Genomic DNA, 121,550 nt, shown 5'->3' on the forward strand with positions numbered 1-121,550 from the left:
CCAGCAAGAAAAATCGATCTCAGTTAGAAATACATCTTAACAAAGATAAGAGGAAGGGCGCTTACAACTACAGAGACCTTACTTCTTCTCCTCAATCGATTCTCTCGATCCAAATTCTCTCATGCCTCCCTTACAACTTGAGAACACTTTCTCTCATTTTTCTCCAAAAATAAAAGTTCCGAAATGAAGGCTCCTCTCCTCTATGTATATAGGAAGGAGAGGGCTGGTGGGCAATCATCATTGGACACGTGTTTTGTACTTGATTCTTAGACATCAATGGGAGAAGGACAAGTGTCCACTTTGCCAACTCAAACCAACTGTCATGCTGAGTTTGCAAGCCAGTCATCACCTTGTTGCCACCAAAGGTGGTCCCCTTGGCCATGTGGTCATCTTGTGCCAAGTGTCAAGTGGTGATGGGTTTGGTGGTTACAAGACATGTGGTCTCTTGCCATGTGTCAAGTAGAGGTGAGTTGTGGTCCGCTCTTGACAGATCAACACCCTTTACAAATGTCTTATCTCCCAATATTACAACTCTACTCCTTTTACAAAGTATGCCTAGGATACAGTCTATTTACAAACTGGCATCCATCATCCTTAAGCTTTTCCCTTTTTTCTTACAACTTCTTTTCTAGACTTTAAGGCGCTAGCCATATAAGAAACTCTTCTTTGTTCTGCCCTGCCTTGTCGGGGTCCATATCCTCATCAGAAATGGACCCTAAGGGAACGCTCAAACAGATAAAGGACCTTATTTACATTGTATATCAGTGAATTATTTGATAATGCTTTTACAATTATGATAAGATCACACCTCTTCAATCTTTGAATTATGATTTTTGATCTATTCTTTGACATTAGTTACAATCAATTGATAATTCAATGTTTTTCTATAGTAAGTATCGAACAATAGTATATTGTGGAATTAGACAAGTTACTGCCCAACCAACTTGTATAGTATTTGATTGGTCAAAAGATAAGAAATCATGAACGATAACAATAGAGGGGGATGTGACCTTGACCATGTTGACTAGTGGGATTGTGCTATTTACATAGCAATTCATGGAACAACAATAAGGTTTTGATTCTCTGTGATGCATGTGATAAATTCTCAAAAGTTTATAATCACAATTATGCATGTTTGATTTACCTGCTATAGAAAACTTGTCTATTTGCTGAGTGTTAGCTCACTTTATTATTATCTCTTATTTTCAGATGCCGAGGAGGGTAGGTGATTACTGTCTCGCGGGACTAGAGAATGAGAGGGCCGGACACTAGGATTTATGTTCAAGTTCTTGACTAGAATACATCGATAGACTTCCATTTCCTTTTATTATTTGTTTCATTATCTATTGCAGTCCAGGTTGGACAATGGTCATAGTAACTCTCCACGTTGGACAATGGACATAGCAACTCGGTTGACATTTACTTATGATGCTTTATTTAGGATTGAATATGAAGTTAAATTATTTAGCTACTAAAATTTCTTAATAACATCTTGTGGACAAAAAAAAAATCATGTTTCTTTGGAAGTAACCTGACCAGCTGACAAAAATCATTTATGTTTCTTGAGCAGTAACAGGACCAACTGAATTTACAAGCTGCTGTACAGAATCTCAGTTGAGAATTGTGTGACATGAAAATCACCTTAATCTATTCGAAATCTTCTGGAAGAAGATAGAATCAAGGTAAAGAGATACTGATAAGGGTTTACTTTATATTTTCTTCTCTTTTACTTTCTACAAGTTCTTGGGTTTTATTAGTTGCAGGTTTTATATATGTGGTGTTTCTTCATTGCAGGTTTTATATATTCTGTGAAAAATTCTGTTCTGCCCTTCAAGAATAACACATCTCTGCATTAGAAATATTCCTTTTGAACTTGCACTACATTGACGATGGGCATACCTGCCTTTTGAACACTTGCATATTTAGAGAAGCAGAAAGAAATCAATAATTCAACACCTGCATAGTTTTTTTTTTCCTACTGTACATGGTATTTCAGAAAAGCATAAAAAAACCAGTTCATGTATCTGAGGATTATTTTAATGCATTGAGGGCGTCTATATTCTGAGGTTGATGTGGGTGATGCCATGGTCAAGATAGAAGCTGACTGGTTTAAATGATGTGTAGTTGATTCCAACTTTCCAAAATGTTGCTTAGATCGGTAAATTCTTGATGTGTAGATCTTTAAAGGCTATCAGAATCGATCCAAACCATAAAGGACCTGAGCTCATTCAATCAAGTAGAATTAATTTCTCTAAGTTCAAAGTAAATATGAACTGGACCTACACCTTTTATGTTCATTCTTGCACCTTGATAGAAGCTCAACACCTGGTTTAATACAGAAATATCATGGTAAATGTAATACAGTTCAATTCGATAATTATTTTACTAGGATCTGTAGCAGTTGTAACAGAATTCACTTGGATGTGGACGCTCTGATTTAGATAGAAGCTCGGTTTCTAGATAGAACTGACTATGTAATTGATTTAAGATCAGAATTTCAACAACAACATGGTAATAGGATTAACTAGTTTTGAATCAAATATGCAATGAGAGTTAAACAGCAAGCAAGGGGTGTAGTTTAGATCTAAAGTTATGCTCAGGTCTTACCAATTTGGTTAAATTATCTGCAAGTATTTTACAGATTGCAGATGATTTTACATTCAGATTTACAGAGAACTGGAACAACAGGACATAAGTGAACTCGAACAAAGAATTTAGGTTGCTTGCAATTTTTAAAAACTGAGTGGAGAATTTTTATCTCTTGGGTTCAACAGGTGAACTGGGAGTTCAGATTCATATAAGCTTAAAATCTTGTTTCGGATCTACAATGGAATTGATCTAACACCACAACACATTTCAAGATCTAAACAGTAGGTGTTGTTTCATGACTACGAACAATAAGAAAGAAATAGAAAAGTTCTGTTACATTCAGTTATGAGCTGCAACAGAATCAGGTATTAACTCTGATTTCAAAATTCAATGAGTAGAAGATTTTAAGATAAATGAGCAGTTCACAAATGATAGGACATTAGGAAAACAAGTAAATCTAGAAACATAATAAGAAGAACTTGCAAATGCTATTGGGGTGGGGATACAATATGTTATAAAAAAACAAAGAACCTGCAAATGCTTTGTTATCATCAAAACATGGGTTTCCGGAGTGCATTTGTTGAACCCTTGGGCTAACATTGTTGATTCAACTTAAGAAATATTTTCCTTTACAAACTTTTCCAGAAAATTCTTTCAATCAAAACAGGGCCTAAGTGTGGTATGGCATCGCTGATAATGAAAACAGATAACTCGCAATATGTATAAATGCTGCCCATAATAAACCATGAACCTGAAGCCAACCCATCTAAATCTGAAGCAGAGCCTCGGGTCTTGGAGGGTCAACCCAAAATCAACCCCCCGCTAAATCTCGCAACCCTAAGCCTACCCATCTAACCTGATTTTCTAAATCGGGTAAGTAGGGTTCGGGTTGGCCTGGGGCAAAAAAAAAATAAAAAATAAAAATAAAATAAAAAAATAAAATAATATATATATATATATATATATATATATATATATATATATATATATATGAGGAAAGTGAAGCTACACCGCCTGCTTAAAATACAATGGGCCCACATTCTTTTGGTGATCCAAAGAATTCATTTGATTGGCCCTCACATAGATAGGGTATCCACCAAAAATCAGCTCCATAGGATCATCCCAACCCTACGATTTGTGGAGGCAAAAATGAACGTGTAAAAACCTTCACAAATTTGTCCATTTTTGCCTACACAGTTTGAAGGGTTGGGATGATCCTATGGAGCTGATTTTTGGTGGACACCCTATCTATGTGAGGGCCAATCAAATGAATGGTTTGGATCACCAAAACAATGTGGGCCCATTGTATTTTAAGCAGGCGGTGTAGCTAAGTTAGCTACACCGGCGGTGTAGCTTCACTTTCCTCTATATATATATATATCAAATGAATGGTAGCTTCACTTTTCTCTATGAATAGTTTGGATCACCAAAACAATGTGGGCCCATTGTATTTTAAGCAGGCGGTGTAGCTAAGTTAGCTACACCGGCGGTGTAGCTTCATTTGATTGGCCCTCACATAGATAGGGTGTCCACCAAAAATCAGCTCCATGGGATCATCCCAACCCTTCAAACTGTGGAGGCAAAAATGGACAAATTTGTGAAGGTTTTTACACGTTCATTTTTGCCTCCACAAATCGTAGGGTTGGGATGATCCTATGGAGCTGATTTTTGGTGGACACCCTATCTATGTGAGAGCCAATCAAATGAATGGTTTGGATCACCAAAACAATGTGGGCCCATTGTATTTTAAGTCGGCGGTGTAGCTAAGTTAGCTACACCGGCGGTGTAGCTTCACTTTCCTCATATATATATATATATATATATATATATATATAGAGAGAGAGAGAGAGAGAGAGAACATTTCCTACACACTTGTGTAGGCAAGTTACCTTTGTGCAGAGAGAGAGAGAGAGAGAGAGAACATTTCCTACACACTTGTGTAGGTAAGTTACCTTTGTGCATATTAAAATACAATAGGGGCCCACATTGTTTGGGTGATCCAAACAATTCATTTGAATGGTCCTTACATAGATAGGGTGTCCACAAAAAATCAGATCCATAGGATCGTCCCAACCCTACGATTTGTGGAGGTAAAATGGACATGTATAAACCTTCATAAATTAGTCCATTTTTTGCCTCCATAGTTTGAATGGTTAGGATGATCCTATGGATCTGATTTTTTGTGGACACCCTATCTATGTGATGACCATTCAAATGAATTATTTGGATCACCCAAACAATGTAGGCCCCCACTGTATTTTAAGGTAGTGTGTAGGTAACTTACCTACACAAGTGTGTAGGAAATGTTCTCTCATATATATATATATATATATATATATATATATATATATATATATATAGAGAGAGAGAGAGAGAGAGAGAGAGAGAATAGAGTTCCTAAGGTGTCACCTCATATAGCTTATATGAGGTGGCGCTCACAAAACATAAGGGGCCCACATTTTTGGGGCGATTGAAACCACTCATTTGTGAGGGCCTATCATATGAATGCTTTGGATCATCCAAACAAAGTGGGCCCCTTATGTTGACCGCACCTAGGCTTTGGTGCGGTCGAGGGCTTAAACACATGGGTCCCACACTTTTTGTGGTGATCAAAACCATTCATTTGCAAGGCCCCATCATATATAGGGTGTGTACAAATAATCAGCTCCATTGGATCATCCTAACCCCTCCAAAAGTTGAGGGCAAAAATGGGCAGATTTGTGGCAAACGGTGTCTGTCCATTTTGCCCTCCATTTTTGGATGGGTTAGGATGATCCTATGGAGCTGATTTTTTGTACACACCCTATCTATGATGGGGCCATGCAAATGAATGCTTTGGACCATCCTAACAATGTGGGACCCATGTGTTTTGGGCCCTCGACCGCACCTAAGCTTGGTGCGGTCGAGCGCACAATCATTTTCCTCATATATATATATATATATATATATATATATATATATATATATATATATATATATATATATATATATATATATATATGTGTGTGTGTGTGTGTGTGTGTGTGTGTGTGTGTGTGTGTGTGTGTAGATAAGTTATCTACACACTAGCTTAAAATACAGTGGGGGCCACATTATTTGGGTGATCCAAACCATTCATTTTTAAGGCCCTCACATAGATAGGGTGTCCACAAAAAATCAGATCCATAGGATCATCCTAACCATTCGAACTGTGGAGACAAAAAATGGACTAATTTGTGAAGGTTTAAAGACATCCATTTTACCTCCACAAATCGTAGGGTTGGGATGATCCTATGGATCTGATTTTTTGTAGACACCCTATCTATGTGAGGGCCTTTAAAATGGATGGCTTGGATCACCCAAACAATGTGGGCCCCCACTGTATTTTAAGCTAGTGTGTAGAGAACTCTCTACACATGTGTAGGAACCGTTTTCTCATACATATATATATATATATATATATATATATGAGGAATAAGATTGTGCGGTCGACCGCACCAAGCTTAGGTGCGGTCAAGGGCCCCAAACTTATGTGGGCCCACATTGTTAGGATGATCCAAAGTATTCATTTGAAAGGCACTTACATAGATAGGGTGTGTATAAAAAATCAGCTCCATAGGATCATTATAAGCCATCCAAAAGTGGAAGGCAAAATGGACAGTCACAGTTTTCCACAAATCTGCAGATTTTTTGCCCCCACTTTTGGAGGGGTTAGGATGATCCAATGGAGATGATTTTTTGTACACAACCTATCTATGATGGAGCCTTGCAAATGAATGGTTTTGATAAGCACAAAAATGTGGGACCCATGTGTTTGGACCCTTGACCGCACCTAAGCTTAGGTGCGCTCGCTCGACCACACACTCATTTTCCTCTCTCTCTCTCTCTCTCTATATATATATATATATATATATATATATATATATATATATTATATATATATATATAGAGAGAGAGAGAGAGGAAAATTTGGGGCGCTTGAATGGTTATAACTCCTCCCATTAGTTCTTGTATGTGGGACCCAAACATTTAAACAAATGGGAGGCGTCATAACCACTTAAGCGCACCAACACTTTTCTCATATATATATATATATATATATATGAGAAAACGGTTCCTACACATATGTGTAGAGAGTTCTCTACACACTTGCTTAAAATACAGTGGGGGCCCTCATTGTTTGGGTGATCCAAGCCATCCATTTTAAAGGCCCTCACATAGATAGGGTGTCTACAAAAAATCAGATCCATAGGATCATCCCAACCCTACGATTTCTGGAGGTAAAATGGATGTCTTTAAACCTTCACAAATTAGTCCATTTTTTGCCTCCACAGTTCGAATGGTTAGGATGATCCTATGGATCTGATTTTTTGTAGACACCCTATCTATGTGAGGGCCTTTAAAATGGATGGCTTGGATCACCCAAACAATGTGGGCCCCCACTGTATTTTAAGCTAGTGTGTAGAGAACTCTCTACACATATGTGTAGGAACCGTTTTCTCATATATATATATATATATATATATATATATATATATATATATATGAGAAAAGTGTTGGTGCGCTTAAGTGGTTATGACGCCTCCCATTTGTTTAAATGTTTGGGTCCCACATACAAGAACTAATGGGAGGAGTTATAACCACTCAAGCGCACCAAATTTTCCTCTCTCTCTCTCTCTCTCTCTATATATATATATATGAGGAAAGTGTTGGTGAGCTTAAGCGCCCAATCACATTGGGGCCCACTTTGTTAGGATGATCCAAAGCATTCATTTGAAAGGCCCTTACATAGATGGGGTGTGTACCAAAAATCAGCTCCATAGGATCATCCTAACCCATCCATTTGTGGAGGTCAAAATGGACAGACATTATTTGTCCACAAATCTGCCCATTTTTGTCCTCCACAAATGGAGGGGTTAGGATGATCCTATGGAGCTGATTTTTGGTACACACCCTATCTATGATAGGGCCTTGCAAATGAATGGTTTGGATCACCACAGAAAATGTGGGACCCATGTGATTGGGGCGCTTAAGCTCACCATAAGTTTGGTGAGCTTAAGCTCACCAACACTTTCCTCTATATATATATATATATATATAGAGAGAGAGAGAGAGAGAGAGAGAGAGGAAAATGATTGTGCGTTCGACCGCACCAAGCTTTGGTGCGGTCGAGGGCCCAAAACTCATGTGGGCCCACATTGTTAGGATGGTCCAAAGCATTCATTTGCAAGGCCCCATCATAGATAGGGTGTGTAAAAAAATCAGCTCCATAGGATCATCCTAACCCATCCAAAAATGGAGGGCAAAATGGACAGACACCGTTTGCCACAAATCTGCCCATTTTTTCCCTCAACTTTTGGAGGGGTTAGGATGATCCAATGGAGCTGCTTTTTTGTACACACCCTATTTATGATGGGGCCTTGCAAATGAATGGTTTTGATCACCACAAAAAGTGTGGGACCCATGTGTTTAAGCCCTCGACCGCACCAAAGCTTAGGTGCGGTTAACCGCACAATCATTTTCCTCATATATATAATAGAGAAAAGTGATTATACTCGGCCGTGTAGATATGCTATCTACTCCTCCCTCTTTATATAACGCATATAAGCTAACAACCTTCGGATTCACTCATATTCAGCCGTCGGATGAGAAAAAAAATTTGAGAAAAGTAAACCCTCGTGAGAAAGAAGAACACAGAAGCTTGTTCTTCCCAACCACGAAGCTTCTCAACCACGCCCACCTTCGGATTTTTCCGCTCGCAGAGAAAGCTCACGCCCACCTTCATCTTCTTCCTCACGCAGAAGTACCAGGTACTTTTCCCCAAACCGAATTCCATTTTTTCTTTTTCTTTTTGGGGAAAACGAGTGAGTAGCTTTCGATTCTGCTGTTTCGAACCCATTCGAAACAGCAGAATCGAACCCTAACAACCCATTTCTTTTTTTCCCTTCTCAATTTACCCCACGATTTTGGGGTTTTAAAAAAACCCAAAATCGTGGGTCTCTTCTCACCCTAAACCCTTTTATTCCATTTTTCCTTTTTTTTTGGGGGGAAAACGAGTGGATAGCTTTCGATTCTGCTGTTTCGAACACATTCGAAACAGCAGAATCGAACCTTAACAACCCATTTATTTTTTCCCCTTCTCAATTTACCCCACGATTTTGGGGTTTTAAAAAAACCCAAAATCATTCTAGTGGGTTTTGATCGGTTGATTCTTTGAAGATAAATGGGTGGTGAGTGGAGCTGGTGAAGTGAAAAATAACCCATCTTGTTTAGGGACAGAGAATTAGCGAGAAAAAAGGGGTTTAGGGTGAGAAGAGACCCACGATTTTGGGTTTTTTTAAAACCCCAAAATCTTGAAGTAAATTGAGAATGAGAGAAAATCAATTAGGGTTCTTAGGGTTCGATTCTGCTGGTTCGAACCCATTCGAACCAGCAGAATCGAACCCATCAAAGAAGAAATTGCTGTTGTAAATTCTGCTGGTTAGGGTTCTCCACTTTTTTTACCCCGTTTTAATTGTTGTTGTTGTTGACTTCACTTTTATGTCAATTTTTTCTATTTATCGTTACCACAGTGTGCCATTTCTATTTTTTTCTTTGCATTTTATTTCTTAATTTATGATAATTGCAGATAGTGCTTGTGAGTTGTATATGATCACCTAACATCCCAATGGCCAATGCCCTTCGCAGGTAATGGATGATACTATGTCAAATGTTTGTGGGTTATCCATTGATGATGTTGATGCTAATAGGTTAATTATCGTTGATGATACGTTATCACAAGCTGTTGGTGGGTTAGTAAATGATGAAGTTGAGGGGAATGGATTTCTTTTGGTTGGTGAGGAGGAAAATCTTAATGAGGGTACGTTGGTTTGTGTTGATAACGAAGAGGGTTGCAGTGGTAGTTTGCAGACTCCTACTAAGGATAATGGTAGGAGCAACGTAGCTCATAAGCCGGTTGAAAAGCAGCAGTTTGATAGCGAGGCGGCTGCCTACGACTTTTACAATGTATATGGTTTGTCTACAGGGTTTGGGGTAAGGAAATGCAGGACCAGTAAGTCGAAGAAAACAGGGAAAGTGATATTTAGGAGGTTTGTTTGTGATAAAGAAGGAGAGAGATATTCTAAAGATAAGAGACTGGAGGGTAGGGAAGGGGAAGTGAAAAGGCGTCGTACTGTAAGAGAAGGGTGTAAAGCGAAGATGGATATTAAATTTAGAGATGGAATGTGGGAAGTTAGCGCTTTTGTGAAGGATCATTGTCATGATCTCACATCTCCACCTAAAAGACGCTTGCATCGCTCGCATAATAATTTCCATAAGAATGCCGCATGTAAGAATTTGGTAAACGTCCTCAATAAAAGTGGATTGGGTCCTAGTGGAATTGCAAGGACAATTAATATATCACGTGATGGATCAGGTAGTACTGTCACAACCAATCAGGTAGTGACCCATTTGAGATCAGAGAGGGCTAACAACATGGGACGAGAAGCTGTCGAAGTAGCCCTAAGATTCCAACAGAAACGATCAGAAGATCCAAACTTCCATTTCTGCATGGAGTTGGATATTTCAGGAAACTTGAGATCCATGTTTTGGGCAGACTCAAGGGCGAGGGATGCGTACCTTAGATTCAGTGATGTGATAGTATTTGATGTCACATATAAGACCAATCGGTATAAGATGCCATTTGCACCATTTACTGGTGTCAACCACCACCGGCAATCTACCCTTTTTGGTTGTGCCCTCTTAGCAGACGAGACGGAGGAGACATTTACTTGGTTGTTTAAGGAGTGGCTGAAATGCATGTGGGGGAAAGCTCCTAGTTGTATAATAACCGACATGGACGGGGCTATGCGAAATGCAATCAGGACAGTTTTTTCGAACACTCGTCATCGGTTTTGCTCGTGGCATATCAGTAAGCACCTAGTTGAGCATATTCCAGCCATGCGAGATTCGACTAGCGATTTCGCTAAGGATTACACTCATTGGTATTTCAGGAAAAACATAGGCGACAGTGAGACAGAATGGCAGAAATTGGTGGAGAAATACCCATTTGTTGAAAATAGTTGGTTAGCAAAAATGTGGGAGCTACGGAGTCATTGGCTGCCTGCCTATTTTAGAGACACGTTCACGGCAGGCATGACATCAAGCTCATGTAGCGAAAGCATGAATGCTTTCTTTGATGGTTTTGTAAACCAGGGCACTACTTTACAGGCGTTTGTTGAACAATATGATAATGCACTTCATGATCGGCGCGATAAAGAATCTCAAGCAGATTTCAAGTCTAAAAGTACAAGTGCTTTATTTATTTCTAGGAGCACTTTGGAATTACAAGCTGCAAAATGTTATACGAGTATTATGTTTAAATTATTCAAAGCAGAATTTGGGGATAGTAGCGACTGTTGGGATGAGTTGTTGGATAAGAATGGTAACGTGTCTGAATACCTTGTGGGATTGAGTAATGAAGAGAAGTGGAAATGGTGCAAGGTTGTATATGAAGAATCTGAAGCTGAATGTGTAAAGGCTACTTGTCAGTGTGCCAAGTTTGAGACCGAAGGCTACTTATGCAAACACATCCTGCGCATTATGAGGGAGAAACGTTTGCTTAGCATTCCGGAGCGATATATCTTAAATAGGTGGACGGTTATGGCAAGATATCACCAATCCCGGGGTGGGGTGGATGCAGACGAAGGAAATAATAAAGCCGTAACTCCTCTTGAGAGATGGCTCCTACTAGCAAAGTGCCACAGAGCACTGGATGTCATTCAGAATAATAAGAGGCTTATGAAGAAGGTGGACGAAACTTTAGATGCATGTTTGGCGGAATCCGAGCTAGAGAAGAGAGACAACGAAATTGTTGCAAATAGTTGCAGTCAAGTACAATCCAATTATGTGACTAACACCGCAGAGATATGTATTCGTGACCCCATACCTGTGAAAACGAAGGGTCGACCGAAGAAGGCTACCCGGTTTAAATCTAGTCTAGAGAAATCTAATTCCAAAACCAAGCAACGAAAGTGTGGAAATTGTGGACAAAGAGGCCATTATATTAGGACGTGCAAACAACCCAAGGTTTTGATTCTTGCTTGCTAGTCATTTAGATGTGTTTGGGAAATATATTTTTTTCTTATCATGTCACAGGGAGCTAATATATTTTTCATTTACTATTTTTTCTGATAGATGACTGCAGCGGAGGTTGAAGAGAAAGAAGAGGGAGTGGAAGAAGAAGGGGCTGACGAGGAAGAGGAAGAGGAAGAGGACCCGATGTCATACTGAAGAGTCATTTTAGTATGCTTTCTATAAGTATATAAGCCTCTTTGGTATTCACTTAATATGTTGCATTTATTTCTTGTATGTGCTATCTTTGTGAGTAGTATCATAAACTAACATGATCATTTAATGTTTCAGGAAATTTCGGAGTCTGCTGCTGAAGCTCTTATAAATCTTTCGCAAAGAGGGTGTTGATGATATCATAATACACAATGTTCATGGAATTCTCATATTTCTGTTCATAGATTTTACCTGTTTTCTTTTTATGCTAGTTTCTGGGTTTTGATCTCTTATGGATTTATGTCAGTGCGCAAGTTTTTACAGATGGGTGGTTAGGATTTTTAATCTGCTCGAGTTGGGTTCTTGTTGGGAATTTCAAGATTAATAAATAGTTAGTCATGTACAAGGATTAGATAAAGCCCGTTTAGGTCCTATTCTCGGTTTCCTAGCATTATTCTTTCTATCATCCAGTTTTAATCTCAGCTGTTTCGATGAGACCCAGACAGAAAGTTGGCTGAATGCACTGAGAACCTTGAGACCTTTGTGTGTATTGTGTACACAGATTTGTTCAAATGATGAGATTACCCTATGGATCAATAGGTCCCATCTTTGGTTCGTCAGAACCGTCTACTTAAATAGGGACTGCTTGAACCCATTGTGATTCCAAAAGCAAGGAATCATCCAGCAGTGACAAATTTTTATCAGAGATTATCCCTTTGTAGGCCCCACCTTGCCCAATCCTAAGCCCTTGATCCCTCTTAAGTCTAGTTTATTGTTCTGTCATAAAAAGCTAAACCGTTGATTTTTGTTATTGTTCTGTCAAGAGAAACTAAACCGTTGATTTTTGTAGGCATTAGATGGGACCGAAATCACATGGGTTGCCTCCTAATGTTCTACAAGATCAATGATTTCGATTGAGGACCTAAAAATCTTTTGGAAATTTTGCCCCCCATTCATTGACAAGCCCAAGTCTCGACCACTCATCTGTGTTAAGCTTTTAAACACAGATGAGGTTGTGCCCTAAAAATTCATATGTTGATCCGTAAATAGGTTGTGCCCGAAAAAGTATTTCCTTAGGTTGATCCCAACCCTCTGATCTATAAAGGGTTAGTATCAAACCTCTAACAAGATCAAAATATCAGACATATTTTTATCAAAAATCTAATTCCAAAAAATTTAGAGAATCTTTTGGATTTATAGTCTTGATAGGGCTTGATTTGGATAACCTATGTGCACATATGTACATTTTCATTTGAGGCCTGTATCTCATAAACAACCAAGCGCTTTCAGCCCAGATGCCATCCTCCATAAGCTGACTGATGGGGGTAGTAGTTGGGATCGAGTTTATTAGTGTATCATCAAAAGTTCTTTGGTTTAGCACTCCCGATGGATGCCAAGGTTGGCCCCAGAAATCAATCCCTCTAAGTTTAATGGACAGGATTTGGGCACTCTTTCTTCATTGTGAATTTTTTGTCAGTGTTGAAGTATAAATGATTAAATAAGACCAACTCTAACAGCTTAAGCTTTTGTACAATAACAGTAACTACTAGTTACTTTTTCAATAAAGTCACTACTAAAATAAAATTATGTACATAGTCAAGAGCGGATTCTCAGTCACTCACTGCTAGTTACTTTTTCAATAAAGATAACAGAAGTCCTACAACCACTACTACTTTAAGAACACACCCCACACTCTCAAAACCTCCCCTTACATCTTGCAACACCTCCTTCATTTGCTCTATCTCATTCTCTAAGACCACCTTCATTTGCTCTATCTCATTCTCCAAACTTTGGAGACGGGTATTTTCACTGAGAGCCTCCCGTTCACTGCCTTCTAACTGGTATGCCCAACGAAAATATTTGCACTTCCTCCTACTGCCACCCTGCAAATTCTATTAAAGGTTACAATTTTCCAAATGAAAAGAAAAAATATGCAACCGACATCTAAAAGGAAATTGACTGAGTGTTTACTTACGCTGTATCCAGCACATGTATAAAATACGCGATATTTGTTATTGTCCGTCTCGCTTATCTTCAGTGCAGCTTTCTTTTGACATTCGCAGTTCCTGCGTATGACTCTAACCTCATCACCTTCCATAGGCTCAATCTCAGAACCAAATTCAGTGCCTTCTAACTGGTAGGCCCAACGAAAATATTTGCATTTCCTCCTGCTGCCATCCTGGAAATTCTGCTAAACGTTAGAATTTTGCAAAAGAAAAGAGAAAGTATGCTACCGACATCTCAAAGGCAATTTACTGAGTGTTTACTTACACTGTATCCAGCACATGTATAAAATACGCGATATTTGTTATTGTCCGTCTCGCTTATCTTCAGTGCAGCTTTCTTTTGACATTCACAGTTCCTGAATTTTGACTCTAACCTCACGTGTACTACTATTACTGTTGGATGAGGAAGCCATGCCTTAATCTCCTCTCAATGAAAAATGATAAATATCACATTACCTGCGAAGGGCATTGGCCATTGGGATGTTAGGTGATCATATACAACTCACAAGCACTATCTGCAATTATCATAAATTAAGAAATAAAATGCAAAGAAAAAAATAGAAATGGCACACTGTGGTAACGATAAATAGAAAAAATTGACATAAAAGTGAAGTCAACAACAACAACAATTAAAACGGGGTAAAAAAAGTGGAGAACCCTAACCAGCAGAATTTACAACAGCAATTTCTTCTTTGATGGGTTCGATTCTGCTGGTTCGAATGGGTTCGAACCAGCAGAATCAAACCCTAAGAACCCTAATTGATTTTCTCTCCTTCTCAATTTACTTCAAGATTTTGGGGTTTTAAAAAAACCCAAAATCGCGGGTCTCTTCTCACCCTAAACCCTTTTTTTCTCGCTAATTCTCTGTCCCTAAACAAGATGGGTTATTTTTCACTTCACCAGCTCCACTCACCACCCATTTATCTTCAAAGAATCAACCGATCAAAACCCACTAGAATGATTTTGGGTTTTTTTAAAACCCCAAAATCGTGGGGTAAATTGAGAAGGGGAAAAAATAAATGGGTTGTTAAGGTTCGATTCTGCTGTTTCGAATGGGTTCGAAACAGCAGAATCGAAAGCTATCCACTCGTTTTCCCCCAAAAAAAAAGGAAAAATGGAATAAAAGGGTTTAGGGTGAGAAGAGACCCACGATTTTGGGTTTTTTTAAAACCCCAAAATCGTGGGGTAAATTGAGAAGGGAAAAAAAGAAATGGGTTGTTAGGGTTCGATTCTGCTGTTTCGAATGGGTTCGAAACAGCAGAATCGAAAGCTACTCACTCGTTTTCCCCAAAAAAAAAAAAGAAAAAATGGAATTCGGTTTGGGGAAAAGTACCTGGTACTTCTGCGTGAGGAAGAAGATGAAGGTGGGCGTGAGCTTTCTCTGCGAGCGGAAAAATCCGAAGGTGGGCGTGGTTGAGAAGCTTCGTGGTTGGGAAGAACAAGCTTCTGTGTTCTTCTTTCTCACGAGGGTTTACTTTTCTCAAAAAATTTTTCTCATCCGACGGCTGAAAATGAGTGAATCCGAAGGTTGTTAGCTTATATGCGTTATATAAAGAGGGAGGAGTAGATAGCATATCTACACAGCCGAGTATAATCACTTTTCTCATATATATATATATATATATATATAGAGGAAAAGGAGTGTTGGTGCGCTTAAGTGGTTCTGACGCCTCCCATTTAAACAAATGGGAGGCGTCATAACCACTTAAGCGCACCAACACTTTTCTCATATATATATATATATGAGAAAATGGTTCCTACACATATGTGTAGAGAGTTCTCTACACACTAGCTTAAAATACAGTGGGGGCCCATATTGTTTGGGTGATCCAAGCCATCCATTTTAAAGGCCCTCACATAGATAGGGTGTCTACAAAAAATCAGATCCATAGGATCATCCCAACCCTACGATTTGTGGAGGTAAAATGGATGTCTTTAAACCTTCACAAATTAGTCCATTTTTTGCCTCCACAATTCGAATGGTTAGGATGATCCTATGGATCTGATTTTTTGTGGACACCTATCTATGTGAGGGCCTTAAAAATAAATGGTTTGGATCACCCAAATAATGTGGCCCCCACTGTATTTTAAGCTAGTGTGTAGATAACTTATCTACACATATGTGTAGGAACCGTTTTCTCTCTCTCTCTCTCTCTCTCTCTCTCTCTCTATATATATATATATATATAAAAGAAACCATGAACCTATAATTTTGAAAATCACAATAAAATTAGAGGGAAGGGGGTCGGTTTGGGATGGGTCGAGTTGCCCAAGACCTCAACCCTAACCCAAACCAAAATTAAATAGGATTGACTTTTCCCAACCCCAACCCAACCCAACCCAACTCGAGAAAATGCCAACCCAACCTGAGCTGAAATTTCGACAGGCTGCGCGCATCCCAAGATCAGTGGCAATAGATGATCTTATCAAGGTGTTCTCAACAACATTTGACGAGAATTATGATTTTCATTCGGATCAATGGATCCTATCACATAGACAAAGTAAAAGCAACAATTTAGGAAGGAGCCTAACTACTCTTATTTCTTAGCATTTTAATTATAAAATTAAACATTGAGTAGGGCTCCTACCATTCAAAAAAAGGAGATAAATAGGGCTCCAATATGACTAAGAGCATGACAACTCAATAGCTAAAGTTTAATTTATTGTATGCTTAAAATGTTTGCATTATATAAGTTTGAACACGCATGGAGTTTGGACACAAATAGTCCTACAAAAGGAGGTGATTCAAGTGAATCTAGCAATTGTTTCCACCTGGTCCCCCGAAAAGTACAGCATAATTCACACCAGGCACTCGGAAGCCAAAATAAAATTCATAGCATGGGGAGCTTGTAATTATTCTACGAGGAGTATCCATGGTGACGGGATGAACATCACCATCTTTACCTATTAAATTCATGCCTCCAATGTAACAGTCTTTCCTATATTCTGTATTGATTTTTGCATTATGGCCACTCCCCATCTCAGGCCAAGGTAATACACCAGCATTATATACAATCCCTCCCCATTGGACAACATCAGCATGGTCAGCGAATGTAGAATTAAAGAGGACCTTTGGCCAATAGCCCACCTTCTTTTTTTCGTCTCCATATAATAACCACCAAGCTTCACTCAATGGATCCTACATTGAAATAGAAAATGATTAAAATAGAAGAATTAGCATGTGAAGTGAGAAGGAATGATTCACAAGGCGCAACTCATTTTAACTTTAGTGTGATGCAAAATCTCTTTTAGCTATTGCTTTTCCATCGGTCGATTTAACAAATAAGGGATTAGAATCATCTAATGAGAGAGAATTTTTTGGCAAGACTTAAACGGATAAATAATTTAGATCTTTGAACAAGTGACACCATCTCCTTCTCCTCACTGGTATTTTTCTTTAGAGAAATATGGCTTCCATGATGTAACAAATATAGCTAAATGTGTGCTTTTTAATTCAAGTTAAAGGGATTCGGAATTACCTTGTACACAGTAAGTATAATGTAATACTGGGTTCCATCGTAGATCGAAGTCGGGGAAACACCGATGCCTAGGGGTAAGTCTCTGGAAATTTGTACAAAACCTGGGCAGAGAACATCATAGCAGCCCGTTTTTTGATGATTATCATTCTGTAGGTAAGCAGAATAAACGAAGGAAAAATTAGTAGAGCATCTCAGTGACAAATTTTAATGAAATTAAGTGACAGAAAGAATAAGTTACTGTTGAAGCATACCGTCCATGCTGTAGATAGGTGCGGTAGAAAGTTATGATATAATGCGCTACTTACCTAGAGAATTGAAAATTTTCAAAATTAGAATACGAGAATATGAGATATGATCTTGCCCTTTTACTATGATTGATCATTTCTTAAGGCTCCATTTCTTTCAGTGTAAAATACGATGGTTACATTCATTTCTTAAGGTTACATTCAATAGATAATTCAATCTTTTTATAAAGTATATATCGAACAATAATGGATGGTTGAATTGGAAAACTTACCACCCATCCAGCATGTATCGAGCGTGTTTGTTCAGGTGGTGACGCATCACGAAGTATAACAAGAGAACTACTACTTTGGTTGCCTAATATATTTGGCTGCCATGTATTGAGAACTGCCCTGGATCCAAACACCGCGTCACCATCTTTATCCTTAGATTGCAATGCAAACTGAGCAATAAACACATTTCTTTCAGTGTAAAATACGATGGTTACATTCATTTCTTAAGGTTACATTCAATAGATAAATGTGACTTACGTGAAATTTGGCTTGATCATTTGAAGGGTCCTGAGCATTTGAAGGATATCCTTTCTCAAAATTTGGGGAAGATTTAGCCCTTTTTAGTTCTTCCTTTGTAATTCTCCTAATAGGTACTGTTCCTAGTGGGCACCCTCCATCCTTGAGCCCTATCTTTAAAGATACACCTAATGATGAAGCCTTTTTATCTTTAATAACCTTTGGAAGAGATCCTGGACCCATCTGCATAAAGATAATTTCCAGCAATAAAAGTATGGTTTTTGTTTCTTCCAAGAAAAGAACATATTTTTCATAGTTAATCATTTTATTTTCCAAAGTGATGTCAAAGAAAAAAAAATCTCAAAATTAATACATAACAGAGAAAAGAACATATCAATTGAAAGATTAAGAACATAAGGAGAAAATAACAAACCTGGATCTTATGATTCATCAATAAGGGATGATCAAAAGCGGGTTGTTTTTCGATATCAACACAACTAAATATCTGTCCATATCCATCCTGCAAAAAATGTGAAGACCAACAATATTTGTATCAATTTAACAATATGTGTGTTGTATCAGTGTACCATATATGTGCGTGTTGTGGTTGTGCATGTGTGAGACAAATCCTAAGCTCAAGGTAGCCCTTGCATGAGCCCCTCGTCAAGGGAGCCAAATTATGCCCGCACCATTCAAAACTTAGAATAATTAGTGAACTGTGATTCTCACCAGTGCTTCTACGATTTTTTTTGCATTAAGAGACTGAAATGGGAAAGAATGCATTCAGAAATTCAACCCACAGTCCCTTTTTCTCCAAATCCAACCTTCTACTAGTAAAATGTATGGTTTTTTTTTTCGAAGTGACATTAGGCCCTATAGGTGGACAAAATCAATGACACCCAAGTGAACAAAATATCCCGTTTCTACTTTCGAGTTATTAATATTGTTAAAAAAACACCAATGCTAGCTATATACAGCTCAAGAAAGCATCTCTCTCTCTCTCTCTCTCTATATATATATATATATATATATATATATATATATATATATATATATATATATAGAGAGAGAGAGAGGAATATGTTCGTGCGCTCAAGCTCTAATAAGGAATGGTGCGCTTGAGTGCATCAATCACATGGGTCCCACAATTTCTGTGAGGATCCAAACCATTCATTTGCAAGGGCCTCTCATAAATAGGGTGTGTACCAAAAATCAGATCCATTGAATCATCCTAACCCCTCCAAAAGTGGAGGGCAAAAATGGGCAGATTTGTGGTCTGTCCATTTTGACCTCCACAAATGGATGGGTTAGGATGATCCTATGGAGCTAATTTTTTGTACACACCCTATCTATGTAAGGCCCTTTCTAGTGAATGCTTTGGATCATCCTAACAATGTGGGCCTCATTGGTTTGAGAGCTCAAGCTCACCAAAAGGTTCCAACGCTCAAAAGCTCACAATCCTTTTCCTCATATATATATATATATATATATATGAGAGAATTTATATGATGGGTGGCCGTGAAAACACGTGAAGTCTCAAAAAGTAGGTACGACCCACCTTTTTTTATGATCCAAGCCGTTCATCTGTTTGGGCACAACGTAAATAGGTTGTGCCCCAAAAATCATTTCCATTGGATAATCCTAACCCTCCGATCTGAACTGATCTGAATATGGAGATTTCCAAAAACCATTTATGGAATCTTCTACAGATCGGAGGGTTAGGATCATCATATGGAAATGATTTTTGGGGCACAGCCTATCTACGTTGTGCCCAAACAGATGAATGGTTTGGATCATCAAAAAAAAGTGGGTCGTACCTGTTTTCCAATACTTCATGTGTTTTCACGGCCACCCATCATATAAATTCTCTCTCTCTCTCTCTCTCTCTCTCTCTCTCTATATATATATATATATATATATATATATATATATATATATATATATATATATAGAGAGAGAGAGAGAGAGAGAGGAGGAGGAGGAGGAAAGTGTTGGTGAGCTTAAGCGCCCCAATCACATGGGTCCCACATTTTCTGTGGTGATCCAAACCATTCATTTGCAAGGCCCTATCATAGATAGGGTGTGTACCAAAAATCAGCTCCATAGGATCATCCTAACCCCTCCATTTGTGGAGGACAAAAATGGGCAGATTTGTGGAAAAATATTGTCTGTCCATTTTGACCTCCACAAATGGATGGGTTAGGATGATCCTATGGAGCTGATTTTTGGTACACACCCCATCTATGTAAGGGCCTTTCAAATGAATGCTTTGGATCATCCTAACAAAGTAGGCCCCAATGTGATTGGGCGCTTAAGCTCACCATAAGTTTGGTGAGCTTAAGCTCACCAACACTTTCCTCATATATATATATATATATGTGTGTGTGTGTGTGTGTGTGTGTGTGTGTGTGTGTGGAGAGAGAGAGAGTGAGAGACTTTATATATGAGAAATGATATTCCCCACCCCCCCTCTGGCGGATAAAATCCCCCCCCCCTCCCTTTAACGTTATTTGTTAAGTATTAATGTTAAAGAAAAACGTTATAGGGGTGAATTTATCCTCAATCAGTGAACTATTCTCACAGAAACCGTTAAGAGGGGAGGGGGGAGAGTGGGATATCATTTCCCTTTATACACACACACACACACATGACAAATTTGCACCCCCTGTAGGATGATTCGCACCCCTTTAACGTGAATTGACGGCAAAACGTCAGACTATAACTTTTTGATGTTAATTCACGTTAAAGGGGTGTGAAACATCCTACAAGGGGTGCGAATTTATCGTCACCCAGGAAAAGGTTTCTGAGCTTGAACTCAACCTGAGCTAGAGCTCAGAAACCACTACTCCCATAGTTGGTTGAGTCATCTAACCCATTTAGTTTATAGGTTATGCTTAGGCTTATGGTTATGGTTATGGTTAGGGTTATGGGTTATGGGTTATGGGTTATGGTTATGGTTATGATTTGTGGAGGTTTAGAATGGATGGCTAGAAATTATGGTCCTATAGATCAGATGGTTAGGATTATAGTATGGAGTTGGTTTGATAGGAACACCCTATCTATGTGAGGTACTATAAAATGAATGGGTTGGATGAGTCAAACTACTATGGGAGATGGTGTATTTTAAGCTCTAGCTCAGCCTGAGCTAGAGCTCAGAAACCACGCTCTCTCTCTCTCTCCCTCTCTCTCTCTCTCTCTCTCTCTCTATATATATATATATATATATATATATATAGAGAGAGAGAGAGAGAGAAGGAGGGATCTGCACTAAATTTTATTTTTTTAAGTATTAATAAGATAACATAAAATGATACACCGACCTTTCTATTCCATATCATTTTCTAATGCAAAAGACATAGTGATACCTTAATGGTCTTGACTGCTGGTTTATTGATAATCTTCAGTAGCCTCTCAATCTCCATATCTTCTTCTTTAGATAGACTCGTGCTCCCTTTTCCTTCCACTCCATTGCCATTGATAGTAAGAGAAAGTAGTAGAAAAAGCACCAAAAACATTTCCTTCAAACCCATAGCCCAACGAATAAGAAAGTCCTCTCTCAAAGCCATGGAGAAAAAAATCCCCCACCTCCTTTTATATAGCATATATTCTTAAGGGAAAAGTTGGGAAAAGTTCTCCCAATCTCTAAGAAGATATTCACAATTACTATCACTTACTAGGAGAGAATAAAAAAGGAAGGAGTAATCCAATAAGATAAGAAAGAAACTAAAAAGGAAAGAGACTTACTAGGAGAGAATAAAAAATGAAGGAGTAATCCAATAAGATAAGAAGAAACTAAAATGGAAAGAGACTTCATATATGATACACTGGCATCAGAGGTGCATGGAAATTGGACCTGGCAAACGAGTGGGTCGGGTCGGGTCGACCCGCGGGTCACGCGGGTTGCGGGTCAAAATGACCAGCATTCCTACCGGTCAGTAACTAGTGACCCGTACCCACTGCGGGTGGGTCTGGTCGACCCGCAATTTTTCCAAAACAGTGTGTTTTTTTTTTCCAACAATAAATTCACCCCCTAATTTTCAAGATGGACGGTACAACCTACACCATAGGATGATCCAAACTGTCCATTTGATGGGCCACGACGTAAATAGATCGTGCCCCAAAAATCATTGCCATAGGATGATCTCAACCGTTCAATCTATAGAAGTTTCCATATTGTGAGTCCCTCTTTAGATCGGAGGGTTAGAATCATCATATTCTAATGATTTTTTAGGCACAACCTATTTACATTATGGCCCATCAAATGCATGGTTTGGAATTTGGATCATCCAAAGCATATATAACATTGGGGTCAGAGTTTCAATCTTTCAGTCCAAAACACAACCTACTTTCAGTTCAAAGCACATCCTATTAACATTGAGGTCACGGTTTGGAATTGGATCATCCAAAGCATAATTTGGATCATCCAAAGCACAACCTATTTTCAGACTTTTAGCATATATAGCATTGGAATCTAGAAGTTGAAGAGTGGAATTTAGATCTATTTTCATACTTTCAGCATATTATAATTTGGGTCAACCCGTGGGCACCCGCAGATTGACCCGACCCGACCCGTGTTTTTGCAGGTACGGTTGGGTCACCCGCGGATCGGTTTTGGCGGGTCACTAAAACCCCGACCCGTGCCCGCAGATTTGTGGGTGGGTTGGGTCAACCCGCTGGCAGGGGTCGCTTTTGCCAGGTCTAATGGAAATGAATTACTGCCTAAAAAATCAATTTTTAGGGCCCATAATGTTTGAAGATCTTAACCATTCATTTCTTGGGCCTTAACGTTAGTAGGCCCCTTGAAATCTCCAAGACACTTGAAATCCCAATAGGCAACCCAAGAGGGGAGGTGAATTGGGTAATTAAAACTTTTCAAATCAAATACAGGTTTTGCCAAACAAATCTAACCCTAGTTTTAATTTATCAATTGAAAGTAAAAAGGGAAGATTATTAATCACCACAAATGTAGAGAGAAGAGGGAAGAGTAAGTGCAAGAGACAACATCGTGATGTATAGTGGTTCGGTCCTCCCCAAGAGGCCTACTCCACTTCCCAAGTTTGTTTCCTTGGGAGTTCTCCACTACTGTCTGAATCCACACCAAGCCCGGATCGGAGGGCCTCTTACAATCAATTCTCACATCAAATTGAAGTCAAAATTGTGTTTAATTTTGGGTGCAATAATCGGGTTTGGACTCCAAATCAATGCTCACATCAAATTTACAAATTGCTATATCTTTGGATCATGCCAAAACATGATTTTAGGATATTAGAGATGCAAACCCAGAAAATGTGGTTAGTGATTAGGACCGTTGATCTGGTGGGCCATCACATGGCAACTCAGTGGGTCCAAGTCTAATATGGAAAGATTGAGTACAAAAATCACTAGCTTAAAGTTAACTTACATGGCATCTTTTTCATCATGATCAAAGGTCTATGCCAAATGAAGATCTCCTTCTCAAGATTGAGGTGTGCAAAAATTAACGGCTTGAAGACATCTTAAAGGCTGTGTATGGATTGCCAGGCACTGGAATGGTGATCTAATTCAATTCCTGCCCGATTTCCAACATTTATTTCAAAAAAAGGAATGGAATCAATGGGGCGAGTGGAATTAAAGGAGGCGTCGGTGTGGGGTGTAATTCTGGTTCTCCGGCCTAATAGGTGGTATTCTGATTCCGCCTCATTCGGAATGGAGTTTTTGAGTTAATATTTTAATTTTGATTTTTTCTCATCCTGTTTAAAAGCAATTTGGAATAGGAATCGGAATATGACGTCAATTACAATTCCTGATTCCGGCAATCTAAATAGAATATAGTGTCTTTTTTCCACCATGTCTGATTAAATTTTAAGTGGAGAGAGAGAGAGAGAGAGAGAGAGAGAGAGAGAGAGAGAGAGTTCGTGTTCGTGCTCCTAAAATTAAGAACCTCTAACAAAACTATAGTAACTGATATAGAGATCGTGGTCCTAAAAATAGCAACCTCTAATAAAAACAGAATAACAGGTGTCTTAGAGAGAATGATCATCTTCCTCCATTACTCCCATTTGAAATTTGAAATTGGTGTACTAATCGAAGGAACAAATGTTAGGAAAGAGTTAGTTCAAATGGTTGTTCTTTATAGATCAAAAACGAGATTGGAGTGCCTTAAAAAACCCCTTAAACTGTGACATTTTAGGAAAATGTGATGGCCAAGAGTAGGTGGAGCTTACAAAGTGTTTAAAAGCTCAAAAACTAAAACAGGTTGAAGATACAGAGGTAAGAGCTTGTTCTTTTACACTATAAATACCCAAGAGAGATGGGCTGCTCCTTGCCCAACTTAAAAAGGAATTCAAAAAACAATCTCTCTGCAAATTTTTCTTTGTTCTAGAGACATGGGTTCCAATCCAAATCTCCAAGTAGTGGGTTTTTTGTTCTTGTTTGCTTGGATAGCAGAAGCACCCGGGCCCACCGGCCGGGTTTTCAATGTAAAGGATTTTGGTGCAATTTCTGATGGCAAGACAGATAGCAGTGAGGTAAGGGTACAAATCGGATATACACCCAATTTGCATTTTTGGGTTTTATTTATTTTGCAGTGTGTATAAAATCTAATGACAATTTGAAATTTAGGTGTACATCCACTCTGGATGCTTCTAATAATTATTTGCGTTTAATCTTATATTTGAAGAAAAATGTGATTACTTGCAAGGGAAATGATATATTCATCACTTTTTTTCTTACTTTGGACAGGCCCCTCTAGGGTAAAAGCGTAGCCACAAAAATGGTTTTAAATTTTGGTTTCGGCTAAAATTTCGGAGTTTATCCGAAACCGAAATTTCTGAAATTTCAAACAAATTTTCTGAAATTTCGGGAATTTCGGTTTCGGCACCTTTTTCGTTTCGGTCGAAATTTAAGACCATGGTCATAAATACACTAGAGGTGGATGTTCCAATTAAGAAAAGGGAGCCAATGTATCACTTGCCTACTTGTAAATAATGGTTGTAATAGTTTTAGAGAATTTTAAATGCAGTGGCTTCTAAAGAGGCCTTGTAACAGTATTTCGAAACTTAGACTCGAGTAACTCGGGCGGATCCGCGATAAATATAATTAATTTTTCATTTACTCGGCAAGTGAAATGAGTTTTGATTGACTTAATAGAACAAAACATGAACTTGGGCATCAACTCGGCCAAGGTGAAAAGGGAGTCGACTCAGGAGAGTCGACAATTAAGGCTGTGCATATATGAATGGTTGGAATTAGGGATTGGAGTTGGCATCCCATTGTGCTTTTTATTCTGATTTTCCTGAAAATAACACAGAAAAAATTAAAATAAAAAATTAATTCAAAAAAAATCTTCATTCCAACCGGAGCGGAATCAGAATACCATGTCTTGGGGGACAGATTTTGGCATTTCCCCCCTTCAATTCCTCCCTAGTGTCATTTCATCCCTAATTCCGTCATATTTCGAATCAAAATCCAGAATTGGGTGGAAGCGGAATAGGATGCTGATTCCAATGCCTGATTCCGACAATCCAAACACACCATATTAAAAGTGTAATATAAAAGGAAATTTAAGAGAAATTTATTATTTATTTACTCATTTGTTTTATAGGCTCTATTGAGTGCTTGGAAGGAGGCATGTGCATGCGATGGAATGGGTAGGGTTTTTATTCCAGAAGGGACATTCTTGGTGGGCCCAGCAACTTTCAAGGGTCCGTGTAAGGGCTCTATGGTGTTTCAGATCAAAGGGCTTGTGAAGGCACCCGCCGATCTTAGCAAGTTCGAATCCGACGGTTGGATCGAGTTTCACTATATCAACGGATTGATGATCACCGGAGGCGGAACATTCGACGGCCAAGGTGCTTCAGCTTGGCCCCACAACCAATGCCCCAGGACTGTAAAGTGCAAGCTTCTACCCACGGTATGTGTTGCATTCCTGGCTGAACATGTTACTAGTTCAGGGAAAAGATATATGAAAAGCTATTATATAAAGTGTTTAATAAAGTACTGAGAAGTGCCATTATCTAAACATGGGAGTGCAGATATAATTTGTCCTAATTTAATGATAAAAACGTGTGTACATATTGGAAAATTTTGGGTGGTCCAAGAATATCTAAAACCTTATAAATGTAAGGTTTCTCCTAAGGGAAATGATTTTAGCACTCCACTTTTTTGATAGGTCGCGAAAGCTTCTTGTATTTTAGTGTTTAAAGGGCTGTCAATTCCTATAAAAACTCTAACACCCCAATTAAAAACAAAAAAACAACCTACTTCTGCCACCTATCAAAATGTGGAGTGCTAAAATCATTTCCCTTCTCCTAAATGTAAAACTCAAAAGGAATTTGCTAGGGACCATCACATAAGACATTTTGTGAGGTGGCTGTGGCATGAGAGAGCAGCCACCTCAGATGAATTAAGTGAATAAGACAAAATCTGTTGAAAAGTAAGCCTATGCGGCTACTCTCTCATGCAACAGGCGGCCCGTGAAATTCCTTCTGTGATGGTCCATAGTAAATCCCAACTCATAAACCTTTTACTTTGTTAATTTGCATACCTGAGATTTTATTTTGTTAACTTAAATATATTTTGTTTCCTGGCTGAACATGTTTACCAGCTTATACAATTTTGGGTCGCGCAAGAGTAATTTAAAACCTTATACATATAAGGTTTCTTTTTAACTATTAAGTACTTAGAAATATTAATTTCTTTATAGCTATTAAATACATTACATTTTTAAGCTCTGGCTATTTCAACCTCATAAAAATTTAATCATAATGCACATATTTTTGCAAGAATTATTTATAATTTGCGCATAGATCGAGGGAACTTATTTTGATAACTTAAATGTGTTTCGTTTCTCCAATCCGCAGTCTATAAGATTAATCTACATCACTGGTGCAACAATCCGAGGCATATCATCGGTGAACAGCAAGCTCTTTCACATGAACATTGTCGAGTCGAAGAACATCAAGATCATAAACATTAAGATCTCGGCCCCAGAGGATAGCCCCAACACTGATGGAATCCACATCGGAGGGTCTAAGGGTGTAACAATCTCCCGTTCTGTGATAGGGACCGGTGATGATTGTATCTCGATTGGGCCCGGAAGCTCGAACGTCTCGATCTCCAATGTTTTATGTGGGCCAGGACATGGAATTAGTGTGGGTAGCCTTGGCAAGTATCCTAATGAGAAAGATGTAGTTGGGTTACTTGTGAGAAATTGCACCCTTAGTGGCACCACAAATGGTGTAAGGATCAAGACATTTGCATCCTCTTCACCTAGCTCTGCTTCTAATTTCACTTTCCAAGATATAGTCATGAAAGATGTTTACAACCCCATCATTATAGATCAAGAGTACTGCCCATATGCTTCTTGCAATCAAGAGGTACTTGAGCTAAACCTCTCTCTATCTCTTTCTCAACGTGTGTATAAAATGGTGTGCCCACCCTATGCATGGTTTGGGTGGAGATGGTGGACCTACCCATCAAAGCATGAGGGCTTTGTTTTTTTTTTTTTTTTTTTCTTGACATAAAATGAGAGTAAAACAAACTTTACTCGGGCTAAAATTTATTTTACGCTCATTTTATGTTGTGTAAAATGGCGGGGCCCATCCTAATGCATGGATTTGGGTGGAGATGGTTGGCCTCTCCCCATAAAAAATAAGATAAAATGGTGGCCCCCATCCCATCAAAACACGACGTGTAAATTGGCGAGCGCCACTCTACCATAACGTGAGGCGTAAAATGGCGGCCCCTGCCACGCTCATGAGATGTGAAAATACATTCTATGGAAAAATATCCAAAGAGAAAACAAAAAATATTTTCGAAAATAATTTCTATAGAAAATGAATACAAAAGGCTGGAAATTTTTCCAATAAAAAATTTTCATGGAGAAAAACAAATGACATATTCATGCTAAGTAAACATTTAATTAATTTCCTCTTCTTGTTTCCAGTCTCCATCGCGAGTTAAGATCAGTGACGTTAGCTTTACGAACATTAGGGGCATCTCGGCATCCCCTGTGGCCGTAAATTTATTATGTAGCAAAGGCGTGCCATGTCAAAACTTGCAGCTTAGCAACATCAACTTGGTGTACAATGGACAAGGAGGAGCCTCTACTGCCTCATGTACCAATGTCAAGGGTGCTTCTTCTGGCAAACAGATCCCACCCTCTTGCCTCTAATCCTCCTTTGTTCTCACTGATAACTAGCACTGTATGAAATTTGTATGTATTCATTCATTTGAAGCAATGCCTCCTATCACAATGAACCCCATAGTGTAAACAGATATTGTAACTGACCTCAGTGACTAAAATGTCCATTTGTACTATTGAATCTGAAATGTAAATTGAATTAGTTCTAAATTTTCTTGAAATTTCTATGTGGGTTTTCCACATAGAAGGTTTTACATCTTGCACTTTCTCATTTGTAAGGTTTTTAGTGATGATGAGAGATTAGAGTTCTCTTTGGACGCCCCTAAAAGTTATCTGCAAATAATCTTATACGCAAATAGCTCTGAAGTTAAAAATGAATATTTTCATATAATGTTCTCTGCAAATGGTTTTGAAGTTTTTAATGCATCCTATGACTATTGCAAATTAGATTCAATTAAAATAATCTTATTTAATGGTTCAATTTTCTTTCAGGACCAAGTCCCCTTCTTCTAGAAGGTTTGATTCTTCTTCTAGAAAGCTTGATTCTTTAAATCATGCCCTGATTTTTGACTTTGTGTCAAGATCTTTAGAGATTACTTTGAAATCGATATCAAGGACCTCTTCCATTCCATAAACGAGAGTATGAGATTGCACCCATTTAGGTCATTATAGAAGTTTTATTACTTTTATCAGCCCATAAAGTGTAAGGGAGCTTGGTTTACATATATGTGTTTGTCATCTTCCCCATGATAGTCTTTAAAATCTTGTTGTTGCTTCTACTAGACCTTTAGTATGCAGTTTGTATAGTGATGACTTGCAACCTTGATCTTATATACCTCATATTTGAAGATGATATTAATGCAGATGAACTTGGCCATATGTGCAGATGATTAATTCTGATAAGATGCTGCTTCTACCCGCTTTATGAAGCACTCGATACTAATGCCCACTAGATGACTTAGGGGAGAACTTCCCAATGATATTTATTCCCCATACCGAGACTGACCATAGGGAGGTCAGAGTATAGAGTTCTGATGTAGACGTAGATCAAACTGGCATACATCTGGCACTTGAGGCATTTCTTAACAAATTGATAATGGTCTATTTTCATATTTGACCAAAAGTAGCTTGTCTATAGGATCTTTCTGGGCAACAACTTGCCATTCATGTGTGGGACAAAAACTCCTTTGTGTACCAATTTCACCATCGTTTTGTTTGATCATCATCAACACAGAGGAGTTGGATGTCATCAAACTATCATCTATACAACTCTTCCCAATAAATAATATAATGTGACTCCAAATGTTGCGAGATTCTCCTTTCCTTTGTGGGGACTCTAGGTGGGACACCTGGTTTTATTTCAACTTCCCAACATCGTAGTATCAATGTTTATCGTTATGGGCCCTTGTTGTGATCTCTACTATACACGGAGTATCAATGTTTATCGTTATGGGCCATTGTTGTGATCTCTACTATACACATGTACACGGGGCATTTCTCTAGTCACTGATCTAACCTTTATTCCTAGTATTTGGATCATGGATGCTAGTGTGGAAAGAGGTTTTCCTACATTGTATGCAGGAAGAAGCTTCACATTCCAAGTTTTCCATTTACTTTGAATTTTTCAAATGATTAGAGGTGAGTCTCTGTGTACTTTGATTTCTTCCACTGCTGAGGATAATATCGCTTTAGTCTATAAATACATGTATTAAGTGATAATGTTGGTACACTCGTACTACAATTTCAGCTGCTCTCTCTATCTCTTCTACCCCTAGAAACCTTTTGGTAATGAGGATTATTTCAGCTGCCCCCCCCAATGCAGGAGCATTCCCTAGGATCATCACATCAGGCTAGATATGTTGATTACCATAGGATTTTTCACTTTTCTTCATTTTGCCATTTTTTTCTTACCCTTTGTTGTCTTTTAGCAATAACAGGTGTAGTTTAGTTTTACCTTTCATTCTTTGCATTGTAGTTAGGGATGCATAGGATTGGAAATTAAGGATTTTGGAGGGAAGTTCCCTTTTTCTATGTGAAAATTTGTTTGGATGAGGGATTTTCAGCTGAAATATTTAGCTTCCTTGTTCAAATACCTATCTTGTACCTTATTGAAGCAAGCATCTCCATTGAAGAAAATCATCAAAGGAGGTGAAACCGAGGCGCTCGGATCTGTCCATCAAATGCAAGGTTGTCGGAATTCAGGAAATCCTTGGAAAAATTATGAGAGAATTTCTCTGTCCTCATCTCTGTAAATCGATTCAGTGCTGCTCATATTTCTTACCCTTTTCAACAATCCTTATTTGAAATTTGATTGAGTTTTTTAAATAAGGCTCAAGATTAGCAATGTCTACACAAGAACTGTTCGGTTTCAATACATGTGCAATGCCATTCTGTAGCCCAGCTGTTTAGTTTTAATCCTGATTATGAACCCATGCTCAAGGTTCAGAATATGATCTAATGTTACAAGGCATTTTCTTATACATTTGGATCCCTGTCACCTTTGATGCACTCTTATGCATTGAATGCTTAAGGTGGGAAAATAAAAATGCACAGACATTGAAGTTCACTTGTGCTTTGAATGTCCTGCACTAGTGGAAATCCAATTGATCTGTTCTTATAAATTCATAAACAGTCCACTGACATGTGCTATCTGTTTTCTCAAATGAGCTACATGCACATGGACTATCAAACCTAGAAAGGCAGTCTGGGGCTTGTCCAATTTGCAAAGAACTTGATCATTATTTGGTATTTGTCTCTTTAATTTTCAGAATAATTGTTAGCACACGTGAATGCCATTGCAAGATAGGAATGCGTGCTAAACTGGTCTCCTAGTCTTGGTGGAGGTTTCTAAGAGTTCAAATGCTTTAATACTAAAGCAAATGCCTGAATATCAGTTGTGTTCAGTAGTTACTTTAAAGAACCTTCAAGTACCTTTTGCCTCTTTTAAACAAATTCCAACATTTTCGATTCTAAGGTCTGGAAAATGGTTTGAATTCATTCATTTAGGAAATAATAAACTGAATTGGATTTTAAAAACATTTTCGATTGTAAGGTCTGGAAATGGTTTGAATTCACTCTTTTGAGCTGCTGTTGGAAAAGAGGTTAAGGATTGTTTGGCTGGCAATTGGTATTGGTATTATTGATCAGAAGAGTTAAATGCAAGGAATAGAGAAGCAACCCCTTTAGAACACGTCCGTCTAGGGAAAGAAAAGCTTAGCATATAAGAGTTCATTCCAAGTATCTTGAAGGCCAGGCAAACACCAATGGAAGCAGTCAGCATAGCTGAGGGGGTTCGCTAATTGCTCAGGCGTCAATGGAGTCCACTGCTTCTTGTAGATCGAAGTATGCGCATCTTTTCGATACTCCGAGAGTTGGGTGATGTTGAGGATTGTAATTGGTACCTTCATTTTACTAAACACTTTGTGAATTACCTGCATTATGCCTTTGCTAGATGCACTTCCCCAGTATGTAGGATCTTCGATAGGAGTCGTTTGATTGTAACAGTTCCCACCTGGCTCATCCCCCCACTCCTCACTCCTGACATGATTCCAAAATCAGGGTTAATTTACTTTTATCCAACATTCCATGACCAAATACTAGTTTTCATGTGAACAATGCATATTTAATAAAACCTTAGTCTACTCACTTCTTATGGGAAGGTGACATGCTAGTGAATAATACTCTGGTTTTGTTAGCATCCATATTCTTTTTCACCCATTTCAACATTGTCTTCAATGCCATCCGATACGCATCTTCGGTTTCCATCTTGGTGATATTTTTCTTCTCATCTTCGAAAGACCCTTGCCTATTAAGAAGCGATGAAACACCTTTAATAAAATGGAAAAATAAATAAAAACTTCACAATAACATAGGAGTGTATTTCTGCCTCACGGTAGGTCCTGGGTTCAAAACCCAACAACTCCTTGACATTACAAATTCACGTGTACATCCAACCCTAAAAAAGAGGGGCCCTATGTGAGGGGGCGTTGAAGTATAAATGATTGAATAACACCAACTCTAACAGCTTAAGCTTTTGGAGTAATTGTTTGTTTCATAATTTAGAGTCAGAAAGTTACAGAATCGTCATCTTCGCGCCTGTCATCCACCAAAGATACGTATTGAATACTAGAATATCAACACCCTTCCAATGTTTAGCATGTTTATTAATGGCACCAGCACGAACGATTCTATCAGGGATCCTATGTATGACGGCATTGTCGGAATTGGATTCGAGGAGATAGGGAGCCCAATAGAACTCAATTGAAGCATTGTACTCCTAAAAAATCAACAGAACAGTCAGAACATAATAAAATCGAACAATGTAGAGTTTGAAAGAGGGTACCGCATATCATCTTACCTCAGCTTTGAAGACAGTAAGCGAGTCAAATTTCTGCATAGATTTGGCGTTTTCGGGGATGACAGAGTGGAGGAGACAAACCATGGAGATGAATTGTCCTTGATTGAGGGAGTCTCCGACGAACATCATCCTCTTCCCTCGAAGCATTTCCCACATGAAAGTTGCATTGAAACTGTAGTTTGTGAAAGTCCCATCTGATGAGTTTAAATTGATAAGAAAAGAAACTAGCATTTATATGGAAAGTGAGAAAATGATCAGTAGTAAAGGAAGCCAGTGTAGTATCACTTTCCATTAGAGTTGAATAGTGCTTTTATTATTCTTGAAAACCACATCACAATGCTTGAAAATTAGAGAACCACAGATGAGTCTTGAAACTTTTTCTTAAGGTTACATCATATTCTACTAGGAAAACCCATCTCAAAGCTTTGTTTCTTAGTATTAACTACCTAAGTTGCATTGAAGCTTTAGTTTGTGACAGATCCATCTCATAGATTTAAAAGAAGAACCACACATTCATATGGAAAACTGAGAATATGACCAGTAATTGAGGAAGCCAGTGTAGTAAGCATTTGGCATTATAATTGCATTGAGCCTGTATTCTTCTAGGAAAACCCATCTCAAAGCTTTGTATCTCAGTATTTAACTGCCCATGTTGCATTGAAGCTATAGTTCGCGGCAGACCCATCTTATAAAATTTAAACTGACAAGAGAAGAATAAACTTCATATGAAAAAATGAGAATATGATCTCTAGATTTCCGCAAAGTAAAGATCAACACATTATAAAGAGACAAAACTGAGGATCTACCAAACAAAAACAACAAAAAGGGCTATTTGAACGTCGATTAAGAAAATGTGATCGTAAAAAAATATACTCCAATTAATAAAAAATACAGAACCTTCAATAATGTTCATTAAAAATGATCTCTACTCCATATGAACATACTTACTTTGGCAACAGACACCCATGAGGCTTCCATCTCCAATTCTGATATCCTCTATCCGGCCTCCCATGCTCTTCACAAGTATGTGGATATATATAGGGGCACTCCGACTCCCTGTAGAGTGGCCGTGACACCTCGTCTCGCACCCACTTGCCATCGAACACGTCGCAACCTCCAGTGGTCTCACCGACGGCAAAAGGCACATGGGTTTTGTTCTCTAAAGTGAAATTTAGTTAGAAGACCAATCAAAAACTCATTTTCAAGCAAAAAAAATCAATCAAATTTTCACTCCTTACATGGGTTTTGTTCTCTAAGGTGAAATTCAGTTAGAAAACCACTCAAGGAATTCATTTTCAAGCAAAGAAAACCAATCAAGGAATTCATTTTCAAGTAAAAATCAATCAAATTTTCACTCCTTACTTGGGTTTCGTTCTCCAAGATGAAATTCGGTTAGAAAACCAATCAGAGAGTTCAATTTCAAACAAAAAATCAATCAAAATTTCAGTCCTCACATGGGTTTTGTTCTCTAAGGTGAAATACATGTAGAAAACCAATCAAAAAATCATTTTCAAACAAAAAATCAATCAAAGCTCCTCACATAAAGAGGAATGATATTTCTATTAAGGTTGGATCATTACAACTAATCACAATCAGCACTTAAATAGAGTCCTTAGAAGATAAGCATGGAGAGATAAAGATGAGATCAGGAAAAGATAATCCTAATTTTACAATCTAAACAAACTACTTAATCACCTAATCTAACACCCTTGATCAGAGGGTTAGATCCAATGGATCTGATATACTCTAACATGCCCCTCAAACATATGTGATTAAAATGTCCCAACATACGTTTGAATTACAATGAAATTTCCCAATTAAAATTCCCCAATTTGACGCATAATTTTGAATATTTATGGACTATCTGCTGAAGATGTCCCCAATGGTGAAAAATAGGTTAAAAAAGAAGAGAGAAATTGAGAATGGGGTGTGGAGCGACAAAAATCGTGGCAAGAGAATGCACGAACTTTAAGAATTTAGATGGGGAAGATCTCTTTTCATGGGGTGGAGATATCAAATCTGGGCTTCTTCTTTTTCTTGGGATAAGATGAGGGAGGGATGCATGATAAAACATATGAGGGCCTAAAATAGTAAAATGTAAGGACTTAAAACCAAGAACCGGGAATGAAGAAGGGTTGTAGATATCAAATAGGGGATGGTTTTTTTAAGGCAAAGAAAGTGGGTGCTTTGAATAAAAGGTAGGATGCCATTACCATTCCTTCTTGTGTTCACTTAACACAAAAACATCTCTGCTTGCATATCAGTCATCATGATCTGTGTTGTTTGCATATCAGTCTGACGGTTGGATCATCTAGGATTAGATGAGAGGAATGTGGTTAGATTAGGCTAATAGCAACTAGTTTAGATTAAGTTTATCTTTTTTCATAATCCTTATTTTTAATATACATCTGAAATTAGTGGAAAATTCAAAATTTTAACAAGTGGAGATGTGAGATGCATGAAAAAGACAGAGAACAGAGCTGCTTATAGAGGGGATAAGATGGGAATGGATATGCTGATAAAAGGAATCTAAGGATTTAGAGTGGCGGAGAACTGTGTTATACAGGTTGTTTTCAGGGATGAAGCTCTTATACCATAGAGAGGAATGATATTTCTATTAATGTTGGATCATTAAAACTAATCACAATCAGTACTTAAATAGAGTCCTTAGAAGATAAGCATGGATAGATAAAGATGAGATCAGGAAAAGATAATCATAATCTCATAATCTAAACTAACTACTTAATCACCTAATCTAACACCCTTCATCAAACGGTTAGATCCAATGGATATGATATACTCTAACAGGTTTTGTCTTCTGAGGTGAAATTCAATTAGAAAACCAATCAGAAAAATCATTTTCAAACAAAAATAATCAAAATTTCATTCTCTTTTTTGGAACTTGTTTCATCTACCTCGTTGTCTTGATGTGGGCTTCTGTTGGATGATTTGAAATGGTTGTATGAAACTCCAGCTCAAATCATCTGCATAGTGAATGGCTACAAAGATGATTAAGAACAAAGTGAGGAGGTTGAAAGAGATACAAGTCTTTCTAAGGGAGAAGGTGGGCTTCATTTCATTTGGGTCAAGGTTCTTTATCAGTTTTGTTCTGTGTCTTCTCATCTTTGTAGAAGACAATGCATAAATAGATTAGATGGTGATACTCCTCAATCACATGAAATGCATCTATTTCATCATTATTATAATCCTATTATTATTTTTAAATGATAGCTAATATTATTGAGTATTATAATCCCATTATTTTGCGCAAAATTATGAGAATCCTACGTTGGCAAATTGGGCTAAAATTTGTAGTTGGGTTCTCTTCAACTACTAAAAGAATCTAATTAATTTAAGGGTTTTGCTAACAAGTGCAATTAAATGATGCTTAAAAAGTGGAGATTTTCTTAACAAGTGGTAATCGATGATCTAACATCGGGATCTGCAATTGTTTTCAATCACGTGCAGAGATCTGTTAATGGGGAGGTGGATCATTTGGCTTTGTTTTTCAATCACGTGTGGAGATCTGCTAATGGGGAGGTCATTTGGCTTAGGATGGGATTAGTCGTTTGGATTTGGTGTGGTTTGACTTCCTCTCTCCATTGAGAGCTGTTTTTATTATTGTTTTGTTGTTTTTTCTTTTGTACTTCCGGTTGTGGTCATCCTCGGTCCGCTCCCTTTTTTTAATGATGCTTAACAAGTGCCCTATAGGAAAAAACCCTTAAATTAAATGCATCTATTGCATCAGTATGTTACTTTGACTTTGCTTTGATTTTTCTAATAGAAAAGTCATTAGAAAAATTAATGAATTATACATGCCTTGTATAGATTTCTATTATTTGAATTCCCTAATCAAGCAATTATATTCCTGTAATGTCTAGGATTACATTTTGTAATATCTATAAATGTATTCATGTATATACGTACGAATACAAAAAATTCTCTCAAACTCTTTGAAGACGGGATTCAGTTTGGAAAATAAAAAGGGGACTGAAATGGCCGTATAATACGTTACATTTTTCAAAACGTGTATATACGTACTGATTGGAAACGTTTAATACGTTAACGGAGATTTTGCATGATGAGCGCGTGTGAAGTTCAGTATTTTACCGAAAGTATCATGGGTCCAGCTCTTAGGATGATCCAAACCGTTCATTCGATGGGCTCCAAACTGTTCATTTGATGGGCCACAACATAAATAGGTTGTACTGCATAAATCATCTCCATATGATGATTTTAGCCCTCCCATCTATGTGCAGTCCCATTGCAGATTGGAGGGTTAGGATAATCCTACGGATATGATTTATGCAGTACACCGTATTTACATTGTGGCCCATTAAAAGAACGGTTTGGATCATCCTGAAAACTAGTCCCCACAGTACCTACTGAAAAATCTCGACTTCACAATGTTCTTTGGGCTTTTCTCCCTTCTCTAACAGCTATGTTCAGATACAGGTAATTACCTATGTAGATTAGTGGTATAAATAGTAACTAGTAAGTAGTGAGGAGACGAACATTTGATTTACTTAGAATTTACCCTGTAGATTGGAAATAAGCAGTGGTTGGTTGCCAAGCTCGTAGATCATTGGGAGGGGGTGTTACTACCAATATAGAACGAGAAGAGAGAAAGCGAGAAAGAGACAGATAAATAGGTTGTCCCCCAAAACTCATTTTGGTAGGATGATCCTAGCCCCCCATCTATAGAGGAACTGTATATCATGGAAACCTCTATAAATCGGACGGTTGGGATCCTCATGTGAAAATCATTTTTTGGACACAAGCTATTTACGTTGTGGCCCACCAAATGGACGGTTTGGATCATCTATAGGGTAATACGTACAGTACTATTTACACTGCACCAACGGCACAGGTTAGAAGCAAGTCGTAAAAAGCTAAAAAGTGGCGAGGAAAAAACAGGCCGTTATCTCCAACCTCCTTGAGCTTTGTGAACTCCGCTATCTTGCTCATATGCGCACTATAAATTCAAATGCATGAAAACCATCTTTCTCTCTCACAAATCCCCCCTTTTTACCCCGCGCACCCCTATTCCCTTCTCAGATCTCTCCATTCCCTCTTCCAAATGTGTTCTTCCATCCTACTCCCCTCGATCTCTCTCCTAAAAATCTCCTATAATGCATCAGATTCCTCAAAGATCTTCGATCCGTCGAGTTTCAGACATGGAATTCGGTGCTCGTTCTCGAAGAATCTCGAGAAATCGAGGTTTCCTATGAGTGTTTCGATCGGATCTCGTGCAACAGCTGTTGATGATGCTTTGTTTTCGGATTACAAGGCACACTACGCTTTTCTCTTTCCCGGTCAGGTGAGGAGGATCTAATTCTTCTCGATTTAGATGATTTTTCTCTTCTTGCAGTAACGATTTTAAGCTTTTGTAGTTGGATAAATGGTGGAAATTTGATAGAATTTTAGATGTAAAATGTTGCTTGTGTAGAATGATCTGTTAGAAGAGATATTTGACTTTGTGTCATGATCTTTATAGAGTATGAGATTGCACCCATTTAGGTCATTATAGAAGTTTTATTAATTTTATAAGTCCATAAAGTATAAGGGAGCTTGGTTCACTAATTTTTATGTGTGTTTGTCATCTTCCCCATAATAGTCTTTAAAATCTTATTTGCTGCTTCTACTATACCATTAGTATGCAGTTTGTATAGTGATGACTTGCGACCTTGATCTTATATTCATCAAACAAAGATATAGCTTCTTTCTTAAAGTGGGATCCATTATCTGAGATTAGCTCATGAGCTACCTCATATTTGAACGTAGATCAAATTGGCATACATCTGGCACTTGAGGCACCTCTTAACAAATTGATAATTGGTCTATTTCCATATTTGACCAAAAGTAGCCTGCCTATGGGATCTTTCTGGGCAACAACTTGCCATTCATGTGTGGGACCAAAAACTCCTTTGTGTACCACTTTCACCATCGCTTTGTTTGATCATCACCAACACAGAAGAATTGGATGTCATCAAACTATTATCTATACAACTCTTCCCAACAAATAATATAATGTGATTCCGAATGCTGTGAGGTTCTCCTTTCCTTTGTGAGGACTTTAGGTGGGTACACCTGGTTTTATTTCAACTTCCCAACATCTCTACTATACACATGCACACGGGGCATTTCTCTAGTCAGTGATCTAACCTTTATTCATAGTATTTGGATCATGGATGCTAGTGTGGAAAGAGGTTTTCCTACATTGTACGCCAGAAGAAGCTTCGCATTCCACGTTTTCCATTTACTTTGGTACACTTGAACTACAATTTCAGCTGGTCTCTCTATCTCTTCTACCCCTAGACACCTTTAGCTAATGAGGATTATTTCAGCTGCCCCCTCCCTCCCCCCTAATGCAGGAGCATTCCCTAGGATTCGTCACATCAGCCTAGATATGTTGATTAGCATAGAATTACTTTTCTTCATTTTGCCAATTTTTTCGTACCCTTTATTGTCTTTTAGCACTAACAGGTGCAGTTTGGTTATTTTACCTTCATTCTTTGCATTTTAGTTAGGGATATGTAGGATTGAAAATTAAGGATTTTGGAGGGAATTTCCCCTTTTCTATGTGAAAACTCATTTGGATGAGGGATTTTCAGCTGAAATATTTAGCTTCCTTGTTCAAATACCTATCTTGTACCTTATTGAAGCAAGCATCTCCATTGAAGAGAATAATCAAAGGAGGAGGAACCGAGGTGCTCGGATCTGTCCATCAAATGCAAGGTTGTCGGAATTCAGGAAATCCTTCGAAAATTTATGAGAGAATTTCTCTGTCCTCATCTCTGTAAGTTGATTCAGTGCTGCTCATTTTTCTTACCATTTTCGAGAATCCTTATTTGAAATTTGATTGAGTTTTGGAAATAACACTCAAGATTGGCAATGTCTACACAAGAACTATTCGGTTTCAATACATGTGCATGCCATTCTGTAGCCCAGCTGTTTAGTTTTAATCCTGATAATGAATCCATGCTCAAGGTTCAGAATACGATCTAATGTTTTCTTATACATTTGGATCTCTGTCACCTTTTCTGTGCTCTTACGGATTGAATGCTTGCCAAAATAAAAATGAACAGATATTGAAGTTCACTTGTACTTTGAATGTCCTGCACTAGTGGAAATCCAATAGATCTGCTTGTATAAATTCATAAACAGTCCACTGACATGTGCTATCTGTTTTGTCACATGAGCTACATGCACATGGACTATCAAACCTAGAAAGGCAGCCTGGGGCTCGTCCAATTTGCAAAGAACTTAAGCATTATTTGGTATTTGTCTCTTTAATTTTCAGAATAAATTGATGCCCCTTGTTAGAATACGTGAATGCCATTGCAAGATACGAATGCATGCTAACTGGTCTCCTAGTCTTGGTGGAGGTTTCTACGAGTTCAAATGCTTTAATACTAAAGCAAATCCCCGAATATCAGTTGTGTTCAGTTGTTTAAAGAACCTTCAAGTACCTCTTGCCTCTTTTAAACAAATTCCAACATTTTAGATTGTAAGGTCTGGAAAAAGGTTTGAATTCATTCATTTAGGAAATAATAAACTGAATTGGATTTTAAAATAAAATAAAATATCTTCACTCTTCTGAGCTGCTGTTGGAAAAGAGGTTAAGGATTATTTGGCTTGCAATTGGTATTGGTATTATTGATCAGTAGGGTTAAATGCAAGGAATAGAGAAGCAACCCCTTTAGAACACTTAGGTCTATGGAAAGAAAAGCTTAGCATATAAGAGTTCATTCCAAGTATCTTGAAGGCCAGGCAAACACCAATGGAAGCAGTCAGCATAGCTGAGGGGGTTCGCTAATTGCTCAGGCGTCAATGGAGTCCACTGCTTCTTGTAGATCGAAGTATGCGCATCTTTTCGATACTCCGAGAGTTGGGTGATGTTGAGGATTGTAATTGGTACCTTCATTTTACTAAACACTTTGTGAATTACCTGCATTATGCCTTTGCTAGATTCACTTCCCCAGTATGTAGGATCTTCGATAGAAGCCGTTTGATTGTAACAGTTCCCACCTGGCTCATCCCCCCACTCCTCACTCCTAACATGATTCCAAAATCAGGGTTAATTTACTTTAATCCAACATTTCATGACCAAATACTAGTTTTCATGTGAACAATGCATATTTAATAAAACCTTAGTCTACTCACTTCCTATGGGAAGGTGACATGCTAGTGAAGAATACCCTGGTTTTGTTGGCATCCACATTCTCTTTCACCCATTTCAACATTGTCTTCAATGCCATCCGATACGCATCTTCGGTTCCCATCTTGGTGATATTTTTCTTCTCATCTTCGAAAGACCCTTGCCTATTGAGAAGCGATGAAACACCTTTGGTAAAATTGAAAAATAAAGAAAAACTTCACAATAACATAGGAGTGTATTTCTGCCTCACGGTAGGTCCTGAGTTCAAAACCCAACAACTCCTTGACATTACAAATTCACGTGTATGGCCAACCCTAAAAAAGAGGGGCCATATATCAGGGAGAGTGTTGAAGTATAAATGATTAAATCACCAACTCTAACAGCTTAAGCTTTTGGAGTAATTGTTTGTTTCACAATTTAGAGTCAGAAAGTTACAGAATCTTCATCTTCGCGCCTGTCATCCACCAAAGATAAGTATTGAATACTAGAATATCAACTCCCTTCCAATGGTTAGCATGTTTATCAATGGCACCAGCACGAACGATTCTATCTGGGATCCTATGTATGACGGCATTGTCGGAATTGGATTCGAGGAGAAAGGGAGCCCAATAGAACTCAACTGAAGCATTGTACTCCTAAAAAATCAACAGAACATATTAAAATCGAACAATGTAGAGTTTGAAAGAGGGTACCACATATCATCTTACCTCAGCTTTGAAGACAGTTAGCGAGTCAAATTTCTGCATAGATTTGGCGTTTTCGGGGATGACAGAGTGGAGGAGACAAACCATGGAGATGAATTGTCCATGATTGAGGGAGTCTCCGACGAACATCATCCTCTTCCCTCGAAGCATTTCCCACGTGAAAGTTGCATTGAAACTGTAGTTTGTGAAAGAGCCATCTGATAAGTTTAAATTGATAAGAAAAGAACCTAGCATACATATGGAAATGAGAATCTGAGCAGTAGTAAAGGAATCCAGTGTAGTAGCACTCTCCATTAGAGTTGAATAGTGATTGTATTATACTTGAAAACCCCATCACAACGCTTGAAAATTAGAGAACCACAGATGAGTCTTGAAACTTTTTCTTAAGGTTACATCATATTCTACTAGGAAAACCCATCTCAAAGCTTTGTTTCTTAGTATTAACTACCTAAGTTGCATTGAAGCTTTAGTTTGTGACAGACCCATCTCATAGATTTAAAAGAAGAACCACACATTCATATGGAAAACTGAGAATATGACCAGTAATTGAGGAAGCCAGTGTAGTAAGCATTTGGCATTATAATTGCATTGAGCCTGTATTCTTCTAGGAAAACCCATCTCAAAGCTTTGTATCTCAGTATTTAACTGCCCATGTTGCATTGAAGCTGTAGTTCGTGGCAGACCCATCTTATAAAATTTAAACTGACAAGAGAAAAATGAACTTCATATGAAAAAATGAGAATATGATCTCTAGATTTCCGCAAAGTAAAGATCAACACATTATAAAGAGACAAAACTGAGGATCTACCAAACAAAAACAACAAAAAGGGCTATTTGAATGTCTATTAAAAAAATGTGATCGTCAAAAAATATACTCCAATTAATAGAAAATACAAAATTTTCAATAATGTTCATTAAAAATGATCTCTACTCAATATGAACATACGTACTTTGGCAACAGACACCCATGAGGCTTCCATCTCCAATTCTGATATCCTCTATCCGGCCTCCCATGCTCTTCACAAGTCTGTGGATATATATAGGGACACTCCGACTCCCTGTAGAGTGGCCGTGACACCTCGTCTCGCACCCACTTGCCATCAAACACATCGCAACCTCTGGTGGTCTCACCGACGGCAAAAGGCACATGGGTTTTGTTCTCTAAAGTGAAATTCAGTTAGAAGAGCAATCAAAAACTCATTTTCAAGCAAAAAAAAATCAATCAAATTTTCACTCTTTACATGGGTTTTGTTCTCTAAGGTGAAATTCAGTTAGGAAACCACTCAAGGAATTCATTTTCAAGCAAAGAAAACCAATCAAGGAATTCATTTTTATGTAAAAATCAATCAAATTTTCAACCCTTACTTGGGTTTCGTTCTCTAAGATGAAATTCGGTTAGAAAGCCAATCAGAGAGTTCACTTTCAAACAAAAATCAATCAAAATTTCAGTCCTCATATGGGTTTTGTTCTCTAAGGTGAAATTCAAGTAGAAAGCCCATCAAAGAAATCTTTTTGAAACAAAAATCAATCAAAGCTCCTCACATAAAGAGGAATGATATTTCTATTAATGTTGGATCATCACAACTAATCACTATCAGCATTTAAAAAGAGAGTCCTTATAAGATAAGCATGGAGAGATAAAGATGGGATCAGGAAAAGATAATCCTAATCTCGTAATCTAAACTAACTACTTAATCACCTAATCTAACACCCTTGATCAGACGGTTAGATCCAATGGATATGATATACTCTAACAGGTTTTGTCCTGAGGCGAAATCCAATTAGAAAACCAATCAGAAAATTCATTTTCAAAAAAAAAAAATCAAAATTTCAATCTCCTTTTTGGAACTTGTTTCATCTACCTTCTTGTCTTGATGTGGGCTTCTGTTGGGTGCTTTGAAATGGTTCTCTGAAACTCCAGCTCAAATCATCTGCATAGTGAATGACTACAAAGATGATGAAGAACAAAGTGAGGAGGTTGAAAGAGATACAAGTCTTTCTAAGGGAGGAAGGGGTCTTCATTTCATTTGGCTAAAGGTTCTTTATCTGTTGTGTTCTGTGTCTTGTTATCTTTGTAGAAGACAATGGATAAATTAATTAGATGGTGATACTCTTTAATTAGATGAGGAATGATAGATACAAGGGAGCCCTTGCATAAAGACCCAAAAAAGGGCTTTTGATTGGATCCACATCATCAAATGTACCTGATTTTACTTTTTCAACCGATTTTAAAATGTAACTGAAAACGACGTGGATCCAATGAAGAGCCCTTTTGCGGCTCTTTATGCAAGGGCTCCCTTGTATCTATCATTGCTCTTATTTTTTTTATAATCCCATTATTTATTTATTTTGGAAAATGATTCTCTTCACCTACTGAAGGAATCCAATTAAATTAAATACATCTATTGCATCAGTTATGTTACTTTGACTTTTCTATGATTTTCTAAAAGAAAAGTCATTAGAAGATTTAAAATTCAATTACTTATTTTATTCGAAAAAGTCACAGATATTCGCTATCCTTGTATTCATCTGTCAATATCTGACAGCCCAAATCAATGAATTATACATGCCTCTTTATTTGAATTCCCTAATCAGGGGATTATATTCCTGTATTATCTATGATTACATTTTGTATCTATACTAAAAGTATCATGGGCCCAGTTCTTAGCATGATCCAAACCGTTCATTTGATGGGCCACAACGTAAATAGTTGTACCCCATAAATCAACTCTGTATGATGATCCTAGCCCTCTGATATGTAAATTTTTCTATAATGTACAGTCCCATTGCAGATTGGCGGGTTAGGACCATCCTACGGATATGATTTATGCAGTACACCCTATTTAGGTTGTGGCCCATTAAAAGAACGGTCTGGATCATCCTAAAAACTGGTCCCCACAGTACCTTCTGAAAAATCTTGACTTCACAATGTTCTTTGGGCTTTTATCCCTTCTCCAACAGCTATGTTCAGATACAGGTAATTAGCTTACAGATTAGTGATATAAGTAATAAGTAGAGAGGAGACAAACATTTGATTTGCTTAGAGTTTACTTTGTAGATTGGAAATAAGTTGTGGTTGGTTGCCAACCTCGTAGATTATTGGGAGGGGGTGTCGTTACCAATATAGAACGAGAAGAGAGAAATAGAGAAAGATAAAAAGCATCATTTTCAAAGCCAAATTCCTATAAGATTTAATTGGTAGGATGATCCTAGCCCCCTCACCTATAGAGGAACTATATATCATGGAAACCTCTATAGATCGGACGGTTGCGATCGTCATGTGAAAATCAATTTTGGGAGACAACCTATTTACGTTGTGGCCCACCAAATGGACGGTTTGGATCATCTATAGAGATAATCTGTACAGTACTATTTGAAAAATAATGGACCGTACGAGCTTATCTGCACCCTGGTGTACACTGCACTAACGGCGCAGGTTAGAAGCAAATCGTAAAAAACTAAAAAGTGGCGAGGAAAAAAAGGCCGTTATCTCCAACCTCCTTAAGCTTCGTGAACTCCGCTATCTTGCTCGTATGCGCACTATAAATTCAAATGCATGAAAACCATCTTTCTCTTTCACAAATTCCCCCTTTTTTACCCCGCGCACCCCCATTCCCTTCTCAGATCTCTCCATTCCCTCTTCCAAATGTGTTCTTCCATCCTACTCCCCTCGATCTCTCTCCCAAAAATCTCCTATTGTGCATCAGATTCCTCAAAGATCTTCGATCCGTCGAGTTTCAGACATGGAATTCGGAGCTCGTTCTCGAAGAATCTCGAGAAATCGAGGTTTTCTATGAGTGTTTCGATCGGATCTCGTGCAACAGCTGTTGATGATGCTTTGCTTTCTGATTATAAGGCAAATTACGCTTTTCTGTTTCCCGGACAGGTGAGGAGGATCTAATTCTTCTCGATTTAGATGATTTTTTTTTTTTCTTGTTGTAACGATTTTACACTTTTGTACTTGGATAAATACTGGAAATTTGATAGAATTTTCTATGTAAAATGTTGCTTGTGTAGAATAATCTGTTAGAAGGAGATATTCTACTTTGATGATTTTTTTTTTCTGTTTTTTCTTGTAGTGATGATTGTTAGCTTTCGTAGTACGGGAAATGCTAGGAATTTGACAGAATTTTTAATGTAAAATGTTGAATTTGTAGAATCTGTTACGAGATGTTCTAGGGTTTGGTTAATTTAATCTGCAATTTAGTTGGCTTCTGCACTGCTAAGGTTTGATGTTGGACAATTTCAAATATTTTAAATAGAAAAGTCAAAATGCTTTTGCTTTGTGTTTAAAATTTGGAGGGAAGATTCAAATTAAAGTTCTCCCCTCTTTCTTTGAAAACTAGAATCAATTGCATGAATGGGGACTTGAACCCAAGACCTTGATGTGTGTGTGAACGTTGTGCTCTCTAAACCAAGGCAAAATAAATAGTCCCATATAGGAGCTTAAGAGAAATTTTCTCATCCATATAAGATGGAGAGTTGGAGAAAGGCTTGAGCCTTCAAGGGGCTTTAGAATTTGTTGGGTCTTGGGCTTTTAGAAGAGCACAAGCCCATGTGTAAAAAACACACGCGCGCGCCTCGCCTCGCCTCGCCGGGCCGTTGCCGTGGCCCGAGGTCCGGGTTAGGGTTTGGGTTTAAATGAAAAGGTTATTTTTATTGCAAAAAACGGTTTTGATTTTTACCCTTTGGTTTTGATATGGACACACCACCTTAATTGCAAAGAACCGTTTAAAATCTCATGACTGTTGGGAGAAAAAAACGTTACTGGCCTTTAAGGGTGTGTTTTAATGGTGGCTCTCCCCAACAGACACTTTCAGGTCTATTAAAGTGGACGAGACAGATTGTTTGAAAACAGAAATTACACAGACGTTTTTGCACATTCTGAAATTTATAACTCAAGGCTTTCTGTTCTGTTCTTCGTCCTCCTTCGTTCCGTTCATTCTGAGCACAGTTCCGTTGGTGATTCTGGGTGGGCCAGTCAGCGAGTGCACGTGGACTGGGGCCAATTTCGGCTGTTTTCTCTTGGAGCGTCGGTTCGCAAATCCCGGTTGTACCAGTAGGGGACGGATACGATTCTTAAGGAGAGTGACCAGTGGCACGACTCAGCCTTATTCTTTTCAATCCGATTTCCAAGGGGTTTTCAACCAAACAGATAAGTTCTATTTTATTTCTGATTTCCAAACAGAAAGAGTTTTTTTTTTTCAAGTTGCAGATTTTTTGGGTTCGAATAAACCATAGATCAGATCCATTATCTAATGATCCAACATTTGATTATATTAGGAGAGAATTACTGAGTTGAAAAAAAATCGTCTAAGATCTTTCGGATTTGGCATTACATTAGTTACTTGAAGATCTTATGTATTTAATGGAGTGAGAGTACTATTGGCATTTAAAGGGGAACTTTTAGAGCATAAATTTTTCAAAGAAGCAGAAGAAACAAAAGCAAATACAAAGCATCTTTCAAGGGGGTAAGAAGTCAAACATAGATAGGCTATCTCTTTCAACTCCTGACTGGGCTAAACGATCGGCATTGGTATTAGCCGAGACGATCGGCATTGGTATTAGCCGAGCCGATCTTCGTACATGTTGTTGCATTACTGAATACTGAAGCACCCTCCATCCTGTTAAAAATCTAATCAAACATAGTTGCAAATCTCCATGGAGGTGACTGGCTCCTGCTCGCCCATCGGATAACGTTGGGAGAATCCCCCTCAACAATCAATCTACTGAGATCTGAGCTCTATATGATCCTTATACCTTGTAATCATGCTCTAACATCAGCTTCATGTGAGTCCATTATTCCGATCGGACACGAGAAAGCCCAGATTATGACACCCCTCTCGTCCCTAAGGACTCCACCTACCCCAGCTGGTCCTTGGTTACCAATGTTGGATCCATCAAAATTAAGTTTCAGCTTGTTTTGGCTTGGGGTTTCCAAGCTAGGATTAGGGACGTGTTCTTGCACTCTTCTGGCACGTATCCATCCCCTCCATAAAGTCATAACAAGAGATGAAGTGATACTGGGAGAATCTTAACCCAGGATATTGTGGGTGCTATCAAGTAGGGGATGTTTGCCACGAGATTTTTCAGGCATGAGATATGCCTTAAATCCGTTGTCATGTTTTCCTTGTATAGTATAGTTTAGGCAGATATGTTCATTCATTTGGAATCTATGTTTACCCGGAATGGTTTTTAGTAAATTGTTAGGTCTCAGCATGGTTATCTAGAATGAAACATTAGATTCTGTCAGAAATTTGTAAACAGCTTTTCACCTTCACTGTAGAATTGGACAGTTTGTTTGTATGTTTTAAACAAGACTTGGAACTCTGTGGACTACGAAAATTATGTGAAATTGAATTGTATGTGTCAATTCTTCATCCTTTTGATTGAAACTTTTAGATAATGTGACAAACCCTTAATTCTGTGTCATTCATGTTGCAGGGTGCCCAAGCTTTGGGAATGGGTTCAGCTGCTCAGAATGTCCCAGCTGCTGCCGATTTATTCCAGAAGGCAAATGACATACTTGGGTAGGGTAAATTGCAAACATTGTTTGGATTCTTTTTTTATCATTTTCCATTTCATTTGTCCCAAATTGCAAGCATCCCATTTTGTTTGGTTGGGAACAAATGAGGGTCTCCCTGTTCCTGTGTTATAGTCTACAAACTACAAGAGTTTCTTCTGAACATTTGATTGCTTTTCTTTGGCATAGTTTCAATCTTCTAGATGCGTGCACCAATGGTCCAAAAGAAAAACTGGATTCAACAGTGATAAGCCAGGTAGCTCGCTTTTTTGCAACCATCATGATTTTCTTCTATTTCTTCATGCTTCCAATACTATTCATGTGTTTCGAACTTTGTAGTTTGTATTGAAAGAGAACCGGAAGCAAGTATTGACAGAAGTTCTTAACCTTTGAATAGTTTGTATTGAAAGAGAACCGGAAGCAAGTATTGATAGAAGTTCTTAACCTTTTGAAATGACAAAAGTTGAAGAAGTATACCGGCAAATGCTACCAGACATTGAGAAATGATGTCAAACTTATAATTTTGCTATATTTCAGTAGTAAAGAGATGGTTACTGTTACAATTGATTATGCTGTCTTTCTGAAAGAATATCTTTTGCAGCCAGCTATCTATGTCACAAGCCTGGCTGCAGTTGAGGTTCTGCGTGATCGTGACGGAGGTCAGCAGATAATTGATTCTATAGATGTGACATGCGGTCTAAGCTTGGGAGAATATACTGCCCTTGCATTTGCTGGCGCTTTCAGGTATTGAATTAACACCACAAATGCCATAAAATCTTTTTTTTTTTTTTTTTGGATTTAGACCAAATCCAAAGTCATCTAATCAAATTGTAATGGCCAAGTTGTTAATTATTTTATTTCATAGCTGCATTTTATTATATAACTTACATGTTTCAATTATAAGGAGTGAAAAACAAAATGTATTAACAGATGATAATTATATCTTCTTTTGGGTGCTTCATGTTAAAACTTCAACTTTTATGTGTATCAGCTTTGAAGATGGTCTCAAGCTTGTTAAGTTAAGAGGAGAAGCTATGCAGGTAGGAATCCTAAAGTGGCTTGATGTTTAGTTTCATGTGTAAATCCCTGAGATTGATAGATTCGAGCCGCTTTCTTCAGGAAGCTGCAGATGCAGCTAATAGTGCGATGGTTAGCATTATAGGGCTGGATTCTGAAAAGGTCCAGCTGTTATGTGATGCAGCTAATGAAGAAGTTGATGACAAAGACAAAGTTCAGATTGCGAACTTTCTATGCCCTGTAAGATTCTCTCCAGATATTTTCTTTTGCTTCATTTTCACTAACCTTTATTTTCTTGGACTCTGACACAAAACAAATTTTGTAATGGTAGGGTAACTATGCAGTTTCTGGAGGCGTTAAAGGTGTGGAGGCAGTAGAAGCAAAGGCAAAGTCGTTTAAGGCTCGAATGACGGTTAGTTATCTTTTTTGGACTCAATAATTTCTTGCGATTTTACTGTACTGTGTTTCTTTCATCTATGAGCAATTTGATTAAAACTGCAATATCTGTGCAATTGTTTGGTATAAATTTTGAATTTTAGCTTGTTTGTTCTTGTGTCAGGATTAGACTTAGTCAATTTGAGCCGGGTAGGTTCTTTCACCTTCTTCATGAAAATTTTCTAAAGGAATCATTAGCCGACCCCAATTAGTTTGGGACAAAAGCTTAATTGAGTTGAGCTTGTTTGTTCATGTACAAGATTTATATTTTGTACCATCCAAATAAAAAAACAAAATTTATATTTTATGTTAAGAAATCAAAATTGTAGAACGGGAATGATGGATGGATCCAAATAGATTATTTCCAATTGCTGATTAAAACCTTTAAGGAAACCAAGAAAAAAAAAGCATCTTGATGTGTCATTTACTTCCCCACACAGAGGCACATGGCAATCTTTAATTGAAAGCATTCTTTAAAACCTAATAGAATTGGCATACTCCATATTTGTTGGACTCTGAAAGCAATCTTTAATAGCATTGGCATACCCCACACAGAGTATGCCGATACACGACAGCAACCCTCTCAATCACAGATCCCAAAAAGATGTGGAATTGAACTTAATTGAAAGCATTCTATAATACCTCCTCCTGCACTGTAAATGAACAAGCTCAATACTTCTACTACCAAAAGAAATAGGAATGGTGAAATGGAATTCCGTTGGTGAATGCATCCCTTGCTTTAAAAACCCCCACTGCTAGCTATTGAGTGTTATTAATAAAGGAGTTGATGATACACACGACCTAATCCATTTTCTCCAATTGTGCCTGTGTTCATAGGCTTTTTCTTTGTCAATATTGCATAAAAGGTCTGGTTTTCTTTCTGTCTTTTATCAATGCATTTATTTGCTATAAGAACACAATGAAGAATTTGCTTCCCTTCCACACACCATGGACTTTCCAAAAAAGTTATTCGTGGAATACTTTGAGATGAACAAACTTCTTTGCTATTTATTGGGGTTAAGCCTGCCGCGTCCAATTGAAGTTGTGTATAATATCGGACAATGGCCAAAGCTCCCAATGAGCTATGTCACAAATATCGTTCTCGGGAATTTCTTGGCAAGGGAAAATCTCGGGATATATTAATCTTTTTTATTTTTTCTGGTTTATATCAGGAAAAAATGATAAAATAAAATTATTGAAAAATATTTAAAAATATATAAATTCAGAAAAATATTAAATAAAAAATGTTATAAATTTTCATAAAGATATCGTGATATTATCTTGATAAATGAAAATATCGCTATATTTTTTAAAAATTTCGGGATTATTACGGGATTTTGTCGTTTTATCAAAATATCTCGATAAAATTGCTATATTTTGAAAATATCAGGATTCATACATGCCTTTTTCCTCTCCTAGGTACGACTTGCTGTGGCGGGTGCTTTCCATACGAGCTTCATGGAACCGGCTGTTTCAAGATTGGAAGCAGCCTTGGCAGCAACAGAAATCAGAACCCCCAGAATACCTGTCATATCCAATGTGGATGCACAGCCACATGCAGATCCAGACACGATTAAGAAGATATTGGCACGTCAGGTAAATATCTTAACCTTCGCCTTTTTCCTGCTCTCCATGCCTTTGATTTGTAAGAGAATGGAAGGCCTCCTAACTTAAAAATCACAGGTGACATCTCCGGTTCAATGGGAGTTGACAGTGAAGACTCTCCTATCCAAAGGACTCAAGAAAAGCTATGAGTTGGGACCAGGAAAGGTAAGATTGGCTCAAACCCATTAGTCAAATGAAAGTCATCGGGAATTTATGTGAAACATGAAGCTGATATAAATTGATATATCAGCAATATATTGGCAATCTTTAGCTAATTTATAAGCAGTTAATATTAAAACTTAAATAATAATAACATTATTATTAAAATTTTAATAAAAATAGTAGTAAAATAAAATCTATATGAAATTGGAATTATATCGTGATTAAACAACATAAAAACATCTATATATCACGATATTTTGGTGATATGATAAATAAGCCTACAACAAGACCTTTTTTTTATCATACTAGAGTTGTATATTATGTTGCATCGGTATCGGTACTAGTGTTGGGATCTAACACAGGTATACTCGGATTTGACAAAAGATTCGTTCATTCACCAAAATATTTTAATAAATTTTCAAATTTTAATTATTTTACATAATGATATATTGATATAGTTATAACAAGTAATATAAAAATACTAATAAACATCGTTAAAAAATATATATACTTATAACAAGTAATATATTGAAGCATAAGCAAGTAAATATAATGATTTATTTTCATATAAAAACTTACTATTAGGATGGATGGAACGCATAACTTGTGGTAATTGTAATAAAGTTGTGGTAGTCATATTCAGAGAGGAAAAAAAACAAGTATAGAAGTGTCACATCGAATCCTAAAGTATTGGAATACCACATAGATACTTCAACCATTCGGAAGAATCCATGTAACGCACTATATATCATGATATTTCATGTATCCATTGGCAACCATGTGACTATAGACTCAGGCCCGGAAACCGTTCTATGATCTTGAGCCCCAAAACATCGGCATTGTAAACTCTTCTTAGCACCAATCTTTTGTATGTATAATTTGCTTAGTTTGGTTTGAACTTTTTTCATCAGGTGATAGCTGGGATTGTGAAGAGGATGGACAAGGGAGCTGAGCTTGAGAATATTTCTGCTTGAGATAGGGAGCATGTGAGTTTTTTTTACATTCAGTAAGGCTTTTCTTTCACCAATGACTCCATGGATGAACCACAAATCAACTCTGTTCAAGCCAAAGTGTTTGGAGCCCCAGCTGAAGGGATTTGTCTTTGTCATGTGCAAAACCCAGGGGAGAGACTAGAGTGCAAATCACGCATGATCTTGCGAAATGGAACCGCAGCAATATAAAGATGTTATCTATTGAACAATAATTATTGCAGTTATAGCACTGGTTTTTTCTTTTCCGGGAGAATGTTGGAGTAGCAGAAGGAGATTAAGATTAATGAAGAAGAAATTTAAGCAAAATATTAGTCTCTCAACCCTTCTTCAATTCTTCTACCACATGAAACACTCATCTCTTAATCACAAGAGTTTCTTCTCAGGCTCTTATGAGTTCTATATTAGAGGTCACTAATTTTTAATTATTCTATGCTTTGGGCAAGTCTCCAATCCCATTTCTATTCCTTTTATAGTGAAGTTTCAAGATAGGAGATAGTATCCATACCATATTTCGTATTCGAGCAGAATACTAGAATAGTAACTTAGGGAGTGTTCTTCTGCCCATTTCTCCAAATCTCCCTTGAAAGCGTTAGAGAACAAAGCCTAGCTGCCAAAATCTCAACTACTACTTTTTTTCTTTTTAGCTTGGAAATATCAATATCAATTCAAATCTAATTTGGTGAACTGGCACGTGTAAATGATCCAGACCTTTCATTCAATAGTTTGGATCATAGTGGGCCACGGGAGTAAAATTGCACCTATTGCAGAATCACAACAGTCGAATCAAAGGAAGATTGCAAATTGAATGTTAAACTGACTGTTGAGATCGTCTTGTGGAGTGTGTATTCGGCTGTTATATGCAAGATAGGGCCCACTGGATGAACAGTTTGGATCTCCATACGGGCACACCAATACACCATACTAAAGATTAAAATTATTGCCTGATGGGGACCCATATCAAGGTCCCTACCATGCAGAGCTCGGGTCATGATAAGCATCAGACGCGCTTGTGACACTGGCATTTTCCTGAAGTAGAACACATGATTAGGCATAGACGTCTTGAGGAACAAAATGCAATTTCTAAGTTTTAAGAGGATTGTGTGGGTGCAAAAATGCAACATGTAAATGCAAAGATTTGAAATACGAAAATCAGCTAAGGGGTAAATAAGATTTGGAGTTAAATACATTTCTCTGGAGTTTTCCCATTTTATGATGTTCTTCATAGATTAGTATAATCTTCTATTTTTTCGGAAACAGCTTCAAGTTTTGGAAATGCCAAACTGTGTTGCCTCATTGGTGTAAACTGAAATAATGAGACAGGGGGCACTGCTGCTTTGAAGTAGATGCAGCGGTGATTTTCAAACCGCTACTTCACCTCCCATCATCTGCACAGGAAAATTTGTTTTAAGAAAAGAATAAACACTACTATGAGCATATAGGTGATAAAAAAAAAATAGATGTTACCATTCAAATGTGTGTGGATTTGCTAGCCTCCTTCAAGGAAGCACCTTCGCACTCCGTCCTTTGCAAGTGATGACAGCCATGTCAGATGAATTAAATGAATAAAGCAAAAGTCAACATATGCAGCTGTCATCACTTGCAAAGGACGGAGCGCGAAGGTACTTCTGCAGAGGCTAGCAAACCCCTAAAACAATATTGAGATAAGATCAAAGTAGGGCAAAACCCAAAACCGAATGAATAATCACACAACTTTAAACAGTTTCTGTCCCTAAAACAAAGTCAGAAGAAGGCCGTGCAAAAATACAATTGTCATCTGCAGACTACAATCAAAGAGTTCAGGACCATCGGAAAACAGTGCAGAATTCTCTGCATGCTACAATCTAAGTGTTCAGGACCATTAGACAGCAGTGAAGAATTTTAAAATACAGATATTAAATATTTTCTTTCCATTGGAACAAGATCAGAAAATGGACAAAAAAGATTGCACTGAACAAAATAATTTTGCCATATAAAGGAAATGAAAGAACAGAAAGGTTAGGAGAGTGACTCAAAAATAGTTATTCTAAATTCTCATAATTTTTTTTTTAATGGCTCTGTATTCCACATCATTTGCATAAGAAGAGTTCATAATTTAAGTATCACTTTTTACTTTTGAGAAAAATGACCAGTCACCTTAAAGAGATCTCCAAACATGCCTTGTAGGCCACTTTTACGCCTAACTCCATAAAATTTCTCCGCGATTTCATCCAGTAACTAAACAATAAAAAATTATGTCAGAAATTGCATATAGCAGCTATAATGAAATGAAGAAACCAATGCCTAAATGCCATATATAATAAATGTAAAAGAAAGATTTTAAGAGTAATTATACAAGAGAATAAAAATGTCTCGCTATTTAAAGTAAGATCATAAGAGAAAGATTTTAAGAGTAATTATACAAGAGAATAAAAATGTCTCGCTATTTAAAGTAAGATCATATAATGAAAAACCATGAATTTTTTTCTACAAAAAGTAGTGCATAAATGTGACTTGTGAGTATGATAAACAAACAAAAGAGCACTGATACAGCAAGAAGAGGAAAATACTGAAAAGATTGCCATGAGAATTTCCAGCCAAATAGAAAGAATCATCACCTCATCAAAGAGAGGATCCCTTTCTATACTTGACTTGTAATTTTGTCTCAGTATCCTAAATAGTGGCAAAGCATCTCTTTCCAACCTGCAGAAAAGAGCAACAGATCAAAATAAAATCAAACTAGTCTTTGTTATTTATTTTCATTTCAAAGTATTACAGATGAACCTTTTACAAATACATTCACTAGTAAGCAGTATCAAAAGATTCAAAAAAAGTAATATATAACAAAATCCAACTGAAGCCTTCATCAATGAACAGAAAATTTTAAAGATAAATCCGTAACTTAATTCATTGAAAGAAAGTTCATGCTATACCTAGTCTCTCCTCTTGGGAATTGCAGTTTAATCTTTTCATTTATGTTACTCATTGATGCCGAACTAGAAGCTTTTAATATGGTTTACACTCCGTACTTATGGCATGCCAAGGGCTCCCTATTTTAATGAAGATATGGCCTCCATTCTAGGTACTATTGCTCCCTTTCTTCCAATGAAGCAGTTAGGGTTCCCTCTTGAGGATGGCGGTCTATGGCCCCATGATTGGAACATTGTGGTCTAGAGAATTGAGTTCAGGGTTAAAAAGTGGAAATGGAAATACCTCTCATTCCAAGGTGGAAACACTCAATTAGAATCCTCATTAGCTATCATGCCTACTTACTACCTATCGCTTTTTCGGATTCCGTCATCAGTAGCCGAAAAGATAGAAAATATCGAGACGAACTTTTTGTGGAACTATTACCCTATACGGAGGCTCATTTAGTTAATTGGAACCAAGTTTGTCTCATAAAAATGAGATGATCTGAGAGTCAAATGCGTCAGGAACTAAATCTGGCCCTACACGCCAAATGGTTGTGGAGCCTGACATCTATACCCGACGAACTCTAGGCTGAAATCATTACAGCCAAATACCACGTCCAAGGTTTTCATTTCTTCTGTGGAGAATAGAATTCTGAGGGCTCCTCCATTTGGATATCTACGAAATAGGTTTTCAAAGAGTTCATCGAAAACACAAGATTAACATAGGGAATCGTTAAAAACCATTATACTGGCTTGACAAATAGGGAAATAGGACTTCAAATCCGATTTAAAATTGGGAATGGTTCAAAAACAATATAGTGGCTAGATAAATGGTGTGGGGATTCGAACCTAGCATACGACTATTCCACTCCGTATCAAAGATCCTCAAGAGCCAAGGTAGAGTACTGGGTCTTTCCGCTAAAATTCAAAGGTCTTACCTACCCTCTTAATTATCCCAAGACAAGGAAATTTGGGCCCTTGATTCATCGAGATTTATCTCCATAATTAATACTACTACCAATCCATGTCCCGGGTGGAATCTAGTATTCCTAAAGTTCAGGACCAATGCGGTAGCATATTCAAGTGACAACTATATGACTCGTTCATTTGTCATCCATGCAAGTTTGACCTAGTTTATGGATTGTTACATGACTATGGCCTAATTAGTTGGGTCTTTTCTTAATTTATTCTTGGTATTATGAGTTTGACTACATAGGAAAAGTGATATTTTGACTACATAGGTAAATGATGGTTCGACTACATAGGAAATGGATAGATTGCATAGGAAATGTTTTAGGTATTTATTGTGGAAGTTATATAATCCTCATGTCCAGTGTACTTCTCTATACAAAATGAGACTCGAGGAAGACTTCGGTGAAACCTAATTTTTTGTACAGACATCTTGTTGCTTTTTTGGAATTTGAGCAATTCCTCCTACCCGGCGTTGAGCGATTTTGCCACAAACCGTTTAAGAAGTTCTCAGCTATATCCTTTTTTGCGCCAAGTGATTCGGCCATAAACCGGTTGAGTTATTCCCATTACAAATCAGTTGAGTGATCTCTCTCTCTCTCTCTCTCTCTCTCCCTCTCTCTCTCTCTCTCTCTCTCTCTCTCTACAAACCTCGGCATGCATCAAGTTGGTATCACGTATCAGTGTGAAACCTAATTTTTTGTACAGGCATATTGTTGCTTTTTGGAGTTGAGCGATTCTTCCTGCCTGGTGTTTAGTGATTTCACCACAAACCGGTTGAGCAATTCTTGGTTATATCCTTTTTCGCGCTAAGTGATTTCACCATAAACCAGCTAAGTGATTTCCAACAGCGTTGAGTGATTCCTTTATAAATCAGTTGAGTGATTTCTCATTATATTTCTTCCATTGAAAACCTTGGCCTGCATCAAGTTGGTATTAGGGCCAAGTGGAACCTGAACTGGTAAAATTGGTTTTTTTTATGAATGGTCAAATGAACTGGTTAAATTGTTGTGAACAAACAAACTAGCATTTTCTATATCCAAAAAACTGGCATATTATATATCACTGGAAAGGTCTTTGAGTCTACTCTCCAATGCAGTTGGAATTTTCTACAAAGCGATTTCTTCAAAACACTAACAGTCATCTGAGTAATCTGTTATATCCGAGCTTTGTTGTTGTTGCAAGCTTGTAAAAAATGCCTCCTTGTCAACGACCTTGTGAACAACCTAGTCTCGAAGGAATGAACAAGAATGAAGATGGCTACTCTTAATTCAAGTAGAGTTATGAAAGTTCGAGTGAATGATCAATGGTGTGTGGAATGTTTGGCTAGAGCTCTAATGCTTGGATCACAATTGAACTCAAGAAACTTGATGAGAATCTTTTGAATGACTTCGCAAAGAAATCAAGGACAAGTTCTCTTTTTAGATGGGATGAATGATGAAGTAGCATAGTGGATGCCCAGTTGGACAGCCACATGACAACTATATGATCACTCCATTTGTCATCCATTTGGTGCATCCACGTAGGTTTGACTTAGTATATGAGTTGTTACATGGGTAATGGGAGCTATTCAAGTATGGCCTAGTTAATTTGGTTTAGAAAGAGTATGGCCTAGTTAATTTGGTTTTGAAAAGAGTAGGCCTAATTTTATTTTTATTTTTTTTGAATGGTTAGAGTATGAACTAGTTAGTTGGGCACTTTCTTGGTATGATGAATTTAACTACTGGGGTTGAGCCTCTAAGACAACGTTCTTCAACCATGAGGTCCGAGGTTCAATCCCAGCTCACCTAGCAAAAAAAAAAGAATGACTAAATAGGAAAATGGTATTTTGACTGCATAGGTAAATGATGGTGTTTTGGCTACATAAGAAAATGGTTATATTGCTAGGAAATATTAAGTCTTTATAGTGGGATTTATATAATCCTCAAGTCCAATGTACTTCTCTATAACTATCAATGAGAATGGGACTCAAGGAGGACTTTGGTGAAACCTAATTTTTTGTAAGGGCATCTTGCTGTATTTTGGAGTTGATTAATTCCTCCTTGGGAGTTGAGTGATTGATACCCAACATTGAGTGATTCTGCCACAAACCGCTTGAGCGATTCCTGATTATATCCTTCCTGGGATCGAATGATTTTGACATAAACCGCTTGAGAGATTTCTAGTAGCGTCGAGTGATTCCGGCACAAATTGGTTTAGTGATTCCCTGTTATATCTCTCCTATTGCATATCTCTTCTTGCATCAACCTTTCTCTGATTGTCATTGCTTTCTTCTGGGTAGCTATGAAAGGTGAGATTCTCACAAGGGAACACCTCGAAACTAGGAAAATTTTGGATTCTAAAGATTGTATTTTTGTGGTGGCCCAAAAGAAAATCTGACCCTCTTGGATATGGCTTTACTTGCTTACTTTCTTCAATTTTAGCTGTAATTTGCTTGGTTTTGGATAGGGCTGGCAATTTCACCCATGAAACCGGGGATCCGCCCCGCCCAGCCCGGAACGAGGCGGGGATGGGACGGGGACATGGACTTAAAAAAAATCCCCGTGGTGGGGAAGGGGCGGGATGGGGACCCGCCCCGTTTTACTATGCAAGCCATTATCAATATCCTCTTATTTTAGTACTGTTTTAGTATTTTTTAAGTTAACAGTAAATATTTTTTTTATGCTAGTGATATTGGCACTACCATATTTTGATAAGTGCACAAATACGGCTTGTCTTTTTCTTTTTTTGGGGTGTTAAAAAGCTTTTTTGAGGTGAGGTTTTTTGTGTGAGGCGGGGATGGGGAGGGATGGGGATTAGGTATTTCCCGCGGAGCGGGGACGGGGAATGGTCCTTCCGACGGGGACGGGGACAGGGAATGCAACATCCCGCCCCGTTGCCGGCCCTAATTTTGGAATCATTATTGACATTTTTAAGTGCTGAATTCGTCCTTTAAAAAAAGAGGAAAGGCCTTTGGAGAATCATTTTTCCTTGGTCATTTGGTAAATTTAGGAGTGAAACTTAAGAATGTTTTTATGTGTAAAAACACAGGTAGAGTCATCAACAATCTAACTATTGAAGTGTCTATTAAGTCTCTAAAAACCAATATTTTCAAGGATCTCACTCTACACTCTCTGATATCCGATTGGATTGATGCTTGTTCCTCTTAGATTCCATCTTTCAAGCCTCGGGATGCTTGGGAGGCCCCCCAAGACAGTTTATCTTAAGCTAAATTTTGATGGCAACAGTAAATTGGATTCAAGTTCATTAGTCAGAAAAGCCACTTATGGGGAGACCATTTCAGCCCCTAATGAAAAGGTTCTTTTTGCTTATGTTGTTCCTAGTGGAAATGACCAAGCTATCGATGCAGCTGTCAAAGCTGCACGGTTCAAACTAAAATGCCTCAAAAAGAGGATGCTAAAGAATATATTCTTGGAGGCCAATTCCCTAGTATAGATTTAACGAGAAGTTGGCTGCCTTCCTCTCCTATATTCGTGAAGCTTAATTTGATGGATATAGCTTTGGGAACTCCAGGTCAACAGGTTTGGGGGTTTTCTCTGTGAGGTGGATAGTACAATGGCCCCTTAGGTGAGACAGATGTGAACGATGCTGAAATGAAGGCTCTGTTGATTGGGATCCCTTTGGTTGAGTAGTGATTTAGACCTTCTGATTGTTGAAGATGATTCTATAAACGTGATTCGGTGGATAAACCATAGGGCGAGCTACTCGTGGAGGTTCGCTAATGTGATCGAAGAGGTCATGGAGCGAGTAGAGGAGGATTCTGCCAAGTTCCAACACATTTGGCACTCCGCTAATAGTGCTGGTGATCAGTTGACTCAGTCAGGTGTTGCCAGACCCAGCTTAGAGTTTTTATTAACTTTCTTCTCCATTGATCCTTGATTATTGTTCTGATTGTCGAAGAAGTTTCTATACACATGATTCGGTGGATGAACTAGGGGGCATGCTACCCGTGGAGGTTCGCCAATGTGATCGAAGAGGTCCTGGACCGAGTAGAGGAGCATTCTGTGAAGTTCCAACATATATTTGCAACCTGCTAATAGTGCCGGTAATCGGTGGACTCAGTCCGGTGTTGTTAGACCTAGCTTAGAGTTTTTTTTACCTTCTTCCCCATTGATCCTTGATTGTTGTATTTTTCTTTTTTTCTCTTTTTTGGTTTAGCTTGTTTTTGTCCACATCCATCCCCAGGGTGTTGCCCCATCTTATTAATAAATCATTTCCATTCATAAAAACAAAAGAAATTGGTCCCCCAGCTTCGAGGAATGTTCTTTCTCCCACAAAGAAGGAAACTTCAGGCTAACAAGCTAGCAAATTTGGGATCATTTGTAACGAAATGAATGCCCGGGCCAAAATGCCTGAGATGTAATTTTTAATTGGTTTTTGCTTTTGGATTGGGGAGATTTCTTGGCATTCCTATTGCATGCCCTTTTGTGGATAATATTTGTAGTTTTGTTTCTCTTTTACTTTTTTCTCTGTTCTTTCCTAGTTGATGTTTGTCATTCCCCCTTGTCATACTAATAAAATCCATCGATCAGGAAAAAAAAAGAGTAAGCATGTGATGACAAATTCTAGGCAACTAACATGAAAAGGAAAAATAATCTCAGATGCTTTTCATGATAATAATTCAAACATAAATGATACTTCATGACAAATTTTTGCACTTTTTTACACACCGATAGAACTAGAAAGGAAATATCTGGATTGCAATTGAGAAGGATGGCCTAAAACGGTAATGGAAACGTTAAATTAGAACATCTGAAGCATGAACTTACTGATCCAGAACTGAAGTAAAGTGATTTATGCCTTTAAGACCTCTAAGTCTTACTCTTCAACAGGTCAATTATACCAGAACTTACCCATCATCAGACTATAGCTAGTACTACCAGTGTTCAGCAGTACAAGGAGACTTTACAATAAATTGAGAAAGCAATTCTTTTGAAAAACTTCCATTCAATGTTATTTCCATCTACATTATAGTAATGGTGTCCTCATTAACAATAAGACAAGCTTGAACAATAACAAGAAAAGGAAAAGGAGGAAGCAGGTAAGACTTACGTCTGCAGAAGATAAACAATAAATGTGGTGAGGTCTGAATGCGGGAAGTCGAGTTCTTTTGATTCGAGTTCCTTCTTTAACTCATCCATTACATAGTTAGCATCTCTTAGATTCCCTAATGATAAATACCTAGAAGGAAAGCATACATTGTGACTGTCAAGATCTTAATGCCATGGGGTGTTCAAAATAAGAAACAAAAGCTGGTAAGAAACTGGAGGCGACTATACAGAATGACAGTATACATAATCATGCAGAAATATTTTCATTAAGGGCGTGTTTGGCTACCATGAATTTGTTTTCATTATAAATCAGTGTCTCCAAGTGGAGATGAGGATGAAGTGGCTAAAAATCAGGAAGCACAAAACAGGAAACTAGTGTCTCCAAGTGATAGAAGTGGCTAAAATCAGGAAACAAAAAACTCTACTCAAAATGTATATCGCAATTTCCATATGCATGGCAACATGAAAGATGCCTATCCATATCAAGGAAATATTGATGCCAGATTACATTTATGGCGGATGATGCTCAAGAGGTTGAGAAGTAACTACGGAGAAATATCTAATATTTAAACAAACTTACAATAGAACTGCATGTGCAATGGCCAAATCATCTTCACCTGGATAGCACTAGATAATTGAAGTGGATATTAGTCAATGGCACTAGATAATTGAAATGGATATTAGACAAATCACAGTAAAACTATGCAAAAAGATGCAACTGTTACTGTCAAGCAATTGTGGTGGAAGCTAGCATACTAAACTACCAGAGAGAAAAGGGTGGGGTCCCCTTAACAAATATTTGGCATGACAGACAGGCAACAGACCACCCCATCAATGATTTCAAATAAAGCGCAATGATATAATAGGAAGATAAAAGCAAGAAATAACAGAAAAGATAAAAGAAACCCAGCATATTACCATCAACTCAAGAATAATATGTTCAGTTGATATTTACATTACTAAGTGTGTCAAGTGATGAAGCAAAATTAGAGGCCTAAATCAGAAGAAGCACCGAAAAATGAAAATAGCAAGAGAAGGGACCGATCAAGAACAAGATCTAAAATTTTCATGAAAAAAATGTATAAAAAGAGAAAAGTGTTCCTACACGATCGTGTAGATAAGTTATCTACTCCGTCGGCTTAAAACACAGTGGGCGCACATTGTTTGGGTGATTCAAACCATTCATTTGATAGGTCCTCACATAGATAGGGTGTGCCCAAAAAATCAGCTCTATAGAATCATCCTAACCCTTTGAACTGTGGAGGTAAAAAATGAACAGATTTGTGAAGGTTTATACCCGTCCATTTTAACCTCCACAAATCTAAGGGTTGGGATGATCCTGTGGAGCTGCTTTTTTGGTCACACCCTATCTATTTGAGGGCCCATCAAATGAATGGTTTGCATCACCCAAACAATGTTGGCCCCCACTGTATTTTAAGCCGACGGAGTAGATAACTTATCTACTCGATCGTGTAGGAACACTTTTCTCATATAAAAAAACTCACAATGCTTGTCACTGAAGTTTCCGATAATTGTGGTATTAAAAAATAAAAAATAAAGTTTATGATAATTTTGGGGCTAGAAACAATGAAATCTTGCAAACACTAGAATGGCTCAAGTTTCCTTAGCATCAATTCTATCGTGCAAAAGCACTTCATTACATCGTGACACCTTCTCCACCAAAGCATGGCATCCTTAGCAAGATACATGGCTGCAGTACTTATCTTCTTCATCTTCAAGCTTAGCAGTCTTCATGTATTGCTCCATTTTTCATAGGAAGTTCTACAACAACTTCTTGGCATCACAGGCACTGCCATATCTCCTTGATTTGGAGATTCGAAGTTCCTTCACTTCCATAGTGAGCACTCCCCCATCAGCCACCTTCTTCTAGAGGATGTACCACCTTAGTCTTCAACTCCTTGACCTCCTCTAAGGAGTTCAATATGTCATCCCCAAGGCCTTATTTGGATTGAAAGAAAAACATTCTCACGGAAAAAAAATTCTTGGGAAATTTTTTTTTCTTTCCTTAATTTCGATGGAAATAATATGATTATGAATAATTTCGAGAGATATCATCTTAAATTGAAGGTACCTCTAAATAAAAATTGAATGGGTTGGTTCAAGTTATGATTTTTCATGTGTAAAAAAAGTACGAAATTTTAGAAATATTTTTTCCTTTTCAAACTTTTCCAAAAAAAATCCTTGCAATCCAAACAGGGCCTAAGTGTGCTCACCGCACTAGTGGCAGTGCCCATCAATACCTCGCCTTCCTCGTCTCTTATTTGAAAATGATGAACACACTGTGCATGTTGCCTTCAAGATTCCGTTGGCCATCCCACGCTCCTAACTGACGTCATCCATGTAATCCATCTTGGTGGCTAGATGCACCACTCCAAGCACCAACTTGCCCACCCTTTTGTCCAGTGGTACCAAGTCCATGGACCAATCTATCTTCGACTTCTGAGATTAGTCCTTCCATGACTTGTTGCTTGCATGATCCATAGCAATGACCTTCAAAGCTGGTATTAAAAAAAAAAAGGGTGGCCCAGTACACGAGGCTCCCTCCATTGCGGGGTCTGGGGAGGACTAGATGTACGCAGCCTTACCCCTGCTTTGCAGAGAGGCTGATTCCGTGACTCGAACCCGTGACCACCAAGTCACAATGGAGCAACCTTACCGTTGCACCAAGGCTCGCCCTCTTACCTTCGAAGCTGGTATTATGCTTCTAAAATCTTACAGACGTAGCCCTCCTTATCTTACTAACTTAGTTAACCTAGATTTGGTACCCACTATCATGGGCAGACTAACTTAGTTAACCTAGATTTGGTACCCATTGTCAAGTGCCTACTAATCCTTAAACTCACACTCGTGAGACACTCATGCAATGCCCCAACATTACCTCAAGTGGTCTAGTCTTGTACCTAAGATGAGTACGACAATTAGACACAAGGAAGAACACAGGAATAGATTGAAGGAGTTATATTTCTCTCAAGAATGCTTACAAGTTATGAGGTTCGGAGGTTTCAAAGGAGATTGCAAATGAGGAGCTCACCCCAATTTATAGACTCCCTCCTCTAATGCCAATGGTCCTCATCATTCTACATGGCAATCATCTAACGGTCCAGGGCCATTAGAGAAACTAGATACTAGAATTATATCATCATCTCTACAAAGAGCTTACAAGAATACTCCAGAAACACGAAAATATCTACAAGTGTATACACATTTCCAGGTCTTTCAGGAATCATCTACACAACTATAGCGTTCTTGAACGTTCTTCATTATTCCACGGCATGGTTGAGCCTTCCTTAGGCCTGTAAAATTGGATCAAGGGAGACCAATTGTAACCTCATGACACTGAGTTCCAAAAGGTTGAGTAGCAATTCTATAAAAGTTTATTTATTTTCCACATGAGTTAAATAGGGTTTTCGTTTTTCTTAATTCACAATCGCAAAGTTTATGTAGCAAAGAAAAATCATATGAAAATACAAATTGTGACAATGAAGCGATCAACCTAAATCATAGAGGCCTCCCATGCATTATCCTTTCGACGGAAAAATATTGACAATCATCACAAACATTCAGAATCTCCTCGATAATATCTGTAGGCCTTCATGGAAGTTTCTCCTTCTCTTCTAATTCACCTTACGAATTTAAGGATGTAACCCTCAATCTAGAAAAAGTGGCAGGAGAAGACTTTAAACTCCAAAGAGAAGAGCCAAATCTTCAGCCTCGTCGGATTAATACTTCTTTTTTTAATGACAACAAAAAAAAAACAGAAGAGAGAGCTTTTATTCACTGTACTCCTTAAAACCCAAGGCCCATAGAAAAGCCAATCTAAATTTGCTTATAAAAAGATAACAAGAACAATTAAAGTATACACAAGTTTTGTACAACAATGAATTAACTGTGTTTCTGTCCAATATAGTGTTGAAGCCCAAATTCATTCCTCACAACGTACATATTGGAAACTAATAAAATTAAATATACATTGCCAACAATAAAAAAGAAAGCAACGTAGTATAAACAATTAACCATTCACCAAAAGTTGGACCGAATTCTTCTCTTCAGGCAAAAGAAAAGAATGGAACCAAAAGAGGAACATTGGACAATGCATAACCTAAAATTTTAAAAAGAAAATATGAACAGGTAGAAATAGAGAAGAAAGGGCATACACGAAAACACAAGAACACAAAATGTGTTGGACACAGAACTCTTCTGTTCAAACTGACGTATGGGTAACAAAGCTGTTAACTTACTCACTTCTCCAAACACTGAAGTTGTTGGAGAAAGGCATTATTTATCTTTTATACTTTAACACTCCCCCGCACGTGTGGCCTACTTGGCAAACATGTGGCACATGTGGTCCCACTTTGGGCCGACCATCACATATGGATTTTCGCTATCTGGGAGGTTTGAACTCGAGACCTTTGGCTCTGATACCATGTTAACTTACCCACTTCTCCAAAAGCTTAAGCTGTTGGAGAAAGGCGTTATTTATCCTTTATACTTTAGCAAAAGCTAGCGAAAAAGGGTATGGAAAATTCTATTTATCAGGAAAGGGTATGGAAAATTCTATTTATCAGGAAAATAGTTCAGCCAACATACATAGAAGAGTAAGGCCAATATTTGATCATGACGGATCTTGTCTTGTTTATTAACGATTCATTTCTGATAGATAAGAGCAAGTTTGAATTGACTTTCCTGTGTCATATAGCACATTCCATGACAGATTCAAGTGAATAGAACATTAAGAAAGACTAACCTTGCCCATAAAATTTACTAATGTAGAGGCTAACTTCTCTGGATGGTTCCCTCGAACAAAATGAAATGACACCTTAGCCATGTCCTGCAAGAGAAAGTATAGTGATCTTGAAAGTGTCAAAAAAAAGTACAAGCCAAAAAACAAAAAGACATGATGCACCATACTACGTGTTACATGTTGCAGTGCACTAGTAAACTTTGTAAGGATCCTGATAAGGATTTGATAATGTATTCATGTGCCCTCAAGCTTTTAAAAGTTGATCTCAAGATGAGGCAGAAGATCAGTGTCAAGATGGTCACCAGACAAAAAAGTTAAATGAGTAACACAAAAAACTTCGTGATCAAATTTGGGTAAGATTTGTAAAACCTTGGAGCGAGGGCATAATCTAAGGAAACCCAGGGTCAGTGAAATCTGCATTCTCTTATATAGTGAAAATAAAGTATGCAATCTACAGGAAATGCAAGGTCAAAAGAAAATATATGGAATGTTAATAAACAGTCCATAGTTAATCTGAAATCATAGAGGACTAAACCTCCTCCAGGACCTACCAATTCAGGAGATTCAGAATATATATATTCAGCTAGCATGTCATGTAGTTCAGGAGATCCACTCCTGGGAGCTCCAAATTCTGCAGACCACCTGAACAAAATAAGTAATAGGTTAGTCATAGTTCGTCAAATATTGTTTTAAAGTTCATTGTAATAGGGAATCCAAACACGACAAAACTATAATAGCATGCATTTGTTTATCTTTCTTTTCCGTTTTTTCTCTGAAAGAAGTTGAACAGTTGAACTGCATTCACAAGGATAAGGTTTGAGATAGTGAATGGAAATTAGTTGATTCTGTCTAAAATGCATTTAAATTTGTTTAAGTTTACCATTCAAAAAAAAAGTTTACAACTTTGTAAATTTGTACATCTATGATGCTGTCTGAGAAAGATATCATTTTAGAAACAATATCTGCAAGCAAGCAAGCACGCACATAATATATAATGCCTTGACTCTTTCTTCAAAAGCTTTGCTGAGTCAACAAGTTTTTTTAACATGGCCAGGAGATTCAAATGTGGAAAAGCAATTTCCGAGTAGTGCTTGAGTTTTTTAGACATTGCTCAAAACATTTACACAGTGCCGACAACTATAAAAGCATGCCTTCCATAAGCTCCTTTTACACCAAAAAAAAACATGGAGATACCAGTGACTTACTTAATTGCAGCCTTCAAGAATGACGAACAACCTTCAACACGTGTTTTGGCTGCCCCCAAGGCTTCTGAAAGTTTTTGCATGTCATCATCATCCCCCAAAAGTTGTGGCAAAGAAATCCGTGGAAACTCAATGTAAATATTCCTGATGCGATCTAAAGTAAATTTCTTTTGTCATGATCATGAAAATGATGGAGTAAAAGCAGTTGAAAATAGGTCAAGGACTAAAAACATCAATCAATTATAAAAAAATGTTGAGCGACATAAAAAAAACAATTCTCATCCAGACAAACTCCTTCGCTTATATGAAAAAGGAAATTACTCTGCCCACCATATAACCAAATTCCAAGAGACATCAGCAACACACATATTTGGCAGCCATATGTCAAGATATCTGTAGTTTGAGTCTCACTTATCATACCAGCATATCCAATCTGAAACTTGCGAGGTGGATAAATACGAGTGTTTTATTTATGCACTTGGATTTAACTATGGCTGTGCAAACACTTTTAACTTATTCACTCGGTTAGTGTTGGGAACTGCCCTTATTATTTCCCTCAAAGGATCTCATTATTATATTTTATTTATTGATGATTGCATTTAAGTAACATGGACTCTATACCTTTCATAAAGTCAGGATATTTTTCTCAAGTGTTTCTTACTTTCTTGACTATTTAGAGGAAAATAAAATTTAACTTAAGAACATCTGGGGCATACACCCCTCAACGAAAAGGTGTTGCAGAGAGAGTAACAGCACTTTCTAAAGGTCACTTGAACTCATCTGATTAAAAACTAAGAATCAAAATTATTCTTTTGTTATATAAATTGCTTATTATCACAATAGCAAGCTTGTCTGGAAATCTCCATTTCAGTTTTAACACTTGTACCTTCTCTGTTACAAATTGTTCCCTGGATTTTGGTTGCATATACATGTCCATAAGTTAGGGCGATAAGTATGATCTAAGGTCTATCAAGTGTGTCTTCCGTGTGTACCGTACCATGGAGAAGTAGAGTTGGACCCATATTGATAAAAAAATGTGAACGGGAAGACCACCATACTTGTATTATGGTGACAATATTGTTCTTGATGTGATGATATGGATAGCAGTATCACTTCAGATACATCTGAAAAGTAGGTTGAATATAAGGATCTGAGCATTTTTTATTTTTTTTTTGAAATGGCATACTAAGGATCTGAGCTTTCTTTAAGCATTCCTCAAAACAGAAGTTGTTTGATCCAAAAGGGGCATCTTTGGGTTTCAAAGGAAGCCCTAGACTAGATATGTTGGAAGAGATAGGAAATTAGAGGCAAAGCTTGTAGAGATACACCTATGGATCCTATTCTACAACTAAAACTTGATGATGGGAAGTTTTTAGAAGACCCAGGGATGTATCATCATTTAGTTGGAAAACCATTTTATGTCAGCCATTACCAGTCCTGACTTCACCTTCACAATTTGAGGGTACATCTAGTTCATGGACAACCGGTGTGTACCTCGTCTAGATGTTGTATATAGGACTTCAATGTATCTCAAATCAACACCTAGACAGGGAGTTATGTTCAGTAATCTAAGCAAATTCAGTCTACTTTTCTAGATGCGGGTTGAGCTCCTAGAGATGGAAGGACTATTTAAAAAAAAATTGTTCCTTTGTAGGAGGTAACTGTGTGACGTGAAGTGGTAACCAACTAGAGGGAAGCGAAGCTGAGGGCTAAGGAATGTATAAAACAATGGCCCGTGCATGCCACTTGTGAGAGATAGTCATCATGCACATTCTGTTTGATCTTAGTTCAGAATGGCTATTTTATTCGATTACTCAACCATCCATACCGCATCCAATATTTCCTTTCATGTAAGGACTGCGAAGTAGACTGTTAATTCATTAGGCAAACGGTTACACAAGGTGACATTTGTCCTCCCTACGTACATTCAGGAACTTAGTCAGCTGATAAATTCAATAAGGTGCTAACGGCAGTCTACACATGATTCTTGGCAAGTTGAGAATGAAAAACCCTCAAGCCCAACTTGAGGGAGGGTATAACCGAATTAGCACTTGGGATTTTGTGAGTCATTTTTTATATGATTATGCAGATGTATTCTTGGGTGTTTTTATTATGTCACATATGAGTGGCATTTCAGTAATATTGTGTAATGATGTATAATGAGTGAAGTGTTGTTATTAGAGAGGAATTGAGCAAGTCTCTCATCCTCTTTTCTCCTTTCATTTGTCCAAACAACTGTAGAGAAATTGCATAAAGATTGCATAGGCTACGAACTTGACAAAAATATTCAATTTTGCTAGGATCGATGGGCAAAGTCTCAAAGGTTCAGTGCTGGTTTTTTTTTTCCTTACAAAAAACACAAATGCTAGTGGAAAATGCAAAGCCTACTGTTTCTGTTCCATTATAGTCATTTCAAGGGTGTTATGATGACTGATGAGCAAGGGAGGGGGGTATATAAGCAATTTTAAAAAGTCCCTTCAGACTGCTCCAAGAAACCACTTGAAAAGGACTTGATTAGAACTGAAGCATGGACAATAGAGTTCTTTCATTAAAAAGGAAAATGACCTTCACATTTGCCTTCAAAAAAGAGATCAGAAACAATAGAGAAATAAAGAGCAAGCAGATAAACATCGCAATTTTTTTATTTTTTATTTTGAATGGCAAACATCGCAATTTTCTACACAACAAAGTTTGGAAAGACAATGTAGAGTGCAGTTTAGAAAGGTCAGGAAAACGAAATCAGCGAGAAAATTCACTCCTAACACAGAATGTTATATTATAAGATAAGAAGCTGACCAAGAGTTTCTTGATTACAATGAAATTTTCCTTTGACAAGTGCCTCCACAAACAAAACAGCAAGTTCAGCCCCGCAAGTGACCTGAAAATATTTTAGTTAGAAGTAAATCAAAATATTATTTCTAACAACAAAATCTGATTATAAATCAGGTAGAAGAAAGTGAACATTAACATCACGAAAAATTCAAGCTTTCCAAGAAAGGTGAAAAAAGCTTCAGCTTTCAGCCACAAGTCAACTTCAACTCAACTCAACAAGTCAACTTCCCAAGTAAAAATAAAAAATAAAAAATAGTAACATCCCATATCAGTCAATAAAGGTATAGTATAATAGTCTAATTTACAGAGCAATAATCAGAAAACACACTACAGCTCATGGAACATGTTAAACAAAATTTTACTTGATCACTTCAGAGGGAAGGAAAGCCTCTCTTTGCAAAGGGATAAGCATTCTTTCTAGTTTCTCTACCAGATCTTTGGTAATTGAGGTTAACTTGCCATTTGGTGAGTTAGAAGCTATGTCACAAATGTCATTCTCGAAAATTTCTCGAAAAGGGAAAATCTCGGGATATATTATTTTTTTATTTTTTCGGGTTTATATTGGGAAAAAAGGTTAAAAACAAATTTATTTAAAAATATATAAAAATATTATATTTAAGAAAAAATATAAAATAAAAATATCGAGATAATATCGTGATATTATCGGGATATTTTATGATAAAATGAATATATAGCTATATTTTTAAAATCTAAGGATTATTTCCGGATTTTGTCGTTTTATCAAAATCTCGCGATAGAAACGAGATATTTTGAAAATATTGAAGATATTTGTGGCAGGTTAGAAGAGACTGCTTATTTCTATTGCTAACCATTGCAGCCTATCAGAGAGAGGCCACTCCAAAGAACACAACAAACACCAAGATAGGAGAACTGCACTCACATTAGATCAGAAAAAACACGGTAAGAGAAGCCCATAGCATTAAGTGTAGATTTGGGCACAACTAGAGGCAAAATGAAAGTGTTGAATGCCCTTTAGAATGCCGAAAATGGATAACAGCCCCAAAAAACGATTGCAATCAAAACAAAGGCTCAAACCAAGTTGTTCCCCATCAAAGAACGACCACTTCACTTGGGCCTTGTGATCTGCTCCAGATCTTAAAATGAAGCCAAAACAGTCTTGTTTTGCCCCCAAAAGAAGAATGACTCAAAACCCCATTAAACAATTTACAATCAACATGAAACTTTGTAGGTGCATAGCCCTTGAGGAGATCCAACCCCTAAGATTCATTGACTCTGATGGAACCTGTTGACGTAAATGTCCATACAGTGCTGATGTCAATACATGTACGCCTGCCGCCCTAGGGTTCTGCTCTTTGGTTTGGTTGCTTAATTCGACGCTCTAGATCGAATAGAGATGCTATGATACCAAGTTGGTTTGTGAATCTAAAGATTGATGCAAGAAGAGGGAGGAGAATAAAAGAGGAGAGAAGAAAGAAACACATGAAAGGGAATTGGAGAGAGTTTAACTCTCTAATCCCATCTAATATTTATATTTTATATATAGAAAAAAAAACAAAAAGAAAGCACATGCATGTAAGGGAGACACATAAACATGACATACAAATAATACTACTCAAAAAGAATTTCTTGGTGTGTCCCTAATGAGCCTTTGATACCCCTTTGGAAATTTGAGTTAAAGGACTATGGGGCTAAATTTTGTGAATAGGCTAGTTTGAGCAAATTTGGAAGTGGTTTGGAAAGGTTTGAATAGTTGAGTTGGGTTGTGGGTAGAAAGTTGTATTTTTAGTAAGTTTTAATAGGTGAGAATCAAAGCTAGGGTTTTTCACGAATTTAGACATTGCTGTGGTTTAATGTTACCAATGGAATTTAGAAAGGATCCCAAGCGGAAAAATTGGCTTTGGAAGCGATTTGGAGAGTTTCTAAATATGAGTTTCCGAAACACTTAGGTTATGCCATCAATTGGGAGGTCAAATCACTGATCAAAATGCAAGTCCATCGATAAAAGTGATCATCGGTCGATAGTTTTAGTTTGAAAACATAGTTCTCGTCAAGGTCTTTCTCGATCGATAGTTTGCTAGTTTGACAACATAGTACTCGTCAAGATCTTTCCAAAGATGCAAGAATCGCCTCCATCGAATATCCGATGAGGGATCTATGGTCATTTGAAGTTAGGACTTTCGACAATGCTATGATCTGCCCCTTGGGCATTTGGAAACATTTGGACTTCGATAAAAAGACGAGGATATTTTGAAATCACTTTGAAATATCATAATTGAAAGCTGCTTAATCGCATCTGATTTTTATTTTTATTTTGGAATGGAAGACAATTTCATTAAAAATGACCCAGGTGGTCAAAATACAAAGAAAGAATGAAAATCAACAAAGAAAAATACAGGAGAGAAGAAAGAAAGCAAAGATAGAGCTCAAGGAGGAAGGGAATCAAACGAAATTACCCCAAACAGGGCCTCATTCCTCTGTCTCCACGATCTCGGCACCTTTTGCATACAGAAAAGACATTTTTAGAATTTTCTTCTGGATTTCTAAAGGGAAATGTTATCCCAGTATTTTGATGAGGGCACTCCTCACTTTATTAAAAGTACAGTATGGTCCACACCATTGGATGATCCAAACCGTCCATTAGATGGGCCACAGCCTTAATAGGTTGTGCCCCAAAAATCATTTCCATAGGTTGATCCTAACCCTCCGATCTATAGAGGGTTAGGATCAATCCTCTAACATTCAGATCGGAGGGTTAGGATCAACCTATGGAAATGATTTTTGGGTCACAACCTATTTAGGCTATGGTCCATCTAATGGACGGTTTGGATCATCCTATGTTGTGGTTAAAGGAAATCATTTCTCTAATAGGGTCAATTTGGTCAAAGGAAATCACATAGAAAGAGCAGAGCAAAATTGCGTCTGAAAAGAGAATCGTACGAATTGTGGACGAGCACCGACTCCGTTATACGCCACTTGCTAACAGTGTGGGCTAATCACGTGCGAGAGCCTTCCCTATTCACTCCTCTCTGACACCTCCGCCAACTTTACCACTTTAACTGAACCTCGGCCCCACTTTCTCTAGCTCAATCACAACCGTTCGATTTAGATCTCATATAAAACGGGATCGTTTTCCTAGCAAATCTCTAAACTTAATTTACATATTAGTTGCTTCTAAGATCACTTCTAAAAACGCTATTATAATAAAGTGAGGAGTGGTGATCATCCTCCAGCCGTCCATTATTTAGATGGTCCATACCGTACTTTTAATAAAGTGAGGAGTGCCCTCATCAAAATATGGTAGTGCGGATAACATTTCCCTTTCTAAATCTTACTCTAAAATGTAATATAATCCGTTAGAAAATGGCCTTAGAGGGGAATGGATCTGATTATGACTTATTTAGAGGAATTTCCTTCTAAATTGAACGTCTCTCTAGACAAAACTTCAACTGCAGTAGTTAATCCAAACAGGGCCTTAAGAGTGCTTTCTTGTTCTTTTGCATTAAAATCAAAATAAAATATTTGGAAATATTTATTTATCTAAGAAATTGTTTTTTAATTAGTTAGTTCTCTTCATTTTCAATATTATTTGCTTTTGCTGTATTTTATGATTTGGTCTGCACAATCTTTGGAACGTCTTGGGATTAACAGTTACAAGAAAACCTAATGAAAATACTTGCTTCTAGGATTAAATTTTATGAGTAAAAATATCATAAAAATTTTTATAATTAGGATTGGAAATTTTCAATGTGATGGATTTTATAATAAATAGTATGGGTGTTTTGAAATTAATATTTACAGGAAAACCGCACAAAAACATGTGAGTTGAGGAGTAAGTTTTTATGAGTAGAAATGGAGCCTTCAAAATGTAAGTATTTAACAACTATAAAAAAAATTTACATCTATAAGCTGTAGAGATATTTACTTGCATAAAAATTTACATCTATAAATCAAATGGGACTATTTATATGAATTAGTTTGCTTTATATAGCATGTAAAATCATAGATGAGGATTGCTTCTATAATGCATTCTACTTCTGTTTTAGTCGCAGTTATATGACAATGGATTCTTCCTCGTTATGGAGTATGCTTTATGATAAAATTAGGAGAAGATTTCACTAATCTTGGATTTCTCGGATGAATTACAAAGAGGAGATTAACCTAATCCAACTCACTTGCCTAATCCAATCCAACCACTCAATATAGCCCAATCAAATCAAATCTTCTAATCTCAGAATATTTGATCTTGATTTAATTTCATTCTTAAATATAGCCCACTCTCTTCCTGCTCCCTATAAATCCCTCGGTGTTTCCCTTATTTTGCTTCCACCGAATAACTAAGTCTCTGGTTTGTTGCAAGTAGTTGTAATGGAAAATCAATCTAATCGAGGACGAGCCACGGGGTCTAGAGGGAGAGGAAGAGCAAATGTCAAAATCCAAAGACGAATTCCGGCCGAGGGAGCCCCGGAGGAAGTTTTTCCGGCGATAGTGGTGCCGGAGGAGGGAGAGGAAGAGCAAATGTTGAATATCCACAAACGAATTCCGGCCGAGGGAGCCCAGGAGAAAGTTTTTCCGTCCATGGTGGTGCCAGAGGAGGGAGATGAAGGGCAAATGTTGAAAATCCACAGACAAATTCTGGCCAAGGGAGCCACGCAAGTTTTTCCAGCCATGGTGGTGCCGGAAGAGGAAATACTGGAGCAAGTATTTCCGGCCATGGTGGTGCCGGAAGAGGAAATACTGCTATTGGCGCTTGGAGCACACCTGGTAATTTCTATTTCTTTCATCATTTTGGCTTTCCGGAGGTAATTTTTTTCTTTATTTTTTTGTTTACACAATTTAGACCCCGTTCATTTCGGATTATGCGGAGCGATTGTGAGACCGGAATCGGTTATCGCCAAAATCTAGCAGCTAATTGCGTTCGGTTTGGCATGTCAATAATCGGTTCCGGGATTGCAATCGATTGTAAATGCATACGCAAAATAATCACTCTCTACTGGGTGACTTTTCGGGAAAAACGTAAATTCCGAATCCATTTTCCATTTATAACCATGCTTTACAGAAATGATGAAATTACCCCAAACAGGGTCTCGTTCCTCCGTCTCCACAATCTCGACACCTTTTGCATACAGAAAAGACATTTTTAGAATTTTCTTCTGGATTTCTAAAGGGAAATGTTATCCTAGTATTTTGATGAGGGCACTCCTCACTTTATTAAAAGTACGGTATGGTCCACACCATAGGATGATCCAAACCGTCCATTAGATGGGCCACAGCCTTAATAGGTTGTGCCCCAAAAATCATTTCCATAGGTTGATCCTAACCCTCCGATCTATAGAGGGTTAGGATCAATCCTCTAACATTGAGATTTCGGTAGAAATTTCAGTTTCGGATAAGAACGAAATTTATGCCGAAACTGAAATTTAAAACCATGGGGGCGGCGGACTCCAGTGAAGCAGAAGTGCAAGCTGTTCATCAAGGGATTAACCTACCGGAGAGAGAAACCTTGGATAAGGTTGTGGTGGAAGGGGGCTCTCTCAATGTGATCTGTTGGCTTAGAGGTTCTCTCCTTGTTCCTTGGAGGTTTGTTCATTTTTTATGACGAGATTCAAGATTTTGGGGACGGTCACGGGATTTCTTTTTAGCATGTGAGGAGGTCCACTAATTTTGTAGCCAACAAGCTAGCTAGGGATGGCGTCTCTAAAGAAGATTTGGAGTTGTTTGATTTCCTCCCACCTTAATATCACTGTCGCAAACCCCAGCCGGAGGTAGGGTTGTTAATGATTGTTGGCTTGTATTTTCCTTTCTTTCTTGTATATCTATTTGTACCACCTTGGTCTTTTCCATCTTAATGATTTTATTTAATTTTTGAATGGTATTTTCCATCTTAATGAATATCTCTGCCATTCAAAAAAGAGCAATGATAGATACAAGGGAGCCCTTGCATAAAGAGCCGCAAAAGGGCTCTTCATTGGATCCACGTCATTTTCAGTTACATTTCAAATTCCATTGAAAAAGGACGTGGATCCAATGAAGAGCCCTTTTTTGGCTCTTTATGCAAGGGCTCCCTTGTATCTATCATTCCTCTTCAAAAAAATACGAGGATTTTTAAATCAATTTGAAATATCACATTTGAAAGCTTCCAAATCGCATCTGAAAATATCCTCGTAAAGGTATTTTGCACCATTTAAAAGGTCTTTAAGAGTATTTCGAAATGGAGTAAACTCAAGTTTTAAATATGAGATCAACTAAACATCTTTAGGCTCGAATCTCTAGAGTTGCTTTCGAAATGGTTATCCTTTCGGTCTTTTGACTCTGTTAAAGAGACGCTTCACTGCATTCAAAGAAATACAAGTGATCCTCATTAGCACAAAGGACCTTTGAATAATGTTAGGTTGTGTCTACAACGTGATTCTAAATGGGGTAGTAAAATAGTGTGATTTCTCTCTTTTGTCGGTTGATAATTTAAGCATGAAGAAGTGAGAAAAAAACGGAAGTGGTACGCTCCGAGGAATAGAGATAATTTGCGGGAAATTCCTCTCACCAACCTCTAGGCAGTAGGCACACTCATGAGATTTGAAATGGCAAACCTAGTTAGTGTAGAAAATAGAGATCCTAGATGACAAGAAGCACTTCAATAAGAGTTCGGTTATGTTTTTCAAAATAAGGATTTACAACGCCAAAATAAAATTTTAAGCACTGACTAATGCCCTCCAAAAGGGTAAAAGTAAAAATTTGGGAGAAAATCCCTCCCTCAAGAAACTATTTTCGTTCTAATCTGACCGGATTAAATGTGTGGGCCTATCTCATAGTTTCTCTAGAGAGTGCAAAATATGTAGGCCCAGTTTATTTACAATTTTTCACTGCCAACAGGTACAAATCATACATTTTAAAACTAGAATCAACTATATTTTGTGATGTGCAGTAGCAACTTGCGAACAGTTCAAAATACCATATAATTCCAGATAGGGTAGATCAAATTTGTTCTCTAGACGTTGTTTCTTTCTGCGTGAAATGGGTGTAAAACAGCCGTTCAAAAAAATGAGTGTAAAACGAATTTGACACCCACTTTTAAGTGGAAAATGGACTTCAAATTTATTTTACACCCATTTTACATCGAACGAAATGGAACCTTAATGAAAACAGTGGATGAAAAAATTTAAACAAGGTCTTAATATTTGTTTTTAAACTGAATTACAAGGTTGATTGCACATACATCTTGAACCTAATTATTGGAATAAAGTTGATTGGCAAGGTCTCTTCTAACCGTCAGCTTTTATTATAAAAGAAATTGGGAAGAGAATAACCTGCCCATGTTTCAATTGGATGGAAGCACCTGATTGGAGGATATCCAAGGCTTCAGAATATCTCTGAGCTGCAATATACCTGTAACAACAAAAAAACCCATGGAATCCTGACTAACAAAAAAAAATATTGAATAGACCAAAGAAGTGAAAGAAAAGAAGTAATAGATTAGATGATGTCCCACCATTCAAAATTTGGACCAAAGAGTAAACGCACACTGGTTCAACTCAGGCATCATCTGATACAACTCAACTCAACCCCAAAAGGAGTCTATAAACATAATAGCTAGGGTTTACTTAAGAAAATTACTGAAAACCATCTTAAACTTGCCAGTCAAATGAGCTTTTAACTGAAGTTGGCTCAAATAAGTACTGGTTTACTTTTTCTTGTTGAAGCAGCTGTATTATTTTTTTACACACAGAAAAGAATTGCCACCCCTAAAGTTTGGCATTTTGACCCGTGAATGCCCTATTTGACAGAGTTTCGCCTTAAAAGAGAAAGAACCGAAAGAAAAATTCAACGAGATACACAAACTGAACTTGGATGAAACTGTCAAATTTTAAGGGACTCAAACCTCCTAAGTAGGAATTATAATTCAGTCTATCAGTTACTATCATTCAATTTGTTTCTGACAGGAATATATTGCTCCTCTGTTGAATTGGTCCTTTTCTTTATTTTCTATTTGTAATATTTATGTTTCATGAACTACAAGCCAGTTAAGGTTTAAGAGAGCAATTAAACAAATTCAGTGCTTATCCAGGAACACTAGTGAAGCAATAGCTGCAACAATACAACCTAATCACTTCCATTAAATGCATGCAACTACAAGAAAGATTTAAAGCTTAGCAAACATAAATTCATGGTATACCATGACTATGTGAATTTAAATATGGAAAATCCTCATACCTTGCACTAATAGATTTGTACATCTGTTGGGCTCCATAGTAATTTCCACCACTTACAGTTTTCTCTAACTTCTCTATGGTCTGCATTTTAACAGAAAAGGTAATGGTGACCATTCAAAAAAAACATAAAAGGTAATGGTGTTCTAAGAATACTACCAAATAAGCCTAGAAATACACAAATAGAATTTTCCTTAGAACTTGTTGTGGAGGCTTCTAGGAGAAGAAACATGAACCAAAAAAAAATATTTTCAAGACCCCTAAAGGTGACAAGGGTGGAAATTCTAATGTATCGTGCAGTAAGCTCGTCTTTTTCTCTCGCTTTGGCTATCCAGAAGAACATCAAATTGTACAGAAAATACCAAATAATATGGAACAAATAAATTGCATGGCAAAAAACAGCAGAATGTCAAATGAAATCATGACAATGTGCATCCTACTCTTTAGCAAGGACAGAATTTTGCTCAATCTATTATTCTTTCATTTAGTTCTCTTTTGTAGAGAGAAATTTGGTCTATATAGGGGAATTTTAAAGTACACATAGAGACATGAATGCTAAGAATTTCATGAACTGCCACACAAGAGCGATTAAAGTGTAACAAGTTCTTTATTTTTTGACAGTTAAGGGTACCACCAAAAGCAAACGATAGACTTTTCCCTATGGTACCTAGATAATTGTATAGGCCCAATGCACAATAATGTTTTGAGGGAGGTGGAGTGTAATTTTTCCTGTTGGGGAGGAAAACGAGCAGCATCAGTAAGAGGACGACACGTGGCTGATCCACTCGACAGACTCAGGGGCCGGCTCCGCCATTCGTGATCCTTAGCAGAAACCTAGTCACCTCACAAGTATCCAATGCCACGTATTCACCAGTCGTATTCTCCCGCGCCATTCCAAGGCAGAACAACGTCCTATCATCCGCCTACTCCAGGATTACCACTATCTGAGGTCGAACACACTCCATCCCTCATTACATCATCAGCTCTGCCATGTCACATCCCTCTCTAGAGCCGTACACGCATGACCTGCATCCCCAACGATTAAAACAGTGTCACGTACTCACGTCACTATTACATTGTGCCCAGTAACACGGAACTCCACCTATAAAAGGGAACCCTTTACTCCACGTCCGGGGCTTCTCCCCACATCTAAACCCTCATACCGTAGGGCATTCTCTCGGCCCCTATAAGGGTAAATCAGAAACCCCAAGGTGCACAGCTTCCACCTAACTGGAACCCCCTGTGTATTCAGCTCTCACTCTGGTGCTTCCGTCTAACTTGAGTGCCGAAGGGTTCCCCCGGAGTTCCCACTCCAGGTGGTCCCTAACCTTTTGTCTGCGGGAGCAGGTTGTAGGTCAAGGTGAACTCTCCCTCCCCGCCATCAGAACCTAACAGAAGGCAGGACCCAGCACTGTCGGGAGTTCAATCACCTGGACAGATTTGAGCAGCATCATTTCCCATGTTCATAGAGAAGACAATGCTATCGCCGATTGTCTAGAAATTTATGATGTATCGTACCCACGATTGACGAAATGGAATGAGTTGTCTATTTCATAGAGCTTTTATTGTTTTTGCGGTGTGTGGACTGTCTCTAAATCTTCCGGTTGCCGGGATTCCTTCTGTTTGTTGAGTTAACTATTGTAGGTTTTTTCTTGTTCCTTGTCTTTGTTTGTTGTATCTAGCTTGTGTAAGCTTACACTAGCTAGGCCTTCTTATTTAACCTCACTTGTTCAAACAAAAGGTATCGATTATCATACCATAGATTCCATAAATGCTATTTTGAATGGTAAAGAATTGTATTAATATGAATAACAAAAGGGGGCAATCCCGCGAACGATATGGTCAATACAGAACAAAGAAGATGTACAAAAGGACACAAATTAAAGATCAGAACAAAATTACACAGTCCGCTAAAGATCTAGAAAAGGACACCTATTAAAGATCATAACATAATTATAGTTTAAAACCCATTTCATTAAAACCCATTTCATTGAAAATCTACTTATTGCAAATTCACAAATTAGGTATAACAGACCGTACACAAAATTCAGATAAACAAAACAAACCTAACAATATCAGAAATGGGTTTTGTAAGCTGAGTCTCTTTTGTTAATTTACCCATGATTTGTTGGAAATTTAGCACTTTTATTGATTTTTTTTCTTTGATTCCTTACCTCTTGAGACGGAGCCAAAACCCCCTTTTTGCTTCTCTCTCTTGACATGACGCCTTGTGAATTAGCAAGAACGAATTCGAATGTGTAATTGGTGTTGAAAGTTAAAACTAAGAAGGGTAGATTCCGCTCTAGATAAAGAGGGAGATTCGTCGATTTGAGTTTGTCCAGTAAGGGCGTATTTTAATTAGGTTTGTGAGAGATGATATAAGTAACCCCTCGTTCTAATATCGACACTCCCTTGTGCTTCATCGTACTAAAAGCTTCGTTTGGTTGCGAGTAAAGAAAAATTCCATTGGATTTTTGTGGAAAAAGGGATGAGACAAGGGTGGGACAAGCATTTATTAGACAAGGGTGTCATTATGAGTGGAGAGATGGAAGAGAGAGAAAGAGAGAGCATCATTCCCTATAAAATTACATGGGAGACTTCCAAGGTAAAGCTGATGTCACCTCCCTTTTTCCACAAAAATCCAATGAATTTTTGTTTTTTACTAGCAACCAAACGAAGCTGTTACAAGGAGATTGTTTGAGGCTGACTCAAATCACTATGGAATGGGGCTAAGGGTGTCAGTTTTGGCTCGAGCTCGGCTCGGAAAAAGCTCGGCTCGAATCCTTAACGAGCCAAGCCAAGCTGGCTGGCCAGGCTCGTTAAGCTTAACGAGCCGAGCTCGAGCTAGGCCAAGCTCGGATCGGCTGGGCTCGTTAAGGATTTAATGTATTTAAATATTATATTATATACACACATACAGTGAAATGGATAAAAAAAATGAAGAAAAGAAGAGGAGTTGGTGTGAATATGAAGACACACATACAGGCTGTACAAAATATGCTTCCTAGCACTGACGGTGCCTTAGCCATAGGGTCTTCACTAGCACTTCTTTATTGACCATAGACAACAGAGCATTAATGGGTGATGTAATTGCTAGCCCTTTCTCCTCAAAAAAAACATGAATGCCTTGTCAGGTTCTACCATATTATCCAATGAATGCCTTTTACTCATTTTCCTCTTTATTTTTTTAAAAAAATACAGAGAGAGAGAGAGCTTAGAGAGAAAAAGAGATGGGCTTCCTCCGGCAAATCCTTCCCGCCGGCCATCCTCACCACCACCTCCACCCGGACCCGACCCCCTTCACCTCCACCACCACCTCACCACAGCCATCATTTTTCATGATTTCATCATCTGTTTCTGTGTTAAATCCGGCCATACTCATTAATTCCGGTGATCCCACTGGAATCCGCCGACACAAACCCACCTCAGCCTATATCTATACCTTCTTCTACCTTTGGCTTCCCTCACAAACCCAAACCCATTTCATTTCTCCCTTATGCTAGCAGCAAAACCCTACGCCATTTCTTCCAAGCTTGGCTAGAATCTTATATTTCCACTGATTCTGTAAAACCCATCTCTTCCATCTACTCCCTCATATCTATCCATCATCATCACATCACTACGATCTATCTAGACCTCCATTAATTCCGGCAAACTCGCACGGGCTCGCAAACCGCTCGCGAGCCTGGCCGAGCTTGGCTGAGCCGAGCCCGAGCCAAGCCCGAGCTCAGGTTTTGAGCTTAATGAGCGGAGCCGAGCTGGGCCAAGCTCGGCTCAGTTCGGCTCGTTTACACCCCTAAGTGGGGCCCACGTGAGTGGATGATCTAAACCATTCACTTGGTGGTCCTCATCGTAGGTCTAGATCGGGCCTCAAAAAAAGGGGGCCATGGGATGATCCTAAGCCTTGGATTTGTGGACTTTTCTATATCTGGTTGTCTATTTTAACTAGGGCTGGCAACGGGGCGGGTCGGGGCCGGATGTTGGGGTCCCCTACCCCTTCCCCTTTGCGGGGAATCTACCCCCTCCCCTTCCCGCGGGGAATATCTAATCCCCTTCCCCTCCCCGCATCCTTCGGGGACAAAATCCCCGCCCCGCCCCGCCCCACTCCAACATCACCCCCTCTTTAGTCATTGATACACTGATGATGGGTGTCCCTAATCAACTTGATGCAATTTCAATATATAAAAATGTTATAAACTAACATACTTGTAGACGAAGGAGATATATTTCTTACTCTTCAGAAGATAGCAAAATCCCTTGAAGTACTGACTTGACTCTTGAGTGCCCTCGCAGCAGTCGCACCAATAGTCGTTATAAACCCAAATAGATGCCTGAGCAATGTTCAGAGGCTTGGGAATCACCAAAATGCAAAAAGTGAACTGTGTCCCTAACCTGAGCAATGTTTCTTTCGTGGGAAGGAATTAAGGAAACCCTAAGTCCCTAACCAAAATAAAAATGCAATTTATTATTTTATTATTTTATTTTCGCCACCGATGTTGGCACTACGATTTTTTGATAATGGCATACACTCAGCTTGTCTTTATTATTTCAACATCTGTCAAAAGGTTATTATAGTTCCCAAAATGCTCTCAGAAGCTAATTAAAAGGAAAAGACAAGCTAAGTTTATGTTTGGGGGAATCTTGCAGCCGATCCACAGAGTTTCTAGTAGTTTTCCTAAAAAAAAACACTTAAAAATATACAAAAAAATGGCATTGATTAACGGGGCGATCGGGGCGGGGACAACTATATCCCCTTCCCCTTCCCCTCCCTGCACCGGGGGATTTTTAAATTCCCCTTCCCCTTCCCCTTCCCCTTCCCCTATCAAATCGGGGAATCCCCGCGCCCAAACAGGGCGGGGAGGGGCGGATCCCCTCTTTTTCGGGTGAAATTGCCAGCCCTAATTTTAACCCCCAAAATATAAGGGATGCAAGAATGTTGCATGAGAATGGCACTGTTTCCATAGAATAGAAACATTCTAAGGAAATGCTAAGGAAAAGAAAAAAGAAAGAGAAAAATAATGCAAAACCACAACTTTCAATTCGTTGAAGGAGCCCACAAGAATGTCCCTGGCAACTGGCAATCACCTCCATTCTGCCATCTTTCCAAGATGCAATTTTTATAACGGGGAATTGCTAGCGTCCATCGCAAAAGGATTTTCGCAGCTGGTGTGTCGCACATCTGACCAGCCACCTCATTAATGAAGACAACAGCTTTTGTTTCCATTCACGTGGTGGCTGGTCTGGCATGCAACAGATTAGCGGCGAAAAGCCTTTTGCGATGGAGCTTAGCGGATCCCTTAATAAGAAAAGAACTATTATCATTTTAGGAATGATAGATGCAAGGGATGCATGGCCCGAAGAAGGGCCCCTGAATAGATCACGTCATTTTAAAAGTCGGTTGAGATGGTTGCACTTAATGACGTGGATCTATTCAAATTTCCCTTCTCCTGAGTTGAAAAAAGTCTCCATGCGTTTTAAAAGAAAAGGAAAAAACAGAAAAAGGAATAAGTGAAAAATTTAAAAAGAAAATAAAAAAGAAGGGGGCTACGGGTGAAAGAGAGAATGGACGAAACCCTAAAATTACCTGCCCTTTTGTAGTGAAACTAATTAGAGTGCCAATATTAAAAACTAATTAGACCTGACCCTCCATATTCAATTATTGGGTCCTACCATAGATAGGTAGCCCCCGAAATTTTCCCTTCAAATGATCTCAACATTGGCCGGTGGCCAACAAAAGGTTGGCGCTACTAAAACAATATGAGCATACAATCCAGATTTAGTACGGAAGCATCCATTGATTGGAGGGTTAAGATAGTTGAGAGTTTGGGACATGCGGTGGGGCCCGCCGGATGATGTATTTTTATCATTTAACAAATGGTTGAACTTTCACAGTTTCATTGCTCTTATTTTAGGTAGGGATACCATGTCAATTCCTCATACATATGGTGTCTTTGAAGGAACATGTTTGAATCCACATGCATGCAAGTTTTATGATTTTACATGCACATCAAATGTGACTAAAAAAGGTATCTTGTGTGGTGTGATGGATGTATATATGTCTTTGTGTGTGTTTATGCCTATAAACAACATTTAATATTCACTTTAGTTTGCGGTTTAGCCGATGGACTTACAATTTACTGTACATGGGTGGGATATTGGAGGAAACCAGAAAAAAAGAGAGAAAAGGGTTATTACTCAGGCAAATTGAATATATCACTTCACTTATTGGGCCTACCAAGAAAAGAGGGATAGTTGTCAAGGTCTACGCGCATCTTCTCTCTCAATGTAGATCTTTGAGGAAGTAATATATTCACTCTCAATCTGTGGATTTGTTTCTCTCTTTGTTGAATTTTTTAATTGCTCGATAGATAATTTGATAGGCCAATGATTTTTTTTTTTCTATGTCTCGAGTTGTCTGGGCACTCCATCCCTTTCGTGTTGCTGAAGTGCGCCCTGAACTCAGAAATCCTTGCTTTTCCTTTGCTTTTCAAATCGGGATGAACTCTTATTCTCTTTATCGGGCCACCTACCTCTAGTTTATTTATAACTACTCTTTTTACACTAAAAGAGGGTGGCTCATAGAAGAAAAAGGGGCAAATATATCATTTCCCTTGTTTAGATCTTTGAACAATACAATGTAGGACCAAAAATTTTTTAAATAAAATATGCACACCAAACTAATGGTTTCCTTGCAAAGTCTTTCCGCTGCATGTTTGATTTAAAGGTAGAATCCCTGAGACGTAGCATAGCTACAAAGTGCGAACATCAAATAATAATATTTTAAAAAATCACTTGGGCTCACTCTGTTGGAAGATCCAATCAGTTCATTTTCTGGGCTCAAACATAAATAGGCCTTGCCTCAAAATTCATCTCCATAGAATGATCTTACGACTTCGACATGGAGAGAATTATATATGGTCGTCCGTCTACAGATCAGAGGGTACGGATCGTCCAATAGAGATGATTTGGGGGCAAAACCTGTTTTTCATCGTCCAACTCATGGACACCAATCATGCAATCCCAGATTGGATGATGTGTAATAATAGCCATTGAATGTGAATCGTTGGTCATATAGCTTTTGACTGTCTATGTTAAACAACAAAAATTAGATGTTATTTGATGCAACAATTGGATGAATACTTGACTTTTTATCATCAGTCCACCAACGAGGGCGCCTTTTCATACGATTTTTGCAAGGGCGCCCCTGAGTTTAGCATTCCTCGCATTTTAAATGCAAATTATTAGGTGATGATATTTTCACACCCCTGGCATTACGCATATGCCCGCCTTGTAATGTGATTTGATGTCAAAAAGCCTTAAAGTTGCCCACTTTTCACGTCAAATTAAATTAAATGGGGAGCGCATGCGTAATGCTGGGGCGGGGGCGGGGGGGATGAAAATATCATCTCCCAAATTATTTGGGGAAATGATATATTCACCTATTTTTCTAAATCGGGTAGGTAGGGTTCGGGTTGGCTTGGGGCAAAAAGATAGAAAAAAAAAAAATAAAAAAAAAAAAATAAAAAAAAAAAAAAAATATATATATATATATATATATATATATATAAAAGAAACCATGAACCTATAATTTTGAAAATCACAATAAAATTAGAGGGAAGGGGGTCGGTTTGGAACGGGTTGAGTTGCCCAAGACCTCAACCGTAACCCAAGCCAAAATTAAATAGGATTAACTTTTCCCAATCCCAACCAACCCAACCCAACTCGAGAAAATACCAACCCAACCTGAGCTGAAATTCCAATAGGCTGCGCCTGTCCCAAGATCAGTGGCGATAGATGATCTTATCATGGTGTTCTCAACAACATTTGACGAGAATTATGATTTTCATTCGGATCAATGGATCCTATCGCATAGACAGAGTAAAAGCATTGTACACAATTTAGGAAGGAGCCTAACTACTCTTATTTCTTAGCATTTTAATTATAAGATTAAACATTGACTAGGGCTCCTACGATTCAAAAAAAAAAGGAGATAAATAGGGCACCATTATGACTAAGATCATGACAACTCAATAGCTAAAGTTTAATTTATTACATGCTTAAAATGTTTGCATTATTTAAGTTTGAACACGCATGGAGTCTGGACACAAATAGTCCTACAAAAGGAGGTGATTCAAGTGAATCTAGCAACTGTTTGAAGCTGGTCCCCCGAAAAGTACAGCATAATTCTCACCAGGCACTACTAAGTCATAATAAAAATCATAGCATAGGGAGCTTTTAATTATTCTACGAGGAGTACCTCTGGTGACGGGATGAGCAACACCATCTTTATCTATTAAATTCATGCCTCCAATGTAACATGCTTTCCTATATGTTTCATTGCTTTTTGGCATATGGCCACTCCCCATCTCAGGCCAAGGTAACACACCAGCATTATATACAATCCCTCCCCATTGAACAACATCAGCATGGTCAGCGAATGTAGAATTGAAGAGGACCTTTGGCCAATAGCCCACCTTCTTTTTTTCGTCTCCATATAATAACCACCAAGCTTCACTCAATGGATCCTACATTGAAATAGAAAATGATTAAAATAGAAGAATTAGCATGTGAAGTGAGAAGGAATGATTCACAAGGCGCAACTCATTTTAACTTTAGTGTGATGCAAATCTCTTTTAGCTATTGCTTTTCCATCTGTCGATTTAACAAATAAGGGATTAGAATCATCTAATGAGAGAGAATTTTTTGGCAAGACTTAAACGGATAAATAATTTAGATCTTTGAACAAGTGACACCATCTCCTTCTCCTCACTGGTATTTTTCTTTAGAGAAATATGGCTTCCATGATGTAACAAATATAGCTAAATGTGTGCTTTTTAATTCAAGTTAAAGGGATTCGGAATTACCTTGTACACAGTAATTATAATGTAATACTGGGTTCCATCGTAGATCGAAGTTGGGTGAAGACCGATGCCTAGGGGTAAGTCTCTGGAAATTTGTACAAAACCTGGGCAGAGAGCATCATAGCAGCCCGTTTTTTGATGATTATCATTCTGTAGGTAAGCAGAATAAACGAAGGAAAAATTAGTAGAGCATCTCAGTGACAAATTTTAATGAAAATAAGTGACAGAAAGAATAAGTTACTGTTGAAGCATACCGTCCATGCCGTAGATAGGTGCGGTAGAAAGTTATGATATAATGCGCTACTGACCTAGAGAATTGAAAATTTTCAAAATTAGAATACGAGAATATGAGATATGATCTTGCCCTTTTACTATGATTGATCATTTCTTAAGGCTCCATTTCTTTCAGTGTAAAATACGATGGTTACATTCATTTCTTAAGGTTACATTCAATCTTTTTATAAAGTATATATCGAACAATAATGGATGGTTGAATTGGAAAACTTACCACCCATCCAGCATGTATCGAGCGTGTTTGTTCAGGTGGTGACGCATCACGAAGTATAACAAGAGAACTACTACTTTGGTTGCCTAATATATTTGGCTGCCATGTATTGAGAGCTGCCCTGGATCCAAACACCGCATCACCATCTTTATCCTTAGATTGCAATGCAAACTGAGCAATAAACACATTTCTTTCAGTGTAAAATACGATGGTTACATTCATTTCTTAAGGTTACATTCAATAGATAAATGTGACTTACGTGAAATTTGCCTTGATCATTTGAAGGGTCCTGAGCATTGGAAGGATATCCTTTCCCAAAATTTGGGGAAGATTTAGCCCTTTTTAGTTCTTCCTTTGTAATTCTCCTAATAGGAACTGTTCCTAGTGGGCACCCTCCATCCTTGAGCCCTATCTTTAAAGATACACCTAATGATGAAGCCTTTTTATCTTTAATAACTTTTGGAAGAGATCCTGGACCCATCTGCATAAAGATAATTTCCAACAATAAAAGTATGGTTTTTGTTTCTTCCAAGAAAAGAACATACTTTTCATAGTTAATCATTTTATTTTCCAAAGTGATGTCAAAGAAAAAAAAATCTCAAAATTAATACATAACAGAGAAAAGAACATATCACTTGAAAGATTAAGAACATAAGGAGAAAATAACAAACCTGGATCTTATGATTCATCAATAAGGGATGATCAAAAGCGGGTTGTTTTTCGATATCAACACAACTAAATATCTGTCCATATCCATCCTGCAAAAAATGTGAAGACCAACAGTATTTGTATCAATTTAACAATATGTGTGTTGTATCAGTGTACCATATATGTGCGTGTTGTGTTTGTGTATGTGCATGTGTGAGACAAATCCTAAGCTCAAGGTAGCCCTTGCATGAGCCCCTCGTCAAGGGAGCCAAATTATGCCCGCACCATTCAAAACTCAGAATAATTAGTGTACTGTGATTCTCACTAGTGCTTCTACGATTTTTTTGCCATTAAGAGACTGAAATGTAAAAGAATGCATTCAGAAATTCAACCCACAGTCCCTTTTTCTCCAAATCCAACCTTCTACTAGTAAAATGTATGGTTTTTTTTTCCGAAGTGGCATTAGAACCTGTAGGTGGACAAAATCAATGACACCCAGGTGAACAAAATATCCCGTTTCTACTTTCGAGTTATTAATATTGTTAAAAAAGACACCAATGCTATATACAGCTCAAGAAAGTATCTCTCTATATATATCTGTGTGTGTAGAGAGAGAGAGAGAGTGAGAGAGAGTGAGAGAGAGAGAGAGACTTTATATATGAGAAATGGTATTCCCCACCCCCTTCTGACAGATAAAATCCCCCCTTTAACGTTATTCGTTTAAGTATTAATGTTAAAGAAAAACATTATAGGTGGTGAATTTATCCTCAATTAGTGAACCATTCTCACAGAAACCGTTAAGGGGGATGGGGGATATCATTTCCCTATATATATATATATATAGGGAAAATGATTGTGAGCTTGAAGCTCATAGAGCTTATATGAGTTGAGGGCCCAAACACATGGGTCCCACATTTTTTGTGTTGATCCAAACCATTCATTTACAAGGCCCCATCATAGATAGGGCGTGTACCAAAAATCAGCTCCATTGGATCATCGTAACCCCTCCAAAAGCGGAGGGCAAAACTGGGCAGATTTGTGGCAAACGGTGTCTGTGCATTTTGCCCTCCACTTTTGGATGGGTTAGGATGATCCTATGGAGCTGATTTTTTGTGCACACCCTATCTATGTAAGGGCCTTTCAAATGAATGCTTTGGACCATCCTAACAATATGGGCCCACATGTGTTTGGGCCCTCAAGCTCATATAAGCTATATGAGCTTCAAGCTCACGATCATTTTCCTCATATATATATATATATATATATATATATATATATATATATATATATATATATATATATATATATGCGGGGGGGGGGGGGGGGTGTTTCTGAGGTATCGCGCAGCCCGAGCAACCCTCTATAAATACACCATCTACATGTTGTTTGACTCATCCTACCAATTCATTCTATAACACCTTACACAGATAGAGTGTTCCTAAGAAACCATCTCCATACCATAATCCTAACCATTCGGTATATAGGTGCCTAATTTCTAACCATCCATTTCAAAACCTCCACAAATCATAACCATAACCATATCCCTACCTATAACCTACAAAATGAATGGGTTGGATGAGTCAACCAACTATGGGAGATGGTGTATTTAGAGGGCTGCTCAGGGTGAGCGATACCTCATAAACATTTTCCCTATATATATATATATACATATATGACAAATTTGCACCCCTTGTAGGATGATTTGTACCCCTTTAAGGTGAATTGACGTCAAAAAGCGTCAGACTTTAACTTTTTTGACGTCAATTCACGTTAAAGGGGTGTGAATCATCCTATAAGTGGTGCGAATTTATCATCACCCTATATATATATATATAAAGAGAGAGAGAGAGAGAGAGAGAGAGAGAGAGAGAGAGAGAGAGAGAGAGAGAGAGAGTATTCCTAAGCTATAGCTTAAATAAGCTTATCTAAGCTATAGCTCAGAAACACATGTGGCTCCACATTTTTTGGGGGATCCAAAGCATTCATTTGGAAGGCCCTTCCATGGATAGGATGTATACAAAAAATCAGCACTATAGGATCATCCTAAACCTGCCATCTGTTGAGGGAGAAAATGGGCAGAAACCTGGACACACATTATTTGTCCATTTTTCACTCATCCTTTGAATGGGTTAGGATGATCCTATAGAGCTGATTTTTGGTACACACCCTATCCATGGAAGGGCCTTCCAAATCAACGCTTTGGATCCCCCAAAAAATGTGGGGCCAAATGTGTTTTTGAGCTATAGCTTAGATAAGCTTAGACAAGCTATAGCTTAGGAACACTTTTCTCACACATATATATATACATCTTGTCCCCACTCTCTCTTTTCCATCCCGCTATATATATACATAGAGAGAGGGAGGGAGGGAAGGAGGGAGGGAGGGATCTGCACTAAATTGTATTTTTTAAGTATTAATAAGATATCATAAAATGATACCTCGACCTTTCTATTCCATATCATTTTCTAATGCAAAAGACATAGTGATACCTTAATGGTCTTGACTGCTGGTTTGTTGATAATCTTTAGTAGCCTCTCAATCTCCATATCTTCTTCTTTAGATAGACTCGTGCTCCCTTTTCCTTCCACACCATTGCCATTGATAATAAGAGAAAGTAGTAGAAAAAGCAGCAAAAACATTTCCTTCAAACCCATAGCCCAACGATTAAGAAACTCCTCTCTCAAAGCCATGGAGAAAAAAATCCCCCACGTCCTTTTATATAGCATATAATCCTTGTAGATTTAAGGGAAAATTTCTCCCATTCTCTAAGAAGATATTCACAATTACTATCACTTACTAGGAGAGAATAAAAAAGGAAGGAGATCCAACAAAATAAGAAGAAACTAAAAAGGAAAGGGGTAGCATATAATCCTTGTAGATTTAAGGGAAAATTTCTCCCATTCTCTAAGAAGATATTCACAATTACTATCACTTACTAGGAGAGAATAAAAAAGGAAGGAGATCCAACAAAATAAGAAGAAACTAAAAAGGAAAGGGTAGCATATAATCCTTGTAGATTTAAGGGAAAATTTCTCCCATTCTCTAAGAAGATATTCACAATTACTATCACTTACTAGGAGAGAATAAAAAAGGAAGGAGATCCAACAAAATAAGAAGAAACTAAAAAGGAAAGGGGCTTTCAAGGAGAGAATAAAAAAATGAGTGATCCAACAAGATAAGAAGAAACTAAAAAGAAAAGATACTAGGAGAGAATAAAAAAGGAATGAGTAATCCAACAAGATAAGAAAGAAACTAAAAAGGAAAGAGACTTACTAGGAGAGAATAAAAAAGGGAGGAGTAATCCAATCAGATAAGAAGAAACTAAAATGGAAAGAGACTTCATATAAGATACACCGGCATCAGAGGTGCATGGAAATGAATTACTGCCTAAACTAACAATTTTTAGGGCCCATCATGTTTGGAGATCTTAACCATTCATTTCTTGGGCCTTAACGTTATTAGGCCCCTTAAAATCTTCAAGGCACTTGAAATCCCAATAGGCAACCCAAGAGGGGAGGTGAATTGGGTAATTAAAACTTTTTCAAATCAAATAAAGGTTTTGCAAAACAAATCTAACCCTAGTTTTAATTTATCAATTGAAAGTAAAAAGGGAAGATATTACCAATCACCACAAATGTAGAGAGAAGAGGGAAGAGTAAGTGCAAGAGACGACACCGTGATTTATAGTGGTTCCGTCCTCCCCAAGAGGCCTACTCCACTTCCCAAGTTTGTCTCCTTGGGAGTTCTCCACTAATGTCTGAATCCACAAAAAGCCCAGATCGTAGGGCCTCTTACAATCTCACCAAATAAGGGACACAATCCCTTCTCACTACAAGTCTTTGAAGAGAGAACATAGAAAACACTCATGGCCACTTGTAGGCGTGTAGTACAATGAAAGCTCTGAAATCTGTCCCAATAAAAAGTACAATTAATGCCTATGAAGATATTCTTCACAAAATTATTGTAAATTTCCAGAGCTTGAAGAAGAGAAGATGAAAAATCTTGGAAAACCTTAAATACAAGTTTAAATTTGATTCTCAAGTGTTAGAACTTAGAAGAGTTATAAATTCAAGAATTTAGCACATATTTATAGCCCATATGACTGTTTGGGGGTGTTCTGGTCATTTTTCAATTCAAAAACGTCAAAGAATCAACTAGCCATTGTAGCCCAACGACTATATTTTTACCACGACAGACGTCTGCTTTCAGCAACAGAAAGGCTTTTCACAGACTGATGGGGATAGACCTTAGGGCATACGTTTGCTCAGACATCTGGTCCAACGTTTGCGCCTCTCAGATTTCTTCCAAATTTGCACAGTGAACTTCTAAAATTCAGATAACCAAAATCAACCTAACAGTATCAGAAATGGATTTTGTATGCTGAGTCTCTTTTGTTAATTTACCCATGATTTGTTGGAAATTTAGTTCTTTTATTGATTTTTATTCTTTGAATCCTTACCTCTTGAGACGGAGCCAAAACCCCCTTTTTGCTTCTCTCTCTTGACATGACACCTTGTGAATTAGCAAGAACGAATTCGAATGTGTAATTGGTGTTGAAAGTTAAAAGGGAAAATGACCAAATAGAAGGGGTTTCTACTGACTATGACATTTCAAAAGGGGTGTTTTCTAAATCACCAATCAAGAGTGCATATGACTAAAATGCCCTTGACTCTCTCTCTCTCTCTCTCTCTCTCTCCCCCTATCAAATCACCTTTTTGAAATGATTACATTTAGATAAAAACAAATCCCAAAACCCACCTTTTTTCCTCTTCTTCTTCTTCCTCCCACCTACCAAAAAAACGTACGTATGAAGAACCCAAAAACCTCCATTGTTAGATGCCAAAAGCTCCATTCTATTGCTGAAAACCTCATTTTTAGATGTGAAAGCCTTCCTAACCCTTCATTGCATTGCACAACGCCTCCATTTTCAACAAATATTGGAAAAAAACGTTATTGGATTTGGAAATCTTAAAAATCTTCACTAGAAACCACCATTCCATTGCAGAAAGCTTCCATTTAATGGAAAGGTGTGTATTTTACCCCTCTCCCCTCTCTTTCCATTATAAGGCATGTTTATAAACTTGAATGAAAGTTTTTCATGTTAAACTACTGTCTTCCATTGCAGAAAGCCTTCAATCACTATTTAATCTTATTTAAATTACTTTAAACACTTTATAATCATTGTTATTTTTCTGTAAACCACCAATTTCTTAAGTTTAACTAGTATTTCACTACCATAAACCGGTACTGAAGTGGGTGTTTATAAGTGGTTTATATAGCTTCTTTGGTTAAGAATCCTCCGTAGTGGTTTATAATCGTAATTAGTGGTTTATTAAGGCATACCAGTGGTTTAGAGTGTTTATAATTGGTTTATAAGGATTTATAAATGATTTATACAGGGTGAGCAGTAGTTTATAGTGTTTATAAGTGGTTTATATAGGCTTATAAGTGGTTTAGAGTGTTTACAACTGGTTTATATAGGGTAAACAATGGTTTAAATAAGCCTATCAGTGATTTAGAGTGTTTATAAGTGGTTTATGTAGGCTTATCAGTGGTTTAGAGTGTTTATCATTGGTTTATACAGGGTAAGAAGTAGTTTATAGTGTTTATAAGTGGTTTATATAAGCTTATCAGTGGTTTAGAGTGTTTACAACTGGTTTATATAGGGTAAACAGTGGCTTATATAAGCCTATCAGTGGTTTAGACTGTTTATAAGTGGTTTATGTAGGCTTATCAGTGGTTTAGAGTGTTTATACATGGTTTATACAGGGTAAGAAGTAGTTTATAGTGTTTGTAAGTGGTTTATATAGGTTTATCAGTGTTTAGAGTGTTTACAACTGGTTTATATAGGGTAAACAGTGGTTTATATAAGCCTATCAGTGGTTTAGACTGTTTATAAGTGGTTTATGTAGGCTTATCAGTGGTTTAGAGTGTTTATACATGGTTTATACAGGGTAAGAAGTGGTTTATATAGACTTACTAGTGGTTTTAGAGTGGCTTATCAGTGGTTTATAGTGTTTATAAGTGGTTTATATAACACTATCAGTGGTTTAGAGTGTTTATAAGTGGTTTATTTAGGATTACCAATGGTTTAGAGTGTTTATAAGTGGTTTATATTGGCTTAACAGTGGTTTATAGAATTTATAAGTGGTTTATATAGGGTAAGCAGTGGTTCATATTTCCTTGTCATGACTTAGTAGTGGTCTAGAGTGTTTAAAAGTGGCCCGAATTGTCTTAGTAGTGGTTTATGTTGTTTTATGGAGATTTAGTAGTGGTTGAAGTTGTGCATAATTCTAAAATGGCTGCTTTACTTGTTAATTGGAATGATTTTTTTTCAATTGGTTATTTTGACAATGGTTTAATTTTGTGTAAACAGAAGAACGGTAGAACGAAGAGCTTCTTTTATCTTACACGTCGACGGCTTTGTAAAGGATGCGGTATCATTTGAATACATCGGCGGGAAGAAGTTGCCCGTAATTGTGGGTCGAAAAAAAATTGTGAAAAAATTGGAAGCAATTAAGGGTTTAAACCAAACTTTAGGGCTCTAAACCATACAATTCTAAGAAATTAGGGGTTCAAACAAAACTTTACGACTTTAAATCATATATTTCTAAAAAACATAACCAAACTTTAGGACTTTAAACCATAGATTTCTAAAAACAAATTAGGGTTTTAGTTGCTGATTTTCCAAACTGAAAGAGAGAGAGTACCAACCCTAACTTATTGGTTTGAGTCTAAACTGATTTGGGAAAATTATAGAGTTTTCTAAACTGATTTTCCAAAATATACGGTTTTCTCAACTAATTTGGGAAAATATAGGGTTTTCTAAACTAAATTTCTAAACCAAACTTGGAGGTTTAAACCAATAATCTGTGAAAAATTTGGGAAAAATTAGGGGTTTAAACCAAACTTTAAGGCTTTAAACCATAGATTTCTAAAAAACTTAGGGGTTTAAACAACTGAAAGGGAGAGACTACCAACCTGTGAGAGGAGGTTCACTCAGAATAAGAGGATACCGGAGAGAGGTGCACGAACCTGAGGGGCATTGTGACCCTCTAATGGACGGTTGGGATCATCCCATGAGAGAAAGAGGGCATTGTGGCCCTTTAATGGACGGTTGGGATCATCCCATGAGAGAGAGGGGCATTGTGACCCTCTAATAGACGGTTGGGATCATCCCATGAGAGAGAGGGGGGCATTGTGGCCCTTTAATGGACAGTTGGGATCATCCCATGAGAGAGAGGGGGGCATTAGGGCCCTCTAATGGACGGTTGGGATCATCCCACGAGAGAGAGAGAGAGGGGGGGCATTGTGGCCCTCTAATGGACTGTTGGGATCATCCCATGAGAGAGAAAGAGAGAGGAATTGTGGCCCTCTAATAGACGGTTGGGATCATCCCATGAGAGAGAGGGGGGCATTGTGGCTCTTTAATGGACGGTTGGGATCATCCCATGAGAGAGAGGGGGGCATTGGGGCCCTCTAATGGACGGTTGGGATCATCCCGAGAGAGAGAGAGAGAGAGAGAGAGAGAGAGAGAGAGCCCTCTAATGGACTGTTGGGATCATCCCATGAGAGAGAAAGAGAGAGGAATTGTGATCCTCTAATTGATGGTTGGGATCATCCCATTAGAGAGAGAGGTGACGGTATTTTAAAAATGAGGGTATTTTTGTCCTAAACCCTTGCAAACCAGTCACCATCACTATAGATTGGTTATTTCCATGTCTCCCCTCTTCATATGTCATAGTCAGTAGAAAGTCCTTTCATTTGGTCATTTTCCCAAGTTAAAACTAAGAAGGGTAGATTCTGCTCTAGATAAAGAGGGAGATTCGTGGATTTGAGTTTGTCCAGTAAGGGCGTCTTTTAATTAGGTTTGTGAGAGACTGAGTGATGATATAAGTACCCCCTCGTTCTAATATCGACACTCCCTTGTGCTTCATCATAATTTTCGTGGAGAAAGAAGGAGATTGTTTGAGGCCGACTCAAATCACTATAGAATGGGGCCTACGTGAGTGGATGATCTAAACCATTCACTTGGTGGTCCTCATCGTAGGTCTAGATCGGGCCTCAAAAAAGGGGGGCCATGGGATGATCCTAAGCCTTGGATTTGTGGAGTTTTCTATATCTGGTTGTCTATTTTAACCCCCGAAATATAAGGGATGCAAGAATGTTGCATGAGGATGGCACGGTTTCCATAGAATAGAAACTAGGGGTGTAAGTTTGGCCATGTCAGCCGTGGCCCGCCCTGAGCCCGAATAGGGTCTGGGTTGGATTTTCCAACCCTGAGGGCGGGTCATGATTCATTTTTTAGGCCCTGACTCAGGGTCGGGTCGGGTTCAGGGTTAATACCTCGGGTTAACCCGACCCGGCCCGACCCTAAGTTTTTTACTATAGAATTGATCCATCTATGCATGTTTCTTTTGCTAATGTTTTCTATTATCTTGGATTGATGTTTCTTTAGATTATTATTATTAATTGTCTCTGCTACCCGTCATGTTGTTGAATTCATATTGGCTTATTTTGTTCTCTTTCTCCGTTTATTGATCATTTTGTTCTATATGATATGTGGTCGCTTTATTTTTAGCACTCTTAACATGTATTTGCACTAGGGTCAATCAAGGTCAGCCTGGCCCGGCCTGTCCAATCAGGGCAATCAGGGCGGCTCTGGGGCCGTCCTGAGCCCTGTAGGGCGGGCAATGGGTTGAGGTTCTTTGGCCCTGACTCAGGGCAGGGCGGGTTAGGGTCGAGATAATGGGATCCAGGGTTGGGCTACGGATTTGAAAAACCCAACCCGACCCGACCCTGTTGCAGCCCTAATAGAAACATTATAAGGAAATGCTAAGGAAAAGAAAAAAGAAAGAGAAAAATAATGCAAAACCACAACTTTCAATTCGTTGAAGGAGCCCACAAGAATGTCCCTGGCAAGTGGCAATCACCTCCATTCTGCCCATCTTTCCAAGATGCAATTTTAATAACGGGGAATTGCTAGCGTCCATCGCAAAAGGGTTCACAGCTGGTGTGTCGCACATAAGACCAACCACCTCGTTAATGAAGACAACAGCTTTTGTCTCCATTCACGAGGTGGCTGGTCTGGCATGCAACAGATTAGCTGCGAAAAGCCTTTTGCGATGGAGCTTAGCAAATCCCTTAATAAGGAAAGTACTATTATCAATTGAGGAATGACAGATGCAAGGGATGCATGGCCCGAAGAAGGGCCCCTGAATAGATCACGTCATTTTAAAAGTCGGTGGAGACGGTTGCACTTAATGACGTGGATCTATTCAAGGGCCCTTCTTTAGCCCTTGCATAAAGAGGCCCTTGCATTTATCATATTTAAATGGATTTTTGCCAATTAGTCCCTGATTTGCAAAATGATTGTTAAATAGTCCTTCAGAATTTCATATTTGCTAATTACTCCATTGTTTTGGAAAATAATTGCAATGCCATCCCAAAGCAAACGGCCGTTACATTCTCTCATTAAAAAATTATCCTCTCTGTCTCCTTGCACAAATTTCCCTTCTCCTGAGTTGAAAAAAGTCCCCATGCCTTTATAAGAAAAAAGAAAAAGAAAAATTTAAAAAGAAAATAAAAAAGAAGGGGGCTATACTCGACTCCGGCGACCCCATCTCCAGGAGGGAGTGAAAGAGCGAATGGAGAAACCCTAAAATTACATCACAAAAGGATTTTCGCAGCTGTCTATCGCAATTCAGACCAGCCACCTCGTGAATGGAGACAAGGTGGCCGGTCTGAATTGCGACAGACCAGCTTCGAAAAGCCTTTTGCGATGGAGCTTAGCAAATCCCTTTATAGTGAAACTAATTAGAGTGCCAATATTAAACACGATGGGTTTTTTGTTATTAATAATGTGCATGGATATAGACCTGACCGTCCATATTCAATGACCAAAAATGCACATCATTGGATGCTAGTGCTGCTTGATTGGGTACATTTTTTGAGCCATCACATATCGAAAGCGAGGTCAAATGGATGGTTCGGTTCGATCAAAATTGAGACCCACTATGTCATAGTGGCTCCACTGTATTGTGGCGTGTGGGCCCCACATCTGGCTGATCTGAACTGTCCATCTCATAGGCCTTATTTTCACTTTAGTTTGCGGTTTAGCTGATGGACTTACAATTTACTGTACATGGGTGGGATATTGGGAGTGAAAGTAAGCTCTCAATACTTTTTATTGGCATGTTTGGATCTGACCTACATCCCAATACACAAAACCCTCAACCCGATTCCAATTCAATTAACAAACAAGCATGGTTTTGGCTTGTCTTTTATATCTGTTATCTGCTTAATAAATCACAAGAATTTCTCTGACATCGAGACTGATTTGATTGTGGACACCATCTATTACGGCATTAACCGTATGTACAATTGGGTACGACGGCCGCTGCCCCACCATGAAGTATTTCTCCTGCTTTATGTGTTGGGCTTGCAAGAAAATAGGGATTGCATTTTCAATGTTGAGAAGGGGAGGATGATATTTAGGATGAAGGTGAGTTTGGTTGTAGGCATTATAATTTTGTGTATTGGGATGGGTTCTTTATCGAGAGGCGAGGAATTATAAGTGGCACAGGAAAATACCTATTGCACTAAAGTAGGTGTGCCTCATTGTACCTAAACCCTAAGCCTTAGGGCCCTACTAAAGTATCCATTCTATGTATCTAACACACACCTTTGGGCCCACGTGGCCAAGATCTGTCTTTTGATCTGACTAGGAAACACGAGATTTGTTTTTCCAAAAAGCACGGTACGACCTACACCAAAGGATGATCCAAATTGTCCATTAGTTGGGTCACAACGTAAATAGGCTGTGCCCCCAAAACCATTTCCACATGACGATCCCAACCCTTGATCTATAGAAGGATATGACATTATTGAAACTATAGATCGGAGGGTTAGGATCATCCTATGGAAATGATTTTGGGGGCACAGCCTATTTATGCTGTGGGCAGTAAATGGACAGCTAAGATCATAATTTAGGAAGGAGCCTAACTACTCTTATTTCTTAGCATTTTAATTATAAAATTAAACATTGAGTAGGGCTCCTACGATTCCAAAAAAAAGGAGATAAATAGGGCACCAATATGACTAAGATCATGACAACTCAATAGCTGAAGTTTAATTTATTATATGCCTAAAAGGAGGTGATTCAAGTGAATCTAGCAACTGTATGAACTTGGTCCCCCGAAGAGTACAGCATAATTCTGACCAGGCACTTTTAAGTCATAATAACAATCATAGCATAGGGAGCTTTTAATTATTCTACGAGGAGTACCTCTGGTGACGGGATGAGCAACGCCATCTTTATCTATTAAATTCATGCCTCCAATGTAACATGCTTTCCTATATGGTTGTTTGCCTTTTGGCATATGGCCACTCCCCATCTCAGGCCAAGGTAACACACCAGCATTATATACAATCCCTCCCCATTGAACAACATCAGCATGGTCAGCGAATGTAGAATTGAAGAGGACCTTTGGCCAATAGCCCACCTTCTTTTTTTCGTCTCCATATAATAACCACCAAGCTTCACTCAATGGATCCTACATTGAAATAGAAAATGATTAAAATAGAAGAATTAGCATGTGAAGTGAGAAGGAATGATTCACAAGGCGCAACTCATTTTAACTTTAGTGTGATGCAAAATCTCTTTTAGCTATTGCTTTTCCATCGGTCGATTTAACAAATAAGGGATTAGAATCATCTAATGAGAGAGAATTTTTTGGCAAGACTTGAACGGATAAATAATTTAGATCTTTGAACAAGTGACACCTTCTCCTTCTCCTCACTGGTATTTTTCTTTAGAGAAATATGGCTTCCATGATGTAACAAATATAGCCAAATGTGTGCTTTTTAATTCAAGTCAAAGGGATTCAGAATTACCTTGTACACAGTAAGTATAATGTAATACTGGGTTCCATCGTAGATCGAAGTTGGGTAAAAACCGATGCCTAGGGGTAAGTCTCTGGAAATTTGTACAAAACCTGGGCAGAGAGCATCATAGCAGCCCGTTTTTTGATGATTATCATTCTGTAGGTAAGCAGAATAAACGAAGGAAAAATTAGTAGAGCATCTCAGTGACAAATTTTAATGAATTTAAATGAGAGAAAGAATAAGTTACTGTTGAAGCATACCGTCCATGCTGTAGATAGGTGCGGTAGAAAGTTATGATATAATGCGCTACTTACCTAGAGATTTGAAAATTTTCAAAATTAGAATACGAGAATATGAGATATGATCTTGCCATTTTACTATGATCGATCATTTCTTAAGGCTCCATTTCTTTCAGTGTAAAATATGTGTAAAAGAAATTTTATGGGCGTAAAATTTGATTTATGCCCATTTTATATGGAAAAAAATAGGTCCTGAGGGAACAACCAAATATATAAAGGACCATATCCGCATGTTGTATAGCAATGAATTATTTGACAATGTTTTTACAATTATGCTAAGATCGCACCTTGTCCAATCTTGGAATTATGACGTTTTGTTAATTCTCTGTCATTAGTTACATTCAATCTTTTTATAAAGTACGTATCGAACAATAATGGATGGTTGAATTGGAAAACTTACCATCCATCCAGCATGTATCGAGTGTGTTTGTTCAGGTGGTGACGCATCACGAAGTATAACAAGAGAACTACTACTTTGGTTGCCTAATATATTTGGCTGCCATGTATTGAGAACCGCCCTGGATCCAAACACCGCGTCACCATCTTTATCCTTAGATTGCAATGCAAACTGAGCAATAAACACTTTTTTGTTGGTCAGCTATGTGGCAGCAATTAACAAACACAGATTATTGAGCACATGGTGCGAAAGATAGGGTTGTTAGATACATCCTTGAAAATTGGAATCTATTTCTACTAGTTATCAATAATATAAAACTTCCGGTTGAACAAATCGTAACAAGACATAGCTATTCAGCTTTATATAGAAAGTCAGCTGAAAAACTCAGAAACAATGGCTAAACTTGAGACAAAACGTGTTGAGTTATCAAATGATTACATTGGTCTTTCTAATGAAATTCTACAAGAATGCACATAATTTATAAATTTTGCATATTTTGATGCACATAAGTTTTAATTGAGTATTGAGCACGTAGGTCCGGTAAGACTTGACTCACCTTACTTTTCAAGTCTAAGTTTCCAATTATTTGAATTATTGTTGAACATTTCTGAGAAACCGAGGTATGTGGCTTGTTGATCATTGCCCCCTATGTCTTGCGGATGGGGAATCTGCGGATCATCTATTTATGCATTGTTCGTTCACTCGGTCTATATGGGGTTGCATATTTCTGAGATTTGGGATCGGTTGGATTTTCCCTAGATCTATTGAATTGTTGTTGCAACAATAAAGCTTTGTGCCTTGGAAGAAGAAAGGGAAAATTTTGTGGGAAGTATGCTTGCTTGCCACTTGGTGGGTGGTATGGAAGGAGAGAAATGCGCGGGTGTTTGAGGGAATGTCCAAGGCTCCTCATTATCTTTATATGCGGATAATTGCTTTGGTTATTAATTGAACGAGATGTCATCCATCTTTCCGGTTTGTCTCAGCGTTTGATCTTTGGGAAGGATGGGGGGTGGTGTGCTTGAGTAGTGAGTGGGCTAATAAAGTTGTGGAGAGATGGGAACCACCGCCTCAAGGAGTGCTAAAAATAAACTTCGATGGTGCTTGCTTTGGGAATCCTGGTCCAGCCGGGGTGGGAGGTTTATGTCGTGATGATGCCGGCAAGGTTCTTTGGTCTTTTTGGGGCCCTTTAGGTGTGACTGACGCTACGGAGGCGGAAGTCCAAGCGGCTTTCAATGGCATAAAAAAGGTGAGTAGGGACCGTCCGAAGAGTGTAATTGTTGAAGGGGATTCGTTTAATGTTATCCGGTGGCTGAGGGGTGGGATGGCTCCACCTTGGAGGTTTTTGGATCTTTTTGACGAAATGGAAGATATATTGGCGGAATCAGATATTGAGTTGATTCATGTTAGAAGGTCTGCTAACGAGAAGGCGGACGCTTTGGCTAGAAGAGGGGTGGTATGCATATCGATGAATTGGTCTGATCAATTTCCTATTTGATGGCCTACTCATTTTGTGATTAGTTTTTATTTTTATTTTTTTTTGTTCTGTGTCTTTGGGTATTCCCTTTCGGGTGTCCCTTCTGCATAAAGAACTACTCTTCCAAGAAAAGAACATAAATTGATCAGACCAGGTCAAAAAAAAAAAAAAACTACTCTTTCCTCGCATTATAAATTTAAATTTGAAGTAAAATTGGATGATGATAAATGTGACTTACGTGAAATTTGGCTTGATCATTTGAAGGGTCCTGAGCATTTGAAGGATATCCTTTCCCAAAATTTGGGGAAGATTTAGCCCTTTTAAGTTCTTCCTTTGTAATTCTCCTAATAGGAACTGTTCCTAGTGGGCACCCTCCATCCTTGAGCCCTATCTTTAAAGATACACCTAATGATGAAGCCTTTTTATCTTTAATAACTTTTGGAAGAGATCCTGGACCCATCTGCATAAAGATAATTTCCAACAATAAAAGTATGGTTTTTGTTTCTTCCAAGAAAAGAACATATTTTTCATAGTTAATCATTTTATTTTCCAAAGTGATGTCAAAGAAAAAAAAATCTCAAAATTAATACATAACAGAGAAAAGAACATATCACTTGAAAGATTAAGAACATAAGGAGAAAATAACAGACCTGGATCTTATGATTCATCAATAAGGGATGATCAAAAGCGGGTTGTTTTTCGATATCAACACAACTAAATATCTGTCCATATCCATCCTGCAAAAAATGTGAAGACCAACAATATTTGTATCATTTTACCAATATGTGTGTTGTATGAATGTACCATATATGTGCGTGTTGTGTTTGTGTATGTGCATGTGTGAGACAAATCCTAAACTCAAGGGAGCCAAATTATGCCCGAACCATTCAAAACTCAGAATAATTAGTGTACTGTGATTCTCATTAGTGCTTCTACGATTTTTTTTCCTTTAAGAGACTGAAATGGCAAGAATGCATTCAGAAATTCAACCCACAGTCCCTGTTTCTCCAAATCCAACCTTCTACTAGTAAAATGTATGGTTTTTTTTCGAAGTGACAGTAGGCCCTGTAGGTGGACAAAATCAATGACACCCAGGTGAACAAAATATCCCGTTTCTAGTTTCGAGTTATTAATATTGTTAAAAAAAACACCAATGCTATATACAGCTCAAGAAAGCATCTCTCTCTCTCTCTCCACACACACACACACATATATATATATATATATATATATATATATATATATATATATATATCTGTGTGTGGAGAGAGAGAGAGAGAGAGAGAGAGAGAGAGAGAGAGAGAGAGAGTGAGTGAGTGAGAGACTTTATATATGAGAAATGATATTTCCTACCCCCCTTTGACTGATAAAATCCACCCCCCCCCCCCTAACGTTATTCGTTAAGTATTAATGTTAAAGAAAAACGTTGTAGGTGGTGAATTTATCCTCAATCAATGAACCATTCTCACAGAAACCGTTAAGGTGGAACGAGGGAGAGGATATCATATATATATATATATATATATATATATATATATATATATATATATATATATATATAGGAGAATAGTGTTCGTGCGCAGCTGCTCAGATAGTTTATCTGAGCAGCTGCTTCAAAAACTCATGTGGCCCACATTTTTTGGGTGATCCAAAGCATTCATTTGAAAGGCCCTTCCATGGATAGGTGTGTACCAAAAATCAGCCCTATAGGATCATCCTAACCCAATCAAAGGTAGAGGGGAAAATGGACAGACACTGTTTTTGACCATTTTTTCTCTCCACAAATGGCAGGGTTAGGATGATCCTAAAGGGTTGCTTTTTGGTACGCACCCTATCCATAGAAGGGCCTTCCGAATGATTGCTTTGGATCACCCCAAAAATGTGGGGCCACATAAGTTTTTGAAGCAGCTGCTCAGATAACCTATCTGAGCAGTTGTGCAGGAACACTTCTCTCTCATATATATATATATATATAGGGGGGACGAGGTTTGTGAGGTATTGAGCAACCTGAGCAACCCTTTATAAATACACCATCTACATGTTGTTTGACTCATCCTACCCATTCATTCTATAACACTTTACATAGATAGGGTGTTCCTAAGAAACCATCTCCATACCATAATCCTAACCATTCGATCTATAGGTGCCTAATTTCTAACCATCTATTTCAAAACTTCCACAAATCATAACCATAACCATAACCCTACCTATAACCTACAAAATGAATGTGTTGGATGAGTCAACCAACTATGAGAGATGGTGTATTTAGAGGGCTGCTCAGGGTGAGCGATACCTTATAAACATTTTCCCTATATATATATATATATATATATATATATATATATGACAAATTTGCACCCCCTGTAGGATGATTTGCACCCCTGTAAGGTGAATTGAAGTAAAAAAGTGCAGACTTTAACTTTTTTGAGGTCAATTCACGTTAAAGGGGTGTGGATCATCATACAATGGGTGCGAATATATATATATATATATATATATATATATATATATATATATATATATATATATATAGAGAGAGAGAGAGAGAGAGAGAGAGAGAGAGAGGAAAATGATTGTGAGCTTGAAGCTCATATAGCCTATATGAGCTTGAGGGCCCAAACACATGTGGGCCCACATTGTTAGGCTGATCCAAACCATTCATTTGAAAGGCCCTTACATAGATAGGTGTGTACAAAAAATCGGCTCCATAGGATCATCCTAACCCATCCAAAAGTGGAGGGCAAAAATGGGCAGATTTGTGGCAAACGGTGTCTGTCCATTTTGCCCTCCACTTTTGGATGGGTTAGGAGTAGACCTGGCAAAAGCAACCCGTGCCCGCGCGTCGACCCGACCCACCCGCAAATTTGCGGGCACGGGTCTAAGTTTTAGTGACCCGTCAAAATCTAACCCGCGGGCACCCGCATTTTTACCGTATTTATTTATTTATTTTTTAGAATGTTATCTGCACTATTGTTTTAGTATTTTTTATGAGGGAACTCCTCACTTTATAAAAAGTACGGTATGGCCCGCACCATAGGATTATCCAAACCGTCCATTAGATGGGCCATAGCCTAAATAGGTTATGCCCCAAAATTATTTCCATTGGTTGATTCTAACCCTCCGATCTATAGAGGGTTAGATCAACCCTCTAACATTCAGATTGGAGGGTTAGGATCATCCTATGGAAATATTTTTGGAGCATAACCTATTTAGGCTATGGCCCATCTAATGGACGATTTGGATCATCTTATGGTGCGGGCCACCATACTTTTAATAAAGTGAGAGTGCGCTCATAAGAAAACAGAGTGTTGATAACATTTCCTTCTGTTTTTTATTTTATAATAATTTGCTACCAAACTTCTCCTATGGCAACTTCTCGGCATGTGGCCATCTGGGTGCAAAGATGCGCAAATGTTGCTAGCAAACAAAAAAAAGTAATCATTACGTAGGAAAAGTAAAATAGCTAAAGTTTATAAAATTTTAAATGAAAAATTACCTAGAAAGGGTTATAAAGTTGTAAAATTACGAAAAAAATACTAATAAAATATAGAAAGTTATGACAATTACCGGAAAAACAGATGCGGTCAAATCAGAGAATTATTACAATATATATTTGCGGGATTTGCGGGTGACCCGCGGGTTGACCCAGCCCACCCGCGGGCTGCGCGGGTCACCTAAATTCTGACTCGCAAAAATACGGGTCATTTTCTCACCCGACCCGTGGACCCGCACCTGCATCACCCGCGGGTTGACCCGGCCCGACCCACCCGTTTGCCAGGTCTAGTTAGGAGGATCCTATGGAGCCAATTTTTTGTACACACCCTATCTATGTAAGGGCCTTTCAAATGAATGGTTTGGATCATCCTAACAATGTGGGCCCACATGTGTTTGGGCCCTCAAGCTCATATAAGCTATATGAGTTTCAAGCTCACAATCATTTTCCTCATATATATATACTGAGCTCAAGCTCAGAAACCACTACTCCCATAGTTGGTTGAATCATCTAACTCATTTAGTTTATAGGTTATGCTTAGGGTTATGGTTATGGTTAGGGTTATGGGTTAGGGTTAGGGTTATGATTTGTGGAGGTTTAGAATGGATGGCTAGAAATTATGGTCCTATAGATCGGATGGTTAGGATTATGGTACGGAGCTGGTTTTTTAGGAACACCCTATCTATGTGAGATAGTATAAAATGAATGGGTTGGATGAGTCAAACTACTATGAGAGATGGGGTATTTTAAGCTCTAGCTCAGCCTGAGCTAGAGCTCAGAAACCACGCTCTCTCTCTCTCTCTCTCTCTATATATATATATATATATATATATATATATATATATATATATATATATATATATATAGGAAAAAAGTTTCTGAGGTATCGCTCACCCTAAGCAGCCCTCTAAATACAACATTTCCCATAGTTGGTTGACTCATCCAACCCATTCATTTTGTAGGTTATAGGTAGGAATATGGTTATGGTTAGGGTTAGGGTTAGGGTTATGAGTTATGGGTTATGGTTATGGTTATGATTTGTGGAGGTTTTGAAATGAATGATTAGAAATTAGGCACCTATAGATCGAATGGTTAGGATTATGGTATGGAGATGGTTTCTTAGGAACACCCTATCTATGTGAGGTGTTATAGAATGAATGGATATGATGAGTCCAACAACATGTAGATGGTGTATTTATAGAGGGTTGCTCAGGCTGCGCGATACCTCAGAAACCTCGCCCCCCATATATATATATATATATATATATATATATATATATATATATATATATATAGAGAGAGAGAGAGAGTGTAGACACCCCATTTTGTTTTGTTTTAATCAACAAAGAAATTAGTGTGTTAAATCCATGTGAGAACCCCCTCTATCATTGATTTATATGTTTTAGGTCATTAATATCTTGATCTGACTTCACGAATCATCAATCAGGACAAAATAAGCTAGGGTCACTTCATAGCCCGGACCCTGATTCCATTCCGAGACCCGATTTCCGTAAATCGTTAGATCAATGGTAGATCTTGACCTGGGTCTAACCATCCAAAACCACCTAACCTCTCCTCTCATCCTAACCATCCAAACCTCACCTAACCTCACATAACCTCTCCTCTCATCCTAACCATCCAAACCTCACCTAACCTCACCTAACCTCACCTAACCTTACCTAACCCCACCTAACCTTACCTAACCTCATCCTCTCATCCTAACCATCCAAAACCACCTAACCTCACCTAACCTCCTATCCCATTCTCCTATAAATACCCTCTCATCCCACCATCCAAGAGAAGAAAAAAGAACCCCTCTCTTAGAAAATTCATCCCTCTCCCTCATCTCTTCAAGGGTTCGGCCATCCTTGCCGGATCGGGTGATTTTATACGTTGGGTGATATATATCAAAAGCAGTCATTATCAAGCAAGGAATCATCTTCAAGGAATTAACATCAAAGAAAAATCAAACACAAAGTGGGTTTCCAAAGAGGTAGGCATTTATTTCAATTCTATGTAGGGTCTGTTTTCATGCATATCTTTTACTTTAAAAGAAAAACCATGTTAGGAAGCATGTAGGGTTCGTTTTCCCCCTGGTTAGCCTCTGGTTAGACCCTGGTTGCACCCAGGTTCGCTGCTGGTTGCACCCAGGTTCGATGCTGGTTGCACCCTGGTTCCCTACTGATTCGCACCCTGGTTCCCTACTGGTTCGCACCCTGGTTCCCTACTGGTTCGCACCCTGCTTCCCTGCTGGTTGCACCCTGGTTCCCTACTGGTTCGCACCCTGGTTCGATATTGGTTCGCACCCTGGTTCCCTGCTGGTTCGCACTCTGGTTAGACCCTGGTTGCACCCAGGTTCGCTGCTGGTTGCACCCAGGTTCCCTGCTGGTTGCACCCTGGTTCCCTACTGGTTCGCACCCTGGTTCCCTACTGGTTCGCACCCTGCTTCCCTGCTGGTTGCACCCTGCTTCCCTACTGGTTCGCACCCTGGTTCGATATTGGTTCGCACCCTGGTTCCCTGCTGGTTCGCACTCTGGTTAGACCCTGGTTGCACCCAGGTTCGCTGCTGGTTGCACCCAGGTTCCCTGCTGGTTGCACCCTGGTTCCCCTGCTGGTTCGCACCCTGGTTCCCTGCTGGTTCGCACCCTGGTGCACCCTGGTCCGCACAATTTTAAATGGCTCATAAAAACTCTATACTTGTTAGATTAGTTTGTCTTGTTTTATTTTCTCATCACATTTTACTCAAACTTAATTTAACAAAACCTGAAGGCATCATAGATTGCGCAAACATATTGCACACACTTACATCACTTGCATCTAAACTCTTGCATCTCACGTGCACACACGTCCTATTTTAGGAATCCGGAGTGTTATCTAGCATGGTTGACTGGGATTTCATCACCTGGTGCCTCTGTGCTAGAGAAGCATTCCACCCTTAGCCTAGTACCTTTATGGTACGTAAACGGATCTCTTGTTCACGTACTGATACGCCGGACACTGGTACAGTATATCGAACAGGGATTCGCGCTAAGGGAACTCTTGGCCTTACCCCTAGATTAACCCACACATGCATGTAGTATACGAACACATGTGCATCACGTGTGTGAGCCTAGTTTAGGATATCCTACCCATTGGTGTCTAGATTAGGCCGTGGTCCATCTTCCAATGGTCACGATCGGTCCTTAGATACACGAACAAAGTCATAAGTCGAGATTCTCTCTCCACTCCGATAGATTAGGATTAGGGTTGATGCCTTCAGGTAACACTGATAAAATGTGAAAAAAAAAAAAAAAATTTCCCTTTGGGTTAGGATATAAATCCCATCATTTCCAAAGATCTCATAGGATTAGTCATTCATGATCTATCCGTTGAAAGCAATCCTATGCTATCTCATCTAATCTCTTGATCGTGCGTCTTTCATTCTTCTGCCATACGATTCGATCGTATCTTCATGCCATCCCCTAACTGGCAGGAGCACAATCTCACAATCTTTCGATTATGCAATCTCATGATCTGATCATGCCTGGTCCAGATAATCCAATCTTGCTTGTACCCCTGGTCTCTTCCTCCTCTAGGGGCTACCTTTTCAAGATTATTTTGCTAAGTCCTTCAGAGTTCACTCTCAGAATCCTTGAGCTAGGGGCATTCCCCTATGCGAATCAGTCATCATTGTCCAAAATTGAAAGTATCAGCCATGATGATGTTCAGAACGAACCAGCCTTCGCCGAGCCTTCAACGCCAAACAGTTGCAGCAGTTAAAGTTTTAGTCACTTACTATTTTATGTTGAGTCAGTCATCATGGTCAGTATAATTGTTGAGTCCGGTCTTACAGTTAAAGGTCAATGCCTAGTCCAGGCAAGTTATCTTCTGTTTCCCTTTCTTATTTAGAGTTGTGAATCCTGAGCATGTTCAGGATAGGTCGTCTGATGTAATAGCTTTTCTTTAAATAAAATTTCAGTCAGTTCCAAAAAGTTCACTTGTGTCTGTTTCTTAAGTGTGCTTCTGATCTTAAAATAAGACTCCCTCCTCAAATGAGGACAAAATTGACGAAACTCCACTTGAGTCACAGCAATTACTTGAACGAGAGGAGGAGCGCCAATCCCAACCTTTCAAAGATGAAATTGAAATGATAAACACTGGCACTGAAACTTTGATTCAGTGAATGCCGATTGAAAATACATTACCCTCTAAAGAGTGTGAAGAATTGATAAAATTATTTCAAGAATAAGAAGATTGTCTAGAAAAGCTACAACCGATACCAGGGGCAAGACATAGATGGAAAGCTCAAAGAAAATGAAGAAAGTGAGAAGATATATGCTATACAAGGGGCATAGAGTGAAAACAACTTTCATATTTCTAATCAATGACCTTGGTTCTCAAATTCATAACATAAAGCCAACAAATTCAAGATGAAAAGTTCAAGAGCAAACAATGAAAAGTGATCATCAGATATCGAGAGTACGAATCCATAGATGGAGGATGTCAAAGAACAAGTTTCGCTCTATGAAAGTCAAAAGCACGTATTAGAATCTTGAAAGAAGAAGATCCATTATCTCTTACCTGGAAATGCCGTCAAACTCCGCGAAAAAAAAAAACAAAAGAGAAAAATAATAATAAATAAATAATCAGTACCAGAGGGACTCTAGTAACCTGGATCGATTCCCAATTTGAACATCAGAAGGCCTCCTTTGGCCGAATAAATCCCAAAATCAGAACCCAACGTCAAAAGAATACCGATTGCAAACCCTTCGAGCCTGAGTAAAATTTTCTTGAAAACCCATCAAACTCGGGGCATTCGCCCCCGAACTACGCGAGACCTGATCCCTATACTGGGGTACGTAGGCAACTCGGTTGAACCGAGTTCGGTCGATTCAAAAAGGAAAAGAAATTCAATCCTTTCAAAAAAAAAAAGAGAGGGACAAGTTCCAAAAGAAGAGAAGTTAATTGTTCCAGAAAGAAAAGAAAAAAGGAAAAAAAAAATCAAACAATTTATCTTCAAACTAGGGGCATTCGCCCTGAACTACACACGACCTGATTCCTACCTTGGGATATGTAGGCGACCTGTTCACAGGTTCGGTCGAAATCTTTGTTGAGCCTTAAGCCATTCTTTGAAAAGCCCTATCCTACCTATAAAAGTCCTTCTGGTGTTCAGAACTAATGAGCTAGGTCCTGAGATACAATAAAAAAATGAAATGATGATGAATAAGAAAAATAACGGAGTTTGAAGATCTGCTAGACTGAAAACCTGAAAGGGCGGTCTAGGCAAAATTTAAGATCATTCCCCTGCTAAGTTGAAAACCCGAAAGGGCGGCTTAGGCAAAAGCTAAGGGGATAGCCTGCTGGATCGAAAACCTAGAAAGGTGGTTCAGGCAAAAGTTAAGGCTAGCGCGGTCCGCCAAGTTAAAAACCCTGAAGAGGTGACTTGGTCACGGTAAGAGAATCAGTATAAGAAGGCAACAGCCGGTATCAAGACTGAAGATCAACTGAAGTTCAAGCAAATTCAAGTGATATCCTCAAAACTGGGGGCATTGAAGCTAAGCAATCTTAGGGGTCGTAATTAAATTCTTGAGGCATTACTGTTTCGAGGAAGAAGTCCGGTGTTTACCAATTGAAAAACTATTCCTTGAAAGGATAGACTTACCAAACAAAACATTAACTAAGTCAGAAGCATCACTATGTTTGTCAGTATAGTCAGTCAATCTTTATTATTCTAAGTTCACTCCTTCAGGGCTGCTCAATCCTTTGAGTAGTGCCTTTCATCTAAGTTTTCTCTTTAGAAAGAGTCAATTGTCGTTCCTATGTCCAAATAATGTAACTGTCTTGGTGAAGGAGGCCAGGCCTAGGTAGCTCCCTGCAATTATACCTGAAAGAGCTCGAGAATTTAGTCAAACAACTTCATTTCAAAGAAGATCAGCTCAGAAAAATTCAGAAGTAGAAACATCAGAAAGCCCAGCTTCCGTAAAAAGATCATACCCCAGGAAGGCACCTTAAGCTTGGAAGAACCTCAGATGCAATGGTGGTTGAGCCAATTTCTCAGAAAGATGAACCATTCAAATTCATAATTCCCTTCCGGTTAGTTATCCTGGTCAAGAAATGTTTATCTAAACACCTGTCAAGAAGCAGATCCCGCTTTTCCATGTTAATATCCAAGAGAGTCGTTGTTCTAAATTACCAATCTCAAATGTCTTGTTCAAGGTTTCAGTTATCAAAATCCCCAGAAGACAAGACCAGCAGTCTCTTTGAGAAAAATCTTGTTGAAGTTTCATAAAAATGTTCCTAATCCATTCTTGCTAGTAATGGTTCTTCGTTCCAAAGGTTTGCCGTTTCATCATTCGTCAAAGTCCTAGTTTCCAACATCTTTGTCGGGCACGATCCATAATATCCCCGATTTCATTGAGTTCAAAAAAATAAAAAATTCATCAAATCCAATCTTACGTCAAATTCAAGTTCATGGAAAATCTCTAAATTCTTCGAGCCCGTTTGTGAACGGTACCTCTTTTCTCGAGCCCATTTGCAAATGGCCTCGTCTTCTCCTTGAGCCCGTTTGTGAACGGTGCCTCATCTCTCGAGTCCATTTGTGAATGGTTTCGTCTTCTCCTTGAGCCCATTTGTGAACGGTGCCTCATTTTCTGAGTTCATTTATGAATGGTCTCATGTCCTCCTTGAGCCCGTTTGTGGACGGTGCCTCATTTCTCAAAAAATCAAAAATTCATCAAATCCAATCCCCAATTCAAAAAATCCAATCCTACGTCAAATTCAAATTCATAAAAATCTCTAAATTTTTCATTGTTGAATTCATCAATCAAAGCTATCTTGTGTCGTCGAGCCCGTTTGTGAACGGTGCCTCATTTCTCGAGCCCATTTGTGAATGGTCTCGTCTTCTCCTTGAGCCCGTTTGCGGACGGTACCTCATTTCCCAAAAATAAAAATTCATCAAATCCAATCCCCGATTCAAACAAATCCAATCTTACGTCAAATTCAAGTTCATGAAAAATCTCATGTCCTCTTTGAGCCCTTCTGTGAAAGGTGCCTCATTTCTCGAGGCCGTTTGTGAATGGTCTCGTCTTCTCCTTGAGCCCGTTTGCGGACGGTACCTCATTTCCCAAAAATAAAAAATTCATCAAAACCAATCCCCGATTCAAACAAATCCAATCTTACGTCAAATTCAAGTTCATGAAAAATCTCATGCCCTCTTTGAGCCCGTTTGTGAACGGTGCCTCTTTTCTCGAGGCCATTTGGGGATGGTCTCGTCTTCTCCTTGAACCCGTTTGTGAACATGTTTCTCATTCTCTGAGTCCATTTGTGAATGGTCTCATGTCCTCTTTGAGCCCGTTTGTGAACGGTGCCTCTTTTCTCGAGGCCATTTGTGAATGGTCTCATCTTCTCCTTGAGCCCGTTTGCAGACGGTACCTCATTTTCCAAAAATAAAAAAATTTATCAAATCCAAATCCTTAATTAAAAAATAAAAATAAAAATCCATTCCTACGTCAAATTCAAGTTCATAAAAAAATCCCTAAATTCTTCGAGCCCGTTTGTGAACGGTGCCTCATTTCTCGAGTCCATTTGTGAATGGTCTCGTCTTCTCTTCGAACCCGTTTGTGAACAGGTGTCTCATTCTCTGAGTCCATTTGTGAATGGTCTCATCTTCTCCTTGAGCCCGTTTGTGAACGGTGCCTCATTTTCTGAGTCCATTTGTGAATGGTCTCGTGTCCTCTTTGAGCCCGTTTGTGAACGGTGCCTCATTTCTCGAGTCCATTTGTGAATGGTCTTGTCTTCTCCTTGAGCCCGTTTGTGAACGGTGCCTCATTTCTCGAATCCATTTGTGAATGGTCTTGTCTTCTCCTTGAGCCCGTTTGTGAACGGTGCCTCATTTCTCGAATCCATTTGTGAATGGTCTCGTCTTCTCCTTGAGCCCGTTTGTGAACGGTGCCTCATTTCTCGAGTCCATTTGTGAATGGTCTCGTCTTCTCCTTGAGCCTGTTTGTGAATGGTGCCTCATTTCTCGAGTCCATTTGTGAATGGTCTTGTCTTATCCTTGAGCCCGTTTGTGAATGGTGCCTCTTTTCTCGAATCCATTTGTGAATGGTATCGTCCTCCTTGAGCCCGTTTGTGAACGGTGCCTCATTTCTCGAGTCCATTTGTGAATGGTCTTGTCTTCTCCTTGAGCCCGTTTGTGAACGGTGCCTCTTTTCTCGAATCCATTTGTGAATGGTATCGTCCTCCTTGAGCCCGTTTGTGAACGGTGCCTCATTTCTCGAGTCCATTTGTGAATGGTCTTGTCTTCTCCTTGAGCCCGTTTGTGAACGGTGCCTCTTTTCTCGAGTCCATTTGTGAATGGTTTTCTATCCTCCTTGAGGCCGTTTGTGAACGGTGCCTCATTATCCAAGTCCATTTGGGAATGCTTCTTATCCTCGTTGAACCCGCTTGTGAGCGGCGTCTCATCTCCTTCTAAAAACTGTTTGAGAGCGATCTTTGTCCTTTCCCTTCAGAATCCATTCGAAAATGATATCTCATTCTCTAATTGCCCGTTTGTGAACGGCGCCGCATCGAGTTTTTTTTATTATTATTCAAGTTCTAGGGTTTCATCTAAGGTTTTGCATTATGTTAAGGTGCGTTGTGTCTAGAGAGTCCTTTGTCGATTAAAGCTACGCAAAATGGTTCTGTCATTTTTAACTTTGGTATTCAATGACTACGTCATCTCTACCAAAGAGGGGCATCTGTAGACACCCCATTTTGTTTTGTTTTAATCAACAAAGAAATTAGTGTGTTAAATCCATGTGAGAACCCCCTCTATCATTGATTTATATGTTTTAGGTCATTAATATCTTGATCTGACTTCACGAATCATCAATCAGGACAAAATAAGCTAGGGTCACTTCATAGCCCGGACCCTGATTCCATTCCGAGACCCGATTTCCGTAAATCGTTAGATCAATGGTAGATCTTGACCTGGGTCTAACCATCCAAAACCACCTAACCTCTCCTCTCATCCTAACCATCCAAACCTCACCTAACCTCACATAACCTCTCCTCTCATCCTAACCATCCAAACCTCACCTAACCTCACCTAACCTCACCTAACCTTACCTAACCCCACCTAACCTTACCTAACCTCATCCTCTCATCCTAACCATCCAAAACCACCTAACCTCACCTAACCTCCTATCCCATTCTCCTATAAATACCCTCTCATCCCACCATCCAAGAGAAGAAAAAAGAACCCCTCTCTTAGAAAATTCATCCCTCTCCCTCATCTCTTCAAGGGTTCGGCCATCCTTGCCGGATCGGGTGATTTTATACGTTGGGTGATATATATCAAAAGCAGTCATTATCAAGCAAGGAATCATCTTCAAGGAATTAACATCAAAGAAAAATCAAACACAAAGTGGGTTTCCAAAGAGGTAGGCATTTATTTCAATTCTATGTAGGGTCTGTTTTCATGCATATCTTTTACTTTAAAAGAAAAACCATGTTAGGAAGCATGTAGGGTTCGTTTTCCCCCTGGTTAGCCTCTGGTTAGACCCTGGTTGCACCCAGGTTCGCTGCTGGTTGCACCCAGGTTCGATGCTGGTTGCACCCTGGTTCCCTACTGATTCGCACCCTGGTTCCCTACTGGTTCGCACCCTGGTTCCCTACTGGTTCGCACCCTGCTTCCCTGCTGGTTGCACCCTGGTTCCCTACTGGTTCGCACCCTGGTTCGATATTGGTTCGCACCCTGGTTCCCTGCTGGTTCGCACTCTGGTTAGACCCTGGTTGCACCCAGGTTCGCTGCTGGTTGCACCCAGGTTCCCTGCTGGTTGCACCCTGGTTCCCTACTGGTTCGCACCCTGGTTCCCTACTGGTTCGCACCCTGCTTCCCTGCTGGTTGCACCCTGCTTCCCTACTGGTTCGCACCCTGGTTCGATATTGGTTCGCACCCTGGTTCCCTGCTGGTTCGCACTCTGGTTAGACCCTGGTTGCACCCAGGTTCGCTGCTGGTTGCACCCAGGTTCCCTGCTGGTTGCACCCTGGTTCCCCTGCTGGTTCGCACCCTGGTTCCCTGCTGGTTCGCACCCTGGTGCACCCTGGTCCGCACCCTGGTTTGTACCCTGCTTCCTCCTAGTTAGACCATGGCTAGTCTCGGGTTTGCTCCTAACTTAGACCCGACTCACTTGACCCTAACCATTAACCCAATCCAACCAAGTCATATCCCAACACAATCCGAGTCGCATGTCTGAATCCATTTGGCCGAATCTCATAAGCCCGCCCACTTTGAATTCCGAAAATTCAAACCCTTGATGATTCCAATATGCTCAATTCTTTGATGCAAATTCCCAATTCCAAAATCCCATTGCTATATCAATGTTTTTGAATCTCAAGTCCAATGCTCAAATACAAACCCGATTCCTGATCCAAATACCAAACCTGTTTTCCAAAATCCAAGCAACCTCCCCAGTGGAACTACGTGTGGCTTGATCCCCATCACGGGGTACGTAGGCAATTTGGCACTCCCAAGTTCAGTCGCACCTTTCTCTATCTTTCCCATTCCCTCACACTATTCATCATCTCGATTCATCTCGTGTCTCTCGGAACCATTGGATTATGGTTTCCGTCGTAAGGACCCTTAGAGCCCAATTTAGGAACACCGGTGTCGTGTCGTGTCCTAAGTTTTAGGGAGTCTTAGGTTTTAGGGAGTCCTAGAGTTAGGAGTCCAGCCTCATCACGGACGTTTGCTATGTATAGCAACCGTGCCATAGGTCTAGTTACACTAGTCACCCAATCTTTCCCTAGGACAAGCCTAGTAAACTAGGATGTAAGGCAAACCTGCATTAGTCTAAGGGACCATTTGCATTTAGATGAGAATCATATAGCATCTTAGATGAAATCCTAAGATAATAAAATCCTCAACTTGAATTAAATAACTTCTCCTAAAACTGTTGAAACAGTCAATCCCGTCTAGGTCGGTGTCCTAGTTGAGTTAGGCATAAGTAGCTTAGCTTAGGTGCACCGAACTACGTCGACTCTGATCCCAGTAAGGCTTGGGTACGTAGGCAGCTTGGATGTCTGATGGCATACCACCCGCGAGTCGGCACCACAAACAAATTGTGGTGTTTTGTATATTAATTTTCTTGTAAATGCTTAATCAAATCACTTAGGATTTTCCATGAAATTAGAATTCTAGGAGAACTTTCACTTAGATTGAATCCAGACAAATTAATAAATCAAGATACACATTTAGGATTCTCATTGAAATTAGATCATAGGATGCATGTCACTTAGTTCGCACATTAACATAGAGTTGAATGAGCCATTTAAAATAAATTTAAAAGAGTTAGCTTTTGGAATCGAAGACCGATTATCGGGCAGGAATGGTGCATGTGGCGGATAACTCCCCATACCTTCCATTCTCGTAACCAGGTAGCGAGTCTAGATTTCTGGTTAATTACGGGTCCTAGATCCCACATCTAGGTGGCGACTCTGTCAGTCTCTTTCGTGTGGAATTCGGATTGCCTTAGTGATCCCAAGTTCACAGGAAAGATTAATTCAAATCAACATTAAAATGCACACGCCAATCGCGTGGAAACGAGAGACCAAGAGAGAGTGCGAGGCGGCTCGCGCCCCACCCCTCTCGCGGGATCCGGGTACCACAGAGAGAGAGAGAGAGAGAGAGAGGAAAGCGTTCCAAAGCTATAGCTTAGATAAGCTTATCTAAGCTATAGCTCAAAAACACATGTGGCTCCACATTTTTTTGGGGATCCAAAGCATGTATTTGGAAGGCCTTCCATGGATAGGGTGTGTACCAAAAATCACCCCTATAGGATCATCCTAACCCTGCCATCTGTTGAGGGAAAAAATGGGCAGAAACCTGGACACACATTGTTTGTCCATTTTTCACTCCACCTTTGAATGGGTTAGGATGATCCTATAGGGCTGATTTTTGGTACACACCCTATCCATGGAAGGGTCTTCCAAATCAACACTTTGGACCCCCAAAAAATGTGGGGCCAAATGTGTTTTTGAGCTATAGCTTAGATAAGCTTATATATATATCTTGTCCCCACTCTCTCTTTTCCATCCCGCTATATATATACATAGAGAGGGAGGGAGGGAGGGATCTGCACTAAATTGTATTTTTTAAGTATATATACAATTTAAGATAACATAAAATGATACCTCGACCTTTCTATTCCATATCATTTTCTAATGCAAAAGACATAGTGATACCTTAATGGTCTTGACTGCTGGTTTATTGATAATCTTCAGTAGCCTCTCAATCTCCATATCTTCTTCTTTAGATAGACTCGTGCTCCCTTTTCCTTCCACTCCATTGCCATTGATACTAAGAGAAAGTAGTAGAAAAAGCAGCAAAAACATTTCCTTCAAACCCATAGCCCAACGATTAAGAAACTCCTCTCTCAAAGCCATGGAGAAAAAAACCCCCCACGTCCTTTTATATAGCCTATATTCCTTGTAGATTTAAGGGAAAATTTCTCCCATTCTCTAAGAAGATATTCACAATTACTATCATTTACTAGGAGAGAATAAAAAAATGAAGGAGATCCAACAAGATAAGAGGAAACTAAAAAGGAAAAGGGCTTTCAAGGAGAGAATAAAAAAAGGAGTGATCCAACAAGATAAGAAGAAACTAAAAAGAAAAGATACTAGGAGAGAATAAAAAAGGAATGAGTAATCCAACAAGATAAGAAAGAAACTAAAAAGGAAAGAAACTTACTAGGAGGGAATAAAAAAGGGAGGAGTAATACAATAAGATAAGAAGAAACTAAAATGGAAAGAGACTTCATAAATGATACACTCGCATCAGAGGTGCATGGAAATGAATTACTGTCTAAGCTATCAATTTTTAGGGCCCATCATGTTTGAAGCTCTTAACCATTCATTTCTTGGGCCTTAACGTTATTAGACCCTTTGAAATCTTCAAGGCACTTGAAATCCCAATAGGCAACACAAGAGGGGAGGTGAATTGGGTAATTAAAACTTTTTCAAATCAAATAAAGGTTTTGCAAAACAAATCTAACCCTAGTTTTAATTTATCAATTGAAAGTAAAAAGGGAAGATATTACCAATCACCACAAATGTAGAGAAAAGAGGGAAGAGTAAGTGCAAAAGAAGACACCGTGATGTATAGTGGTTCAGTCCTCCCCAAGTGGCCTACTCCACTTCCCAAGTTTGTCTCCTAGGGAGTTCTCCACTAATGTCTGAATCCACACCAAGCCCGGATCGTAGGGCCTCTTACAATCTCACCAAATTAGGGACTCAATCCCTTCTCACTACAAGTCTTTGAAGAGAGAACAAAGAAAACACTCTTGGCCACTTGTAGGTGTGTAGTACAATGAAAGCTCTGAAATCTTTCCCAATAAAAAGTACAATTAATGCCTATGAAGATCTTCTTCACAAAATTATAGTAAATCTCGAGAGCTTGAAGAAGAGAAGATGAAAATCTTGGAAAACCTTAAATACAAGTTTAAATTTGATTCTCAAGTGTTAGAAGAGTTATAAATGCAAGAATTTGTCACATATTTATAGCTCATATAGAGATATGACTGTTTGGGGGTGTTCTGGTCATTTTCCAATTCAAAAAGGTCAAAGAATCAACTAGCCATTATAGCCCAACGACTATATTTTTACCACGACAGACGTCTGCTTTCAACAGCAGAAAGGCTTTTCACAGATTGATGGTGATAGACCTTAAGGCATACGTCTGCCCAGACATCTGGTCCAACGTTTGTGCCTCTTAGATTTCTTCCAAATTTGCACACTGAACTTCTAAGATTCATGTCTCCCTCGTTTCTTCTCGGGTTTCAATGTTCTTGTACTCTACGGATATGAGAAGAAGGAGGAATAACTGTTAAAAATATTTTCAAAAATATTTGAAAACGTTATAAAGTCATTGTTCATGTGACAAAGTCTATGGTCAACAAATTTTTCACTTATTGAGTTCCAACTTTTGGATCTTTCAAATTCAAGTTTAGGGAAATATTTAGACTGTGGAACTGTTGAAAATGATCTACTTTGGAAATGTAAAGGTGTCCAAAATGGTTTTGAAAACATAGATGAAAATATTTGGAAAGTGCAAAACCATGTGAATGAGATCTCTAAGACAATCTATGAAATGTAAGACACTTTAACTTCCCTAGATTTTCTTGGCTTCAAAGGTCTTCTTTGACTTTTTCTTGCGCAATGAACATCTTGGCTTTGATTGTTCCATGTACCTCCTCCAATCTTGAATATCTTCACTTAGGTTCATGAGTGGGTCACTATCATTGGCTCATCTCCAAGCTTTGGCTTTTGGTGCAGGTGTGATATCCAAAATTCACGTGTCTAATACATATCTTGCAAAGCCATTAGTAACACTTAATCAATTTGGGTTTGTGAATCATCAAAACATAGATAGGGTTGAACCTTGGCGCTAACAACACTCAAGTCAGTAGAGGCGACATAGGGGCTAAGTGTGAAGTGCCTGGAGTCTAAGTGTTTGGTCTCTCATACCTGGATTCAATTGATGAACTGGAATCGAATTGGAGTTCTTTCACTTTCTAAAAATTAGAATTAATTTTTATCCTTGAGAATCTTTTGGAATAAGAATTGTGTTTTTTAACTTTTCTGTAAAAATTCTTGATTTAAAAATTAGAATTATTTTTTATCCTTTAGAGTCTTTTGGAATAAGAATTGTGTTTTTTAACTTATCTCTAAAAATTCTTGATTTTGTGCCGCAGGTGATGTGGAAAATGGGGTTTCACTCTAAAAAGTTGGAGCGTGGACACGTTTCACCCTAAAAAGGGAGGAGTGGAGAGAGGGGAAGATCGTGAGATAGCGCCTAATTCCTTGAAGCAAGAAACTTTTGCTCTATAAAAGAATGCCAAAAGAATAGGCTGAATTCTTAGAAGAGTTGTTGAAATCGCTAAAGAATACAATTCTCATTTTTTAGGCTAAAAAATGAAAAATCACTATAAAAGAATGTTAAAGAACACACCCATAGTTGCCATAGTGATCACTGGTATTGGAGCTTGTATCATTGTTGCAGGGTTGTTCAGATGAGGCATGTGAAAAGGTATGATTGGTTTTTGACGTCGGAAGCATCACATGCAAATGGCATGATTGTATTTAACAGTGTGATGCCCGAGGAGCTTTAAGCGTGGTTGCCGATTGGGCAATAGAAAGGCATGTGACCTCAAGATGTTGTCTAGGCTGGATATATCGTGTTGGCCGGTCGAGGACTTGGGTGCCTACCGAGGGTCCATTCCCTCTAAACCACTTGGCGCTCAACCATCTGGGGCCCCTGTTAGGCCACGGGTCCCCATGGGTTCAACTAATCACCTTGTTTTGATGATCAACAAACTCGATTAAGTTTTAAGTACTAATGAGTTGCCTTGGATTGTTGTGCTATACAAGGTTATTCACAGGTGAATCCATCCTAGCACACCACCACACCATGGCCAAAGCTTGAGATAAACCATTCAAATGTCAAAGGAGCTGGAACATACTTGGATTATCATCCCTTGGAGGTACAATAAATGAGGAGCTCAAATTCAAGTATCCCTAGCAAATGAGCATTCAAAGGAATATTATTAAAGGCCAAAGACAAAGTGAAGTGAAATTTCTTTTAAATTGGACATCCTTCTCTTTCTGTTCAAGTCAAGGCACTCTTTAAACCTTCCCAATATGCTTTTGAAATGTGTTCAAAACCAAGTTCAAAAGTTTGCAAAAATAATTAAGTGGTTTTTAAACTCAAAATTGGGAAAAACTGGTCCCCGGTCGAACGGCCCTACCTGGGTCGATGATGTAGAGTGGGGGGGTGGGGGGCAAAGAATATGGGTATCACTTTGTCTATGGTAGGTGGAGTTTTCTTTCATTCTTGTGTGATGGAGTTTGTAGTGTGATGTACAGAATAACCCATATGAGGGCATTATTGTCCTTTATGATAACTAGGGCTAGTATAAATAAGGGAAAATGT

The 121,550-nt window shown here is 38.4% G+C and overlaps 9 protein-coding genes and 2 long non-coding RNA genes across 16 annotated transcripts; 4 read left to right on the plus strand and 7 right to left on the minus strand.

The window, feature by feature from the left end:
- The first annotated feature begins 1,621 nt into the window (after positions 1 to 1,621).
- Positions 1,622 to 2,063, plus strand: LOC143848352 (uncharacterized). The gene is made up of 2 exons (XR_013235374.1): positions 1,622 to 1,682; positions 1,795 to 2,063. It is a non-coding gene; the product is annotated as an uncharacterized LOC143848352 (long non-coding RNA).
- Positions 2,064 to 9,258: 7,195 nt separating this feature from the next.
- On the plus strand, positions 9,259 to 11,838 carry LOC143847917 (protein FAR1-RELATED SEQUENCE 5-like). The gene is made up of 2 exons (XM_077356702.1): positions 9,259 to 11,634; positions 11,743 to 11,838. Exons 1-2 carry the CDS (start codon positions 9,259 to 9,261, stop codon positions 11,836 to 11,838), a joined length of 2,472 nt encoding a protein of 823 aa, XP_077212817.1.
- A 1,573-nt stretch (positions 11,839 to 13,411) lies between these two features.
- Positions 13,412 to 14,269, minus strand: LOC143847797 (uncharacterized). Of its 2 annotated transcripts, none has more exons than XR_013235232.1 (4): positions 14,104 to 14,269; positions 13,808 to 14,011; positions 13,593 to 13,715; positions 13,412 to 13,559 (listed from the first exon to the last, which is right to left on the minus strand). It is a non-coding gene; the product is annotated as an uncharacterized LOC143847797 (long non-coding RNA). The 2 variants fall into 2 exon arrangements; XR_013235233.1 differs by having other exon boundaries at positions 13,808 to 14,020.
- Positions 14,270 to 16,483: 2,214 nt separating this feature from the next.
- Positions 16,484 to 21,641, minus strand: LOC143848989 (protein neprosin-like). The gene is made up of 7 exons (XM_077358032.1): positions 21,435 to 21,641; positions 18,503 to 18,589; positions 18,091 to 18,312; positions 17,835 to 18,002; positions 17,569 to 17,622; positions 17,318 to 17,464; positions 16,484 to 16,977 (listed from the first exon to the last, which is right to left on the minus strand). The coding sequence occupies exons 1-7, from the start codon at positions 21,633 to 21,635 to the stop codon at positions 16,594 to 16,596; spliced, it is 1,263 nt and encodes a 420-aa protein (XP_077214147.1). The 5' UTR covers positions 21,636 to 21,641; the 3' UTR covers positions 16,484 to 16,593.
- Positions 21,642 to 24,065: 2,424 nt separating this feature from the next.
- On the plus strand, positions 24,066 to 28,402 carry LOC143849051 (exopolygalacturonase-like). 2 transcript variants are annotated; one of them, XM_077358100.1, is made up of 4 exons: positions 24,066 to 24,575; positions 25,652 to 25,960; positions 26,910 to 27,425; positions 27,995 to 28,402. In XM_077358100.1, exons 1-4 carry the CDS (start codon positions 24,435 to 24,437, stop codon positions 28,220 to 28,222), a joined length of 1,194 nt encoding a protein of 397 aa, XP_077214215.1. In that variant the 5' UTR covers positions 24,066 to 24,434; the 3' UTR covers positions 28,223 to 28,402. The 2 variants fall into 2 exon arrangements, with proteins under 2 accessions (XP_077214215.1, XP_077214216.1); XM_077358101.1 differs by having other exon boundaries at positions 24,066 to 24,318.
- A 2,901-nt stretch (positions 28,403 to 31,303) lies between these two features.
- Positions 31,304 to 35,650, minus strand: LOC143848592 (protein trichome birefringence-like 33). Of its 2 annotated transcripts, XM_077357559.1 has the most exons (6): positions 35,465 to 35,650; positions 33,498 to 33,708; positions 32,550 to 32,721; positions 32,269 to 32,468; positions 31,839 to 31,997; positions 31,304 to 31,729 (listed from the first exon to the last, which is right to left on the minus strand). In XM_077357559.1, the coding sequence occupies exons 1-6, from the start codon at positions 35,622 to 35,624 to the stop codon at positions 31,390 to 31,392; spliced, it is 1,242 nt and encodes a 413-aa protein (XP_077213674.1). In that variant the 5' UTR covers positions 35,625 to 35,650; the 3' UTR covers positions 31,304 to 31,389. The 2 variants fall into 2 exon arrangements, with proteins under 2 accessions (XP_077213674.1, XP_077213673.1); XM_077357558.1 differs by lacking the exon at positions 35,465 to 35,650 and having other exon boundaries at positions 32,550 to 32,743; positions 33,498 to 34,604.
- Positions 35,651 to 37,491: 1,841 nt separating this feature from the next.
- Positions 37,492 to 52,454, plus strand: LOC143848075 (uncharacterized). 2 transcript variants are annotated; one of them, XM_077356872.1, is made up of 10 exons: positions 37,492 to 37,869; positions 47,859 to 47,944; positions 48,127 to 48,193; positions 48,539 to 48,681; positions 48,929 to 48,977; positions 49,057 to 49,194; positions 49,286 to 49,366; positions 50,809 to 50,985; positions 51,073 to 51,159; positions 52,068 to 52,454. In XM_077356872.1, the coding sequence occupies exons 1-10, from the start codon at positions 37,537 to 37,539 to the stop codon at positions 52,128 to 52,130; spliced, it is 1,224 nt and encodes a 407-aa protein (XP_077212987.1). In that variant the 5' UTR covers positions 37,492 to 37,536; the 3' UTR covers positions 52,131 to 52,454. The 2 variants fall into 2 exon arrangements, with proteins under 2 accessions (XP_077212987.1, XP_077212988.1); XM_077356873.1 differs by lacking the exon at positions 37,492 to 37,869 and adding an exon at positions 44,881 to 45,300.
- Positions 40,066 to 43,483, minus strand: LOC143848074 (protein trichome birefringence-like 33). The gene is made up of 6 exons (XM_077356871.1): positions 43,277 to 43,483; positions 42,365 to 42,575; positions 41,418 to 41,589; positions 41,146 to 41,345; positions 40,716 to 40,874; positions 40,066 to 40,606 (listed from the first exon to the last, which is right to left on the minus strand). The coding sequence occupies exons 1-6, from the start codon at positions 43,434 to 43,436 to the stop codon at positions 40,267 to 40,269; spliced, it is 1,242 nt and encodes a 413-aa protein (XP_077212986.1). The 5' UTR covers positions 43,437 to 43,483; the 3' UTR covers positions 40,066 to 40,266.
- An 828-nt stretch (positions 52,455 to 53,282) lies between the features above and the next one.
- On the minus strand, positions 53,283 to 80,443 carry LOC143848673 (golgi-to-ER traffic-like protein). 2 transcript variants are annotated; one of them, XM_077357666.1, is made up of 12 exons: positions 80,210 to 80,443; positions 78,040 to 78,119; positions 77,136 to 77,214; positions 69,817 to 69,898; positions 67,024 to 67,087; positions 66,370 to 66,460; positions 65,822 to 65,905; positions 61,637 to 61,683; positions 61,058 to 61,186; positions 54,743 to 54,827; positions 54,282 to 54,362; positions 53,283 to 53,533 (listed from the first exon to the last, which is right to left on the minus strand). In XM_077357666.1, the coding sequence occupies exons 1-12, from the start codon at positions 80,255 to 80,257 to the stop codon at positions 53,507 to 53,509; spliced, it is 897 nt and encodes a 298-aa protein (XP_077213781.1). In that variant the 5' UTR covers positions 80,258 to 80,443; the 3' UTR covers positions 53,283 to 53,506. The 2 variants fall into 2 exon arrangements, with proteins under 2 accessions (XP_077213781.1, XP_077213780.1); XM_077357665.1 differs by having other exon boundaries at positions 67,024 to 67,174; positions 80,210 to 80,432.
- Positions 80,444 to 86,064: 5,621 nt separating this feature from the next.
- LOC143848924 (protein neprosin-like) lies at positions 86,065 to 91,185 on the minus strand. Its single transcript, XM_077357971.1, has 7 exons — positions 90,539 to 91,185; positions 88,073 to 88,159; positions 87,661 to 87,882; positions 87,405 to 87,572; positions 87,151 to 87,204; positions 86,900 to 87,046; positions 86,065 to 86,560 (listed from the first exon to the last, which is right to left on the minus strand). Exons 1-7 carry the CDS (start codon positions 90,773 to 90,775, stop codon positions 86,177 to 86,179), a joined length of 1,299 nt encoding a protein of 432 aa, XP_077214086.1. The 5' UTR covers positions 90,776 to 91,185; the 3' UTR covers positions 86,065 to 86,176.
- A 7,984-nt stretch (positions 91,186 to 99,169) lies between these two features.
- LOC143848584 (protein neprosin-like) lies at positions 99,170 to 118,094 on the minus strand. Its single transcript, XM_077357548.1, has 7 exons — positions 117,803 to 118,094; positions 102,756 to 102,842; positions 102,344 to 102,565; positions 100,635 to 100,802; positions 100,196 to 100,249; positions 99,945 to 100,091; positions 99,170 to 99,604 (listed from the first exon to the last, which is right to left on the minus strand). The coding sequence occupies exons 1-7, from the start codon at positions 118,001 to 118,003 to the stop codon at positions 99,221 to 99,223; spliced, it is 1,263 nt and encodes a 420-aa protein (XP_077213663.1). The 5' UTR covers positions 118,004 to 118,094; the 3' UTR covers positions 99,170 to 99,220.
- Between the last annotated feature and the right edge of the window lie 3,456 nt (positions 118,095 to 121,550).

This window comes from Tasmannia lanceolata, unplaced genomic scaffold (genome assembly GCF_043159265.1).
Source record: "Tasmannia lanceolata isolate RefF3 unplaced genomic scaffold, GAP_Taslan_0.1 ptg000016l, whole genome shotgun sequence".
Lineage (NCBI taxonomy): Eukaryota > Viridiplantae > Streptophyta > Magnoliopsida > Canellales > Winteraceae > Tasmannia > Tasmannia lanceolata.

What these genes read in the sequence shown, in the direction of transcription:
- LOC143848074 (XM_077356871.1), bottom strand. Translation starts at nt 43,436, where the DNA reads ATGAAGACCCCTTCCTCCCTTAGAAAGACTTGTATCTCTTTCAACCTC. An exon ending in CATGGGTGTCTGTTGCCAAA is followed by an intron (nt 41,590 to 42,364) that starts GTACGTATGTTC and finishes CACAAACTACAG; the next exon opens with TTTCAATGCAACTTTCACGT. An exon ending in TAACTGTCTTCAAAGCTGAG is followed by an intron (nt 41,346 to 41,417) that starts GTAAGATGATAT and finishes TTGATTTTTTAG; the next exon opens with GAGTACAATGCTTCAGTTGA.
- LOC143848673 (XM_077357665.1), bottom strand. Translation starts at nt 80,257, where the DNA reads ATGTCAAGAGAGAGAAGCAAAAAGGGGGTTTTGGCTCCGTCTCAAGAG. An exon ending in TTCTTGAAGGCTGCAATTAA is followed by an intron (nt 66,461 to 67,023) that starts GTAAGTCACTGG and finishes TATTTTGTTCAG; the next exon opens with GTGGTCTGCAGAATTTGGAG. An exon ending in ATTCTGAATCTCCTGAATTG is followed by an intron (nt 65,906 to 66,369) that starts GTAGGTCCTGGA and finishes TTTCTCTTGCAG; the next exon opens with GACATGGCTAAGGTGTCATT.
- LOC143849051 (XM_077358100.1), top strand. Translation starts at nt 24,435, where the DNA reads ATGGGTTCCAATCCAAATCTCCAAGTAGTGGGTTTTTTGTTCTTGTTT. An exon ending in AGTGCAAGCTTCTACCCACG is followed by an intron (nt 25,961 to 26,909) that starts GTATGTGTTGCA and finishes TCCAATCCGCAG; the next exon opens with TCTATAAGATTAATCTACAT. An exon ending in ATGCTTCTTGCAATCAAGAG is followed by an intron (nt 27,426 to 27,994) that starts GTACTTGAGCTA and finishes TCTTGTTTCCAG; the next exon opens with TCTCCATCGCGAGTTAAGAT.
- LOC143848989 (XM_077358032.1), bottom strand. Translation starts at nt 21,635, where the DNA reads ATGGCTTTGAGAGAGGACTTTCTTATTCGTTGGGCTATGGGTTTGAAG. An exon ending in CAGCAGTCAAGACCATTAAG is followed by an intron (nt 18,590 to 21,434) that starts GTATCACTATGT and finishes CATTTTTTGCAG; the next exon opens with GATGGATATGGACAGATATT. An exon ending in CGATACATGCTGGATGGGTG is followed by an intron (nt 17,623 to 17,834) that starts GTAAGTTTTCCA and finishes TCAATTCTCTAG; the next exon opens with GTAAGTAGCGCATTATATCA.
- LOC143847917 (XM_077356702.1), top strand. Translation starts at nt 9,259, where the DNA reads ATGGATGATACTATGTCAAATGTTTGTGGGTTATCCATTGATGATGTT. An exon ending in GGACGTGCAAACAACCCAAG is followed by an intron (nt 11,635 to 11,742) that starts GTTTTGATTCTT and finishes TTTTTCTGATAG; the next exon opens with ATGACTGCAGCGGAGGTTGA.
- LOC143848924 (XM_077357971.1), bottom strand. Translation starts at nt 90,775, where the DNA reads ATGCTATATAAAAGGACGTGGGGGATTTTTTTCTCCATGGCTTTGAGA. An exon ending in ATGATCAAGGCAAATTTCAC is followed by an intron (nt 87,573 to 87,660) that starts GTAAGTCACATT and finishes TTTATTGCTCAG; the next exon opens with TTTGCATTGCAATCTAAGGA. An exon ending in CGATACATGCTGGATGGGTG is followed by an intron (nt 87,205 to 87,404) that starts GTAAGTTTTCCA and finishes TCAATTCTCTAG; the next exon opens with GTCAGTAGCGCATTATATCA.
- LOC143848075 (XM_077356872.1), top strand. Translation starts at nt 37,537, where the DNA reads ATGCATGAAAACCATCTTTCTCTCTCACAAATCCCCCCTTTTTACCCC. An exon ending in ATTCAACAGTGATAAGCCAG is followed by an intron (nt 48,194 to 48,538) that starts GTAGCTCGCTTT and finishes TATCTTTTGCAG; the next exon opens with CCAGCTATCTATGTCACAAG. An exon ending in ATGAGTTGGGACCAGGAAAG is followed by an intron (nt 51,160 to 52,067) that starts GTAAGATTGGCT and finishes TTTTTTCATCAG; the next exon opens with GTGATAGCTGGGATTGTGAA.
- LOC143848592 (XM_077357559.1), bottom strand. Translation starts at nt 35,624, where the DNA reads ATGAAGCCCACCTTCTCCCTTAGAAAGACTTGTATCTCTTTCAACCTC. An exon ending in GCCCACATCAAGACAACGAG is followed by an intron (nt 33,709 to 35,464) that starts GTAGATGAAACA and finishes ATTTCACTTTAG; the next exon opens with AGAACAAAACCCATGTGCCT. An exon ending in GGCGCGAAGATGACGATTCT is followed by an intron (nt 31,998 to 32,268) that starts GTAACTTTCTGA and finishes GCTTCTTAATAG; the next exon opens with GCAAGGGTCTTTCGAAGATG.
- LOC143848584 (XM_077357548.1), bottom strand. Translation starts at nt 118,003, where the DNA reads ATGGCTTTGAGAGAGGAGTTTCTTAATCGTTGGGCTATGGGTTTGAAG. An exon ending in CAGCAGTCAAGACCATTAAG is followed by an intron (nt 102,843 to 117,802) that starts GTATCACTATGT and finishes CATTTTTTGCAG; the next exon opens with GATGGATATGGACAGATATT. An exon ending in ACCTATCTACAGCATGGACG is followed by an intron (nt 100,092 to 100,195) that starts GTATGCTTCAAC and finishes GCTTACCTACAG; the next exon opens with AATGATAATCATCAAAAAAC.